Consider the following 144179-nt stretch of genomic DNA (forward strand, 5'->3'; position numbering starts at 1 on the left):
ATCTCCAACCTTAAACCCAACTCATGGTACAACGAATCGTGTAGGCTTGCTCACAAGCTTTAGTGGTAGCCATTAAATCAAGGAACCACTGTACTATCCAACTGTCTAGAGTAGCTTACCCTAAGAAAGGCAAAGAGAGATTGGGACGAGGGGCGCTGGCAGGACCTCCTGCTAGCATGCCATGACCCAGTTTTGGGATTTGATAAAATGGGGAAATGGGCAAAGGTCTATTATCCCAAATAGCAATGTGGAACCACAGCAGTGGGTTGCCTTTTTTGAAGCCCAACTTCAGAAGGGCACAGAAAGTGATGCCCATGCCCCGCACATTATCTTTGAAACCCCCCTGTTATTTAGCACCAAAGAGGTTGAGGCAGTTTTGAAGATTATCCCAAGTGGCAAGGCTCCTGGGCCAGATTGTATCCCAGCAGATTTATTTAAGCAGGACACCGATCTCTGGATCCCATACATTACGAACCTAATTAACTCTTTAGCTGGGGGAGCTCCAATTCCCGCATCATGGTGCGGGGCGGAAATCATTCTGATTTATAAGAAGGGCGATCGCTCCGTGCCGGCTAACTACAGGCCTATAAGCCTTATCGATGCCCTGCAGAAAATTGTAGCAAGAGTTGTATTGGGCAGGATCCAGTGTTGGATGCTTGAAGAGGACATCCTTACCCCACTACAGGCAGGGTTCCAGGCCCATAAGGGGACCCTGGACCAAGTCTTTAGATTTGTCATGCTTTATTGGAAGGAGGTACTGCTGGGAAAAGGTATGATCTTCGCTGCTTTCGTGGATCTAAAATCCGCGTTCGACCTAGTTCTAAGATTTAAACTGTGGGACGTTTTGCTAGGACTGGGGATGCCCAAGGAACTGGTTTCCCTTGTGGTAAGACTTCACAGTTCCAATTATGCCCAGGTCCGCTGGGGGAAACCAGGGGAGGTCACAGAGACATTTGCAGTGGGGAAGGGCGTCCGCCAAGGGTGCGTGCTGGCTCCCACCCTATTTTCACTATTTATAAATGGGGTCATGCAGTACTTCGACAACCTCCCTACGGACGCGCCTATGCTAGCTAGCCAATGGGTGCCCCTGCTCATGTTCGCAGATGACACCCTGATTTTATCCAAAATGAGACAGGGGCTACAGTTGGCTCTGTCTCGCTTTGAGGAGTTCTGCTGCGATCATGAACTGGTGGTCAATGTAGAGAAGACTAAGATTATGGTTCTCCATGGGGCTAGACCTATAACATCAAGAGTTTTCATGAGCGGAAAACTCTTGGAGCAGACTAACGTCTTCACCTACTTGGGGGTTACCTTTGGCGATAAATTGAGCTTGTCTCCTCAATTAAAGTTACTGGCGCTGAAACACTCTCAGCTAGCAGGAGCATTGATAAAGGAACATAGGCAGTCACATACCAAGCCGATAGTTCCTGTTGTCAAAATGTACTCCACTAAAATTATTCCCGCAATTTTGTACGGGGCTGAGATATGGGGAGCATGTAACTTATATGATCTAGCATTAGCCCAGAACAAATTTCTAAGATCAATTGTGGGCCTCCCCAAATCCACTCCGCGTATCCCCCTCCTGTTTGACCTTGGTTGTCATGCAATAGAGGATATTGCACGGTATAGGATGCTGGCCTTCTGGAGAAGGCTCTGGATCACCCCAGAATTACATTTATTTGCAAGGGGCCTGACAGAAGTCAGGGGACTGGACTGTTTGAACAAAATTACATGGTTATCTAGTATTAAATCTTTGCTCATTGACATGGGGATGAGGGATTTATGGGATAGTCCAGAGTCTGCAGAATTTCCATCTAAAGTAATTCATGGAACTGCTTACTAGAACCTCATTAAAATCAGGAGGTACTCCGCTGTGACTAGCTCATCCCTGTCTAGAGAGTTTTGTGAGCTTAAAGATGAACCCTGTATGGAAAGCTATTGGGATCTAATAACGAAGGCTAGAGATCGCAAGCTTTATCACCAGTTCCGAGTGGAGACACTCCCACTTAGGAAGTTCACATGTAAATGGATAACAGGCACGGGAGATAAATGTCCGTTTTGTCCTGATCATATCGAAGACATTGGTCATCTCCTTTACGTTTGTCCTGCCTATCAGCAACCTCGAAATATGTGGCTTAAACCCTTGTGTAGATATTTGGGTACCAGTTCTGCACTGGTCGCCAAAAGGCTATTGAAAACTGGTTGTAACGACATTGCAGTTATAGGGGTCGCCAAATTCCTGAGTTGGTCCTGGGCCCTTCGGGAGAAAAACAGGGGGTCCTTATAGCTAACTATAGTTATTCCTGAGTATGGCATGGTATGAAATAGGAAGTTATCGATTTTTATCTTATGTTGATTGTATATAAATAAAAAGTCTTGTGCGTGTGATATATTTAATCCTGTCTTAATGAATTCTTTTAAAATGTAAATATAGGTATTTATATTTTTATTACAAATGGCAAATTTATATCGACAGTTTTTATACTGTAAATAGGGCCGTGCCCATATGCATTGTGTATTTTATTTTATTCTCAGTCTTTTAAGATGAATAATCGCAATAAATACTTTTTTGAATTGAATTGATTATGTTCTTGTGTTTTTCCAAAAACCAAGATACCATCACTGTAATTCATACAATTCTGTATTGGTCTTATTACGTTCTTTATGATTTCCTGAAAAATTTCTGCTGCAGAACAAATTCAAAAATGTAGTCTTTTATATCTGAATAACCCCAGGTGTGTTGAAAATGTTGTCATGTATCTCGATTGGTTATCAATTACCAATTGGTGATATCCTTTACATAAATCAAGTTTTGAGAATACCATTGCTCCACTTATAGTGCTAATCATATCAATTAAGTGGGGACCTGGGTAATGTTCCCTTTCAATAGCAGTATTAGGAATTCTCATATCCACACATATCCTAATATCATCAGTATTCTGTTTTTGGAACTATGACAATTGGACTTACCCAGGGCTTTGGACATGTTACTTCCTCTATTATATCTTGCTCAAGCAACAATTTAATTTCTCTTTCAACTTTTCGTTGCATGTGAATTGGCACCCTTCTGTGTGTTTGTGCTGTTGGTTTTAGTCCTTCATTTATGTGCAATGTAATTTATTTTCCTTTAAACTTTCCTAGTCCTTCAAATAATTTCGGATATTTTTTTTTAATTGGATGATCAGTTGAAATATTGCAGTTCATTGCCAATAAACCCATTAGTTGTGCAGTCACATTCCTCAACAGACATGGACCTGGTACTTCACCTTGAAGCACATGTATATCCTCTTTGCTTGTTATATTTCCATATTTTAAAATTTCCTCAAATTTTCCCAGGCAAAGGACTGGACATTTTGCACCCCCCTGGAAAACACTAACATTTGATGGTGTCAACTTGGGTTGTTTTTCCATTTTCATATATTCACTTATACACATTATATTACATGCCGCTCCACTGTCTAATACAAAAGGAACTTTTTGTGATCCAACTAATAGGTTCACAGATGTGTTTTTTAAAATATTTTCTCTTTTAATCATATTGATTTTACAATTGTGAAGCGAGAATATTCATCTTCCACCTCTAACAAATAATGCCCAGAATCTAATGGCCCATAAAAATCTGCTGCCACATTTGACCAAACAGCATTTGGAAGATCTGACATATGCAACTCTTCAATTCCTGTTTCCTTTACGGTACATTGACAGACATAACAAGACTGAACAAGTTCTTCCACTTGTTTATCCAGTCTTGGAAACCATGACTTCTCTCTTAGACAATTCTTTGTTGTTGAGACACCACGATGACTTTCATGAGCCAAATCAATCACACGACGTTGAAGACTCTCCAGAATTATTATTTTCGTTCCTCTGAGTAATTTTCCTGAGGCGGTCATAGATAATTCTGAGCTTATGTTTTTAAACGCTAATATATAATTTTTCTTAATATTTCTTTCAAATTGATTTCCCTTAGTTATCAATCTCCACCTATTTTCATATATGATCTTCTTCACCTCCTGAAGAGTACTGTCTTCCTTGGATAATATTTTACACAGCAGAGAGGGGAACCAGATCTGAGATTGCCAAAAGGGGGCTACCAGAACCAAGGAAGTCAACTGCAAACGGACCTGGGAAAGCACTCGGCTGATCATGAGAAAGGGAGGAAAGGCGTAATTGAGATGGAGCGACCAGTCCTGAAGGAAAGCGTCCGTTGCTAGGGCTGTAAGATCTGGCTGCCAACTGAAGAAATGGGGCAGCTGAAAGTGGGGACGGGATGCAAAGAGATCTATGGAAAAAGGACCCCATTTTTGAGAGAGAAAGGAAAACGGATGGAAGCAGCTTCCAATCGCTGGAGTCTTGGAGATACCGAGAATGCCAGCCTGCCACCGAGTTGAGGTCTCCTGGAAGGTACTCCGCTGTCAAGGAAAGTTGGTTTGACAGGCAAAATTCCCAATGACTCTTCGCCAACTCTGCCAGAGGTTTGGATTTAGTACCGCCGAGGTGGTTGATGTAGCGGACCGCAGAAACATTGTCCATGCGAAGTAGTATGGAACAACAAACCCTGTTTTTCGAGAGGCTTTGGATTGCAAAGGAGCGGGCAAGCATCTCTAAACAATTGATGTGCAATTTGGACTCCTAGTGAGACCATGTACCTCCAGTTGATATTGGACCATAACGGGTGCCCCAACCTGACAGGCTGGCATCTGATTCTAACACAAGATCTGGGGCCGAAGCGAAGATAGTGCGCCCGTTCCATGCATCTAAATGGTCTGTCCACCATTGAAGTTCGTCGCGTGATTCTTGGTCCAAAGCAATAAGATCGGCGTAAGCCAGGCCTTGGCGCAGATGTCTGATTTTTAGACGTTGCAGAGCTCGATAGTGCAGAGGACCCGAGAAGATGGCCTGAATTGAAGAAGAGAGAAGGCCGACTATTCTCACTAGTGATCGCAGGGATAAAAGAGAGGTTTGAAGGACAGTTGCAATCTCCGCTTTGATCGTGGAGACCTTCGCCTGAGGAAGGCGAAGAGAGGCTGAGATGGAGTCTACAAGAAAACCCAAGAATTCCATGTTCTGAGACGGAATTAGCATTGATGTTTCAAAGTTGATGAGAAACCCTAGATCCAAAAGAAGAGCCTGGGTGATGTGCAATTCGGAGAGGAGAAGCTGTTTGTCTGCATTCATGCTCAGAATGTCGTCCAGATAGATGATGAGTCTGATTCTGAGGGACCGGAGAAAAGCGACAACCGGTTTCAAGAGTTTTGTGAAGCACCAAGGTGCTGAAGAAAGACCGAAAGGAAGAGAGGTGAATCTGTATATCACTCCCGACCACTGGAATTGTAGAAACTTGGAGTGGGAGGGATGAACGGGTACATTAAGGTAAGCGTCTTGTAAGTCCAGCCGAACCATCCAATGGTTTGGACGAAGTATGTCTCTTAAATGGAGAATAGTCTCCATTTTGAAGTGGCGATACACCACAAATTGATTGAACCATTTCAATTTATTACTGGGCGGAGCTTTTTGTTCTTTTTCTGAACCAGAAAAATGGAGCTTAGAAAACCTGTGGAATCGAAGGGAGAAATCTGAATAGCCTGTTTTTGGAGAAGGGACTGGATCTCATTCGAGATTAGAAGAGACATGTCTGTGGAGAAAACTAGAGGAGGGGGAACGTAGTCTGGAAAGGCGGAGAATAGAGCTCTATAAGATAGCCTTGGACTGTATTTAGAACCCATGGGTCTGTGCTGATAGTTTGCCATTTTGACAGAAACAGTGTTAACCGTCACCCCACGGGAGGAGGAGGAGATAGACCTACTGTTAGTACTGGGGGTCTCTAGTTGGCAGAGGTAGGTACCACTGTCCAAATAGGGACCCTTGCTTCTAGTCAGGGTAAGGAGGAAACCCTCTGAGATAACCCCTGCTCACCCTCTAGGTAGCTTGGCACGAGCAGTCAAGGCTAATCAGAAGGCAGTGTGTAAAGTATTTGTACCAACACTCACAGTAACACAGTGAAAACACCACAAACTGACTCCACGGCCATTTAGAAAAATAAAGGTATTTCATCTAAACTACACAAGACCAAAATGACAAAAATTCAACATACACAGTTCAAGAATATGGTTGCAAAAGGGTTCTTCAGGTTGCCATAAAATAATCCACAGTTGCGTGAAAAGTTCACAGTTGCGACACGTTTAGCCAACAGTACCTTTAGTTGCGAGAAAGTTCCAGAAGCAGAAGCTGGTACGGTGGAAAACAAGCGATGCGTTGCTCCTGAGACCTTGGGGAAGCGATGCGACAACCCCGCTGCGGCAGCGGGCGTGTTGCGACGAATCTGGTCTGTATGGGGAGGGAGGCCACTTGTATGGATTCCGGTGCGTAGGTTCCGTAGGAAGTTTGTTCTCACAAAGGCACTATGCGACGATGTCGTAGGGGCTACGACGATCCCCGGGGCGACGATGCGCGATCCAGAGGCGATCTCTCTCTCACAGCTCCTCGATGCGATGGCTCTGCGACGATGTTCGCAGTGATGTGATACGGTCCGCAAGCAAGCGGTGCGGCGTTCTCCCCCAGCGACTACATGCTCTGCGACGACACTCGAAGCAATGATAGTCTTCCCGCACCGGTCTGGTGCGTCCTGCAAACGAAGGATGCGACGGGTTGCCGCTGCGACGATCTCAGCCTTCGTAGCGGCGGAAATTTCCTTGCACTGTTGGGGATGCGCTCCGCAGCGAGCGATGCAATAACTTTTCTGTAGCAAAGTCTTTAAAGCATGATTTCCAGCTTCCCAACACAGGTACAACTTCCAGAGGCACCACACATGGGCCACACACTCCAGGAAGGACAGAACTCTCTCAGTAGAGCTCAGGGGAAGCTGGGGGTGAAGTCCTTTTGTTCCTGGAACTTCAAAAACAGGGAGCCAGCTCTTCTCAGGCCCTTGGAGATTCCTTCAAGCAAGGGAACACAGCACAAAGCAAAGCCCTTCCCCTCTCCATGGCAGCAAAGCAACAGCAGGTAAATCCAGCATAGCAACAGCTGGACAATCTTCCTTCTTCAGTTTCAGCTTTCTCCTTGGCAGAGGTTCCTTCTTGATTCCAGGATGATCTAATTTTCTGTAGTCAGGGGTCCTATACTTATACCCCTAAAAGTCTTTGTTGCCTTTGTGCAGGAGGGCTCTGTGCCCGGTCTGAACCAGTTCTGGGTGTTCCTTGAGCACTTTTTCCTGGCTTCTCCTTTCCTTTCAGAGTGAGGGGCAGGGTCAGTTCAGTTCAAGAAGTCTTTATTCGATTAATTCATCATAAAAGACATAAATACAAAAAAACACAGTAACATAAATAAAATCAGTATTAAATCATTGGCATCGAATAACTTCTTGCAGAAAAATACAAAAGTTTAAAAAAGATACAGATACTGGTTACCACAGTAATATAAGATAAAACAGTCTCAGCTAAGTTAGATTAGTAAACCTACTTCTAATAATCCAGGCCCAGCCTAAAAACTTGGCTACCCCCACCACAATGATCGGATCCAGATTAGTTTTTAACAATCTCAGGGCCTCGGCTGACGAACGTGTGCCTAGTTGGCTACAGACTGGTTTGAGCCACTTAGATCTGGGGGCAGAATATTGGGGGCACACAAACAAAATGTGAGATAAACTTTCCCCGGACCCTTGACATTTTACACAAAACCCCTGACTAGCTTTTCCCCACTTAGTGGTAAAGTCCCCAATAGGGAGTGTGCCACATCTGAATTGAAAAAAAGTTTTCGGTCTAGGGGTTTAGTAATGATCTCCCAGTAATTCTCTAACCTGGGTAGATCTTTATGCACCAAAAATAAACCTGTAAGACTACTTGGGCTTGTTTTTGAAAAGGTATTGAGCATCACCCAGGCCCAATAACACTTTTTGAGCTCACTTTTAGATGGAAATGTGGCTGTCTCAGGCGACAACCACAACTCAGGGAGGCCCAAAGATAGAAGAGTAGCCTTAAGATCTCTGAACCATCCTATTTTTAGGGCACCCGGAGAGTTTTTTAACTCCAGACAGGCTTCAGCATAGTAGTGTAGGTCAGGGGTTGTCCACAGACGCCGCCAGAATGAAATCGGTCGAAATCGAGCACAATCGACCACCGAGTGGCACCCCAGATCGTATAGTAGGGGGATTAAAGGTGTCGATTGTGGCAGACCAGTTGCCATCCTTAGGAATTTGTTTTGGGCATGTTTCAAGGAGTCCAGGTTGCTACCTCCCCATAACTCTGCACCATATAACACTGCTGACAAAACCTTCCCACCATAGATCTTCATCAGCGGGGACATGGGTTTGGTAAAAGAGCTTTTATGTTCTTTGATCAAAGCTCCACCCAACTGTTGATGTTTCAGGGTCAGGAGCTCGATCTGATGAGACCAGTTAAGTGTGTCGCTAAATGAAACACCCAAATAGGTAAAGTGCTTGGTCTGCTCTAAGGGTGTATTCCCCATAGTTACCCTAGCCTTGACCTGCTTGTGACCCCTCATGACCATGAATTTAGTCTTGGCAATGTTCACCTCCAGCTCATGCAGGGTCATCAGCTGCCCAGCAGGAGGTGGAGCCAGCATTGTGGAAGGCAGGCACAGCCCTGTTCAGGCCCAGGTGCTATCTCCTCCCACCACTCAAGTTGCAAATGCAGTCATTCAGCCTAGGGCTGGCTCAGTCAGACTCCTGGGGAATCCCCAGCCCCTGTCACCCTCAAACCAGACAGTCAATATACAAACAGGCCAAGGCACACACAAAGGGCAGACAAGAGAGCAGCAACTTTCTAAAAGTGCTGTTCTCAAACACAGGATTTAAAAACAACCTTTCCTAAAAGGTGTGTTATTAAATTCTGAATTCAGGATACTAGACTTTTATGTCCTATCTTGTTCCTATGGGAAGATATGCTGGTAGCCACTGTAGCCAGCATCCCCCATAATAGCCTATGGAGCAAGATAGCCTTGCAGCAGTGAAAAACAAAAATGGCTGTAATTCACTACCAGAGCATGTAACCTGCACAAGTACATGCTCTACCTTTCACATACACTGCACCCTGCCCAAGGGGGTGCCTTGGGCCTTCCATAGGGGTGACCAATGTGCACACAAAGGGAAGGGTTAGGCCTGGTCAGTGGGGACAGTGACCAGGAGGACATGGCAGTTCACAGACTGCACATAGGCACTGCGGAGGCAGGCCTGAGACACCGTTTTGGGGCTACTCCTGTGGGTGGCACAATCAGTGCTACAAGCCCACTAGTAGCATTTGTCATCACCAGCCCTGGCACACCCAGTGCACTTTACTAGGGACTTCTTGGTGATACAAATATGCCAATCATGTAAATCCAATCATAATAACAATTTACACAGGGAGCACTTACACTCTGACTCTGATCAGCAGTGGCAGAGTGTCCAAAGCATCTAAACCAGCAAAAACTAAATCCAGCACAGCATCAAAAATACAGGCGGTAGACGCCAAAAAGAAACAATGCCAAAGATGCCAGGTCTAACACCTACCTTTCTGATTGGAGGTGTTGTTACGATAGTTCTTCTGGCCTCTACCCCGGAAGCCTCTACCTCGTTGTGGGTAGAATTGGGGTTTTTAGTCTTGGGAGTTGTTGTAGGAGCCTCTGGAGCCTTGGTTGTTGTAAGGACCGCCGGAAGAGGGACTCCTGCCTCTGCCGGCCCGTCCAAAAATCCGGGGAGCAAAAACCTTTTTAATGGATTGTTGTGCCTTGTCCAATGACGCAGAGGTGGAAATGAACCTGCTGAGATCACGGACTAGATTTTCTCCAAAAAGGAGCCCATTAGCCTTGGAGCCCGGATCCTAAGGAGCGTAATCAGCTAATTTGGGATCTAGCTTGATGAGAAGGCCTTTACGCCGTTCGTGCTTTATAGCGGCGTTGGCGTTCCATAATAAACAAAAGGCACATTGAGTCCACATTGAAACATCTTCAGCTGAGAGGTCGGAATCATCCAGCCGGCCTGACTCTGCCATGTCAAAGATGCGCGCTAGTGGACCCACCACATCAAGTAATTTATCCTGGCACGTAGACCAGGCCTTGTCCACGCCTCTGCGAGGGTCCTTTCCAAACTTTGAAAAGAAGGTGAGTAGAGGTTGATCAATGGAAGGGACTAGAGTAACTTTATCATGTAAAGATGGTTTGGGGCATTCAGATTTCAACCTTGAACTAACAACGGTCTCCAGTGGAAGCCGAAGCCCGGCCGATATGTACTCTCCTACATGGGACACGGGCAACCATTCTGTGGAGTTCGGATGACGAATAGAAGAGGGGTCAAACATAGGGAGCCCTCCTGAATCAAAAACAGGTTTGAAAGTGAAAGAATCTGACTTGGATTTTTTATGAGGAGGGGAGGGGGGTCAGAGATATCAAAAAGAGCAAATAGGTCATCTGCGTCAGCCATATCATCATCTGTGTCCAAGATGGTGGAAATAACCAATTTATTCTTTAGTGACTCTGCATGCTTCACTTTCTGTTTACGTTTGCCCTCTGTACCAACAAACCCCTCCATCAAAGGAGGCCTGGAAGGCGCTTGGTCCTCAATCAAACGTAAGGGAACCTCGCTAGTCAACAAAGACGCAGTTTTGGGAGTACGTACAGAGCAGAGGAAACCACCTTTGTTTTTCTGCTTTCCCCCGCAGACTGGGCCAGAGCCTTGGACATTAGGCTTAACATAGAGTTCTCCATAGTCTTGGACATGCTTCTCATGGACACCTCAACCACATTCTCTACAGAGGTATTAATACATTTATTTAAATCATGTATGAAGGTTTCACCTTCTTCATTGGCCTGCACCAGTTCCGGAGAACTGTCTAATTCCATAGTGAACACACACCAAAGAGAAGAGGTAACCAAGGGTTAACAGAAGGCTCAGAGGGAGGAACAAGTATGTAAAACCACTCCCAGGGGCGCGTCCCGTGAAGAAATGCTCCGGAGTTCAGTCGGAGCTTGTAGAACAAAGAAGAAGGAGGTAAACCACTCCGAGGAGCGAGTCCCAGGAACAAAAGCTCCGGAGTTCAGTCGAAGCTTGTGGGGCACAGAAACGGCAGAGTGTGAAGCGAGGAGGCAATAAACACTTGCGCTACGCTGGACGTCGACGGTGACCGCGGTGAAGGGAACTCGGTGGCGCGAGCGAAACACTTGCGCTACCCTGGACGTTGACGGTGACAGCGGTGAAGGAAACTCGGCGGCGCGAGCGAAGCCCAGCGGGAGGAAACCACTGAAGCGGCTCCCGCGGGGTGGGGGGGATTGAACAGAGCACGACGCGGGGAACAGCGAGTTAGCACGGGGCGCACTAAGCAAATATAAGCGTCCAGAAAGAGCGCGAGGGGCTAATATGCTAAAATACAAAGCACAAATATCAAATAACAATGTAAAATGAATATAAACAGTACAATAAACCATATCAAGAAAATGGGAGCAAAGGATAAGTCACTTATCTGACTGCGAGCAGCAAGAAAAGAGGAAGCTGTGCAGTCAGATGTGACGTTTTATACTGTACTGTGTTGTGATTGGTTTTCTGATATCGTTTTTTCTTGTTCCCATTGGCCAGTCTGTTTACCTGGGCCCCTCGGAACTGTAGTTTTCACTTATCTTGGCTGCTGTTTAATAAAGCAAGATAAGGAAAAGCATAATAGGAGCCTCCGGTCTTGCCATAAAATTGCATTTATATAGCGCTTACTACTCCTGACGACATCCTATGAGATTGTTCTTCTAGTTGGCAGGTAACTATGTGTCTGCTAGTCCTTTATGCTGCATGCATTAACCATATAGGTTCCAGAAAACTATTTCAACAGCAGCAGCAATTATAATATTTATTATTTCACATTTCAAAGGACTGTTATCTAACTCTTCTCTGTTCTTAATAGAGTTGGGCTCGCTGGGCCTTATTTTATAAGGAAGTTGCGCTTACTTTCTTAAAGCTTGTAGCTTCAGCACCATCACATTCGCCAGTACTCGTTTTTTTGTCGGTTTACCTTAAAGCAATCAAGTCACTATGTCGTAACATACAGACATATCGATATGCCGTAAGGCACTTTTTTTGTAACTAGTGGGGCTTTTTTATCTTTATTTTTTAATAGTACGATTAAAGTGAGATGTTAACTATACTCAATGTTTCAAATGATGTAATATTAGCGAGTAGTTGTGTTCACTAAAAATAGGTGCCACTTTATCATTTTCGATTTGTGTCGTTGGACAGTAAGCTACTTACTGTCTTTTAGAAATGGCGACAGCTGTTACAAGTCAAAGGAACACTTACACTTTTCGTCCGTTTTCTCTCTTAATTTATTGTAGCTTGTGCTGTGATTGGATGGCGCTGTCCCTTTGCCGCGCCTCTTCAAGCGTGAATGTGCTGCTATTGCTAACAGGTACTTCCCAGCACGTATTTACTTGGGAATCACATCGTCTTGGGGGTTACTGTTAATGGAAGTGTGGTGGGGTTCATGGAAGAAACATTACTGTTAAGGGTGAGTTATATGAGAGCGGATGATGCTCTCGAAGGAAACATGACTCTTGCAGTAATCTTCAGCAAGCTTCTGTCCAGACAGTAACGCCCCACCTTACTTTCGGTTCCCCAGGTGTTAGGTAGAAGAAAGTAAGAGCAGAGAGGCTTACTTAAAAAGTAGGTGAGTTAAAGAAGAAAGGATCACTGTAACAGTAAAGTCGCTTGGGAGACTTCCTTTAAGAGTAGGTGAGGTACTGAAGAAAGCGCATGAGATTACTGCACGTTTTGTGGCAATACTGCAGTTGGGATATGGCGTTGCGGCCTGGGCTGACTTGGGAACTGGGTTCGAGTCTCTGCGTTGGCTTAAAATCATATGATTCTGGGCAAATCACTTAATCTACCCGTGTCCCAAAAAAGTATGAATATGACCTTGTGTAACGTAACTGGCGTTCGTAGAAAATTAACACTTTTGGATGGAATTCGAGCTATATAAAACTGCAGAACATATACAACTCAAGATGGTACTTGGTAAAGGTTCAGGGTGATGTGAGGTTAATTAATATCATTACATTCCAACTGTATTTTTTAGAGGGAATCTTTTCAATGCAGAAATGGTGTTATTCTCGGAGTCCTAATCCCAGCAAACTCGTACGGTTAACAAGCCTTCCCATCTAAAATGGATTCTATCCTAGACCAGCTGCAATGCATCACCTACATACATATATTACAGATACCAGAGTACACCCGATGGGCCCAAATTCAACAGAAATTTGGACTAACAAAGCAAGACCTAGTTTGTAAATTCCAATTTCTTAAAAATTACTATCAGCTAATCCATGCTAAAATCGGGACTTGAAACAGTACTGCAAGAGGTTTTTAATGGACCAGATAGCAAACGGACCGGACACCAAAACTCTGTGAGTTCTGAATTAGACATGTTAAGATCAAACACACTATCTTATTCAGCCATGTAGCAAACTATGAAAAGCTACTTCCAAAAGGTCCTTGAGTAATTACAATATGGTATAAAATAAAATGTGTCTTTGACCTTTTTTAGATTTATTTCACCTTCGTGAATATTTTATTGGATTTTATTTAGATTGTAACCCTGACAGGGAGGTATTTTAATAAATTGTGTTTATACCTTTCCAGTTCTATTGTTGTGTGCTTACCTGTTATACTTTGATTACGAATAACAATGTCTTGTGGAGATATATAGTTAGACAGTGCTTGATATTCAAATTTTATTTTATACCATATTGTAATTACTCAAGGACCTTTTGGAAGTAGCTTTGCTCTAGCAAAATTTAGTTCCTGTCAGTATTACTGACCCCATTGAGTTCACTACAAACCACAGGTCTTTCCTTCTTTTCGCAGTACTCTACCCCTACCTGTGTCTAATCACCAGGGGAACCTTCCAGATATTTTGTTGCAAACTATGAAAAAACAGGTGCTGCAACATCAAGAGAAGCAGATCTAATCCCTTGCAGCCACATGAACAGTACGTACCCACTTTGCCATCATATGAAACTCGCTTGCAAAATTACTCAAAAGAATTATTGAGTCGGGAATATTGGAGTAACATTATGCTTTCCAGGTTCCTGTCACTCCCAATCAAATATCTTCAATCAAATTGGAGAAAGAGGTCCATCACTCTTCCAAAATGTAGATTTTGTCATTTCAAAAAATTATCCTTCATGCACCTACTTTTTTTTGCTGCCCACAATTTGGGACTGCTCGTTGCACCCTGCTGAAACCCGTGCTCTTACGGAAAGGAACACATACCTGCAAGGAAGCATTATTTCTCTGTTTTAACTCCGCTGGCATTACGGTGATTGCACGATATGGAAAAGTGTTAAAATTACGTTGAATAGATTTAAAACTTGGAACGTACTCAAACAAAATGACCCTGTCACCTATTTTTATCAAGTACCTTATGTGAGGAAATGCAGTGTATTTTATGGTGTGGTGGTGTGACCTCACCGTGTAACACACTTACTAACCCCTTTGGGGCCAGTAGGTTTCGTCTGATAAACTCTCTAGCTTAACTCCGGGTAGCTGTGGCTCCGAGCAAGGCTTATTCAAAGGAATATGTGTAAAGCATTTAAACAGCACCAAAACACTTGAAGAAATAACTGAGAAACTCACAAAATCCAACACCAGTTGATAAAAATAGAATATTTTATGTACTTTTAGACACCACAATGAAAAACATCCACAAAAGGTTCCGGAGATATAGATTTTGCAAGGTACAGTAAATATGCACTTTTTACTCAACGGCGAACGGGTACTGGCAAATTCAACAAATTTGATAGTTGCAAAGTTTTTGAGCAAAAACTTTGGCTAGTTGTATTGGGGTCGGTTAGAGTTACTTGGACAACTAACTCAGGCAGGGAGCCAGTCTCGGAAACTAGCAAGTTCCTCAGCAATCATTACCTCCAGAGAAGAAGCAGTCTCCAGTCAGGTCCAAACACTTCAGTACCTAATTTAAGCCTGTGGTTTCTGATGCTAGACACCGGCACTTAATTATCAACACTGACACTTATGACAGTCTGCCACAGGGTGACGCTGTCTAACTTAGAGAGGAGCACTACAGCAGTTGTTTATAAATTCAATGTACATTAAACATGACTAATATCAGTCAACCAACCATTCTTATATCTTAGGGTGCCTGGATAGCCTGAATTGTCACACTCGTAGGAATATGATGGTTAGTAGTTGTGTTGTTACTGTCACTAGCATCACTGGCAGGGGCAATGGGTGGTTCAAGCTGCAGTGGCTTCCTGACCAGTGCAATGCCACTTATTATTTTTAATAAATTAAGCACTGAAGTAGTTTATCTCCTTGCCATAGACATCTATGTAAGTGATCCTGATGCAAGGGATAGAGAATGCTGAAGATCTTTTTAGGATGCTGTGAATGTGATTTGGTTGACAGGGGTCTTCTTGCAGCTACTCCTCTGTCCACAGGCGTGCTGATGCTGTTGTTTCCACAGGGTCAACTTCCTTCGAAGCCCTCTTGAGGCTGGCAGAAGTCCAGTTACCACAGGACTAATAGTCCCCTGGTATCATGGTCACAGGAAAATCCTTTCTGAAGTGGTAACTTGCCTTCTGGGTGACCAAGCTGCACTCTGATGACTCTCCCAGGTCCAGCAAACTCTGGTGCAACTTTGAGCATCAGGTCCCGGTCTCTCGTGCTGCACGGCAACACTAAAAGGTGGCTTGAAGATTTGGGCTGCCAACTCGCCCCAGCAGGTTTCTTTAGCTGTTTTGTGCCTGAGATGCGAACAGAAGGTCAGCCTACTGACCCTTGGGGTCTCTATCTTTGGCTGAGCTCTGGAGACGTCTCGTTGAGCAAGACATTGCAGGCACAGTCCCTTCTCATTTGCTAGCCACGAGGCACAGCAGGTGCATTCTGTTGGTGCAACCTCTCTTCACCCGAAAACATGCGTGCACTATGTTCATCCTTCTTCAGTTCTCTTTCCAGTTTTGTCCAGATCTGATTTCTGGGTGATAGGGGTGTCCTTTTTATGCACAGAAAATGGCTCAGGGTAGGACGTGTATGGTATCCAATGAGCTACAAGGTTCCCTCCCTCCTGATAACCAATTCCTGTGAAGGTCAATATCTGGTTTCCCAGAGTGCACTATTCACCCCACTCTCAAGATATCAGAACTCATCTCTCGGTCTTTAGAGCTTAGTAGCACATGTTTAACACAACAGTGGAGAGGCAAAGCGTATCAGTACTACTTTGTGGCTTCAGATGCCATACATTTGAGTCAACATAGATGACAGGAGTAATGGTTGTCCAAACGGTGACGTGATTTTCAAGTGCCTTTATTCTGTTCATAAAATCCACAGCCAAAATCCACAGCCTACGCGTTACGCCCAAACACGGGCTTCTTCAGGGCTGTAAATAATGTATATACACATATCATAAATACAGTGTAAAAACACAGTGTTGAAACACATTCATGAACAATAACTGGTGTTAGACCTAGGGTTATTCTAGACAACAAGTGGGTAACGTGTGCAAAGTGCTAAGGCTGCTCCAAGGAATATGCGTGTAAAGCTTGCGTAACCTTTCAGGAACTCAGAGCCCATCCATACCAAAAATGACACTACACCTTCTTTTTAGAAAAATAAGGTTCGTACTTTATAAAAATAGATTTTGTTCTCTTTGCTTTGTTAGTTCTCTCGTTACATCAGTACATCACCTTTTTAAATTAATGCAGATCAAAACACTTATTACCCTTCCCATTAATAAAGTGAACAATCTTTCCTCTTTGCAGTTCAATCAGGTGAAAACATACAATTAATTCTTCTTGACCTTGTTCTTAAATAAGGCAATACAATACCAGAGTAAGAGGTTCTCTCAAGACTGGGATTTCCTGAAGGATAACCACTTGATACTTTACCCCTATGCGTGCAGGGTCAAGCGCTCTTATTATTCTTGGTATACAATACTTCAATAGTTCACACTGTTGCCTCACTGGAAGAGAATGAGTAAAATTACCATCACACTTTAGTTTAATCCTGTTGACACTCCCTCATTCTAGTAGGGCGACTTGGCAGGGCCAGTATACACTTATGCTGTAATAAGGGATACTGCTACTCCTCCTCTTGAACCGAAAGACCCAGCTCCCTAAGACTGGTACTTTTTAAACTGAGCCCCCCCACTCTCACCTCCAGCACCTCCTCTTACAATTCGTTAAACCCCTGTCACTAGTTCCAGTGAAGACAGTACTTAAGTTTCTTGAGGCAGTTTTTAGTTCAGGTGGGAGGAATAATGCTGCTAACGTTTACTCCCCTCAGAGTTCTGAAGACACTCTGGGAAGCGCTGTCTCTTTAAGCGCCGCCTTCGCCCTCCACCCGATAAAGACCCAGCTTACTTTAACTCCGCTGGTGTCTGTCAGTGCTGAAGAGATTCGGCCTCCCCTCAGAGTCTGGCGGTGGTCGAGCAGCGCTCCTCTTCCTTGGCTCAGATGCACCGGCGGTACCTCTTTCCGCTGCGTTCTCAAGGCGCTGCTCCTCCCTCACTGCTGACGCCGGGGGTCACCTCCGGAAGTTCCGCTCTCGCTGGTGTCGATCCGCCGGTCTCCTTGGTGACGCCGCGGGTCGGCACCTCCCGCCGGGGAACACCTCCGGAAGCCTTCTTCCCTGCTCCGCTCCCGCTGGGGCCGGTCTGCCAAGCTCCCCTTCGTCACCGCACGACCGCTCCTCACGCCGGGGGTCACTGGAGACTCTGCTCTTCACTCCGCTTGGTGAGTGTTCAATCACGCACCCAAAGCCGGCTTCGAAGCTGGAGGGCCGGCTCCACAGCCGATGAAGGGGGGGGTTCTGGAGACTTTGAAGGGTCGGCAGTCCTCACTAAATATTCTTTCTCCCACTGCCAACCTTCAGAGAGGGTTTTCTGTGCACAAGTCTTGTGGTGAGAATTAACAATTTTGGACACAAAGGTTAATCAGGCTTCTGCCAGGTCAGGGTTTGGTCATCACCAGAGGGGTAGTGTCAGAACAGGTGATTGCCGGCCCACGAGTCGATCGTCCACTTGTAGAGCACCGTCCTCCTCTCAATGTTGCCTCTCTCCTTCCCTGGTCACAGGTTTCTCTTCACAAAATGGCCGTGCGGGCCACTGGCCTTTTATAGGTGAGGTCCAGCCGGTGGGAAGGTTCTGGTGAATTCTGGAACCTTCCTAATGTAAGTCAATGGGACAGCTCCTTTAGGGTGGCAGTTGTGACAGTTGGTGGCCACCATTTTAGGTCCCATGTATCTGTCTAATTTTTCATGAGGGTAACTAGGCCTCAGGGAGGTAAGGTAAAACATCCTACCCAAGGAACACCTAGCCCCTCAGACATTGCTGACAACAAAAAAATTCCAGGTGGACACAAAAGAAAAAGATGAAAATAGTGGGAGGCTAAAGGGGACAAAATAAATCATTTCAGTGAAGGGACCCTCAGAATCAGACAGGTCTCACACGGGTCCCCCCCAGCTGAAAGTGGGGAGAACTACCCAATCCCTTGGGAGCTCTCATCACTAAGGCGGAAATACCTAGAGAGACCGTCTGCAGTGGCGTGGTCCACTCCAGGCCGATGTTCCACCCGGAAGTCCATTCCCTGTAGGGAGATGGACCACCTCAACAACTTGGGATTCTCCCCCTTCATCTGCATTAGCCAACGAAGGGCCGGTGGTCAGTCTGAACCAGGAAGTGTGAACCAAAAAGATAGGGACGCAGCTTCTTCAGAGCCCAAACCACCGCAAAGGCCTCCCGCTCTATAGTACTCCACCTCTGTTCCCTGAGTAGTCTCCTGGACAGGAAGACCACGGGTTGATCCAGGCCCTCATCATTCAGTTGCGATAACACTGCCCCAATGCCTTGTTCTGATGCATCTGTTTGGACAATGAACTCTTTTGAAAAATCCGGGGCCCTGAGTATTGGAGCAGTACACAATGCTTGTTTGAGAGTCACAAAGGCTCGCTGACAAGCCTCCGTCCAGACCACCCTTCGAGGTTGTTTCTTGGAAGTAAGTTCCGTGAGGGGTGCCACAATAGTTCCATACCCCTTCACGAAACGGCGGTAATATCCTGTGAGGCCCAGGAAGGCTCGGACCTCTGTCTGGGTCTTGGGGGGCTCCCAGGCCATGATGGCCTCTATCTTTGCCTGGATAGGCTGCACCGTCCCTCTGCCCACCAAGTGGCCCAGGTACACTACCGACCCCTGCCCGATCTGACACTTACTGGCCTTGATGGTCAAGCCAGCTTGTTGCAGGGCCTGGAGAACAGCTTGCAAGTGTTGCAGATGATCCTCCCAGCTTCTACTGAAGACAGCTATGTCATCCAGGTAAGCAGCAGAGAAAGCTTCCATACCAGAGAGGACCTGGTTCACCAGCCGCTGAAACGTTGCAGGGGCGTTCTTAAGCCCAAAGGGCATCACGCAGAACTGGTAGTGACCCTGTGGCGTGGAGAAGGCTGACCTTTCCTTTGCTCCTTCAGTAAGCGAGATCTGCCAGTACCCGGAAGTAAGGTCAAAGGTACTTAAGTATTGGGCAGCTCCCAGCCGGTCAATAAGTTCATCCGCCCTGGGGATCGGATGAGCATCAGTCTTTGTTACTTAGTTCAGCCCTCTGTAATCCACAAAAAACCTTAGTTCAGGTGTGGCGCCCGGTGGGGTAGCTTTCGGTACCAGAACCACCGGACTTGACCAAGGACTACTGGAAGGTTCAATTACTCCCAGCTCCAGCATTTTGGCTACTTCACCATGGATGCTGGCCTTCACCTTGTCTGACAGCCGGTAGATCTTAGACTTCACAGGTGGGCTGTCTCCTGTGTCCACATCATGGGTACACAGGTGGGTCCTTCCCGGGACAAGGGAGAACAGGGAGGAAAATTGCTCCAGGATCTGGCGGCAATCTCTTCGCTGTTCAGGAGTCAGGGATGGTGAGAGAATCACTCCCTCCACCGACCCATCCTTTTCTTGAGACGAGAAAAGATCAGGGAGAGGTTCACTTTCCTCTTCCTCTGCTCCATCGATCACCATCATCAAGACGACCTCGGGCCTCTCATGGTGTGGCTTGAGGCGATTGGCATGAAGCACCCGGTGGGGCTGCCTCGGGGTCTTGAGGTCCACCAAGTATGTGGCCTTCCCCTTTTTCTCCAATACCTCAAAGGGGCCTGTCCAACGATCCTGTAGAGCATTTAGCTCTCCAGGTTCCATCACCCACACTTTCTGTCCAGGCTCCAGTTCCACAGGGTGAGCATTGTGGTCATACCACTCCTTCATTACTGCTTGGCTGGCTTCCAAGTTGTCCGAAGCTTGCTTCCACAACTTGGCCATTTGGCTCCGGAAGGCCAGCATGTAACTCACCACGTCCTGGGGAAGCTTCCTGGGAGTCTTTTCCCAGCTGTCCTTTACCAGGCTGAGAGGTCCCCGTACAGGGTGCCCATACAAAAGTTCGAAGGGGCTGAAGCCCACTCCCTTCTGTGGCACTTCCCTGTAGGAAAACAAGAGACAGGGTAGGAGGACGTCCCATTTCCTCCGCAGGCTCTCAGGCAGACTTCTTATCATGCCTTTCAAGGTCTTGTTAAACCTTTCCACGAGACCATTGGTCTGTGGGTGATAAGGAGTGGTAAACCGGTAGGTAACACCACACTCCTTCCACATGGCCCGCATGTAAGCTGACAGGAAGTTGGTCCCCCTGTCGGACAAAACTTCCTTGGGGAAATCCACTCGGGTGAAGATCCCCATCAGGGCCTTTGCCACTGCAGGTGCAGTGATGGTCCTCAGAGGAATGGCCTCTGGGTACCTTGTGGCATGATCCACTAGAACCAGGATAAACCTGTGACCAGCTGAAGTGGGTGGATCTAATGGCCCTACGATGTCGATGCCCACCCTTTCAAAGGGGGTGCTAACGACGGGGAGTGGTTCCAGGGGAGCTTTCAGCTTCACCCCTGTTTTCCCACTGGCTTGGCAAGTCACACACGTCCGACAGTAGGTATCAGACGCCACTCTCATCCGAGGCCAGTAAAAGTGGGGAACAAGCCGGGCAAAGGTCTTGTCCTGCCCTAGATGACCTGCCAAGGGTATCTCATGAGCCAGTTCCAGAAGGAAGGCTATAAAACATTGTGGGACCACCAAGGCTCTGGATGTACCATGTCCGGGGGCCTTTGATTCACTGTAGAGGAGTCCATCCTCCCAGTAAATCTGGTAGTTCCCTACAACGTTCCCTGCTGCCTGGGCTTTGGCCTGTTGCCGCAGCCCTTCAAGAGTAGGACACTCCTCCTGAGCTTTGCAGAATTCCTCCCTGGTCGGACCTCCCTCCACATGCCAATCAGCAGGGATGGGTAGGCCTTCCAGTGGAACAACACTCTCCTCAGTGGACTCCAGATCCACCCCTGCCTTCTGTCCTTCTCTTTTCCGGCAGCTGGCTGGGCCATTGTTCCAGGCTCCAGCATAAGCGAACTCCCTCTCCGGGTAGTCGCGGACCTTGTGCTGACACAGGCCCAGTCGGGTGTACCCAGCATCTCAGAATGAGTCCGGTACTCCACCTCCCTCCAAGCATTGTGCTCCATGTCATTTCCCAACAGGCAATCAACAGGCACGGCAGGGCTTACGGCAACTCGAAGTGAACCTGCAACCCCTCCCCACTCAAAGGGAACCTCAGCCACAGGATAGTGGCCCAATCTACTGTCAGCCATCACAGCGGGATGAAGTACATTTGGAATAACCTGCTCTGGAGACACCAGATGACTTCTTACCATAGTCATACTGGCTCCTGTGTCTCTCAGAGCCTCCCCCTTGTAGTGTCCCACACCACCACATTCAAAACAATGGATAACCCTTGGCTGCTGGCTTTGGCCAGGATTAGGGTTTCGGGTGGGTTTGCCTTAGGGATGAATCCTCTGCCCCTCCCTTGAGAACGATTTTGTGGACCTTTTGAGAACTCCCTTCTGTTCTCTCCCCCCTCTTTCTTCTGGGGGGCGCCCTGTCCAGATTTCTGGGAATCCCCTCCTGTCCCCTTCGAGGACACCCGGGTACTAGCCCAGATGTCCGCCTCCTCAGCAAGCTTCCTGGGGCTGGTCAGCTTGCTATCCACCAGGTGTTGTCGGAGCTCGGGAAAACATTTCTCGAGTAGGTGTTCCTTGAGTATGAGGTTATATAAGCCTTCATAATCCCCTACCTCGCTGCCTTTCACCCACCCCTCCAAAGCTTTCTTTGCGTAATCTAGAAAGTCCACCCAATTCTGCGTGCTTAGCTTGTGACTTCCCCTGAATTTTTGTCGGTACTTTTCTGGGGTCAGCCCAAACTTTTTCAGCAACGCCACCTTCATGGTAGGGTAGTGGGTTTGTTCCTCCCGCTCCAGGGCTAACAGTGAGTCCCTGCCAGCAGGCGGCATGTACTTGTACAGCCCACCCCCCCAATGGGTTTCTGCAATCCCATGGGCTCTTAAGGAGACCTCATAGGCAGCTAGCCACTTGGCAATATCATCGCCTGAGGTGTAACTAGCTATGACATCCTTGGGTAGGTAAGGTCTAGATTCTTTGGGGGTTTCTTTTGGTTCGCTGCCACCATTTTTAGGATTGGAGGATCTTATTGTCAAGGCTTGAAGGTCTAGCTCCTTCAGTGTACGTTCATGGGCCAGCCTCCTATCCTCCCTCTGTATGTCCAATCTAGCTAACTCCAATTTCAGTCTCCTTTCCTCCCTCCTATCCTCCAACTCGGCTTCGGTAAGGCTCCTTGCTGAGACACTACTGCCCTCCCTTGAAGGTATTCTGGGACCTGTCAGTAGATTCCCCCCCTCAGTTTGGTACAGCAGGCCTGTCCCAAGGACGGTGCCTTTCTCACTCCCTTCAGTTTCTTGTTCCTCCTCTGTGTGTGCTTCCACCCATGCCCTTATGCTAGTCTGTAACTCGCTTTTCTTGGCACCTTTCTTAACGAACACCCCCTGTCGCTGGCACCACTCTCTAAGTTGGGCCACAGTGTAGGTTTCCATTTCTTCAAGATCCATTTCCATCTTCGGAAAAATGAATTTAGATGGGCACTCAGGAGATAACTTTTAAGGAGAGCAATCTGTAGACAACCTCCACCCACCACCAGGAGTAAATTTGGAAAAAAACAAAAATTTTAATCTTGGAGACCGCTCGGAGAAAACTCCAGATGTATGTCTATGGGGTACTCTAGGTTGCTGGAAGGTATACACAAGCACAGTATGATCCCACCGCTGCAAGCCAATATGTTAGACCTAGGGTTATTCTAGACAACAAGTGGGTAACGTGTGCAAAGTGCTAAGGCTGCTCCAAGGAATATGCGTGTAAAGCTTGCGTAACCTTTCAGGAACTCAGAGCCCATCCATACCAAAAATGACACTACACCTTCTTTTTAGAAAAATAAGGTTCGTACTTTATAAAAATAGATTTTGTTCTCTTTGCTTTGTTAGTTCTCTCGTTACATCAGTACATCACCTTTTTAAATTAATGCAGATCAAAACACTTATTACCCTTCACATTAATAAAGTGAACAATCTTTCCTCTTTGCAGTTCAATCAGTTGAAAACATACAATTAATTCTTGTTGACCTTGTTCTTAAATAAGGCAATACAATACCAGAGTAAGAGGTTCTCTCAAGACTGGGATTTCCTGAAGGATAACCACTTGATACTTTACCCCTACGCGTGCAGGGTCAAGCGCTCTTATTATTCTTGGTATACAATACTTCAATAGTTCACACTGTTGCCTCACTGGAAGAGAATGAGTAAAATTACCATCACACTTTAGTTTATTCCTGTTGACACTCCCTCATTCTAGTAGGGCGACTTGGCAGGGCCAGTATACACTTATGCTGTAATAAGGGATACTGCTACTCCTCCTTCTCTTGAACCGAAAGACCCAGCTCCCTAAGACTGGTACTTTTTAAACTGAGCCCCCCCACTCTCTCACCTCCAACACCTCCTCTTACAATTCGTTAAACCCCTGCCACTAGTTCCAGTGAAGACAGTACTTAAGTTTCTTGAGGCAGTTTTTAGTTCAGGTGGGAGGAATAATGCTGCTAACGTTTACTCCCCTCAGAGTTCTGAAGACACTCTGGGAAGCGCTGTCTCTTTAAGCGCCGCCTTCGCCCTCCACCCGATAAAGACCCAGCTTACTTTAACTCCGCTGGTGTCTGTCAGTGCTGAAGAGATTCAGCCTCCCCTCAGAGTCTGGCGGTGGTCGAGCAGCGCTCCTCTTCCTTGGCTCAGATGCACCGGCGGTACCTCTTTCCGCTGCGTTCCCAAGGCGCTGCTCCTCCCTCACTGCTGACGCCGGGGGTCACCTCCGGAAGTTCCGCTCTCGCTGGTGTCGATCCGCCGGTCTCCTTGGTGACACCGCGGGTCGGCACCTCCCGCCGGGGAACACCTCCGGAAGCCTCTTCGCTGCTCCGCTCCCGCTGGGGCCGGTCTGCCAAGCTCCCCTTCGTCACCGCACGACCGCTCCTCACGCCGGGGGTCACTGGAGACTCTGCTCTTCACTCCGCTTGGTGAGTGTTCAATCACGCACCCAAAGCCGGCTTCGAAGCTGGAGGGCCGGCTCCACAGCCGATGATGGGGGGGGGTTCTGGAGACTTTGAAGGGTCGGCAGTCCTCACTAAATATTCTTCCTCCCACTGCCAACCTTCAGAGAGGGTTTTCGGTGCACAAGTCTTGTGGTGAGAATTAACAATTTTGGACACAAAGGTTAATCAGGCTTCTGCCAGGTCAGGGTTTGGTCATCACCAGAGGGGTAGTGTCAGAACAGGTGATTGCCGGCCCACGAGTCGATCGTCCACTTGTAGAGCACCGTCCTCCTCTCAATGTTGCCTCTCTCCTTCCCTGGTCACAGGTTTCTCTTCACAAAATGGCCGTGCTGGCCACTGGCCTTTTATAGGTGAGGTCCAGCCGGTGGGAAGGTTCTGGTGAGTTCTGGAACCTTCCTAATGTAAGTCAATGGGACAGCTCCTTTAGGGTGGCAGTTGTGACAGTTGGTGGCCACCATTTTAGGTCCCATGTATCTGTCTAATTTTTCATGAGGGTAACTAGGCCTCAGGGAGGTAAGGTAAAACATCCTACCCAAGGAACACCTAGCCCCTCAGACATTGCTGACAACAAAATAATTCCAGGTGGACACAAAAGAAAAAGATGAAAATAGTGGGAGGCTAAAGGGGACAGAATAAATCATTTCAGTGAAGGGACCCTCAGAATCAGACAGGTCTCACAACTGGTTACAAAACAAAATGCGAAACGTTGCATATTTGTTTATAAAAAAATCTTATTAAAAATGTCAGTGGCAGGCCTCCTGGGAGTCACACATTTGTTTCCCTAGGAAGGGCAGAAAGCTGTCTGGAGGACAGACCCTGTGTACAACTGTAAATGGGCATTTGAAACCTTGGGCAACAAAAGTGGCAACTTAAAAATTGCTCATTGCCTACCAACAACATTAAGTTTGATTTAACCATTACATCGGCTTTAATACACTGATTTTTTTTATATCTTACAGTACCAGTTTTAGTAGTCAGAAGCAGAAATTAAAGTGGCTCTGATATCAGCCTTTAACTCTGTAATTGCCAATGGGACTACTAGCCTTTGTTCTGCAACAATGGGTTATATGCTCTTACTGAATGAAAGGTATTGGTTGGAGTCGCAAAAGATTTGGACCCACTGTACTCTAAATAGAGTTTAGGTGGGGATCCATATGTTGGATCATAATGCCCTCACACACCCTTGCAGGTGTCATGCATCATCACAGTGCCCGGTGGAAAAAAAACACGTTACCTACACACGCCTTATTTTTGGAAGGTGAGCTAACAACACTTACATGTTCGACCCTGCCTGCACAATTCGAAGTATAGAACGACTTGAGGGCCCCCAGATGGATTGTGGATAACGGTGACTCGGAGGCCATGCCCTATGATTGTACCTCATGGTTAGGGCCCTCCAGCCATCATTTTAAACCTAAATAATATAACCTCCAATCCATCTCTATAGAGTCTTTTTAATTCAAACCACCATACAACCTTTACATACACAACAAGATACCCCAATGGACACACTTAGAAAAACAGCACAGCATTATCGCGAAAGCTGTACTAGTAGGTGACTACCTTTACTCAATGACGTAATAGCAGACCTAACCTGACTACAAGGGGAAATCATTTTGCTATGTAAGCGGAGTAGTAACAGGCTACAACGCAATAACATGTTCGATTCAGTTTGTTTGTACATTGGATGTTGTTTTTATCTCCCCAATACCAGTTCACACACAGGAGCAACGCCTTGTGCGTGGATCCACCGGGCACTGTTGAAGCCTGGGGACCATAACTAGTGGGTGAGTCCTATATGCAAATGTATCTTCTGCCAAAACCTTTATAATTCTTGTTCTTCCACAGGGGCAATAGTCACCATAGCTCACTGCAGACAATCACCACAGCGTTTTTAATATGTATCTGTCATGTAATTGACCTGCACACGCCTTGGGCGTCCATACACGTTTCAGATTTAGTATTTTTTGGAGTCACTATGAGACATTAAGGAAATATGTGATCTAGCACTACATCACATCTCCTTTAACTCTTTCTTTCTCCTCCAATAGGTAGATCCAGGCAGGTTAAAGGTAATTTTTGGGTATAAAATGTTACCCGAGTGTGCAATACTTTATGCCTCCAACCAGAATTTGTAGATAGCTTTTTTCTTAGGTCCTGAAGAATCGCAGGGTTACTACACCATTAGCGAGAAACATGTTGACCGATGTATTTTAAACAAGGACACCAACACACAAGGATACTCCTCAGGCGAGTGCCTTGTACACCCTTTTAATTAGGACAGGAGACCCCCAGAATAAAATGTGTCCTTCTAGGTACTCACAGTCCTATTTTACACCACAACACTGCGTCTACACAGTCCAGGCCCCATACCCGCACTTCACCATACGGCAGTTGGATAGAAGATCTCCGCCAATGTGCCTCTTTTTAGGGAGCCCGTTGGGTATTGCACCGCCGACCCAACGAGGAGCAGCCCAGATGATGAAGCATGACACCTGCAAGGGTGTATGAGGGCATTATGATTCAACATATGTATCCCCACCTAAACTCTCTTTAGAGTACAGTGGGTCCAAATCTTTTGTGACTCCAACCAATACCTTTCATTCAGGAACAGCATATAACCCATTGTTGCATAATGTTATTTGAGGTCTCCTTTATGCTGGACCTCTCCGCTCTCTCTTGAGTGGAAAGTAGACCACCTGTCCCTCTCTTTGTCGAATACTACTGGCCTTTGCACATCAAAACAAAAAAATAGCGTTTTTACTGTTGGAACATGTCAAAACACATGTTCCATTACTTAATATACAGCACCTTGCCGTAGGGCGCGTTATGATTATCATTAATATTAATAGAAGGTAGGACTTGGCTTCGCCATTACTTTAAATGTCATGACAACGTTGGGTTAGCAGTTTAAAACTACTCTTCCAGTCGGTGGTGGCAGAATAGGATCCATGTTTTACCATGTCCCACTCAGGGGGGCACAACAAGTGTTGCAGTCCCTGAGGGGACACTCTAACTTACAGGCCCAGGGTACCCCTGGTACCATAAACGAGGGACTTACAAGTAAGTTAGGCTATGCCAATTGGGTACAAGCCAGTTAAACATACACCATTTTAAGGCTCAGGGCACATGCACTGAGTCCTGATTAGCAAGGCTCAGGGCATTTCAGAGTCATTACACCAGTACCAAGTAGTCAAAACGGGGGCAAAAAGTGAGGGCAAACCTGCAAAATGTCTCTTTCCTTATGCAACCTCCCCGTCCCAGCTAATACATCCAGGAGAACTTAACCAGACTTTTGGTAGTTCGCAATGATTATTCAGGGTGGAAGGCTGTCAGAAACTGGTTAACCATTACGGGGCCTATTTAGCCTCACATTCTTCTGCTTGGGTCATTCCCTCTTCGGAGCTTACCTACCTCAACTATGACAGGCCTCATCCTAAATTGGACCTTAGCGAGGACTGTGTCGCTGCCAACTTTTTGTCTACCCTTTCACTTGAGACTGCGAGGTGCCACCTTCACCTAGCCTAACCTTAGCCAGGGCAGTATCTAGGTTACCTACAGAGGTTACCCAAAACAGGAGTAACCCCACCATGACCAACAGGGCAGGCGCCTACTTTGCCTCCTAGCAGAGGGTCTGATCCACATGCCAAGACTTGGGCTGCCACAAAGGCAAGCACCCAACAGAGGCTATTTACAGTTGTCAGTGCCAAGAACCACACTCTGAGCGCTTCCCTGACGGATGGATGTTTTTTTTGAGTGGCAATTGTGGATTCTTGGGGCCTTTCTTTTCGGGGGGGGGGGAGGGCTACCACCTTTGGTGCCAGGTACCCTTCTTCCACTCCTCCTGTTAGTTCAGGGTGGATACACTGAATATGAGCAGATGCCTAATACTCCAGTATTTATTTAGGGCCAGGAGAGACACTGCCAGCGCCAGTCTGGGGACCCTCCCCTACTTGGGTAGGTTGCCCATGACTCCCCGCGGCTTCATCTAAGTATGTTAAACAACTAAGAAAGTCCCGATGTTCAGTCTATGAACAGACCTCTTGTATACACCCCTCGTAACTCAAGAAACCAAAATCGATGACAACCACATTATCAAGAGAATATATAATTTTAAACATAGAAAAAAACAACAAGTTCAAGAAAACAGTATTAAAAAATTGAACAATTTATTACATATAATATAATTAAATGTTTGATAACAGCAATGCAGTGCCATACATTAACAGTTTTAAAAAAAATTATAAAAAGTGCCAATACACATAAAGAACGTTTAAGATTACAAATTTCAAAGTTGTCGACGCAGCGTTTCGGTTTATTACATTAGCACCTTCATCAGGACAAGGTTCTTAGGTAGTTTGTTCAGCCTCTCTTTTAAATTGGAGTTTTTTTGTGTGTTCGTAAGGCTTCAATGGATAAAGGCTCTGTTCTTACACTTATGCCACAGTTTCCTTACTTTCAATTTCGGATGCTCTGTGGAGAGGAAGAGACCGAAGGGGGACCACTGTATTGTTTTAAGAGTATCACTATTCTCCAGTTGTGTCTGTGCGTCAGGTGCGAGTCATTCACAGCCACAAGTCAGCGGATGTCCTTAAAACAGGGATATGGAGCCCTCAAAGCAGCGTGACTGGGTTCCTTTTAATTCTACCAGTGCTGTATTTTGGGTTGCGGTCACTCGTTCAATTTACCTTTTCCTCTTAAATCGGCCTCCCTGCTCCCCTCACGGCTCCGGTTTCCTCGTTTGGATAAAAAAAAATACTCCAGTACTTATTTAGGGCCAGGAGAGACACTGCCAGCGCCAGTCTGGGGACCCTCCCCTACTTGGGTAGGTTGCCCATGACTCCCCGCGGCTTCATCTAAGTATGATCATCCCTTCCTACCTTTACCTCTCCTCTGGGGCCTACAACTCCTAACCTTGGGGAAGGAACCCCCAGAGTCCTGGGCAGCCATTCCTTCTGGTTCCAAATAGATCTCTAATAGGTAATTGCCTAGGAGGCAGTCCAGGGGGAGGTCAGGACTGACTACCACCCTATGTCAGCTAAGAGTAACCCCTACTTCTAGGGCAACCAAGGCTACAGGAGGACAGTGCCTTGCCCTGGGCCTGCCTTTACGTTTTATACATCTACTAGCAGCTATTGGTCCGGAGACACTTACCAGTTCAACACTATGGTGTGGCTGGTACATATGTTCATTAGGGCAGTGGTTGCGATCCCATTTACCTTGACCTGGTGGAATGGCCTACTACCACCTTCCGGGATCACCAGCTTACCATCTGTACCCTTCTCCCAGTTAAAAGCTACTATGACCTCCTCTTCTGAGGTGTCCTCCTCAAAGGCTACATTAGCCATCCCAGTGGTAACCTTTCTCTTGGGGCAGGCTGCATACCCTCTGTGGTGTCTTGGCTGCTGACAGTCAAAACACAACCTCTCGAGTAAGAGTTTCTTCAACCCTTGGTCCCCGCTACTCTGCTTGCTAGAGGTGGGCTGGGTCTTGACCCTCATCATAGAATTCTGGGGTTCTGAGGGAACCTCTTTAGTATGTTTACTACCTCCCTCTTTCCTCTCTGGGATCCTAACCCCCTTCTTGGGATTAGCCCCCCCCCCCCATCGGGTTTTCTTGGGTACTTTTGTCTGAACCCACTCATCTGCTATCTTGCCCAAAAGGTTAGCTTTGCGTCCACTAGGTGTTTGTGTAACTTCTCTGATGGACAATTAGACAATTAGACAAAATGTGCTCCGTAACCAACAAATTGTAGAGCTCTTCATAAGTGTCCACCCTGTTATTTTTTACTCAACCATCCAGTGCCTTTACTGATGCATCTACAACATCCACTAGATCTGTGTTGCCGCCTTGTGTGATGTCCTAAGCTTCTGCCTATACTCCTCAGGCATAAGTCCAAAGAACTCAACAAGTACTGCCTTTATGTGTGGATAGGAATCTGCTACCTCATCCTTAAGTGTAAGCAGTCTATCCTTACCAACTACTGTCACTAACTCCCAGAGTATTGTCCTCCAGTGATTTGTGAACACCTTCTTCATCCTGAAAGCGCTCTCCTATGAGTCCAGCCACTTGTCAGTGTCATCCCCCGGGCAATATCTAGGGACAATCACCTTGAGCAATCTGACCTTTTGGGAATCCTTGTCAGATACCTCAGTCTCCTTGTTGCTGCCACCATCTTATCTGGGCCTCATTCCCAGCCTGGCTCTACTTTTCGCAAGGACCAGCTCCCTTTCTGCCAGGGCTTGGGTCTCTCTTATAGCTCCAGCGCTACCACTTCCTCTTGAAGGGAATCCCTGCTGGTGCTGAGGCTCCTTACACTTCTTGCTCTGGAGGGCACCTATGGACTGGAAGGGGTGGAGGGCACTACCTTGGGGTATCTCCTCCAACTGATGTGGAGTTGTGTGGGCCTCTTCCCAAGCTTTGAGGGCCTTCACCATGTCTTCCTTATTGACCATGTTTGCCACATTGATTCTTCTGTCCCACCACAACTTCCCCAGCTTGCTCCTTTTGAGGGTGGACAAACTGGCCAGGTTAAGCTCTATGTTTCCCTTGCTTGAAGTGATTTCCCAAACTTTTAAACAACCTTTTGATACTTTGTCAAACTTTTGAAACTTGTTGTCAGAGCTTTAAGAAAAACATTAAAAAAGTTCAGCAACTCTTTGAAACGGTGTCTCTGATCCAGCATCCACTAGTCAAAAAGTGTGAGCAACCTTCCAAAAAGCTTGTTTCCTTACACCTTAAATTTTTAACGTTGGAAGATCACTTAGTTTATAAAGTTGTATCAACTAAAGATAGAACGTCAACGGGTCAGTTTTGCGCACATTCTTTTTTAACAATTGTGCATTAATTTATTCTAAGACTATCACAATAGGAACTGCAATAGCTGTACTTCAGATATCTAAAATTTATTGTGCGTGGTGTACTTTGTATTTTTTATAAGGAATTCTAGTAATATAATGTTCATATAAATTAATCATGTATAATAAAATATTAATTCCTAAGACAGCCAGCTAAACCCCTGCTTAGAGCCTTGCATTGGCTCCCTATCCAGGAGCGAATTTCCTTCAAGGCACTATGTATTGCATACAAATCCCTCCAAGGTAATGGCCCTCCAGCCCTCAGGGGATTGATCTGCCCTTACAAAGCCACTCGTGCCCTTCGATCCGATGGAGAAAACCTGGCCGTCACTCCCAGAGTAAGGAAGGCCCGCACGGGAGGTCGTCGCTTTTCTCTGAATGCAGCGAAAAAGTGGAATGCCCTGCCCAGGGTCCTACGAACGGAACCTTCATACATTAAGTTCAGAAAACTACTTAAAACTTTCCTTTTTCCCAAAATTCCCTAAACTTTCTTCCTCATCCGCTCTGTTATTAATCTGTTTTTAGCGCTGGGACGCTCAAGGGCAGCCATGCGCTCTATAAATCCAATTCCATTCTATAAATCCAATTCCATTCCATATGATTGAGTGCCTCGATCTGAGCAGATGAGACCTTTCGCATTAAAAGAGCAATCCAGAGTAAATTGAACCCCTTTGTTATTTAATGTTTTGAGTACATCCTAGGTATTTTGGTTTGTAATGTATTTGTTTTCATATATATCTGTATCCTGCCATTTCATACCAGGGTTGCCTGGTTCATGTTTATGTGTACCCTGTCTTGGTAAGTGCATTTGTTCTAGGCGTAGTTTCAAAAGAACCACAAGATATGGTTGACATTGTCAAGGCTGGATGGTGCTGTGGGTCATTGTAAACCTTTCTTGCCATCTGTCAAAAGACCTTATGTGGTCTCTTCATGTTGTTGGGTAGATCCCTAGACTTCTGTGGCCGAGCTCAGACAGACTTTGACAGCACACTGCTGTAACTCTCAGCACATAAATGTGATTTGCTGAACATGGATACTGTGCGCTTTCAAGACCAGCCAGCTGCTGACCTCCCCGGGTTGCGCTTAATATTTGTTATTGTCATTTGTGTAGCATGCTTCAACCACTAGTCTGGTCTCCAAATGCTTTTTGTTAGCTTGTGTGAATTGTTCGCAGGCTGGAGTCTGCTTATGTGTTTGAGAATCTGGATTATTGAAGAGAGTGATATGTGAAGTGTTTGATGTGAGGGTTGTTCTTAGGAGCGCTCACAGTGATGTACATGAAAGACAAATATTGTATTTACATACATATGAGGTGACAGTACTGTGCTGGTATACATCCATGGTAACGGCGTTCATTTTGCCAAAGCCACTTATATCATAACCCATCAAGTGTGAGGAGAAGGGAAACGGTGGTAAAGAGAAAATGATTAATTAAAGCAAATGTTTCTGTTGTTGGCTCAGGTGGTATTGTGGAAACCATAAAACTGCTGAGTAGATTGTGTAAGTTCCACTTTTCATATCTACCCATTGCAGTGAACATTATCTGTTTAAGATAATTTAGGATGAGACAAGGTGTCAGATCTCCCTTTGACTAGCCTTTACTAGTCCATGAGGGTGGATAGTTGTATGGAGTTAGGCACACTGAAGAAGTAGGTGTTTGCTGAGGAGAGAAAGTGTCAAGAAATGGAAGAGAAATTAGAAAGAAGACAGAGGTCCTGTGTGAGGATGTGTGTAATGATCAAAAGGTCTATATGCATAACAGGAAAATAAAAAACAAGCGTCAATAGTCATACACTGTATAGTTTTGAAAGCCATATGTGCACTATGAATCCTCAAGGAGGTTAGATCAGATAGTGAAAATCATGAATTTACAGATTTCCCCCTTCCTTGGTTTGCATTGTAGTGAGGATTGACAAATGATTGACACACATTGGATGATCTCATTCCCACTAAATACATTTGTGGTGCTTTATATTAGTTGCGCAAAGAATACAGGTTTTTTATGATGTTGAAGAAAAGTACATTTATAGAATACTGATTCTGATAAACCATTTCTGCAAATAATTTTAATGGAACTGTTCAATATGAATGATTATCACAGTTTGATAGCAACCAATTTATAAAATGTCTTTTCTTAATATTTCCTTGTACGTGCTTTTTAGGTCTCGGCTTCAAACGGAGCGCATACGTTGTCTTGAAGAGAGACATGTTGTATATAATATAGGGGCTTGGGCCCGCCCTTCCCTTTCTTATTTGCTGGCTCCGTAGTCACTCTCCTAATTTTTCTCCTCTTTTTTAATGGCATGCATGCATGCTTCATGCTTCATGCCTTTTCTTGTCTTTACCCCTCTCCCGAGAGCAGGGACCAATTACTACCATTCATCCACTCCACCCATTTTAGAATCGTGTTTAGGGACTAAATTTTTGGTTTGTTTTCAACACTTAAAACAAGCGTTTGTGTTTTGAGCCGCACCGTGCTCTGATGCATAACCTTTTGTTTGTTTTCAGCACTTAATACAAGTGCTTGTTTTGTTTTGATCACTTAAAACAATTACTTGTGTTTTGAGCAGCACTGCGCTACGGCGCACATTTTTTGTGTTCACCACAAGTGCTTGTTTTTTTTTTCACCACTTAAACACGAGCACTTGTGTTTTCAGCAGCGTGCTCTGGTGCGCATTTTTACTTTGTTTTCAGCACTTAACACAAGCAGCCTTCTCATTGCGACTGCCATCTGTAGTGTAATAATTTCTACAGAGGATGGTGCGCATGCTTTACTCAAGCAGTATTCTTGTTTTTGTTAGGCATGAGGGAGTCTAGAATCCCAGGATGTTGAGCAGAAACCTCAACTAGAGTCTGATTTGCTAGTTACAAAGTAGGCAGCTCTGGTCGTTATGCCACATCCTCTCCCTCTACTATTGATGAACACAGTTGAGTGGCTTCATCTCGTCTGTTGTGTGATCTGTAGGTGCTGCAGAAACACACAGACGCTATTTAATGATTGCTGCCAAATTCAAATCATGTTGCTGTGATGGTTGTATTACGCCGAGGGATGTCCTTGCATACCCTTAGGCATGCTTCAGCCAATCTCTTTGACTGACGTGTAACTGGAACAGCGCAATAATGTAAACAGCAAAAATAACTATTATCTATTGTTTTATTAATTGGACTCAATTCAGAATACAGAGCGATGGCCCAATTTCCAGCTGTCTCCAATGAACGTTTCCACCCCCCCCACCCCCCCCCTTGCTCTCCGTGTACCTCTCTCGCCCGTATGGTTCAGTACCCCTGCTCCTTCTTTCTCGTCTTGTTGCGTCTCCTTACCCCGATGTTGCTTCAACTCTTCCCCCACTCACACTCATACAAAAAAAAGACGGCTGCTTCACAAACTTGGTTTTTCTCATTCATACAAATTATTCTGTTTGCGTACAGGGATGTGTCTTATCAGTTAGCAGCCGGGGCATTCCATTTGACAAAGTAATAACTTAATTGCAGAACTTAAAATATGGGCCATGGCTGCTGAGGAACTACCTGCGAATGGCCAATTTGTTAATAACTCACCCAGTTGAGGAAGGAGGTACGGGACCTCAATTTTAATGCACAAAACCAAGCTCCCCCAGCTCTCAGTGGTGACATAACGGCCAACACCAGCTACGGAAATATTCTTCTGCCGAGAATCCCTATGTCAATAAAACCATCCCCAGCACTAAACACTAATGCATTAACATTGCAAACTCCTATAGCTCTCGAATTGCAGAGACCTATTTGCTTTGCCAATGCTTGCTAAAAGTGTGGCTGCCAGTGCGTTATAAAATGGCTTCTCTCTGTTGGTTATTCTAAAATATTGTGATAAATATGTTTTCTCTTCATCCTCTTTCTCCTCTTTGTACGTTTCTGTCGCTACATTTCTGTATTGGGGATTTACTCACATTTCCTTTTTACATTGCTTTTTCACTCCCAATTTCCTTTTCCCTCCCTTCTCTTCTACCTCCCACTTCACCCAATCCTTGTCGTTTATTCAGTTAAAATGTGCAGGGCACCCTTTTGTACCCTGATTCCTCTTATTAACTCCTTCGCCTTTTGCCATCTTTTTCTCCTTACCTCTTGTTAGCTGCTTTAATGTTAAAACAGTGTTCCTTAAACAGGACTCCGTTTGTGTTACACATTTTTCTCTTTGAATACGTTTTTCCTAGTAAATAATGTACAGCTATTTCATTTATTGTGTTTTGGTCTATTTGTTTTGCTCAGACTATATTTCCATTAACCCTTTAATTGCTGCCGTCGGCCATTGGCCGACAGCAACACTACCTCCCCAGTGCTGCCGCCGGCCACTGGCCGACGCGGCCCCACCCGCGCACTGAAACGCTCGCACCGCGGCAGAATTACCACCGCGGTTAACGGGTGAATTTATTTCCAATAAATTAATTTTTGAGTATTTGAGCCATCAGGAACAGGTTCCTTTTCATAGTATTTTTTGGGGAATTTCACATTATAGAAGATGATAGCCCATGAGGGGAAAATTGGAATCATACTAGGGCATGGAATCGTAACTGGGCATTCAATATTAACTGAATCATAAATGTGAATGGTAGTGGGAGTAAGTGTAGTTGGAGACCAGAGTCACAATTGTTCTGTTATTTAGTGTCTATCAATTAGTATCCAAGCACTGTTCAAGTAACTTGGATATACATATCACACCAAATCAAGCAGAACAACATTATAGTTAAGTGAGAGATAAGCATAGCAGCAGTGCACAGAAATAATATTGGCCCTTATTTCGAAGGTGGTCGGCTGGGCCCCCAACCGACATCGCTTCTTTCAGCAAAAAATCGGCAGTCCGATCCACCAAATTAGGTTAGGACTGCCGTGCTGTCGGGCAGAAAGTGCCTTTTTTTACTGCGGCTGGTGCAGCTGTCCAGGAAAAGGGCCATAGCACATGCCTTAGTAGAAAAAGTCACTTTATAAACATCCATACACCATGTGTCAGGCACCATGTGGTGCTGGCACACTGTGCATGGATGTGGGGGGGGGGGTACTACATGTGCCACTTTTCAGTGGCCCATGGGGGGGGTCCTTCTTGGGGGTACCCAAAGTCAGTTTCCGTGTGCCTTTTCATGGCAGTGGGACTGCCATGAAAAGGCAGTTGGAAAGGGACATTCTAATCCCTATGGCGCTGTAGGAATAGGAGTCCAACCACCGCCCGACAGGATCTTGGATCCTTTCTGAGGCGGCAGTCTTTCCCCTGACATTATCGCTTGACCGCCTGCATTGTAATGCGGTGGTCGGACTGATGCCCTGTATGTCGGGGTGACCCCCACCGACGGTCTGTCGGTGGAAGGGACAGTTTGGTGTTTTCAGGGAGAACATTCCACAGTTTACTGTTTGATCGACAGCTTTTGACTTAACAGCATTTTTGGCTGTTTGCACTTCCTTTTTAGTATTCACTTTATTGTCTATAGACACTATGTCAGAAAGAACATTTGGAAGCCCAATGAACTGCTGATATTCTGACAGACACTGTTTAATAGAGAGCTACATATTACACCTAGAAATTCTCTGCATAAAGTCCACTGACCCAACCAGTACAGAACACATGATTCTGTGATCCTGTTTACTGAGCATTTAACTTCTAACTTTACTTTCTGTCCATTTCTTAACAGTGAGGAGTTGTGGATACATACTTTGATGCCATTTATTAGAATTGGGACCACAGGGACGGAGTATTCAGGTGTAATAAAACCTTCTGGAGATGGAGGAGAGGACATCTGGATTTGATCTGTTAGAGCCTTTTCGTATAAAACAGGTACATTTGAGTTCTACATGGTAAGAGAATGTCACTTCAAGTTATGCTGAACATATCAGAATCACTGGGCTGTCTGTTCCTTGTACCATTTGCTAACAAAGGATTCAGAATGCAGTTTTTAGATAAGGTTGTGTGAAAGTCGGAGCATATGTTGGAAATGTAGTTTTGGGATTTATCACTAGTTAATTAACAGAAATCAGGTTGTAGGGTAAGATTGTGTAAGATATTGGATTATCATTTGGGGTGAGTGACTACCCACCTCAAGGAACAATCACTACCTTAGTCAACCTGAATTATCAAAGTTACTAAATTATCCTGAGCTCAACCCCCAGTAGCTATGCCACAGAGCAGACAGGCTTAGCTTGCGGTGATGTGTAAATTATTTATACTGGACTAAAACAGTAATACATTTAAAATGCAAAACAATATAAAACCGAAATAGAAAAATATGGTAAGAGCCAATAAACAAAATTACACCAAAATGACAAAAAACCAATAAGGAGAACCAGTGATATGGATTTTCACAGTTTTAAGTAAGAGTAGCACCAAGAAGCACAAATTGCCAATGATAGTCAATGGTGATGGGAGACTACGAACTAGGTACAGTTTGACACTGCCCATGATGGAGCACTGGTCGGCAACCCCAACCAGGTTTGTGTTGGTCAAAGTTTTACCTTCTGACCTTAGTTCTTTAAGTCCAAATCCACCCCAGGAGTACACCTCTAAAGGCCCTGGGCACTTATGGGAAGCTATTAGAGATCATTGGGTGTCAGGCAGAGGCCAACAGCAAGATCCGATCCAAGTCCCGTTGCCATTTTCCAGCTGAGTAGTTGTCACAAAGGCCTCTTGTATCTTGTTGTATAACTGTAGCTTGAACTGGTGGCCAACACTTCTTTGCCCTGGGTACAAGAGGTAGTAAATCAGGTCCTTCAGGGCTCCTCTCAAGTCACAGACAGCAGATCCAGTCCTCTACGCAGGTCCAGAGAGTGTTCTCAAGTGGGTGCCTGGAGATGTCCCATTTATGTCTGGCCCATTTTAGGGGATGGAATGACTCCTGGACATGCCTTAACCAAGGGGGTAAAAGTTCCCGGTAACAACCCTACCCAATTTTAGCATTTTCAAGATGGTGCAAGTATTTAGCCACAGTCAACTTGGGCTCTGAGGGCTGGGGGTGTATGTGGGGAGAGCACTATAGCAATTCATGTGTTCCTGCATATCTAACACAAAAATCCGGTTTGAGGCAGCCACTGTATCTCAATGAAACCCAGAGACAGAAGTCCAGTAGACCTAAAGTAGGGTTTCCCAGCGACCCACTGCTTAAATTGTGCCTGTGCTTTCGGGTGCTTAGCACCGGCACTTATTTATCAGAGCCGGGTCTGCTGCATAACACCACGCATCTGCAACTCTGCCCATCATATGGCAATGTGAATGTGGCGTACACGTAGCCGTAAACTAGATAGTATATAAAATTAAATTACCTCACTGACTCAGTGCATCACCTACTGGTCTAGACCGTCCGTCCAATATGGATGGTCATGATGTGCATTTTGCAGGGGTAGGGCTGTGCGGCAGGCAGCGTGCGCGATTTTTTCAAAATGCCTTATTCTGGCACGTTTGCATGCACCCCGCCATGAATCATCAGTGGTTGAAGTGGTTAGCCCGGCCCGACAACATCATTGTGCAGGCAGCACTAGCTGGCATAGGCTGCCTATCGAATAAAGGCAGGCAGGCTGGTTCCTGGGATGACACAACGCCCTGGCTCCATGTTCGTACGATTGATGCTACAGTAGGGCAGATATGCTCCTGACCAGCTGGTATAAGAGGACATGGCTGGTTTAGGTTTCCTATAAAGATGTCCAACACTGGTGCGGTGACCGAGGGGTGAACCCTGATGAATCTGCCATAAAATTTACTGGGCAGTGAAACATGTCGGTTACAGGTAGTGGTATGCGACAGTAAGCTACCAGCCTTTTTATTTCACCAGTACACGCCAGAGTTAGTAATAAAGTTGTACAATTGGTGTGTCTGCTGATTTTATCTCACTCTTTTTTGTTCGTCACACCAGGGAGCTATTTGTCTAGCTTCTTGTTCAGCACTTTTCTGTACGCACCTTTTGCTTTTGACACTGTCTTCTTCTTGGAAAAGGAATGGCAACCGATGATGAGAAAGGGGCATAGAATTGGTAACATCTGCCAAGTTCCCCGAGGGTTGTTCGCCCGTGAGGTGCCTTCCTCTCCGCCACACATTTTTTTCACTTATTTATTATTTTTTTAGTGTGGGTGGATGGACTGTCTCAGTGGGGCAGACATCGTTGGATTTGTCGAGTTGAACCTTGCCCGGAATCTCCTGTTTTAAGTAACAAACAGTGGTTTGTTGTGGACAGTCAGGCATTGGAGAATACATACCATACCGTAAACAGAGAGGGGGTGTGTCTGGATTTGGACAGTATATCTTCCAGACAACTTTATACTCATGTCTATTAGACGTGTGCTAATCAACGTCCAGGGTACAGGGATCTTGTTGTATTGAATTTGACTGAGTGGAGGGCGATCCCAATGGTACCTTGTTTTCCCTCTTAGCTCCTTTGTGATATTATAAGGCAGGCAGGCAGGCAGGCCAGTACAAGGCCGTCTACCACCATCAGTAACCGTAAGTAACAGACATAATAAGCCATTACCAACGCAGCTTTTTTTGGTGAGTCATGGACTTGTGGGTGATGTGACGTGACTGTCATCGGCGTGGTAACTCCGACTCTCGCTCTGCTCCACATGAAGTCTGGGGTTAAGTTAAAGCGGCCCTGCACCGGCCCCTGCCCTCATTCTTCCTGCCTTCTCCTGTCCAGGCCTAGGCTGGGCAACTTGCACATGGTCAGGTGCCCCGTGCATGGTGCCTGAGGCATGATTGCTCTGGGCAGGTCTTGGACTTATCACTCTGTGGTTCACTTGACAGTTCACTTCATACGCTTGAAGTAATAAGTTGGTGCACTTCGGTACCTCACTGGTTTGAGTGAGCCGAGGCTTCCACCTCCAAGGCAAGTCACATTTCTAATATACATTCAAAGTGCAGCTCATAATTACCAGTTCTGTGGCGTGGGATAGCCGTTCAAAGTGCCACCCGTAGCTACAAGTATAAAGTGCTGTGGGGCGAGGACATTTTTTCAAAGTGCCACCTGTAACTTCTAATGTAAAATTCTAAGTGCTGCAAAATCCCTTCACAGTGTGCCGCTCGTAACTACCAGTACAAAGTTGGGGAGGGTGTGGGGAGACTATCTGCTCAAAGTCCAACGTGCAGCCCATAAATTCCAGGGAAAAGTACATGGGGCAGGGATAGTCATTGAAAGTGTAACGATGTACAGTGAATATAGAGTGTAACAGTGCAGGGGATATGTATTTTGAGTGTGGCCTGAAGTATGCATTCTGTGCGTGACAGGGAAGTGTGTGTCCAAAGTCTTGCTGCAAGAACCCAACCACTTCAAAGTGCAGACATAAAAAATAAGTGAAAGTAAAGCGAAAGATGTAAAAGAAAGGGCGGTCACTTCTAAGTGCATACAGTAAACTATTAATAAATTGCTGAACGCTGCGAGTGGATGTCAACTTGAAGTGCCGCAGGAGCTGTTTAGGAGACTTTAGAGGAAAGAACATTCCTCAAAGTTTAGAAAAAGCAAAGGGATTCATGGTGCACGTGAGCATGTGAATCCTAAGTGCAGCGGGGTGACTGTCTAGTGTAGTGTGCACGGTTGGGATGAGTTTAAGTGCAGCGGAAGTCTTTACATACAAGTGCTATGGTTGTATGGATTTAAAGTCCTGTGATTGTGCATGGGACTACTTTGGATGTGTGCATGAACTTATTGATGCCTTACATGTATGCACCCACCCACCATCCGTTTGCCCATCTCAACACTCTCTGTAGTTGCCAGCCGCCACTCTGGCAGTCTTTTGTTTTACAGTCATTTGCCTTGTGTACGTTGTATGCCGCATTCATAGCATTCAACTTTCTTGCTTTATAAATATATTCAGATATCGTCTTATTCACGATGCAGTGACTGCATATTCAGGTTAGAAGGCAAGACCGGCATTGATGTCTTGGTTCCCTGCAACCATTAATTCTTCAAAGCGATTTCATGTATTCTTCCAAAACATCCGCTTGCTGGACCGCTCACACTGTGTATGTAATACCGAAAATTCTAGCATGTTGCGAATACTATTAATACTTCCCCCAAACTAGCTAACCGCAAATTCCCAGCATTAATGTTTGCGGATGACACCCTGCTCCTCTCAAAATCATCAATGGGGATGCAGTGTGTGTTAGAGGGATTTAGTCAGTTTTGTAAAAAGAGGAATATGGTTGTAAATATTAAAAAAACAAAATACATGGTCTTCAATGATGAGTCAATAAATTGCCCGCACCCAAGAATGGATGATGGACCATTGGAAAGTGTCCCTATTTTTGACTATTTGGGGCTTACATTAAATGATAAAATGGAGTGGGGACCACAAATCAATAAAGCTAACCTAAAGCTAACCCAGACCATTGGGGGGATTTTAAAAGTTCAAAAGAGATGTGCCCCAAAGGCCATAAGCCCACCTGTTGAAATCTATAAGGTTCAGGCAAGAGGTGCAACTATGTATGGGGCCGAATTGTGGGGACATAGCTTTGCCAATGCTCTTACTGTAACAGAAGACAATTTTATAAGACAAACCTTGTGCTTGCCTAAAAGCACCCCCTTAATACCATTAAGGATGGACCTGGATATCCTCCCAATTGCGGAGGAATTAAAGGTTGTAATGTCTACTCTGGGGGCGGGTAGTATCCCGGGATTAGGGATTCATTTCGCGAAATAGGAAGGGAAGATTTAGGGTCCGTGCCGGAGGAGTCATGCCTAGCTATTTAAAAAAAATCTTTGGCTAGTGCATTGAAAGAGCATAAACTGACACGTATTTACAGACAGTTAATCCCTCCAGCCTTACTTATGGGTGTTTGGATATGAAGTATCAATATAAAATGGAGAAGGTGTTGGATTTTATGCAATCATCAATTGCTAAGAAACTGTTTTTGCAATTTAGATATGGGACGCTCCCGCTTTATGCATTAACCAACAAGTGGACGGGCACTGCTTTCCATCTTTGCCCAGGGTGCCTAGTAGAGGAGGAAACTGTAATCCATGTGATGTTCTTCTGCTTGGCATATAAGCAGGCCAGGTTAAAGTCGGCGATTCAACTCTGTAGAAACCTGGGCCTTAGAAACTGTAAAGAATTCTACAGGGTTTTAAAATCTGATACTAACCCGGTTTTTGTTGCTGTAGTTTCAAAATGTTTATTTGCTATGTGGTGTAAACAAAGGTATTTATTGAAATTTCATTGTGAGAAATAGTAATACCTGCTCTCACTCGCGATATATCGTGATCCTGGGGTCTGTAAAATCCTAGTCTGCAAGCGTAGGTATTTGTTGAACAATTGATGTGAAGAATAGCAATACCCGCTTAATTGGCTTTTAGTGTGACCCTGGTTTTTATAAAAATATAGGCTGCGAACTAGAGTTTTTTTTTTTAATCTTAAGTTTAAATTATATTTTTAATGATTACTTTGAATTGTTTACATTCCCATAGTGATGATTTTAATTTAATCTGTCTTCTTCCCAATGTGTGATTACTACTACTATGTATGTTGGTACCATCTTATTAATTAGTGCTTCTTATGACATCGCTCTTCTCCTTTCATATTAATTTTAAGATGTTGTGAATTTATATGCGCTTTTATGGCTGTAATGGCCAAAATAAAGTTTTCAAATGAACGAATGAATGAATTAATTCTTCAGTGTAATATATCCTTTCCCCTGTCATTACTATTTAAACTTGCATTGAGGATAATGCCTGTCCAAACCAAATGCTTCCCCCCGCAGTGTCTGTAATTTCCATTGAGCACTTATTACCATGTTACCTGGAGAGACGAGTGATTTGAGTACTCAAACTTACACGATGTTCATAAAGGTATCTAAAAGGCATAGATTTTGGCTTAAATGGTGATATTTCCGTTAAGAAAAGCAATCATTTTGTTGGAAAGAAAGTGTAATGGCTAGATATATAGATCCGTCCTGAGGGAAAGGGAATAATGTCTTGCAGTTGATTACAATGCGTAATGTAAGCAGGTGTTTGAAGGTGGGGCCCACTGGCACTTATTTTTGGGGATCGGCACTTATTTGTCCTCAATGGTCTTTGATCTAGAGCAAGAGAGAGGAAAAAAACAAAAAGGGAACAGAAAGACTGAAAATCAGTAACAAAAGGAGAAATGGAACATGCAAGACAGAGAAAGTGGCAGGTAGTGTCTGGAGGTACATTAAAGAGGTATGAGGTGAAATTAAATCACTACTATGCAGCCTCAGTTTTTGGACTCCAAAATTTTCGATAATGCTGGCCATGAGCACCGGCACTTATAGTTTTACAAATGAAGCACTGCAGCGACCAGACCGTGGATACACAAGAATCTTTTTGGCATCCAGTTTCCATTCCTTTCAAGTGCGCTCCAAGTGTTATATGTAAAACCATAGACATAAGATTGGTGGAACAAAACAAGTCCTTCAGCAACAAGGCAAGTGTGTCCCTAAGTGTTCTATATAAAAAAAGGAGATCTGTCAAGCAGACTTTGACACTCAAGCAGGATTTGACACTAATGACAAAAAGTATGCTCACAGCCCGACCCTGCATATTTTGGGAGGTTCAAAAGTCATCCTGTTGTCTTAGAGGCATTTCACACCTTTTGTGCGCCTTTGCAAATGCGAATTACTGGCTGGAGGCAGTGGAAGAGTAAATGCAAATTTAACCTCCAGGAACATTAGACAGTGAAAAGGTAAGTTCCAAGAAGTTACTATTTCTTAATATTTATAACAAATCTGACTCCACCATTGAATTGGAATTCGAAAAACTAGTAAAAATTGTTGTTTAATTATTTTTCTAGCTAGTCCTATTCCCAAGATACAGTATTAGGATTTTAATCTGTACTCTGGTTTTCTACATAGACCTGCCACAGTGAAAACAGATTTTGGGTACTAGTCATTGTAAGGACCTGTTAACATTACCTTTCTACATGTCCTATTTTTAAATACCATGCCCCCCAGCCTTGTGGGTAACCAGGCTTACATGGGGATAACTTATTAATATTGTGACCTGTCAAAGGGTTAATTTTGACAGGTTAAAAACGCAGGTTCTACACTACTACAGTCTAGCTAAAAGGGTAGGCCTGAAGCCATGTTTGCACTTCTACTGTAGTTGTTGACACAGTAGGTCCTCCAGTCCTCTAGTTGAATATGTCTTCCAGGCCCTGGGTACCCTTTGCACCATATACTAGGGCCTTATAGGCAAGTTAAATATAACAATTAGGAGAATGCCATATTGACCGTGTTAAAAGGGAGAGTACATGCACTTTACTACTGGTCAGAAGTGGTAAAGTACACAGAGTTCTAACGCTATAAAAAATATATAGTCCAGCAAAATACGAAAAATCTAGGGTGACCAGGCAGAAAAGGTGGATTTCCTACACATTGACTCTGAAGACTAAAGTAAATAAGACCGTAACAGGTGTAACATATCAGAGCACCTAGGGAAGAGGAAAAATACAAGTGAGGTTTGCATCCCCACAAGATTTTTTGTAGCAAAGCTTTAATGACAGAACTGCTAAACTTTTCTGGAGTTAGAACTTTCATTGATGTGCATTCTTTACCAAATCAGTTCTCCAAGGTTGATTTATATTTAGGAAATACATCACAAGATGAAAAATGAAGTGAGAGATTAAAGATGATAAAGTACAGATATCGGCCCGATGTCTACCCCATCGAATACTATCTGAAACTTTGTGAGATGCCCTCACCATGACTGCTTGACCTTTATCTAGAAGCTGAAGTTAATGGAGCATTCCCAAGGGATTGGACGTAGCAACCATAGTTACCTTCTACAAATCTGGACGCCCTCCAGAGTGCTGCCGTACCTACAGACCAACCTCTTTAATTAATCCCAAAATCAAAATCTTTGCCAAGGCACATTCCCGAAGGCTCATTCAGATGCTCCTGGAACTTTTCCATCCCAACCAGTGTGGCATTTCACCGGAATGTGGCATACAAAACTGTATAAGGCAAGTGCACCTGACACTAGCTCGGAGATCGAAGATCCAACACCTGTGTGTTCTCTTCCTTGTTGATTTTGAAAAAAATATTTGATTGGTCCTTTCTGGAGGAGGTTCTGTAGCTCATGGGATCAAGATTTCATTGATACGCAAGACTCCAGTTCTCCTCGCTGGAAGCACAGGTGTGCATCAGTGGGCCATTTTCAGACCCTACCCAATCTGCAGAGGCACCAGGCTGGGCTGTCGCCTATAACCTCCCCTCTTTACCTTGGCGATCGAACCATAGTGAGACTCATTTGGTGCGATGTGCAGGATTGACGCTGGGAAGAGGATGAAGAGGATAGTATCTCATTGCATGCCAACAATGTACTTATCTACATAAAAAAAAACACGACTCGGGTGTAGGAAGGTGGATATCTGACTATGGTTACCCCCAACTTTTTGCCTGGTGTTTTGCTGGTTTTTCGACTTAGTTGACCTGGGACCCTGCTATTCAGGGCCCCAGGCCCACTGCTCTCTCTGTAAAATGGATTCCATGTACCTTAGGTACATATCTAATTGGATACTGAGTCACCTTATCAGTCCCTGTACAGTGTACCTTAGGTACCCAGGGCATAGGTGTACCCAGGGCCTACCAGGGGCTGAAGCATGTATTATGCCACCCCTGGCTGGCTATCCAAATCTGACGCAACTGGCTGCACGACAGCTGGGACAAGGTGGTGTAATCACCCTTTGCTTTAGATATAGTATCTCTATATCTAACCCTAAAATGGACACATATATTCCTATCAGTCACGCCTATGGCAGGCCTTATCAATCCTGAAGGCAGAGTGCTTGGAATTATGTGAGATGGTGCTCTGGCATGAGCTGAGCCCGTTTGCAGCTTGCGGAACCAAGCCCTATTAGCTGTTCCATGATAACGCGTACCATATACTCTTAAGTGCATTATAATTAGGCTGTACGGATTTCGGTTTAAACCGACTCTGCTCGAAAATACACTACCGAATGAAAATCAGCTGACACTGTTTAAACCGAGTGTCACTGATTTTCATTGCTGTTGCACCACTTGGCCACTTGATGGAGCTACAGCATTGCAGACTAAACTGCAATTTAGGGCCGAGAATGAAAGCAACTCAGAACGTGCGTCACCCCCATTAAATTGGGGGAGACATACCTCTCGTTTCACTGGCGTAACACGGGCCCCCGCAGTGCGGGGGGGCCCTGAGCTGCAGGGGGCCCCCTCGAGGGTGCAGCTCGGCAGAGAGCCGAGCAAGTTCTTGTGGATAATCTCTAAAAGTAACAAGGTAGGTTTGTAGATAATGTAAATATTTTTCCAAACAATATGTTATCCAGTATCTCAGGAAAATGCGTGAAAAACACTATTGCGGTTGAAGAGCGGCAGTTTCCTTTTTAGGCAGTCTCGCTACCAAAGAGGGTGTCACTAGCTTGTGGACCTGTATCTCACTGGTAACGAGTGCACTCGCTGGCAGCCCTGTATTTTACTGGGGTCTCGCTCTAAAGTGAAGTTTGCACTGGACTGCAGCCTCGTAGAGTGGGTCTCACTGACAGCTCTAGACTGCACATCTCTCCGACAGTCACAAGGTGCATGGGCTCCCGGGGGCACTTCAGCTGATTGGTTGGCGGCCGGCCACTTCCATGACAAAGCCTTCCCTGAGGCTGCAATTACTGCGTTTAAATGAACACCGCTCGAAAGGGAGCGTGAGCGGGCCCTGTACAGAGCCATTCACACCCCATCCCAGCACCTGCAAAGGTCAACAGTGACCACTGAAGGGCAAAAAGACGTGCCAACGTCAGAAAACTTCCCGAAGGGCACGTTAATAGCCTCTGGCCACGACACCTGCTGTGTGATGGGGCATGTCAGCCTGCCCAGAAAATAATTAAAAGAATAGCTCAGTGGGCTAACGTACTCCATTGCGTGGAGGAGGATAGTGTTTTCTTTTGGGGGGCGGGTTGAGGGGCAGGGGTAGCAAGCGTGGGCATTCTGTGTGGAGAATAAAACCTCTTTGCAAATGCTTTCCAAAACCTTTCTTCCATTGAAGGAATCCAGCGTGACGGGGACGCGTGTTTTGTGCACTAACACTTCATCGCTGTGTGTCAAATTACTTATCACAACTGGGGACACGCAGATACACACCAATCAATTCCTACAAACCAACAAAAGACACGGCCATTCACGCAGCACAAGAAGACATCTTTAAACAACTAGTAGAAACAGACACCCGTGCAGGCCTCATGACCCACACGAATGTACAAAGCCCAACAGCCGCATAACATCAGATGCAGCAGACGCCGCTGTGCAATGTACAGGGCAAAGGGCAGCTTTAGAGAGCCCCCCGGGCAGACCCATGTCCCCCCAGGTTATCTACCTAAAATCTTTTATTATCGGACACATGTATGGCGATTTCTCATTATCACCTCAATGGAGGATGGCTGTAATCCGCTCTGATGTGTGGCAAACAGCACAGCTGCCTACATCTAACCAATAAGATATTAAATATGCGATGGCATTCAGAAAAGTTTTTTTCTTAATTTGGTATCATAACAAGTTTACCTCAAACGGTAACCATTTCTTTATGTTATTTACAAGTGGCCAAAGAACACTGATGCAAAGATATTAGATGTAGGCGGTGCCCAGTTAAGTATGTGTTTTTTAAACACCTGGGTTAACATTTCTGACACAGTAAAGGAAATCTGGGACCTGTGTTCTACCCTGCTGTTCTCGTTTGTGAAGTTTGTGCTTAACGCGGTCTGACAGACAACAGCACCTATTTTTTGTTTATTGTATTTATAGTACTGTTTCCTATTGATATTTTGTAAATTATTTTCAGAATCCCTACCTGCCCATTGTATTCAAACAAGAAAAGAGACAGATCACCTTCTACATGTGAGCAGCCAGGGCCGGCGCTAGGCATGGGCAGCATGATAGCAGCCTTAGGGCCACGCGCCTTTAAGGACTCCAGAGGCCCAGGGGGCTCCCTAAGAGATAAAATGTCTTTTTTTTAATCACTCTCCCCTTCAGTTCTGTCTCTGTGGGACTCTAATGGCTGCATCTGCATGTCGATGACAGTGATTAGAAAGTTAATTCAATTGCTCTTGCCTGGGAAGTGCGCCCTGCCCCTGTATGAATGAAAGGCAGAATATCCTGCTGGGCGCATCACAATGGAAACTCTTCACCTAGGACAAGTGGAAAGGGAGCAGAGAGTGAATAACAGGGGTAAGATAAACAGAATAAAGGGGGGGGAAGTAGATAGGTGTGAGTATGGCAACGAGACAAGAGGTGCATGCAGAGGATCAGTATCAGCATGCAAAAGTGGATAGAGCAGAGTTTAAAGTCTGCTGGGTTACTCAAGTCTTAGACCTGGTATTAAATTAATATGAACATTGAAAAGGGGCCTTAACTTTTCCTGCAAAAACATTAATCTAGTGTCTGCAAAACAAATGAAAGTTAAAAAAAGCAGGTGATGAGACGGGTCGCTCTACATTTTTGCAGTCACCATCAGAGTGAAAACATAAATCTTAACTCTGCAGCAGCACAACTCTCTGCTGCCTTTGATGCAACTTCAACAACACTCGTTATAGTTCTTTCACAGTCTCATCATGTCAGAACTGGAGCATTTTTGATGTGTGTGAAAGACCTACTTATTGGTCAACGCAACAAGGTGAAAGGAAAATAATTTATTGTAGTTGCTCATTTAGCTTAAACAGCTAACAACCATTGACAAAACCCAGTCGAGGGTGTGCAGTTTGGTTTAATTTTAATTATAAAAAAAAAAAGCTTTCTTTAGCCGGCCCGATCCGATTCCGCCTGGTCTCTGCTTAGGGGCCTCACATGTTCCTATTTTGCCCGGGGCCCCACATATCCTAGGACCGGCCCTGTGAGCAGCAGTATGTAATGGAGGCCGGTGTCACCATATGTTACTATGAAAACACCATCATGACTTTTTGTTCCCGGTACATAAAGCCATTACATAGGTAAATTCGACTTACACAGCTAGATTACAAGCACCATTTGTTTGCATGCGGCCGCACCCGATTCATTCACAGGTCTTTAAAAAGACCATTTACTTAATGAGGCTTTGTTGCTCTTGCACCCCTTCGTAGAGCCCCTGCAAAGGGCATTAAAGCACAACCATTGAAGTTGTTTAATGTTTGTATTTTAAAACATTAAGTTCCAGCAGCTGTCTTTCGCATTTGGGTCCAAATGTTATAATGCACTTTGAATCTCACAGTTTTATTGTTTTCTTGCAAGTTTTACTTGGAGCACATCATAGTAAATACTGGAATATGCAGTGCACAACCTTTAGAAGAAAGAGCAATTTAAGTAATGTAATGTAATTTAAGTGATCATTTATATCGCGCAGCAATCGCTCCAAGGAGCATCTAGGCGCCAGATACAGATCCAGAGATGTAGGAAACAGATTGGTGGTAGCTGAAAACTCATCCAACTGTTACACCAGTGCTCTAGCGCAGGTGTCCTGTAACTTAAAGACCCAGGTTTTCAATCCCTTTCTGAAATCTTTTTCCTTGTCTAGTGTACGTAGAAAAGGGGGGGAGAGTATTCCAGGCTTTTGCTCCAAGGACTGGGAGTGATTTGCCGCCTGTAGTACTAAGCCTGAAGGTAGGGACCGACAATAAGTTCGCACTTGACGATCGAAGAGTACGTGTTGGATGGTATCTGGCAAATGCATCAGAACAGTTTACTAATTAATTCTCATAATTTTCGTGCATGGACCTGAATCTGCTTATATGAAAATGTTCATCATATGGATTAAACGAGAAATGACCCCAGTAAACTAGGCTAGAAAATGTGATTGCTGAAATAGCAAACCAGTTATGGCATGGAAAGCTACGTCAGTGGCCAGAGTTGGCCAATTGTGTACTGGCTGTTTTGGCGTTGCCAGTCTCAAGTGCCAATGTCAAGAGGGCCTTTTCACAAGTAAAAGTGTACATGGGAAGGAAAGAGAGCGCGAATGACCAAAGAATCACTGAAGAAATATTGTATGGTCTACTACAATAAATTCGACTTGTAAAAACTTATTTGGAGGTCATATACACTGTTCATACATTGTTTATATATACCATGCATCAATGAAGAAAGCAAGCAATAATAAAAACAAAGTGTTCCATAAACACCGGTAAAACACCGTTTCAGTTGTTTTTTATGGCGCGAAAATGAGTAATCACTGAAAAGCACTGTTTTTTTGAGGTATTGAAATCACTGGAAAACACTGAAAAAACACCACCAGAATTTACCAAAAATAGAAACTGAAAACAGGAAAGCCTAATTATAATCCTCGCGGTTATTTGCTATCTTTGGTAACGCTTTATCAAAACATGTCGAGTAAGGTGTCATACGAATTGGAATACTAACCCCTCGCCAATTCTGGCGACGGGGTTAGCATTCCACCCTTCTAGAGGGACACGACATGTATGTAACTGTGAACCCCGGTTAAAGTTAACTCGAGCCTCAGCATCACAAAATGGATGCTGTCACCACAGACACAAGTCTGACCTCCTGCTGCTGGGAGTCCTTCCAGCGAGGAGAGCTTGGACAAAGGGTTTCCTGTCAGGGGCGGTGCTAGCACCATCCCAGACAGGGTCTTGTGTATCCCAGGTAGGCAGGGCTGAGAGGAAGGTGACTGCAAGTGGCACCCCGGTGCTCACTGTGCATATGCCGGCTCAAACCAGTTCCAGGGGCACACCAGCCCCTGAGCTGGGGAAAGTCCGGACAAGGGAGAGGGGTGTAACCACCCCCCTCCTGGTCCCACCCATGGGCAGGACCTAGTCGCGTGCCAGCCCCTTTTTTTAGAATAAAGGTAGGAGCGGGCCCCCTTCCCAGATTAGATAATTCTGAATCTTGACTACTTTCCACGAAAGGAACTCTTGATACTTCCTGAAGACTCTCCCTTGTGGCTAAGGAGTAGCCACCCTGCACCCGCAGGCACCATCTAAGCATCGCGGTTTGCTGCACGTCCATCCTCCGGATCAAGACTGCCCAGCTCGACGAGACCCGGATTCCCTGGCATCTCTGACCTCTACCTGCATCATCAGCCCAGCTGAGATTCGTGGGTGTGACGAGACCTGAGGGACCGGCCATCTTCTGAAACTGCACGACGCTTAACCAGCACGACCGCCGAGGGATCCTCGAGTGAGTGCTTTGGGGTTTGAGAAGCCCTAACCCTGAGCAGCTCCAGCACCGAAGTCCAGCCTCCCAGCATCCTCGAGATCTGCGTGGGGCCCTTCTGCTCTTTGCTGCTCACCGCGTTGTCCGGTCACTTGCCCGTTGGCTAGTGGCCTTCCTGACGACGTACCACGACGATTACACCGCTGGTCTGGTTGCTCCAGACTGGCCCTTGCTCCCTTCCAGAAGAGGAGCACCCCGGACCCTCCTGGTCCACTCCAGACGCCATCTTGACTCCACCGCGTGGGCTTGCCTTTGCCAAGGTTTGTTGCCCCCATCTTGGGTCCAGCATCGCCGACAGCAGAGACCTGCGTGGGACAGCTCGCACCTCCAGCCTGGTCGCCGACAACGCCTCCTAGCCCGCGTGACTGCGGAGTCCAGCGTCGCCCATTCACCTGGTCGAGGTGACTTCATCCGATGTCATCCTGGTGCCCACACAATCACTGGCTAGTGATTAAGAACTGAGTCCCCTCTGCTTTCAGGTCGTCTCCATCACCGATCCAGGCTTGGATCACTCCGAACATCTTCACTGGTCGCCTGCCAGCAACTTCTTCTTTCAGGCTCCATAGACTACAACGATGATTCCCGTCGTCTTTGGAACCCTATGCAGCCGCAGCCCCTGGGCTAGGTAACCCGAGCATTTCGGTGGTCCAACGTAGGTTCACTATCTAAGTGTCCAGATCCTTTTTTGTTTTAAGTCTACCTAGTCGGATTTGTCCGAAAACAGTGACTTAAGAAATACTAGCCTCCATAGACTTTGTCCCGCATCCCGCGTGAGAGTGCACACTCTGCACCCGATCTCCCTAGGCCTCCTGCTCCTAACCTTAGGGTTCAGTAGTGTAGTCCTAGCGATCCTGAAGCCTCTGGATCCTGTTACTTACCTGCTAGTATTTCGCATTCCACTTTTTGTGTATATGGTTTTTCGTGCCCCTCGGGCATTTGTGTAAATTGTGCCACTTGAAATATTTTCTTAAGAGTTTTGTATTGTGCTTAGCTCCCTGACTCATAAAGAGATCAGGGTAGACGTGTTATAAATAAATATCCTTTATTTTTCATAACAACTTGTGTGGTGTCCTTTCACTCGGTGTTCAAGGGGTATATGTGATGGTAAAACAGCTGGCTTAACACGCCCTCTAGAGTTTAGCCTGAAGACTGCTTTTGTCCACGCTACTAGGATAGCTGGTCTATAAGGTTGACTTACAACCAATCATCAATAAGGGTCGTTTGGTATGATACACAGTGATCACTAGAATAGTGAGCACTATATATCAGGCCAACTTCTCACATCGGGCCCCCATATACTGCGGATCCTGTCTTGTTATGAAGAGGCATCTGATCTCTGCATCAACTGGTCTAAATCTCTTCTAGTTCCCCTTACAGGAGACTCAGATGTCACCGTGTGGCAAACTTTGATCCGCATCCGAAGGCTCAGCGTCAAATACTTAGTCATACACATTTTGGTGATCACCAAGCTGACCTGCTCCCTCAACTTGCCCCCTCTGCTGACCATTATGAAATGTAACTTCCACACTTGGCCACACCTGCCGTTACACTTTCTTGGCAGGATGGCATCTGCTGCTGGTTCCCAACTCTCACTACTCGTATACGAATGTACCTATGGGCTGTACATCCCCCCTTACAGCTCCTAACAAGTGTTGCCAAACAATTTATGATGGTGACATAGGCATGACCAATGCCCGTCTCTATTACTGGGCCTCTCAACTCCTAATAATCGATGACTGACTCAACGAGGGCTCAGGGACCTGACATATAGACTTGAAACTCTCAGCTGGGTCTGGACAATGTCCTGTCTGTCCTATAATGGGCCACTCTCGCCTAACAGCTTCCAGAGCCCCCCAGAGGTGTAGTCCAAGTGTGGCGCGCCGCACTGCGGGTGATGGGCTGGGATAGGAGACCCATACAGCAAACCCCACTTTGGAAGGGTCGCTGGCTCGGCCAAGCTTCACGATTAGAGGGGTTTGCTAAATAGGACAAAATAGGGCTAACATTCCTGGGTGACGTTTAACATGGGCCTTCCACAAAATAATTTCAAGACCTCCAGTCCCAATTCAACCTCTCCATCCAATTCAACAAATGCCTGCAGCTCAGGCATGAGCTCTCATTTTATCAGTGGAAATCGTAGACCAACCAGAGTTTAATTCGCTTGAGGCCAGAATCCTTCAAGGTACACTAGGGAAAGTGGGGATCTCTCAAATATAAAAATCACTTATACTTAACTCTCCAAACACTTTAGACTCCCTTAAACAGAAGTGGGAATCCTGGATAGGACCTCTGGAGGAGGCATACTGGAGGGACACATAAATGGACCCCACACTCTGCCTACTTAAGGCTTGTCTAGCATGATTACCTACACACCCTGTATCTCACATCCATACTGATGTGGAGAGTGGGAAAATCAGACAAGTCAGAATGCCCCATCTGTTTCTTTCCGGGCGCCGACTTCTACCTTGATGCCCAATGATAGTGAAATATTATTAGAAGGCCTTGCTAGATGTCACAGACTGAGGTCCAGTCGAGACCCCTGGATTTCTCTGCAAGAGTAGCACTACTGGGCATCCTGGAAGACCTGGGAGCACCCAGGGAGAGCTCATGTTGTTTGGTATCGCTACACTCTTGGCCAAAAGGGACATGGCCTGCCACTGGAACACTAAGGTGGCCTGCAACATCTCAACGTGGTTTGCTGCAATGGACACGGGTGCTCAGGTTGAACCCAGATACAGAGCCCCGTAAACATTCCAAAATATGGGGATACTGGTGGGGCTACTCCGAGATACTTAATGATTATTTCAGTGGGTGATGGCAACTGTACAGTGACTCGCACTGGGGCAGTTGATCAGTGTATTTGCTGCAATGTGAAGCTGTGGTATTATGGTGTGTTACCTTAAACAATAACATGTGGTTATATAAAAAAGCATGTCAAAGTGCCTGTCCATAAATGCAGATTTGCTACGTTTCCTCTAAATTCATATATTTCCACTTTACTCCAGGGTGAAGCTAGCTAGGCATCACAGACTTCACTCCATGGTGGAGCTAGCTAGGCATCTAGGGCTTCACCCCATGGCAGAGCTTTCTAGGCATCAAGGACTTCACTCCATGGTGGAGCTAGCTAGGCATCTAGGGCTTCACTCCATGGTGGAGCTATCTAGGCATCAAAGATTTCACTCCATGGTGTAGCTAGCTAGGCATCTAACTAAGCATCATGGACTTCACTCCATGGTGGAGCTAGCTGGGCATCAAGGACTTCAATTGTGTCCTAGAACTCTGCATAGCCTGACACACTATGTAGTACAGATCTCTGCATGGTGAAACACACTTAATATGGTCGTCCACATACTCTGTAGAAATCAAATAGGACTAGCTAGGTTTACAGGGGGGAAGGCGACTCAAAGAAGTACGCATGCTGGCAAACCAGTTGGTTTGTTCATGAAGCCCTCACCCACCAACCTAGTTGGTGGCACGCTTCATCATCGGGCCCACCACAGTGACACCGAATGTGTCCCGGGTGTGCTTCGACCCCAGATTACTGCGGAGCTGGTATATTCGCTGAGTGTGCAGTGTAGTGAGTGAGAAAGTGAAGTTAAAAGCTATACAGTGGGTCCCAGTACCCGAGGGTAAATAAATACGTTTTAATAACTGGGCCCCTGTTAGCAATAAAAAGGCAGTTAGACGCGTTGGAGTGCGAGTTAAGACCTCCTGCGTCCTGTGTGGTCTACATGTTTCAGCCAGGCCTTTTTTAATTTAAAACTGGCTTTCCTCAGGACTAAGTGAGTATGTGAATAAGGTGCAAATTAAATAAAAAAACTAAATTATAGTGATTGTGTTATTGGTTTATGTGTCGCACTCTCTAAGGTGCGATTATATATGTAAGAGGGGGATTCCCTCTAGCTTTACTACATATAACATAAACAAGGACAAAGACAAACGTACAGGGAAGAGTCATTTTAGTATGGCATGTTAAAATTCACATTTTGTAGCCGACTTATAAGGTGAGTGATCGACCTATATGCGGCTAGGGTGTGCGTCCACATACTCTGACATACTTTTGTATCTAAAGTTCTACCTGGTTTAATGCACTTGCTTGAAATGTGGTTTATTACATGTTGTACAAAACCAATTTAAACAAGACAAGCAAGCATCAATGTGTATTTATACATTGTAGCACACCACAAATGAATGCCTCACGGGTTTTTTCCCGATGCACCATCTGGTAGAGGGTGTGACTTGGTCTTGTATTCTTCTTCATATGGAGTTGTGAATCGTCTGACGCACTTATTGATATGGGAATGTTCATGGCCAGGGAGGCTTTCTGATACATAGCTCCACATGATCCGCCACTCTTCTAAATACAGAGGACGGTGAAGTCTCACACTTCTTGATATGTAGTCTCACACCCTTGTTTTTGCGAAACACCAGATAATGTGGATCTCTGCATAGTGTGAGGGTCTTCTTCTGTAGTGTAGTTCCTATATTGCCAATAGGATCTGCGCATTGGAATAATATATCCTATAGATTTGACGTAGAACTTCTGTCGACTAGGTCTCTATAGAATATACTAAACTTAATTGTGTGTGTGCCAGCTAACTCGGAGGTCACTAGAAACTTTCTCGAATACACAAGAAGGGATTAGTTTCTGACAACCGCATAAACATGACAACTTTGTTTCCCAAGAATAAGAAATGTATCTCTCAGAGTCGCGGAAACAATAGATAAGTATTTCACTCAGTCAATCGTGCATTCTTCGTTTCTAAAGAGTTGCAGAGAAATAGTGAGACGGGCGTTTTCAATAAAAAGGCTTTATTGAACAGTCTTTTTTCTCATGCAAGAGAGGTGAACTGCTACAATTGTTATGCAGGCTACAAAGTATAATGCGTACAGCGTAAACAGTAATATGAAATAATACTGTAATAGCAATGTATGGTTTCTAAGCCATATAAAAATACATACATAAATAACATAGACTAAAATACTCAACTAGTGCTTCTAAAAATACGCCTACCCCAATGTACCTAATCTAAGTCTAGTACGAGGGAAGAAGTAAGTATTGTGTTGCATAGGTTTAGTTGGTTTTGCCAAGAATCTACCAAAGGTTTTGCTAGGTTCTAATAAGCTCCATACCTTGGTTAGAATGAAGGAGGTCTTGTATCTCTGTCTCGGGACTCGATTTCCCAACACCCCGCAAGGGGAGCTTGGAAACACTGGAGCTGGATTCTCGGCAGGAGTAGGGCAGCCTCTTAATCAGTGCGTCATCTGGAGAGTCAGCTTCCTTCGGCACTTGCTGTAGCGAGCTGCGTCGGACAGGTAGATAGTCGAACTGCTCCAAACCACCGTAGTTTGTCATAGCAATTGAAGGTATATTTATACCTTGAAGGTGTTTAGGAATGCATAGCTTGACGTAAAGTGGGCATATGAACGTCAGGAAAGAACCTCTAGGGAATAGTTGTTCTTTGTAAAGTAGCTGAGTTCTTGGACAAATCAATATTCATGCAAGGGAAAGTCCCTGACTGCTTAAGCTGGTTTTCCAAAAAGTTGTTGTGACGTTGGGTACGGGTGGAAGTAGCCATGCCTGTATTTGGGTAGCATGGGCTATGCCTAAATAAGGGTTTGATTTCTATGACTATATAAGGGTAATGTGAATTGTACCTATATAAGGGCATGAATCTGGAAAATTCCCTCGGAGCTTAAAACGCCACACAACACCCACTCCACTGTTTTATGTACGACATTACTAAGTTCTAAACACATTAAAACATATCTAAACATGATGTGTTTAAAACCCACCCAAAATACATAAAAATGCATTGGTTCTGGTTGTACATGAAAAGCATATGTGTTGTATGCATTTAAAGCAATGTTTCATTCAAAGCATATAGATGACATTTGATAATGCTACCCGAATGAATCACGAAAATACATTATTGAAATGGCTCTTGATTACAGAAGAAAAAGTCGAGACCATTCCATGGCAGATTATATAAACTGTTTGATTGTTGACAAAGTCAAATATTGTCTCTTGGAAGTTTTCAAAGAATTCTAGTTCTCTATGAATAGTTCTAAGGAGATTACTTAGTGCCAAAAAAAAAAAATGAAAAAATACTAATTTGGAAAAGCAAAAGCTTGATCATAGAAAAAATAAAGTTCCAAAGTTAGAAACCTTGTTTTGAAAAAATGAAGGTCGAATTCAGAGTCTCTCAGAACACTGTGTGCCTAATTAAAAGTCAGTGTCATTGATTGGAGAAAACATAAAATCTTCTAAGTCTTTAAAGAAATCGTCTACCATTGTAGTTGAAAGTTGGATTACCTCGTTAAGAAGATTAATTGCACATAGATGTGAAGCATCACCGTCCGCGTTGGTCGCATTAGCAATTTTCGAATTGGAAGGTACCTGTGTGCTGCTTTCCTCTCGTACCTCACCGTCAGCGCTTTGCATCTGTGAGATGTCAATGAATGTCGTCATCAGGATTGGTAGCCGCTGGGGACAGCACAGTGCATGAGCCGTCACTGGTCCAAGCAAAGTATCAACATCCGTTGGCATGACTGATGGAGTGTGAGACAGATGTCTAACACACATTCCTCTCCACACAGCAGGCATCGTAGAACAGGTAAGATGCAATCTTGCCAGATTGGTCTGAATGACATAAACCATGTGGTATTCAGTTCTCTTAAACGAGTTAATCCCAAAATTTGGACTATGCGCTCACAACACTTCATCGCCAGAAGAGTGTTCTCCATGGTGATCTGGGTATCGTTGGTGATTTGGCTTGCCATATCGGAGCAGAAGGAGCAAAAACAATATCCCTGCTGCGAGTCCCAAAATGATAGGCAATCCGCCAAACACAGAGTGCACGAAGTTTGGAAATATTCCTAGGACTGCTTGAAAGGGTGCTAACAGTCCTGAAAAAAATCGTCTTAAATACATGTACCATACCACTCGTATCAGACATGTTTAAGATACGACCTAACGTTTCTGAGAAATCTATAGGGCAGTTTGTAGTTAATAGGGTGTGTATCTCTGAAGAAGTCCTTGCGACTTGCAGGTCATACGTCTCTTTGGCCGAGGTCAATGGTACAGTTTTTTTTTAAAGAATGGCTTTCATTCTGCTTAAAGTATCAATTCCTATAGAAGAGATGTTCAGTGAAGGCCAAAGTTGGTACTCCCGGTCTGTCTTGGTTTTTGGAAACAATACTTGCATGCAGCAAGTGACCCTGGCTGACACAGTTAGAGATAGTCTAAACCTGGCAACATGCCACAGCAGCTGTGATCATTCAACATAATGTAACTTCCATTAGAAAGTTGCCTAAAAATTGGATCAATCACTGCAGCTGGTGAACCTTGCAGGTGGCAGGATAAATTGTTAGAGGAACCAATGCAGGCCCTGTGTAATTTAATACCCTGACATAGGAGACAACCGCTCAGTGCGTTTTCACAATTATTACCACTAAGAAACACTTCTTTCCCCACACTCCAACAATTGTGTGTGTATGGTAATTCCCAGGATGTCTTGATGTATTCTTTACTCAACCTTTCATATAGGCCTGCTGGTACACGTTTTAAGCATTACTGAAAATGGAAAATTGTAACAGGCAGAGTGATTTGTACTGTGTTTTATCCATTCAATGGCTGGTTTTTCAGCTACTGTAAATGGCAATCTTTCCAGTTTTTTAATGCTCAGCACCATATAGTCTGCACACCTCTGTGCCAATTTGATCTATTTGTCAGTGAGATTAAACTCTGACATAGTGTTGATGAAACGCCAACACACATAGCCTGAGCGAAGGTTTTGTAATGTCCAGCCTAATAGCATTATAGAACGTAATTGCGACTGACCATGTTGCAACATGACCAAGTCCTGTTCCATTATGTCTATGGCAGAGAATACTATGCTGTCCAAAGAATATATCCTGGACTACAGAGTCGTTAACACATTGTCAACTACATAGAGAGATTTCTCTAAATTAATATGATCAATTTCTTGTATTCGTTCTGCAGCCTCTGCTTGCGTAATCTCCCATGCTTCATTATACATGGCATAGATACCTGCGTATATAAAACGTTTATGATGCTATTTAGTAGGTCCTTGTAAGAAGTCCCTCAGATCAACACCATCTTTAAGTAAAGATAAGTGTTGTTTTACTTCCTTTAGTGTAGACTTCTGTAGCCATTCAAGGCACAGTTTCCCTACACTGTAAGTTGTTACTATTCCCGGATGCTGTCTCTGAACATATCTTGGATCTGGCCTAGTGAATGTGAACCCTTGTGTCTTATTCAGGAATCTATCTTGACAGTTGTTTGTGTCTGTGGGCCAGATTAACCATTTTTTCCAATCTGGATCTGTTCTGTTATGAAGCAAAATAGTATGTACGTCGACCACCCCCCCTGAAGTGTTACTGCTATCAGGTGTAGGTGTAGATATGGACAGTTTGTTTAATTCCTTGATCTTGGCTAACCCAAGACAAGATGTCTGTTGGACAGTGTCATTCAAAAACATTATTTGCTCTGGGATGATGCAGGCTCTAAATAAAGCTTCTAAGCCCTGCACCTGCCAGTCTTGTGTGCCCCAGACAGTTTTTGTCTCAATATTGTCTTTCCAAAAGTCGAAACCTAACGAAGACAGCTGAGCATAAAAGACCGCAGAATAAATTTGCTTGGTATTAGTCAACATACTTTTCATTCCTGTCCTGTTAACATTTTTAAAGTAAAATGATTCTGGATTTGAAATATTAAAACCTGAAAAGTATGGACATTTGCCATAAAATGTTTTTGAGCTACCCTTTGGTGGCCTAGGACAATGTTCCCATTGGTTATAAGTAAGTACATTTCTTGGATTTGCAGATTTATGCAAGAAAGGATGACCATAGTGATTATAAAAATAAATTTGTTCATAATCTGAACCTTCTAAATATTCATGATTAGTTAATTTTACAGACATATCTAAGTCTGACATCATATTATTAACAGTCTCAAAGCCCCAATCATCAGAAAAGGTACTAGCTGAAACAAAGTCATTCAAGGAAATCTTGAACTGGTGTGGAATCTTCAACAGCTCAGCCGGACCAATAATGTCATATTCAGTTCTGTCCCAAGCTATACCACCAGGTATAGGAACGGCTGTGATGTTCACTGATGAAAAGTTTATTTGTTCGTGATGAGATGATATGTGTGGCCTGAGGATTAATTTGCTGTTCTTACTTGCTGTGTCCTTTTTAACATATCTTCCATTTATCATCATTCCCAAAGTAAATACAAGAGTCAACCAAAGTAGAAGAAAAAGTACACCCAACACAATCCATAGTTCAATCCGTGGTAAAACCAGATATGTCTTTTCCAGTTGCTGAAAAATTTCTGTTGCTTGTTCTTTCAAAGTTCTTTTAGCTGACGTTGTTTCAGGTTCGCTGGGATCCTCGGAAAACGTATCAAAGTTAATGAAATAGCCAGAGGCAGTTCTGTCAATTGTAGGGATTGCTTCAGGATTAGTTAGAATTGCTGGAACCATTTGATCACTTGTTACATTTGTGTAGTCAGAGGCTATTTCATTGTAGACAGGCGTTTCTTGACAAACTGTTATTTGGGTCTCAAGAGGTACAAGTTCCATGGCTTTGTTGCATAGTCCTTCTTTTCGCACTGCAGATTCTTCAAAGGTGATGAGTCTCTCAGTTTGAACCTCTTGGATAGTTGCCAGATTCGGGCATCTGCTACATCTTTAGAGTCCAATTGGTCTACTACTTATGATCGGCCACTTGATGTGGTTTGACCAGGTCAATGGACATGAACCTGTTCTCTTTTTTACCAGCAAGGGGCGGTTCTTGATCCGTGGATGGCTAGGACAGGTACTGGTTGTCTGTAAGAAGGCCCAAACTCCTTCTTGTCCGCGATCTTTTCTCTGACTAGATCCCCAATCTTTGAAATCTATACAGGTCTTGCTGGGGAGGTCGGTTTCTTTTCAGTGGTTGTTGGCTTCAGGAACACGTTACTTTGTTTTTTTCTTATTTCATTTAAGTCCTGCAAAACAGCCAAAACGATCTTTGATATCAAAGGGTTTTTGTTCTACCACTGAAGTGTGACAATTGAGATTTGAGATAATCATTCTTGTTCTAAAAAAGGATTTCATATGGAGTGATTTCCCCTAGAGAACTTCTTGGCAGATTATTAAGACTACGTTGGACACTTATTAGATGTTTGACCCACCCGTCACCCGAGCCTAATACCCTGGCTGGTATAGATTGCTTTATGTCCTGTTTTTTTCTCTCCACTACCGAATTTCCCTCAGGATGGAATGGACTAGAGTACCGCAATGTAACCCCCAATTTGACCATGGCCTCCTTGTAAGCTCGAGAGCTAAACGCAGGACCCTGGTCAGAATGTAGCGTGCCGACTGCGTATGTGCCCATAAAGACTCGCAAATCTTTTATAACAGTTCGAGCGTCAGCCGAGCGCTGAGGCTACATCCAAATAAATCTTGAGCACGAATCCACTGCGACCATGATATATTTATAGTTACCATTCCTCTGTAAGGGACCGCAGTGATCCAGGTAAATGCAAGTTAATGGTTTGTCTGAAATTAACAGCGGCGTCTGCGCAGGACGTTTCACTGTCCACACTTTCATCTTTTGGCAGATTTAACATACCAACACATAGTTTCTGGTCTATTTCCTCGTGTGCGGCCACCAGTATCGCTGTTTTAATAATGAAACTGTGGCAGAAACACCTGCGTGTGCAGAGGCGAGCCCTTCATGTGCTGCTAAGATTAGTCCTAATCTTTGTTCCATGTTTGGAAACACTCTATCCCCCACTCCAGGGATTCGAGCAAATAGAACATTATTTGCATCAGTTATGTATGAGTATTTGAGTGGAAAGCCTTTTGGTAATGTTTTACCACTGTCTTTGCTTGAAGCATTGACAGCTTGCATTATTTCGCTGTCTATTTTTGTTTTTGTAGGAGTGATCGCAGCTTCGGAAGCCGTTTGCACAGCTGCCTTCGCGGCTTCATCAGCCAATTAATTCCCTGCAACGTGAACCCCATCACCTTGATGACTCAGTGTATGTATCACGTGAGCCTTTTGTAGTTCTTGTCGTAACTGAACTACTTGTTAAAGCAATTTATGCTTGATTGTGCCACCTTTTGCATCTTTGAAACCGTTTTCAATCCAGTTCTGCAAGTATTCATTGTACAATTGAACACAATAATATGAATCGCATACTATGAGTGTGGGGAATTTGCGATCAGTATTTTCAAGCGCCATCTTGAATGCTTGTAGTTCAGCTGGTTGAGCTGTACAATCTCCTAGAGATTGAGTTTTAGTGACCATTGGTCGGAATTTGCCATCTCGCCAGCGACCTTTAACGATCGCGCACGCAGCACTAAACGCTTGTTTACCCCCAATAGCGGGCTGTGCTGATCCGTCAGTATAAATTATACATTCATACTGTTCTAGAGGCAGAATTTCAGTAGGCAGAGGACATTCTTGTTCATATTGTAGAAATTCTTGTGTTTTCAAAGAAGGGTCGAAAACGTATTCAAAGTCTGTTGCAGCAAGAGAATTAACCCATTGTATCCAGAGGTGTGGCGCCGCGGCCAGGACGACTGACGCTGGAGTCTGGGGATCACGGTTTGATCCCCAGCGCCGGCGGCAGATTAGCCCAGCACCATGTGACTCTGGGCAATAGCTTGCTTAATCTTCCCGACGGCCCCCAGCGCCTGGAGACCCTTACGGGTGATTGTTCAAGCTTTACAAATGTGGATTATTATCTTGGATATAAAGCTTTAGCCATCGGAATGCTCGCTTTTGTCACTGCCTCTAAGGCAGGTACAGGTTTAATGACCATAATGCGCTTACCCTGTGCGAGGGGTCTCTCTTTTGCTACTGCGGTTTGAACCGCTGTCAGAAAGTTCTCTGTTTAAGTAAGTTTAATTTCTGCTTGTGTGTACAAGTGTGATTTGTAAGCTATAGGTACTTTTTCTCCTTCATTAAAGGTTAAGTACGTGAATCTGCATCTTCCTGGAATGATTCAGATCACTAAGTTGCGTATGTTTACCCGAGTTTGTAAATGTTTTGTTGCTAACAATGTCTGTTTGGACCGAACGCCAAATTTCTGTATTTTTTGTGTCCAATTAACTGTCTTAAAATCAGGTTTTATTAATTCGTAGAGAGGTTTAACCCTTTCTGCGTAGTTTAGAATGTAAGTTCTTCCAACATTTAGGAAACCTAGAAATTACTGTACGTTTTTCAGCGTTTTTGGAGGGTGGAGCAGCGCACATTTCTCAAGAAAGTTGTCTGCCAGGCTTTTGCCTACACTTGATAATTCATATCCTATAAAAAGGACGTTGAGGTGGGCAATTCTTGATTTCTTGAAATTGAATTTATACTCTTCAGAGGCGAAGCCCAATATTATGGTGTTCACCCTGTTCAGGTGCCTGTCCAAGTCATCGTCTGTTAGATAGATGTCATCGACATATGATAATGCTTCATCATCATAGGTTTGTAGTAACTCTGTTACTCTGGCTGAAAATAACCCTGGACTATTCTTGAATCCCTGGGGGAGACAACAGAATTGACGCTGTGTCCCCATAATTGAGAAAGCGGTCAAATACCTACTTTCATGTGCAATGTTTTGACAGAAGAAACCGTTAGAAATATCTAATGTGGTTTTGTATTTCTTATGCACAATGTTATTCATTAGTGCTGCACTGTGTGCATTTTGTACTGCAAAGGTTTTGCAACAAGAGTTTAAATGTCTGTAATCCAAAACTAAACGATATGTATTTGTTCAAGCTTTACAAATGTGGATTATTATCTTGGATATAAAGCTTTAGCATTCGGAATGCTCGCTTTTGTCACTGCCTCTAAGGCAGGTACAGGTTTAAGGACCATAATGCGCTTACCCTGTGCGAGGGATCTCTCTTTTGCTACTGCGGTTTGAACCGCTGTCAGAATTTTCTCTGTTTAAGTAAATTTAATTTCTGCTTGTGTGTACAAGTGTGATTTGTAAGCTATAGGTACTTTTTCTCCTTCATTAAAGGTTAAGTATGTGAATCTGCATCTTCCTGGAATGATTCGGATCACTAAGTTGCGTATGTTTACCCGAGTTTGTAAATGTTTTGTTGCTAACAATGTCTGTTTGGACCGAACGCCAAATTTCTGTATTTTTTGTGTCCAATTAACTGTCTTAAAATCAGGTTTTATTAATTCGTAGAGAGGTTTAACCCTTTCTGCGTAGTTTAGAATGTAAGTTCTTCCAACATTTAGGAAACGTAGAATTTACTGTACGCTTTTCAGCGTTTTTGGAGGTTGGAGCAGCGCACATTTCTCAAGAAATGTCTGCCAGGCTTTTGCCTACACTTGATAATTCGTATCCTATAAAAAGGACGTTGAGGTGGGCAATTCTTGATTTCTTGAAATTGAATTTATACCCTTCAGAGGCGAAGCCCAATACTATGGTGTTCACCCTGTTCAGGTGCCTGTCCAAGTCATCGTCTGTTAGATAGATGTCATCGACATATGATAATGCTTCATCATCATAGGTTTGTAGTAACTCTGTTACTCTGGCTGAAAATAACCCTGGACTATTCTTGAATCCCTGGGGGAGACAACAGAATTGACGCTGTGTCCCCATAATTGAGAAAGCGGTCAAATACCTACTTTCATGTGCAATGTTTTGACAGAAGAAACAGTTAGAAATATCTAATGTGGTTTTGTATTTCCTATGCACAATGTTATTCATTAGTGCTGCACTGTGTGCATTTTGTACTGCAAAGGTTTTGCAACAAGAGTTTAAATGTCTGTAATCCAAAACTAAACGATATGTATTGTGTGGTTTGGAGACAGGAAACAAAGGATTGTTCATGGACGAGGTGCATGTTTCAATCACCCCTTGGTATTCAAGTTGATCTAATATCCCCCTGACTTGTTTTTTAGCTTCTTGCTTAACTGGATACTGCCTTTGTGCAGTCGGTTGATTTTTTAACTGGATTTTATGGTGAGGAGAATCCTCATCCCATCCTACATGATTTTTATATAATGCAGGAGCCTGGGCTACTGCCCATTTCCTGGCATAGGTATATTTTAAATGAATTGGAATGTGGTTGGAGAAGGCAGGCATAATTATGTTTTCAATAAAAATTGTGGTTGAGGAGCGCACACTATTAGTGCAGTAACACTGTGTACCTCTATATGTGTGCTGTGTTGAGAGATATGCCTGTGGAGCATATGTGTGTGAAGACAGAACAAGTGGCCTAGTCCCAGGTGGCAACCAGGGCTTCAACACGCACCACTGTTTAGACTGTACACTTCACAACAAATTGGCAGTAGGGGAAAGTTGCGTAAAATAGTATATAATTAATATATTTCTCTTTATATTTCAAACTAGCATATGCTCTAATGTAAAATTACAACCACTACTAAAGGTTGTAACAACAGATAGACAAAAGTCCACCCTAAAACACAAACACAATTTCAAAACCTGAGCAATGCTAGTAGATATAAGTGTCCATATCAATAACACCCTTTTCCAGAATGTTTAGTTTCCGTGTCCTCTTTATTGTTCCAAATTCATACATTTTCCATAATGTATCTTTTCATAGTTCAGTCCAATCACAGGGTACTAATCATAAGGAATTCTTCAGCATTAAAAAAGCCAACAGATTTTGCCAACACGTGTTTCGTCTGGCTCATATGCCAAATGACTTCGTCAGGGCTGAAAACTGAAAATATATAACCTTAAATTCATATAAATACAGACCATTAAAGATTCACATGGATGGTTTACTAAGAAACTCAACAAAGAGAACTTACAGGGAAAAAGTGCTCAATAAAAATCACATCCCAAAAGGAGAACCAAAGACACTATTAAGAAAATCAATTTCAAAGAAGTGCATTTACAAAGGAAGGAGATAGAAAAAGAACCAACACCTCTTATGTCAAAAGTGCCAATACGCATAAACCAGCCAATATAAAAAAGTGAGTATCAGAAAAAAAAGAAGTTTGCCCCTGATGAGTTATACTAAGTTCTTCAATTAAACTGCGCCTCACATGTAAGGACCAGATCAACTTACCAATGAAATACATTTCAGCAATGGTATCGCAGATAAAGTGAAAATTCCAAAGGGCAACTAACCAAATCAATTCAAACACCTGAAGGAAGAGGAATTTTACAAAAAATTATTCACCAGTCGAAAATCATCATAAATATTCTTAATTGAGGCAACAATATTGCATCTATAATTAAATATTTTTTTACAAGGCTACACTGCAAGCTATTTGCGCCCTTATCGCAACAGTCTCAATGGGAGAGGTATATCAGAGACAGAAAAACTCAACCAAGTTGGTACCAGTCTAAATTTAGACCCGTAGCATATTTAAAACAGGAGGTCAGTGTCACTAAAAAGGAGCCGCAACTTATTTGTAACAGAAACAGGACATGTACGAATATCACATGAGTGTATCTGTATCAAAAATAGTATATGTTGAATATAATGGCATAGGGAAAGTCTGCCTCTTTTAACATGGCCTTAACGTCCACTCAGCAACATGAAAATTACATATTGCCTATATTTGCATTTGAAATAATAATTGTATATATAACTTGTTGTATTTGAGAGGTATAAAGAGGAGCCTCTCACTAGTACATTGCACGTAAATTAATCTTGTCGAAAGTTAGTTGTTTAAGAGAAATACTTTTAGAATATCGAAAATACCTAAATGATGATGAATATCATTAATCGTCATTTGCAAACAAGTAAGATCGGCCAACAATTCAATAAATATCCAGAGCTCGAACCTAGGGCGGAGTGGTAAAGAGACAAAAGAATTATGTAACACAGCGTATATAATCAATAATAAAATGCGGGTGTCATACTAGATGTGTAACCATAAGAGGAGTACCTCAAATTGGAAATGTCGTGTCACGTCTAGTTGAGTGGTTAGCTAGTTCTCGTAGCTCGAAAATGTCATGAGCTCGAACCTAATGTAAAATCACAAAAACAATAGCACAGGTTATGCCGACTCTACTCTATTTTGATCTCCAATATTTTACATTAAGCGGCATAAATATAGGACCGATCGTACCCCACTTAATAACAAGCCTAGCTTAAAATAAATATTAAAACCTCTAAGCTAATTTCAATTTTAGTCCCCCATAATAACCACAGCATCGAGAACTTGCCGCCGAACAGAGTCCCTATTTCGTTATAAGGCACATGTTATTCACGGCGTCTAGCATCGGCGCCATCTTGATGGAGGAATTTATACCTTCACCAGACCATAGTAGTAGAAAGCGGACTCACATCTGGCAAGTTACGCCATCTTGACGTGTATAAATGTCAATGGTAATATGTAAGTTAAGCTCACCCTCAGCAATTTACATATTATAATAAAATTATAAATCGACTTATTTGCCCACAAAGTGTCAGAAATATTGCACAATTTATAAAGCCAAAATATCTACACATCTAATTAAAATTATTACGATCATTAAAAAAGTTTAGAACAAAAGTTTGAATGACTCAATAATGTACTGCGAACAAGTTAATACTAACGTTTCTACGGAAATACGTATTCCCGCAATCCAAAATGAGATGAAATGTTGGTTCTTTTTCTATCTCCTTCCATTGTAAATAAACTTCTTTGAAATTGATTTTCTTAATAGTATCTTTGGTTCTCCTCTTGGGATCTGATTTTTATTGAGCACTTTTTTTCCTGTAAGTTCTCTTTGTTGAGTTTCTTAGTAAACCATCCATGTGAATCTTTAATGGTCTGTATTTATATGAATTTAAGGTTATATATTTTCTGTTTTCAGCCCTGACGAAGTCATTTGGTATATGAGCCAGACGAAACACGTATTGGCAAAATCTGTTGGCTTTTTTAATGCTGAAGAATTTCTTATGATTTGTACCCTGTGATTGGACTGAACTATGAAAAGATACATTATGGAAAATATATGAATTTGGAACAATAAAGAGGACACGGAAACTACACATTTTGGAAAAGGGTGTTATTGATATGGACACTTATATCTACTAGCGTTGCTCAGGTTGTGAAATTGTGTTACTGTTTAGACTGTATGCATTTGACAAATTTTAATGAAATTTATCATCAATTCAATTCTGTTTGATGTGCAATCAATCATCAAATGTTTAGCATCGAAATAAACAATATTATACAAAATTACCAGTTCAAAAGAAAACTTTTATGTGCAATAAATTGCAGAACTCAATGCATTTTGGGACACTTGGTCCCTTCATCAGGGGTATTCTGTGAAAAACAATGAAATAGAAAAGCATTTCAATTGATGCGCGTTGGGATCAGCATTATAGTTTATGTAAATAACACATCCCTGTTATTCATGAGCGTGTCATGCAACCATCACCAAAGTGAAAGAAACGTGTGTGTTGTTATGAAAAACTGCCACTTACTTTTTAGCCACGAGTCAATGCTGGTTCCCGAGGGGGGTAAAGAAGAACAGAGAAGCAGGACATTACAGGTGCTGCTGAATAACGTATTGCAATCTCTGACTGAAATGGCAAGTCACAATCTGCCACATACCTGCAGAGCAGATGTTCATCGGAGAACATTTTCACGATCTGGATTGACACAACTACAAAAAAATACCTCACAAACCAGTTTCCACAGAGACCTAACATTTACCTACTACCCAAAATTCACAAAAGTCTGGTAGACCCACCATTCAGACCGATTGTGTGAGGGTGCGACTCACTATTCGAACGTCCTGGAAGTTACATTGATGCTTTCTTATAACCGTTTGTTCAGAGTTGGAAAACGTACGTAGAAGATACAACTGACTTTCTACAAAGTCTGAACGGATTAGATGTGGATGCCACTGAAGATTGGATTCTTTGCACCATCAACATGGTTGCATTATACACCTCAATACCGCATGCAAGTGGGCTAGAAGCGGTAGAATGGGCGTTGTTAAGACAATAAAACTTGGATGCTCCAAAATGCTTCATCTTACAACTATTAGAGTTCTGTCTGCAGAATAGCTATTTCACATGGAATGGGCAGTTTTATATCCAGTTGAACAGAACTTCCATGGGGTTTCCTGGAGCCCCCGCCTACGCGAATACATACATGGCAAAATTAGAAAACGGTTACATTCTTTCTGACCCTATGTGGCAAAAAGGCCTCTTATTTTGTCGCAGGTACATAGACAACATCTTCCTCATTTGGAACAAATCAGAGCTTGCTTTGACCAACAATATACGCACCCTCAACTTAGTAGATCCGAGTATCCAATTTACACATACTATTCACAAAAGAGCACTTTCCTTCCTCGATGTATGGAAGGAAGTGCAAGCAGGTCAAATCAATACACACGTGTTCAAAAAATCCACTGACAAATAATGCTCTGTTGCACAGTCGTTTCCATCCACCTTCTTTAATAAGGAACCTACCGGTGTCCCAGTTTTTAAGAACCCGATGCATTTCATCCGACAACAGTACGTGTGAAGAAACATGGCAACAACAAAAAACCAATTATATTAGAAGAGGATTTCCTGAAGAGCTACTGAAACAACAATTGGAAAAAGTTAGACTTGTACCTAGAGAACAATTACTGAAAAAGGTTACAAAGAAATCAAGCAACAGAATGGTATTTGTGTCAAAATATTCCACTGTATCACCCGTTATAAGGGCTATTATCAACAAACGATGGGATCTATTGGAATCAGAAATGGAATTCAATAACTTATTCAGTGAGAAACCTCTCTTTGCGCACACAAGAGCGAACAATTTGAAAGAAATACTATCCAAACAAAAGAAACAAGTTCCCGTGACGCACTCTACCACCGTGACAAACGGTACATACAAATGTTGGAATTGCATTCATTGCAATAATGTCATTCCAGGAGAAATGTTGTTACATCCCAGAACTGGGGCAAAAATCAAACTTCATGGTAGGACAGATTGTAACTTGGAAAATGTTGTTTATGCTATTGAATGCCCATGTGGACTACTATACGTGGGAAAAACTGAGAGAAAGATGAAAACCAGACTGACAGAACACAAAAGCTAAATAAAAACAAAAAGCACAACCTCTAATCTCGCGATGCATTGGGAAACAGAACGCCATAACATCGCGCAACTTAAATTTCAAATAATAGAACAAGTGGTGAAAACCCCTGGCGAAGACAATTCCAAAAACCTCCTGCGGCGAGAAGTGTTCTGGATCAAAAAACTTCAGACCATGATGCCACACTGTCTTAATGACAAACTAGAGATGGCAGGTTTTCTCTAGAATAAGTAATACTTATTTTGAGAAACATCAAGGGATCACAACTGGTAGAATGCACGCATTATCACCCTACAAACATCACTTATATTTCCACAAAACATATAAGTTCACAGGAGGGGTAGTATTCCGAGATTCAAGTGTTTTCAACTACTCTTTATTGATGATTATATGTTTTTCTAAAAGCTTTCTGCAGAAACAGGTGTTCGCTAAATGTACACAAACTGTCATTTGTACTCTGTTTACTAATCAATTCACACTATACAAAATCCTTCTTCGTTCTAACACTCCTGCTCCATGTGTATTACCCTCATTTCTTCTATTTTACGGACCTACAGCGTACAAGATCGGGTCTTTGCACCCGTGTTTTATAACCACACTATATGTACTACATCATTGTAGTGAAGATCGAGAACCCTATAGATTCGGGTACGTTTCAGTCCGTTGTTTACATCTATCGATCACAGACTGTATGTCTGTCTTCAGTGTCGACACCTCTTATGATTACGTCATCGCGTTCCGACGGGAGAGAGGTAATGAGGCTTTCATCGAGATGGGGAAATTCAGCTTTTTCACCAGAAGATTGATCACTTCAGTGGGAGCGTCAAGGTCGTTTGTTACGGAAACAGAATAAGAAGTACACCGATGAGCATATCATTTGAACAGGTTTTTTGACCAGCTAGTAACATTTTAAATTGAAGCGTGGGTTGTTCATTACGGTGTTTACTTCGCAGGTCTTAGTTGAATACCGAGGGAGCAGGCAGTGTGCATTTTCGGAATTCTCAGTCTCCACAAATACGGCGTGGCTGTGGTACTTGTGAGGTCAGTTATACTTTAATGCTTGATCACGTTACATCCAACACAATGAGTTTCTAAGTTGACTAGTGATTATATTAATATATAGATTTTTTATATTGCAGTTTCACAGTTCAAGCTGAATATCGAGGGAGAAGGCAGTGGGCATTCTCTGCTTTCTCAGCTTCTTCAAGCGTAGCGCGATAGTAGCATTCGTGAGTTCAGTTGAAGCCTAACGGTTGATTATGTTACATTTTATATCTTGAGTTGATTACGATCATTCTGATATGAAGTTATTTGACATTACAGTCCCGTGGTTAGTATGTACATCTTGGGGATTTCCTAGACAGGATCGAATTCCAGCAATATTGGTGAGGTCAGGTGACTGCTTGGAGTCTGTGAGTTTTCCAATTGATATAGACGGTCCATTAATTAAGGTTCTTTCATCTTTAAGCGTTCCGCATATTTTTGAATCGGCTGAGACTTTTAACCAGATCGTGAAAATTTTCTCTGATGAACATCTGTTCTGCAGGTATGTGGCAGATTGTGACTTGCCATTTCAGCCAGAGATTGCAATATGTTATTCAGCAGCACCTGTAATATCCTGTTTCTCTTCTTTTTTTCCCCCCGGGAAACAGCATTGACTCGTGGCTAAAGAGCAAGTGGCAGTTTTTCATAACAACACACACTTTTCTTTCACTTTGGTGATGGTTGCATGACAAGCTCTTGAATAACAGGGATGTGTTATTTACATGAACTATAATGCTGATCCCAACACGCATCAATTGAAATGTTTTTCTTTTTTTCATTGTTTTTCACAGAATACCCCTGATGGAGGGACCAAGTGTCCCGAAATGCATTGGGTTCTGCAATTTATTGCACATAAAAGTTTTCTTTTGATCTGGTAATTTTGTATAATATTGTTTGTTTTGATGCTAAACATTTAATGATTGATTGTACATCAAACAGAATTGAATTGATGATAAATTTCATTAAAATGTATGTAAAATACAACAGTCTAAACAGTAGTGCGTGTTGAAGCCCTAGTTGCCACCTGGGACTAGGCCACTTTTTCTATAATGATGTTTTCGCCCAGTGGGCACTCCCTGACAAATTCAGGTGGCCAGTCTTGTTCAGCTAAAAGAATGTCATAACCCTGAGAGAGCTTCACCCAAAAGAGTGCTCTTATTTTTCTAGTTATGTCCCCCTCCATCCGGAGTGTTACTTCATATAACTTATGTGGGACACTAACCCTGGTATCTGCAGTTTCAACTTGGATGTACTCATTCAAGTCCACTGTCTCCAAATGATCCTTCAAGTTCTTGCGAGCTATGGTGACTTCTGCTGCGCTGTCCAACATCGTTTGAGCCCATTCCCCTTTCTTGAGTTGTGTCCTCAAGATCCTCTGCATGTCTGATTTTTAGACCTGCTACCTTCTTTTTGGTGAATTGAGTTTTCTTATTTTTTGGAACGTGTTGACCATCTTTCGACTTCATGCGTTCTTCCTTGTGTTCTGACCGTCCTCTTCTTTCGGATTTCAGTGATGAAGTCTGAAAGGTACGAGAGGAACGTGTATCAGTATCTTGATATCTATAAGGTTTTCTCAAATTATCCCTATTCCTGAGGTTATACCTCTTTTCAGAGGGCTCCTTTTGAGGAGACCTACCTCGGGACTGAGAAAGCTTCTCTTTACAAGTTTGTTTACTGTTCTCCCAATTCTTTTTAGGAGGAGTAGGAGTGTTTTTAATAAAGACCTTTTCAGGACTTTCAGTCAGTTGGGGTTTCACTGGTTTACCACCCAAACTGTCTCTACCTAGTTCTTCATAGGATTGTTCAATTATTCTGGCTAGTTCTTGAGGTTGCTCAGTTACATTAAATTCTCTTCGCTTTTGGCGGATCGCCACGGATGCTGCTTCGCCTTTAATATTAGCTAATATTATTGTTGAGACCTGTTTGAAATCTTTCAGTAATTTCGTACCTAAATTTAAAGCAGGCTCTGCCCCGTATTCAATTTGAATCTCTTCAGGACATCTGGTTTACCGACATAGGCGGAACACCATGTGTTTTGGTGTAGATTGCAGCAAAGACTGTACCCCAAATGTCGCAGTCCTCCAGATGTGGTGCGATCCCCATAGGTAAACAGATTGTTAGAATTCTGTGTTTCTCATGAGGGGTAGTATCAGGAAATACTGCCTTGATTTGAGTAATTCTTTGAGCTATCCAAAATGGAATTTGTTCCCGTTTTGCGGGTAATTTACCAACGGTTGAATGTAGAGTCTGTGGTGTAATTGTATTTGTGTTACCCTGGTAAGGGGTGTGTTGCAGAATCCTTATTGCCGTTTGGACAGTAAAAGTCTGCATGAAATATTGAACCAATTGTCTGTAAATTTTGATAAGCTCTTTGAGTTGAACTAATAGTTCCTCATCCGATATTTCTTCAATGGCAGGATGTGGTGTATAGCTGGCTAATACCGGCCATGTTGCTCCTGGTCTACCTAGTGGACCGAGCCTGGTAATGTAATTTATATGTTTTAGGGCGCATTTAAACCAGAGCACATGCTCTTGGTATGTTAATGGAATTTCAATATCCTCGAAAGGAATGTATTCCTCTGGTGGTTCATCTTCTTTGTAGAAGTGAAACACTTTTGTTCCTGGATTTGCTTCAGGGAAGACTATCAATGAATAGAATACCTCTGTCTGATGATATTCATGTGCCTCTATCACAAAAACTACCCTACCACCTCTTGCTGATAGGCCGTTTCGTATAAGTTTTATAGTGATGGCTTTCCTTAGATTTTCTGGAATACTTATAGCATCATCGTCGGTCTCTTGAAAACCTGTAAAGTTTAAAACTTGTACAGCTGCATCTGCTGCCGTTCCACCGGTTGCGGTGTTGTCGCCGTTAATCTACATTGTTTAATTAAAGTTGCAGAGCAAGTTTCACGGAAACAAAGATAAGGTGCACAATATTTTGGAACACTGTATCTTTCAACGTTGAACAACCAAAAACTAATGCATAGGATTTTTGTCCTACTCAGTCATGGCGGATATTATCCCTATACCCACTCCAGACGTCTATTGGAGTATTGTGGAAAAAAGAGGGTCTCTGAGAACAGCACGACTGAGTTACTTTAGTATCTAGCGTTAAATTAGTGCCTTACCAAACGTTGGGTGCCATGTAGTGTAGTTCATGTATTCCCAATAGGCTCTGCGCATTGGAATAATATATCCTATAGATTTGACGTAGGACTTATGTTGACTAGGTCTCTATCAAATATACTAAACTTAATTGTGTGTGTGCCAGCTAACTCAGAGGTTACTAGAAACTTTCCCGAACACACAAGAAGGGATTAGTTTCTGACAACCGCATAAACATGACAACTTTGTTTCCCAAGACTAAGAAATGTATCTCTCAGAGTCGTTGAAACAATAGATAAGTATTTCACTTAGTCAATCGTCCCCCTCCCTGCCCCCGCTGACCCGCAGTTGTACTGATCTTAGCGCTGGGATACTCACGGGTGACTGCGCGCTCTATAAAATTAAGTAATAATAATAATAATCGTGCATACTTCCTTTCTACAGAGTTGCAGAGACATAGTAAGACAGGCGTTTTCAATAAAAAGGCTTTATTGAACAGTCTTCTTTCTCATGCAAGAGAAGGTGAACTGCTACAATCGTTATGCAGACTGCAAAGTATAATGCGGACAGCGTAAACAGTAATATGAAATAATACGGTAACAGCATTGTATGGTTTCTAAGCCATATAAAAATACATACATAAATAACATAGACAAAAATACTCAACTGGTGCTTCTAAAAATACGCCTACCCCAATGTACCTAACCTAAGTCTAGTACGAGGGAAGAAGTAAGTATTGTGTAGCATAGGTTTAGTTGTTTTTGCCAAGAATCTACCTAAGGTTTCTCTAGGTTCTACTCAGCTCCATACCTTGGTTAGAATGAAGGAGGCCTTGTATCTCTGTCTTGGGACTCCATTTCCCAACACCCCGCAAGGGGAGCTTGGAAACACTGGAGCTGGACTCTCGGCAGGAGAAGGGCAGCCTCTTAATCAGTGCGTGAGCTGGAGAGTCGGCTTCCTTCGACACTTGCTGTAGCAAGCTGTGTCGGGCAAGTAGATAGTCGAACTGCTCCAAACCACCGTAGTTTGCCATAGCAAGTGAAGGCATATTTATACCTTGAAGGTGTTTAGGAATGCCATAGCTTGACGTAAAGTTGGGCATATGAACGTCAGGAAAGAACCCCCAGGGAATAGTTGTTATTTGTAAAGTAACTGAGTTCTTGGACAAATCAATATTCAAGCAAGGAGAAGTCCCTGACTTCTTAAGCTGGTTTTCCAAGAAGTCATTGTGATGTTTAGTAGGGGTGGAAGTAGCCATGCCTGTATTTGGGTAGCATGGGCTATGCCTAAATAAGGGGTTGATTTCTATGCCTATATAAGGGCAATGTGAATTGTACCTATATAAGGGCATGAATCGGCAAAATTCACTCAGTACTTAAAACGCCACACAACACATAAGATGGACTGTTACATATTCTGCAGCTCTTTTTAATGCAGAGCTTTATATGGTCTGAGGCATGTCTAAGCAGGGAGCTCGGAGCCTCCTGTCCCTTTGCTTGATATTGTAATCCTGATGAGCTGGCTTTTCTCTTGACACAGTCTAGCACTGTCTTGAGTAGCTCATAAGCTATAGCTAGGCAAGGTTCCTCACATTTCAGTTCCTAGAACACTGCATGGATTTACAAGGTGTGCACATGGCTTGTGTGACTATTGATTAATGTTTTGGTTTGCAGTTCTGCGCAGACTGACAAGTCACCATAATGTGATGCAAACAGTAATTCAAAGCTGCATATGGTACAATTCACCCCATGAGGGGGAGCTTTGCGCGATCTGACACACTGTTTGCAACTCAGGTCTGTGTTACTAATGATATTGAGCACTGTATGTGTGGTCTGCCAATTTATGATCCAGAACTATGAATGGCCTAAATAGGTTATGACTGAGAGCCCTCCATAGAAAACAACCATAGCTTGGCAAAAGATTAGCTCAGTGATCTCCCTTGAAATCATAATAATTGCATGTGCTGTTCTTAAGAGGTCGCTGATAACACAGGAAAGAGTTATTCAAACTTTGTGTTTCTACTCTCTTTCTGAGTTTTAAAAATGTGTTATTCTTGTGTCATTCCGATAGTAGGCTGAGGGATAGATTGTATGTACCACCACAGCAAGAGAAGGTAACTTTTTCCAATTCCATGAAATCCAGTACTAATTAAAGAGACAGAGACTGCTGGAATATGTCCGTTCTTTTTTAGCACAGTGCATTGGTGAATAACTCGCTTGAATAGCCAAATGATTTCATGCCAAATAACTCATAATGCTACTTCTCTTTTATTTCAGGCACCGCCTACCGTGTATTATTTCCCAAATTTCATCACAGAATCGGAGGAAACATTGCTCTTGCAGCAGGTATGTGACAAATTACTAACGTCTCCTTTGTCTTAATATAGGATTGTCGATATCCCTTGACGGCACCAATGGGCATGTATGCCTAGAGGGCATATATGCCTAGAAATAAAGCTACCACGTGTATGCTGCATGAAAGGCTAAGTGTTATTGTGAAGGTGAGGAAGCAAGGACTGAAAGAACCTGAGATTACCATTGAAGTATATTTTATTTCTCGCTTTTCTTCCATCCAAACATATTTGGGACATATTTTTTCAAATATAACATTTGAGCAGATGCATTATAATTGTCTACACCAAATAGCTTGACCAAAGGAAGTATTCCGGGAGTAACGGCTACAGACTCATTGGGAGGGAACTCTATGGCAGCGCTTTCTATGCTTCTTTTAGACCAGCAATGTAGCCTTAACTGTGTTGTAATGTTGTTTAGTTTCTCAGCTAATTCAGCACCTTAATTTTTAAATACATTAAAGTATCAATCTGCTAATTGTTGTCTTGAGGGCCTCTCCAAATATAGCTTGATAATGATGACCTCTCCATACATAAACACATCAGTGCCATCACCAGAGGGCCAACCATCAGTTGCATATCCTTGGAAAACTAAAACCTTTCCTCCCTGCGGCTGACCTCATAACTGTGACTCAGGCACTTGTGCTTCCAAAACTGGACTATGGTAGGCTCATCACAGGATCCAAAAAAAGCGATCACATCACCCCTGACCTACGTGCTCTGAATTGGCTTCCACTTGAGGCCAGGATGCCCCATAAAGCGTTGCACCATAATACCCCTACCTACCTGCCCCAGAAACTGACAATTTTGGGCGAGAACAGATCCTCCTGAAGTACCAGCTCCTTACTGCTCAAACCACAAAAATTCAAGAAGAAGAAAACCTATTACCATTTCTTCTCCAGAATGACCCCTAATATCTAGAATTCTCTCCCCACTGAGATCAGATGTAACCCATCCTCATCTCTCTTCAAGAAAGAAGAATTATTGTACACCTCACTACCTCAGAAAAACTGTGCCACTAGTCCCCTCACCCAGCTTGCTCACTCCTTAGATACCTCAGTACTTTTATGTACACTGTTGATCGTACTCTTCCTTGTTTTACTATCTGAACGGCTGTTTACACTTTTATGTAGGTCGGGCACCGCCGCTATTCTGCTTATATATCCCACTATTCTTGGTGTACTATATATTTAAAATGTTCTCTCTTTGTAACTCATGTTACTGATATTGTCTTTACTTTGTATAGCGCCAAGTTGCCCTGAACATGAGTCCTGAAATGCCTTGTACCTTCACTACCTCTGACGAATCTATTCATCTACTCTCACTAACATGGCAGCTCCCTTTCATATCTACCTCAGGACTTTCGGTGCCTTGAATCCTACTGTTCTTCGGACTCTTTCTTTATGCAGTTGTTGCTTTTTATTTCTGAGTGGCACTTTATGTAACCCCGGTATGTGCTACTATTTTGTTCCATATCCCAATGTATACCCGGTGCATATTTTTTACCATTACTATATATATGTATTTATTAACCCTCATGTTATTATTGGTGTTATGTACTGCATGTTATCATTGTTTGTTATTACTGTGTGTGCATACTCTGTAAAGCGCTTTGACACCTTCTGATCAAGTTCGGACTTATATAACACTCACAAATAAATAAATAAATAAGTAACTTTCTCAAAATTACATAAAGCTTCCATGGGAGTAAGTATTAGAAGTCTAGATTAAACCACTGGAAGGAAAACTTCTTGCCTGGCTTTTTTGACCCGGTTCCTTCTGTCTGTCAGCTGTCTTTCCTGCCTTTTACTGGAGTTTGCTAGCACTCTTGAGACGCCCGGATGATATGTGCGCTCAATAAATCTTTATGACTTATGACTTTAGGTAATTATGAGAAAATCCTAGGAAATCAACACCTGAGTGAAAATAATAATAGAAAGATTCAAGAAGTTATAAATATTTTTAGATAGTAAATATCCAGAATAGGAGAGATGAACCTCAGTTTCCTAGATGTGGTCAAATATCGAGAGTGCAAACCCAGGCCATCTATATAAAGGGGAGGAATGCTGATTCAGAAAAATGTTTGAAGTATCATCTCTCACAAAAGGCTTTTTTCTTGGAGAAGCAATGGCTCATTGGGGAAAAAGAGGTATTTTTCCTGATCTTTGACCAGTGACGACTTACCTTATGTCTTTGAGGCTTTCAGTGCCTGGGAGGACCTACAAGTGAGGAGGAACAAACACTGGTAGCAGTGATAGCACTAGTGGATTCTGCTGTCAGAACGCCTGTCTTGCATCACAAAAAGAGTTTTGCCATCAAACGTGAGATTCATTCTTTTGTCTAGAATATTTTGAACAATTGTTGCTCTGAGACCAGCTTTCCTGCTCAGGGATATAAGGTCCACCATTGATGTAGCGACTGTGCCAGGAAATTCCTTCCCAAATTGTTTGACAAATGCTTATTAAAACACATTAGTTCCTACAGCTAATCTCGTTCCATCACTGTCCTGCTGAGCATGTTTTCGTTTAAATTCACCTGCTTTTCATGGCAGCAAGAGTGGCAGGCAGTTGCAGAAACAACACCGCCCACTCCTCATAGTTATAACACTATATCACTGCGTGTAGCAGCATCAGTAAGAAACCGGGTGCGATGGACTTCCGAGAGATGCTAACCAGCAAGCAGCACCCAATAATCAAGTCTATTGGACTCTTCCTCCATGCCCCCAGGAAACACTCATCTCCATCAGCCTTATGCATTTTTCAATTCCTTTATCTCTATCTCTCTGTGCCACATTTCCTCAAATGTGTGCTCTGCTTTAGATTGCTTACTTTTCCGTTGCCCACTGATCAGTCAGATTAGGCCCTCCTCAGAATTCATTGCAGGCAGCAGCAACCAGCAAATAAACATTTTCCAATCCAATCCAAAAATTCTTTATTTCGGCCATGTAGACCATAAAAGATACAATACATAACACAATACATACATTTAAAATACATTTTTAAGAAAATACATTATATAAAATTCTCTTCTCATCCAGCGAGGAATATGGATTGTGATAACAGCACATTGGTTCAAGGGGCTTTTTTCTTTCTGATTAGCCATACTGCCATTAGAAATTTGGATATAGCGAACACAATGTGACCCAAAGTGCTGGTTTTCATTACTCTGAATGCCTGTGTGTACTTTTCAAACCCCAGGTTTCTACAGAGCGGCGCTATCCAATATTTTCTGGGTCTGTGGTAGGCGGGGCATACAAACATGATGTGGAGGTCATCTTCCTCGTGGGTATTACAGCAAGGACATATTTTGTCACCCCCCTTGGTCCAATTGTAGGTAAATGTTTTAGTTATGTGTTTCAATGAAGTGTTCGGTTGTGCCACAGCGACAACTACGTCAGCTCAACAACTGTACTAATTTCAACTGTGCCTTCCCAAGAGCATGAATAGAGTGTGGTAAGGGGTCCAGCAGTATCAGCAATAGCTCTTGACGGAACTGCAGTTTCCAAGTTGACATTTGAATCAGTGGAAGTAGCAGGAATATTCTCCTTGCTTACATGAAGTTGCTGGGGCTGTGCTTAATCTCATAACATAAACTGAACTGTTCCTGTCATTCTGGGGGATGTGGGGAGAGAATCAGAACATCTATCCATTTATTCTCCAATGTAACGTTTGTCTCTGATCAGCAGAATACAGACTGCATTTATTTGCCCAATACCAGTTGCTTCTTTTTTTAGACACCCAAGTCTTTGAACCCTTCTCCATTACAAAGGATGCAGGTATCATGACCTTTACGCTTACCAGTGGTAGCAGAAATGGCAGTAGAGGGGTTTGTGCACAAGAGTTCTTTATTTAATGTCAAGAATCCAAGAAGTGAAGGTTTGAATGAGATAATTTCCAAATGTGTGAGCAAAGTTTTGGCGAATCAGTTCTTTCTTCTCTGCTATGGAAGAATAGGAATTTCTATTTTAGAAAAATGCCTGAAATCACCATATCGTTTGCCTTGATCTCTTTGTTGTATTTATCTTCTACTAGTTTTTCAATGAACATCTCATGATTTATATCTTTATCAAGTCTGACGCTGAGGAGAACCCAAAGAAGTAAGAGGATTAGGAGTACTGCATCCCAGTTAACCTAGAAAAAGAATCTTACAGTGGGACAGATGTGTCTCTTATAGTAACAAGACCACTGTAAGTTTTGACAAAACACGGATTGACATTTTATTATTGCCTTCTAGAGATCAGGAGGCTTAAGAAGTTATGAATTAGTTGGTTCCTCTATGCCACATTACTCAACCCTGGCTCAACAAAACTTAGCCTGTACCGTTTCGAACCTCAACTTTCACCCAATGCCAAGTCATTTGGATTTTCCCTATATATTGACCTCGCGCTCCCTCGAGCATTGCATGAAAATAGGCAAGACAGCCAGCTGCCAATTCTGTCTGCTAAAGAAATTCAAACGGTTCCTCCCTGAAAGTAACTTCAGAACTGCCATTCTAGCCTTCATAGTCTTGCATCTCTGTGATGACAACACTGTGCTCCATGGACTCCCGGTCACTTGAAGAGTGGGCACAAAATTGACCTTAGAGAAATCTGATGTATCACAACTTTAGAAACATAGCAATAATAATATTCTCCTGCACAACTGCTAATTAGACTTCAGACAATGCTGAATCACTAAGATGGCAAATCTTCCACTGGTATTGAGGCACCAACTAAATTACATTTCCATATAACTCATTGGACTTTGTCATGATTGACCTGGAGAAACCCTTCTCAATTTAAAAAGAGAAGATGGGCCTGGAGCATAAGATCCACGACTGGACCTCATCTTCCCTTTCAGAAAGTTATCAATTTGTCCAAGTTGAATTCTGCAGGTCCTCAAACCCCTTTTTATGATGTTAAGCGGCATGCAGTTGTCTTCCTGTCAATATCTGATGTGTTACGATTTGTTCTCCTCCACAAGACTGACATTTGTATCTTTCACAGCTTATTCCAAAGACCAAATATGTTCCTGAATAAACACAAGTATTCCTGTTGCCATAATGTTTGGTGCTTATGTATTGCCGTGCTATATTGCTTGATTTAGCATTTGTGCTACAAAAGGAATCAGGGCAAGAAGAAGGCAAATCCATCCCAATTAGAGGAAGACCGGTTAATAAGTAGTGGAGGCAGCATTGAGTCCAGTAGAAGCTATGATAGGAACAGTACACCCCAGACAATAAGCAGATTCACAAACTTGTATCCACAAACACTCTGACTGTGGAAGGTCACAGGGTCTATTAGTAAAGAGATCCGTTAAGGCCCAAAAACAGACATACTGCCATGCTGATAAGCATTAGGTAGCGGGCCATAAGACTTGAACAGTTCATCCAAATCACCAGGCAGGGATATTTCTCCTTTAAAGGGTCAGAAGATATGTCCCTCTTACAGAACACATTAGTGGGGAAGATTCTCAGCCCACAAACCACATCACCCACATTTGCTCAGGCTTATGAAGGTGCTAGGAGCCAACTGAGACCGTCTGCCAGGTACGTCAGAATTGCAGGCATGAGTCTGCCTCCAAGAACCGAAAACACAAGAGGCAAAGGAATGACCAAGCATGGGGCTATACCAAAAACGTATAACACTACATAAAAGTGGCATCGTGAAATAATGAAATAATCTTATTTTACCATTTGCAGATGTCTCCTGCATACCTCTTCCTGCTTCCTTTGCGCTCACCCATTTGTTGTGTTTGCCTGTTCACTTTTCCATAAAGGCTACATAATTTAAAGTTTCCAAGAACTCATCTTCTGTATTGTCTTTTTGCTTTTATCCTTGTATCTGGTAATGAAGTTGTGCAAAGTATATTACCAAAATGAATACCTCTCCTGTTTTTTACTTCCCACAGGTGTACAGTGCCCCTAAACCCAAATGGGTTCACCTGTCAGGAAGGAAACTTCAGAACTGGGGTGAGTGTGAGTCAGAACTACAGTAAATTCCTGTTGCTAGTGAATAAAATTAAATTTGAATGAAAGTGAGCTGCTGTGGTTTGAGGACTTCCCCTCCCCCCCCCCCCCCCCCCCCCCCCCTGCCATCCAGTCGCAGGAGAGTTTCCCTCTGTTAGGATACCTGTCAGTCCAGTGAGTTTGGTTCTCCACTGGGGATTCATTTCTGACAAATTCCTCTCTTATCCCCCAGTCAATAAAGTGATAACTAACTGCTTCTTCTAACTCACAGTGCTAATAAAGATTTTTATATTTCTCCAAATGGCCTGACAGTACGGGCTGGACTGTTCCCATGAGTAGCAGGGACAAGACTGATTTTCAAATGGCTGGGTCCAATTTAGGGTGGCATAGTAAGTAAAAGAACGATGGATTCAACCCAGATCTTATGACTAGGGGTGAGTGGTTGAAACGTTTCAGCACTTCGTCCATCATCTTGTGTTTGTTATGCTGTGCTCCCCAAATGTCCGGCCTGCACAAGATGGTGGATTACAGGGCGTCAGTTAATTAAGATAGAAGCTGCCTGCCTATTTGTTGGGCTCCCCTTTCACTCCTCCATTTTTAATCATCTAAAAAATAATCATTGATATTCTACGCCAAACGTTCTGTTTTCAAAAGTCTTGGTTTATGCCATAGGGCTGCATCTGGCCAAGATTCTATTTTTCTTCAACATTACTTTTTTCTTTATATTCTTTCTCGCTCCGTTCATTGCAAACGTGCTGGCTCGGCCTAAGATCCTTAAGGCTCCTCTTCGATGTCTCTTCTTCATCCTATTCCAACTTCGGAACTCCCTTTTGATCTTGGCCCATTCTCAGGATCATTTTTACTTTCCACAAACTGTTGTAAACCTGGTTATTCACTTCTATACTTTAATTTGCTTTCTCCCATGTAGGCCAGTCTTAGCATTACCACACCCCTATTAGTTCTTTTGGGGCTTTATAGGTCCTTCATTAATTCATTCAAGATCATATTAGGAAAACTAAATCAGTTTATGTTCAGATTTCAGACTGCCTTCATAAAACTCTTTATCAAACAAGAGTGCATAAAAATGTCCTTACAGACTAGTCACTAGACCTTTCATTTGGCTTGCATATTTCTTTATGACAGTGCCACAAGACATGTAACCATCTCCTAAGAAAATGTCTTGGGGCTCAGGTATGACTAGCACAGATTCTTTTCCATGTGAACCATTACACTCTAATGCGCCAGGGTGCTCACTCAAAGCACATTACAAAATCAGGCTTTAAAAGCCAGCTGCTGAATTATTTATTATACTTGTTTTTGTTCTTTAGAAATAGGACATAAGAGGGTGTAAAGCCATTACCGCGCATTTATACCTGTACAAATACCTACATTCACACATATACTGATGGTAATGATAGACAGTTTCTCTGTTGGACATTGCAGATGCAGAGAAACAGTATTACAGAAGTATTTTGACACACATCTTGACTTCTGCACAAATGGTGATATATGGGCAGATCAGGTTGCTACACAATAGTCTTTTTCAGAATTTAAAGTCACCATGCCTTGGTATCCCAAATCAAGTCATGTATACATGGAAATACATTATAAGATTGGTAAGAAGAAATATGTATTTACTTGTTAGGGCACTATCCTACATATTTGGATTAAAAGTGATTTATTGTACCCTTTCTGAGTAAGTGGTAATAGTGTCTGCACATTTGTGGCATTTTTTTCAAGTACCTACGTGATCCCATAGGAGAATACAAATGTACACATTATCATTAACATTGTCTCAGTACTTGTTGAAATCCCTCTACTTTCTTGATAGTTTGTAGGCGGAAGCCTACCAGACAGCACAGCTGTCTGATTTGCTAAAGACATCTTGGGGACTCTCAGAAAGTTGACCTAGGAATGCATGCTGCCTGTTAATTACCACGGCTTTGTGGTTTTTAACTCATTTTCTGGCTTTCTATTTGCTAGGTATATCTGCTTTAGGCTCTCCAGGTTCAGCTTGTCCCTCCTGTTGCCTAAACCATGTGTACTGTATTCTTCCATAAACTCTCTTTCTGTATACAGGCCTTTAAATCATGTTCTTATTTGTGCATTTAAAGACAGAGGTCAATTGTCAAGTTGTGTCTTCCAGGGAGCTTGGTGTTTATTTTTCTTTCTCCGACTTCAAAGTGAGAGGGTTTATGTGACATTCATGCTGGTTCTGGAGAAGTGCCTGAGGAAGGCTTTACCATCACATCAAAATTTAAATGTCTGTAAATAACTGTGCTAACCACCAAATTAATACACTTGGTGATAACATTTCCACACATTGTTTGTGTGCTGTATACGTTTTATCAGTAAAACTGTATATTTGTCAAATGTAATGGTCATTTCAATTGAAGATATGTTGTCTGTAATGGCAGTACGATACCATACCATCCATGCTCCACGTTACCCCACCCCACTCTGCACCACTCAACTCAACTGTTATGTTATGTTACTGCAACTTTATAACGCGCTCAGCTACCTGAAAGTGTCCCAGCGCGATAGACCAATGCGGGGGTGAGCGGGAGGGAAAGTAGAAGCTATGCCATCTAATTAAAAAGTAAGGTTTTCAATTGGTTTTTAAATATCCTCAGATCATCATTATTGCTAATCTCAAAGGGTAAACTCCACGCCACTGCACTCTACTCTTCACCACTCCACTCTATGCCTCCTCTGTACTATATGCCAATGCACTCTACCCCACAATACTCTACTATGCACCACTGCACTCTACACCACTTCACTCTATGCTACCCTACTCTGCAACACTGAACTCTACGCCAATGAACTCTACTCTGTGCTCCTCCACCGTAACAGTGCTCTCTATGCCAGTCCCCTCTATGCAACTCTACTCTACACCACTGCACTCTACTCTGAAACAATCTACTCTATGCCATTGCACTCCACATCAGTCTACGCCTCTACACTCTATGCCAATGCACCCTACACCATTTTACTCAAAACCAATGCGCTCTGCGCCAATCTACTCTCCACCACTGTACTCAACACCTCTGTACTCTATGCCACTGCACTCTGTGCCATTGTACTCTCACTGCACTGAGCCACTCTACTCTACGGAATAGTACTCTACGCCAATGCACTCCACGCCCCTCTACTATACATTACTGCACTCTATCACAGTATATTCTTCAACACTGCACTGAGCCACTCTAATTTATGCCACTCTATGCCTCTGAACTCTACACCAATCCACTCTAGGCCACTCTTCTCCACTGCACTGTTTGACTCTCTACTCTATTCCACTGCACTACACCACTTCACTCTACTCTGAAAGAATCTACTGTATGCATCTGCAGTCTATGCCACTCAATTCCACTCTGCCCCACTCCACTCTACGCCACTCCATTCCACTCTACGCCACTGCACTCTATGCCACTGCATTCTGCACCAATTCACTCTACACCACTTTACTAAAAAACAATACACTCTACGCTACTGCACTGTACGCCACTATACTCTATACCACGGGTACTCACAAACATTTTCCCAGGGACCAAAAAGTTTAATCGGCGTTGTGACGGAGGGCCACACTGATGCTAGTAGGGGGTGGTCGTAGAGAGGTAGGTATGGTGTAGATGACGCAACGCATGTACATCCACTGTCTGAATTGAATTGCAACAATGCTGCACATGCTTTTTAATGTCATGTTTATTAATTGTAATAAATACGGCTTGAGAATTGTTATATTCTCTAACGCAAGAATGTTCTTAGTTATCTCTGTGATTCCAGGGGCAAAATTCCCACCTCGCAGTGGGGGTGTGGGTAAACTTGAATAGGTCTCAGTATGGTCTCCCACCTGTTATGTTATGTTAGTGCTATGTCAAGTAGGCAGCTGCCCAGTGCAGGGGCACCGCACATAAAGGGCAGGGGGTGCATGCAGCCCAGGGGCCATACTTTCTGTATCACTGCTCTACACCATTGCACTCTACGTCACTTTACTCTGCACCACTGTACACCAATACCAATGCACTCTACACCACTCTACTCTGCATCACTGCACTCTACGACATTCTACTCTGCGCCACTGAACTCTATGCCACTCTACTCTGCACCACTCTACTGTGCACCACTCCACACCACTGCACTCTATGCCAATGTACTTTATGCCAGTCTAATCTACTGTGCACCTCTGCACTCTGACACTGCACGCAATGCCACTTCACTCTATCCCTCTCTACTTTACTCTGCACAACTCTACACTATGCGAGTGCATGCTACACCACTCCGCTATATACCACTGCATTCTACACCACTCCGCTATATACCACTGCATTCTACACCACTCCAGTCTAGACAACTCAACTCTGCACCACTCTAATCTACGCACTCCACACTGTAACACTGCACTCTACACCAATGCACTCTATGCCACTACTCTATACCACTCCACTCTAGCCTGCCCCCACCAAGGCACTCTACTCTGAAACAATGTAATATATGCCATTGCACTCTATTTCACTGCACTTTATGCCACACTACTCCTCTGTGCCACTCTACTCTGTGCCACTCTACTCTACGCCAGCAATCGACATTGTGCCACTCTACGCAATTGTGTCCTATGCCACTGCACTCTACCCCGCACCACTCCACTTCACTCTGCAATCTTTACTGTACCACTGCACTCTACGCCACTCTACTCTACACCACTCTGTCACAGCATTCTATGCTGCGCCACTCTAGTCCACTGCTCTGTATGCTATGCCACTCTACACTAAACCACTGCAATCTATGCTAGTTCTCTCTACACAGCTTTGCTAAAAAAACAATCCACCCTATGCCACTGTACCTATGTCATCTTCTTTGCATCACTGCAATTTACACCACTATACTCTACAAAATTCTACTCTATGCCACTGCACGCTACATCACTCTACACCATTGCACTCTACCTCACTGCATTCTACGTCACTCTAATCTTCTCTGCACCACTGTACTCTACACCACTGCTCTCTGCATCACTCTGACATTCTACTACACTCTACGCCACTGCGCCACTGTACTTTATGGTAATGCACTCAACACCACTCTCCTATGCATCACTCCTCTCTATACTCCTGCACTCTACCCTGCACCACTTCTCTCTATGCCACTTCACTCTACTCTTCAATACTACTCTCTCCGCCACCCCACTCTGCATTGCTCTACTCTATGCCACACCACTTTAAGCCGCTCTAATCTATTCTGCACCACTGCACTCTATGCCACTGTAGTCCAAACTCTACTCTAAAACAATCTTTTCTGTCACTTCAGTCTACGCCACTCTATTCCACTCTGAACCACTCCACTATGCCACTCTTTATGTACACTGCGGCACTCTATGCCACTCCACTCTACACTGGTGCTTTCTACACCACTTTTGCAAAACCAATGCACTCTATGCCAATCTACTCTGCAACACTGCCCTGTAAGCCACTATACTCTACACCATTGCACTCTACGCCACTCAACACCATTGCACTCTGTCACTTTACTGTGCACCACTCTACGTCACTGCACTCTATGCCAATGCATCTACGACACTCCACTCTGCAGCACTACACTCTCTGCTACTGAACCCTACCCCACCCCACTCTACTCTGCGCCCCTTTACTCTATCCCACTGCACTCTACTCTGCTGCACTCTACGCCTCTCTGCTGCACTCCACGCCAATGCGCCTGTGCCACTCTAACCGACTGTGTACCACTGCACTCTACGCCACTTCACTCTACTCTGCATCAATCTACTCTTTGCAAATGCACTTTACCCCACTCTACTATGCACAAATGCACTTTTTGCCTCTGCACCACTCCACCCCACTCCACTCTGCAACACTGCACTCTATGCCATTACTACATACCACTCCACTCTACCCTGCACCACTCCACTCTACACCACTTCCCTCTACTCTGAAACAATCTACTCTATGCCACTGCATTGTATCTCACTGCACAATACGCCACTCTACTCTGCAACACTCCACTTGATGTCACTGCAATCAACACGGCGCCACTCTATTGTATACCACTTTACTCAGTGCCACTGTGCACTACACTCTGAAACAATCTATTCAACGCCACTGACTCTACGCCACTATACGCTGCGTCACTTCACGCTTCTAAAAAAAAAGCACAAAATTGACCCTGCACCCGAGAAACACAAGTAATCTATCTTTTAACAGCAGTGTTGCATCATATTTCGAAGGCAAAACATAATATAGAACAAATAGCTTCCCAATAAAAAGACCAAACGATGATGTTTTTGATTGTAGAAAACGCAGTCCTTTTTATTCCCAAATTTTTTATTCTTAGAAGAAACAACAAAATTGCTCGCCAAAGCGTTTCATCCCTCTTGGGACTTCTTCAAGGCTCAAGCAGGTTCCTTTAATTTTTGACGGTTATTCTGTAGACGGTTTAGGTACAATATTTTAATCAGCAAAGGGCATGTGGTGTGTCTGAGGTCAATGTTATACCTATATGAGAAGATAGCGTCAACCGGGCATCATGTAACCCATCATTTAGATGTAAAGATTTGAGAGTAGGTGTATCCCTCCGCCTGTATACGGTGTCCAGTTAAAAAAAAATTCAGAGACTTTCACTCTGCAGGCTATGCTATGCCACTGTACTCTAAACCACTGCACTCTATGCCAATGCGCTCTACACCACTTTACTTCAAACCAGTGCACCCTACGCCACTGCACCTACAACAACTACTTTGCATCACTGCGCTTTATGCCAGTATACTCTTCAACATTCTACTCTATGCCACTGCATGCAACGTCACTTTACACAATTGCACTCTAGGTCACTGCAGTCTATGTCACTCTATTCTACTCTGCACCACTGTACTCTCTATCACTGCACTCTGCACCACTCTACGAGAGGGCGCTGCTCCTTTCTGCCGCTCAAGTAGATGTTCTACTCGAGCGACAGCTTCCTCAACGCGAATGAAGGTTTCTCAACGCGAGCGTAAGCAACCACCCACGTTAAAAAATCTCGCTGGGAGGTGGTCTTGAGTAAGATTTTCCTCGCTCTGCAACTTAACGTTGGCAAACGCGAGCAAGGAAAAAATTAGGCTTCGCAGAAATTTTAGATCCTTGCTCAGTAAGTGCAGTGTGGAGTGGAAAAAACTCACCAAGCAGAGCTGAATTTCACGCCCAGACCTGATTTAGAGTTTGGCAGACAAGTGCTCTGATGGCTATTTTGTTCGCCTTTCAAGCGTAGTACAACTTCATGTACTTGTATTAAGGCAAACAGATATCCGTCATGTTTGTGACAGAATACCCACCCGCCTAACTTTGAATCAGGTCCTAAGTAAGTTGAATGGATTCACAGGCGACATTAGCTTTCCAGAATAATATTCGAAGGAAATTCAAGGCTGGCAAAGTGTAATCCTGAATTGTACAGTATTTATTACTTGTGATAACTCTGTAATCACATTCTAACGACTACAGACGCCTTCTTTTCAGACCGATTTCTATCCAAGCACCTCCTACGGTACTTGAATACAAATTTATGAAATGCTGGGACTCTGTGAAATAATCAGGGGTAATGGTAAATCGGCCCTAGAAGGGTAAAGATTCGCAAGAAAGTCTTGAAGAGCGACCAAGCACATTTCTCTATCAAGTCTGGGGTATTTGAGGAGCAAATTGCGCTCAGGTCTCAAGATGGGAAGAAGAATAGTGGTTATTTTGGGTTTTAGTTGTAAAGATGAATTCTTGGTTTCAAGGAAAAATAAAGGGAACCACACTGGGCTGAAAGAGTAACGAAATGTACTAAATTATCAACATAAATAAACTATAAGTAAAGAAAAACCCCACATTTAAGATATTAATAAAACGTTTAATAATTTGTGCAAAGAAAGATGCTACGTCAAAGTGTAAGGTGACATCACTGTGCTCAGAGGTATCAAATATTTGATAGCAGTAACAGAAGGTTTAATGTTCAAATTAAAATACAATGGCTCTCAGAAGTTGTATATCAAGAGACCAAGGAAAATGGAAGGAGGCGAAAGGTGGAGTGATAACCCAAACTCAAAATGTTGATGTTCTGACCTTAAGAATTATTTAAAAGGGTCATCATCTGAACGGAGTCAATGACAATTAGAAGTAGAAACCCTATAAGGTAATTAAAAATAATGAGGCGTGTAGTACTTTGAATGTAGTCACCAGATGTAGAGTGTCTAATAGATATTATTTGGCAGTTATCTTCCTGTGCTCTTGAGATGGACTGAAGTTTTGAACAAGGGTAAGAGATGTTGTGTCCCTGACAGCTGTGGATTTTGTAGAATAAGTGGTCAGGAACAGCTCTTACAACTTCTCTGGTATTGCTCTTGCCTCATTTACCATTAAAGAGAAAGAGGCTAAACAAAAGTTTATTGGGAAGATGGTCCATTAAACATACTAAAACAATGGAGCAACCATACAATGTAAAAACATCTATGTTATGTGGTATTTTTAAAGTGTGCGGCTACTCCCAAGAGTGTCCTGGCGCTAAGAGAAAAACCACGTAACAGCTAACAGAAGAACACCCAAAGCAGCAACTGGCTAGGACCTAAAGTTGAAAAAGCCATGCTTTTAATTTCGTCCTTAAGGTAAAGAGGTCCTGTACATGTCTTAGAGAGAGAGGGAGGCTATTCCACAGACGAGAGGCCACTGCTTAAAAGGATCTTCCCCATGCCCGGAAAAGCAGGACCTTGGGAGTAGAGGTCAAAAGCTGAGCAGAGGACCTCAGGGTACGTTGAGGAGTTTAGTGTTGAAATCTTTCCCTAAGGTAAGGGTCTCCTATCTGATGAAAGGCTTTAAAGACCAAAACTAACGCTTTAAAATGGATTCTTTTCCGAACCGGGAGCCAATGCAAGGAAAACAGAAGATGGGTTGTGCGTGTTATAAGTCCTGCCAGAAAGATGGCCCTGGCCGCCACATTCTGGACTACCTGCAATCGGCCTAGTAAGTAGTCCGGGAGACACAGGTACAGGGAGTTTACATAGTCCAGTCTCGAGACAACAAAAGCCTGGACTACTGTTTTCCTGTGAGAAACTGGGAGCAGGGGGAGAAAGTTCCACAGCATTTACGAAACCCCAAAACAGGTCCCGGCCACCAATTGGATCTGAAACTTCATAGAGAGGGCAACATCCAATCTGACCCCAAGATTTTTCACGGTGGTAACTGAAGATGTGGGGGGAGACATATCCTGCAGCCACCATTTGTACCATGCTTCACAAGGACGTGAGCCGAAGACTATAATCTCTGACTTTTCAGAGTTGCACTTCAGTTGGTTTTATCTAAGCCAAGTTAAAACCTCTGAGAGGCATGTGTTGATCACATTGCCCTTGTACTCAGCCCTCTTCTTGCAAGTGAACAACAATTGCGTGTCGTCCGCATACAATACTATTTTGCCCTCGTATTTCTCGGCGAGAAGTGCAAGAGGGGCCATATACAAATTGAACAGTGTTGGGCTTAAAATTGAGCCCTGTGGGACCCCGACATTCTTGGGAGGGATTTCAGCAGCGAAAGGAGGGGACCAGATAATTTGTAAACGGTTGTTTCAGATTGAAGTGAACCATCCCAATACCGTGCCTCCGCTACCGCCCTCCACAAGTCTTTGCAATAGTCTTTTGTGGGGTACGGTATCGAAGGCCGCGGAAAGGTCCAAAAACATCAAAACCGCATTGCCTCCCCTATCCATAGTAGCTTTTATAGTTTCCGTGACTTTTAATAAGGCCGTTTCCGTGCTGAAATTAGCTCTGAAGCCCGACTGACTCGGGTGCAAAAGATGGTTGGCCTCCACGTAGTCCGTAGTGACTGTGTTGACATATTTCTCCAAAACCATGGAGAAGAAAGGCAGCAGGGATATAGCCTGTAGTTACCGGTTTACCTCTGGGTCAGCTGTGGGTTTCTTTAAAAGAGGGAGAATGTTTGCATGTTTCCAGGTTTGCGCCATGTGCCCCTCACGCAGTGCGGTGTTCAAAATCAAATTCACAGTAGGGTTTATCACTTCTGCAATCTAGCAGCCCAAATCCTCCATAGCAGCATATCCTATTCAAACCAATTCTTGAAATTTAGTTTGAAAACGAATATATAATGTGCAATTCCAACTGCCGCATCCAAATAACACATTTCAAACAACAACTTCAATGCTTTCAACCTTTGGAATGTTTGATAATTTACCTTTATTTCTACCGCATCTGCAACCTAAATGCGATGCTCCATAATTTTCTTTCACTCCTTCTTTATCTACTTCTGATAGGTGGTTTACCACACCCCAGAGGGATGCTGGCTGAAAGCCTGCCCGATTGGCTACAGAAGTACGCAGAGAAAATCTCATCCTTTGGCTTGTTTGATGGAAAAGTGGCGAACCATGTGCTGGTGAATGAGTATCGCCCTGGCGAGGGGATTATGGTAACTTCAGGGATTTCTGTGCCTTATATTCATTCTTTCATGGGGTTGCTACTCTAGCAGGGAAAAGCGAACCAAGAAGTAAAATGTAACAATGTTAGAGATAGGTCTGTTTCTTTGAAAAGTGGAGCTGTGACAGCGGGTCTGATAGTATATTACACAAAGAAACTAGAATACCCCTGCACACTCTAGAAAATATATACAGTCAATTGGTGTAGACTCTAGAGAGCAAGGACAAAGCCTATCAGTTGAACAATAATAATTTATATCTTTTCAAGTCTTTCGTTGATAGGTGGTGTCTTTAATGTTCATAACAAGAAAACCAGCCGACACGTGTTTCGTCGCGTGTTGGACAATCTTCCCGCGACTCCTCGGGGCTGGGAAGGATACAAAAGCAGGTGATGGGGTACATGGTGTGGTACACTTGTTTTACATTAAAAACTGTATTGTCCTTGGATTAAACCTGTGCAGAAGGGAAACCACAGCACGCGTGAAAAAACTCGTGAAAAAACAGGGTGTACGGCGTAGTCAGGAGTGGTGAGTAGAGTGGTGTATGTGGTGGATGACAGAACGTAAGGTAACCCTAGTCGACGAGGTAGGTGGTGGTAAGGGTGAGGGGTACGTTCAATGGATGATGTGAAGGAAGTGTGGGAGAAGAGACTAAGGCAGGGGAAGGTTAAATTAAGTACAAGACAGCATCTAGAGTGTCTGGATTGGGTAAACATGCATGGGTCCACACAATACGGACTGTTCAGCCTGAGCATACCTATTGACGCTGTGGGCAAGGACAAATGTTTTGCATGCGAGTGACTACACACAAATTCACTTATGAGCATGTTCACGAACACTAATGTTGAGACCTTCACGGTGGAATCATTCTTACGGCCTTGCGCATCTTTGTAATAGGATATTTTTTCATCCTAAACGCTTGGGCAAGATTGTTGCCGTGCTTTCATGAATGGATGGACTATTTTCCATCTGTAAATACTCGGACGATCTCTGTTGAGTTTAATCTAAGGATCACCCGCATACCGGAAGTCACCATACTTCCTCCGGCGCTACGCGTTCTAGTTGCTCACACTCGGGCCCGATGTGACACGACTTTTTAAAGACTTCCGGCACAAGCACTCTGTGACCACTACTGGGTACACTGAGCGATTGAACGCTACGGACACACACGTCAGGAAGAAATAGTAAGTTCAAGTTTTTCTGTCTTCGAATTGCACTCGGTGCCTGTTGTCCTGAACGCGCACCCTGGTATAATATCTGATCAATTCTTCGACTTTATATTTTTCCGTTGAGGGAATGTCAAGAAGTATTCCGTTTACTTTTGCTCGCTATGCTTCAAACGTGCACATCCGCACCTTCAGTTCTCGAGTAAGTGCGGTTTTTCTCTTGTATTCAGTGTGCGTTTCACTCAAAACCCTTTCGCCACTTAGAATAGCTGCCTGCCCGTAGTACCCTCCAGGTACAACTTTGAGATAGACATTGTTTCTCCCCGTACAGGCTCCAATTCATTGCGTTTTCTAAGGAACTTTCCATTATCGCTCTGTGTGGCCGAACTTTTTACACGTTCTTTACAAGTAAGGTTTCAGATGACCACTTTTTCCTTTTCATGTTAGCATATCACGTACAACCCCCGGGTTATAGGCTCTCACACCCACTTGTATAGATGTTCAAAACCCGATTAGTTTTAACCTGAGGTTGAGAAGAGCTCTTTAGAGGATCTGTTTTTAGTTTTATCCATATACAAAGAGTAACTTTGGCTATGACAATAGTCTGACACTATAATTGTGGCAGAGTCGGCGCCATCTTATTCTATTTCCATCCAGTCATGAAACCCCCCTCTCCGCCTTACTTTGGCTTGGTACGATATACAGCATGTACTGTTTCCCACCTGCAATTGTCTCTTCTGTTATTTCAACCTGTCGACCCACATACGGGCACTACCTCCCATTTGTTTCCTCCCTTTTATTCGTTCTCCTTTTCCATCAGCTTGGGTTTACAACAACTTCCTGACACATCCGAGAGTGTCCTACAGTTTTACTCGCTCATCATTTCGACACCATAGCCCCACTGGCAAAGTGAGCAGTATGTTGTGTTGGTCAGGGACCTAGTTGAGTTTTTCAACCAGCGCCACATCATCCTCATATTGCAATTTTTGTTGATTTATAGATTTACATACAACTACTCCATCTCCACCTACAAGTCCAGGGCCCAGTCGGGTCGGTATTATCACCGACAGAGCGGTGAGCATTGTATTCTCTTCCCCTTCACTATACTTCTTCAATTTGGGTTGTTTAATTGTGCCAGCCCTGGCAATGTTCAGGTTGGTAATCGCGGGATGTACACTCCTTTTGTTGTTCCTCTAGACTTCCACTACTTGCCCACAGCTTCAATAGGTATGCTCAGGCTGAACACTCCGTATTGTGTGGACCCATGCATGTTTACCCAATCCAGACACTCTATATGCTGTCTTGTACTTAATTTAAATTTCCCCTGCCTTAGTTTCTTCTCCCACACTTCCTTCACATCATCCATTGAACGTACCCCTCACGCCTACCACCACCTACCTCGTCGACTAGGGTTACCTTACGTTCTGTCATCCTCCACACACACCACACTACTCACCTCTCCTGACTACGCCGTACACCCTGTTTTTTCACGAGTTTTTTCACGCGTGCTGTGGTTTCCCTTCTGCACAGGTTTAATCCAAGGACAATACAGTTTTTAATTTAAAACAAGTGTACCACACCATGTACCCCATCACCTGCTTTTGTATCCTCCCCAGCCCTGAGGAGTCGCGGGAAGATTGTCCCACACGCGATGAAACGCGTGTCGGCTGTTTTTCTTGTTATGAACATTAAAGACACCACCTACCAACGAAAGACTTGAAAAGATATCAATTATTATTGTTCAACTGATAGGCTTTGTCCTTGCTCTCTAGAGTCTACACCAATTGACTGTATATATTTTCTAGTGTGCAGGGGTATTCTAGTTTCTTTGTACGCGGTGCCGACCTAGGTTGACACTACTTGGAGGGGTATAGGGCTTTCCCCTCAGCCCCTTTGTTTTGCACCTCGCATCCAATAGTGAGTTAACTGATTCTATTGCGCTAATTCCTAGCAGTGCGCCCCTTTCGAAAAAACCTTTTCTAAGCCAATGTACGATAGTATATTACACAATGCCAAATTTTCGCTTCATCAAATTTTTTTGCATTTTTTTTAGGGCTGACTCACAGGTTTAAAAAAGCTACTGCTTATTTTAGGGCTTTAGGTTTTATAGGATGTAGGTATTCCTGAGGTTGTTCAAGAATCATAAATGTATGCAAGGGCCTAAACTTAGCAAAGATGGCATCATATCTTCATCTGCGGTTGTTCGGTGGTGACACTTTGTCCCATGGTCTAGTTTCTCTCACAATGTTTTAGGCAAAGCTAGCTAGGTCACTGCATATCCTCTTTGTCTTAGAATCCCACTTAATGATATTCTGCAGCTGATTCAATAGAATAGGGACATGGACCAAGCCTACTTGAAAGGAATAAGTATGCAATATTGCATGTAATACGGTTCTTTAGAGCCTTAATTTATGTTTACCATTGAAGTCCACTGCATTAATGTTAAGGGAAACACCACACAAGTCAGACAAGTCTTCCTGACCCTGATAGCTTCCCCCATTAACTATATACACATCAGCAATCATAAAACTCAAGATGGTCACCCTCTTTGAAATTCACACTCACTACTATTCCAAAAAGTGCTGGAATTAGTATTAGACCAGTAAATCTTCCTAGGTGAATTAACAACAAGACAACGGACAGTGTCAGAGTTTTAGTAAGGTCGAGAGTTTTGTATAAAATAAACAGTTTCAAAATTTTCACCTACTCTTCTTTTTTTTTTTTTTTTTTAGCAAAATGTTGTCAATCTAAATTTAAAATAGATAACAATTTAAAACAAAATCTGTGCCACTTACAACCCCATTCCTCCTGATTTGTTCTCTTCCCCATTTGCTTGGTCACTCCTCGCAAACCACTTCCACAACCTTGTCCCATGAGATACCTCTCTATCCTCCCTCTATTGCCTGCCCTTATCCACCCCTCTCACCATACCTTGCCTCCCAATTCTACTTCTCTCTCACATCTTTTTTTAACAAGTGAGCTGCTAAATGTGTCCCTTTTGGGTAACTAGTTTATATTGACCTTTAATGTTCATAATTTTTCTTCCTTTTCACTGTCAGGACATTTCCATTCTCCAACGTTGTTGTACTTGTAAAGCGCACATTCATCCTGCTTTGGTTTTTTCAAGCTATATAAAATGTGAAGATAAATAAATTCCAAGTGGCGATTTAATAATGGCTACAATAACACCCAGGCACAGATTGCTGTTTTTGAATGGTACCAGGTTTGTTTTTGCACGTGTTTACCATTCCTGTAGTAAATAATGGAGAATAGTGATGAAAACATTTTGCATTGATTTAAAATGCAATATTACCAATACCGCACACTCTTGCCCACTCAGTTTCCTCGAGGTAGAACCTGGCGGAAGTGGTACCCAATGTATTTCAGAAGTATACTCCCGCATTGGAAGAGCGCTTCTAAATTTAAAGGGTGCAGCATTCCTGATTGTCACTGTCTGTCCACCAGAGAAGGCCTCTTCAGACCGTACTCTGTTCGGTGTTGGCTCATTAACAAGGAGGTCATGTACACTTACAGAAGAGCAGATACTAAAGAACCAGGAGTGGGACTGCTGTGAAGCCGCCGCTCGCCCTTCAGACTGGGCCTGTGTTGGGAAGTCTGCGGATCTGTGTTGCTGTTGGACCTGTGCAGAGACAGAAAACCGTACCTGCCTGCACGAGGACTGTTCCCATGAGGCACAGGGTCAAGGCTGATTTGCATATGGCCATGTCTGAACTGGGGTGGTGTGGTGGGCAAAAAAACGATGGATTTAGGGCCAGATCTCTGTACTGGGGTGAATGTAGGACATTGTTCTGCATTCTGTCCATCAACTGTTGTTTTTGCATTTGTCACCCCAAGTGGGACGGGTATGCTCAGACATGAGTCCCGTGCTCTCCACGCCACTGGAGTCAAGCTATCCTGGCTGAAGACGGCTGATAGCCAGAAACCGGTCCTAGGATGCTTGATTCCGGTCCAGGGAAGACATGGCTTGGCAGTTCGAGCTGGACTGTTCCCATGAGGCACAGGGTCAAGGCTGATTTGCATATGGCCATGTCTGAACTGGGGTGGTGCGGTGAGAAAAAAAACGGTGGATTTAGGCCCAGATCTCTTTACTGGGTGAATGTATGACATTGTTCTGCATTCTGTCCATCAACTGTTGTTTTCGCATGTGGAGGCAGAGTGCTCTGGCCAGAAGGAATTGAACCATTCCATCAAAGGTCGCCAAGGTCCAGTTTACTAAAAGAACCTCAGTGAAGAACATCTCCATTTCGATCGAAGTAGATTGCCTTAAAGCCACAAAGCCAGCCAACTTCACAGAGCCTTCAACAAATCTGGGTCAAGGTACTGCTCCATCGTGTTCACGTTACAGAAGGGTGAGCCTACATCATCCCCAACCATCCCTGTCCACGAGAGGTGCATTTACCGACCTCTTCTGTCGTTTCTGGAGGACTTAAAACCTGTCCTAGCATCTTTGTCCATCATCTGCATCACGTTACTGTGATTAGGGAAATGTTGGACTCATTTGTCTAGGTTAAGTTCTTCTGGAGATCATGTGGTTTTAAGCAATGGTAATGATCCCTTTGCCACTGGATTTTTCATTGTGGGTTTCCCTGTCAACAGAAATTATTGATCGCGACTGGTGGATCCTGAAATGCAAACCCACTTTCATGGACGGGCCTAGATCTGTGCATATGCTAAATCAGTATAATGGAAGGGCCAAAAAAAACGTCAGGCGTTCAGGGCAGAATTACAAGCAGCAGATACCATGCAGATGACATTTCCAACCGAACACCTGTAGTAAAGCAATTTCTTTTGGGAAAGTAAAGGACTGTCTGGACATTTAAGTCCTGTTGTGTCCTTTAAAATGCCTCTGTACTCCTGAGTTTCTAACCCCACTCCTTCTCCTCTAAGCTTTGACTGCTCAACCCCTTTACCCTGAGAAAATCAAATCATGAAAAGTAGTAGAATGTGGTCATTCCGTTTGAGTACAACAGTATTGTGGCCCCAGGATTCCACTGATAAATGACAATAACTCTGTTGCTGCCCCATAACCTTTTTATTCCAAAAAAGAGCATCACAAATGGGAGTTTTACCTACCGTATTATAATAAGAGACCTATGAATGCCTTCACCTTCCAAGCTGCACATAAGAGACTGCCCTTCCATCAGGCATTGTAAGGTGAGATGGTTCACGAGGGCTTAAATACAATGTTTGAGCATCCTCAGTAATGTGATTTGAACAGTGATTCAGTTTCGTGCACAGTGTTCCGTCGCCAAATTGCCATCTACCCTTCATTCTTAGTGCTTGAAGGAAGCCGCTCTGAGACCTTTCCAATGAACCATGCTGCTAAAGTCAAGGTGGGGGGCAGCACCAAAATTGAACCAGTCCAAAAAGAAAACAAACATTCGCAATGCTTGGGTCTCACATTTACAAGAGTTTGAGCTATTGGCATTGTAAATGACAATGCCTTTTATTTATGTGTTGGTTTTAAAACAGATAAAAAAAGGCATTGTCATTTACAATGCCAATAGTTTAAACTCTCGCAAATGCGAGACCTATTACATTGCAAATGCTTTCGACGCACGTCCTATAGGGTAAGGCTATTTGAGAAAATAGTGCTTGGAGGCTGTAATTAAAGTCTACCGGGTAACAACACACTTAACAGGGTTTGTCTCCATGGGAGTTTACAAAATGAGACAAGGCTTTACTAAGGAGGGACTACTAAGCCTATTGACCAATGAACAGCCACAGTTTACAGTGGACAATGACAATACGCCGCCAGGCACGAAGATTAATACTATAGAGCAGGAACGGTGAAATAATATGCTGTTTCGCCTGCCCAGTCTCAAGATGGAGATGGCGAGGATCACTAGAACCTAAGGGTTGATCCTCTCCATCGTGAGACCGGGCAGGCGAAACTGCATATTATTTCACCGTTCCTGTGCTATAGTATTAATCTTCGTGCCCGACGGCGTATTATCCCTCCCCCATGAATCACTGAATCCCGACCCCCAGCAGAGAGAAGACGTCCACATTCGTCCTCCAATTCTTCTGGAACGAGCAGATTAACGCACTGCCAGGAGGCATTGTGTGTACATTCAGGCAATTATTCGCTTAGTCCTGATGATGATCCCATTATTCTCTGTGCAAGGGATCGAAACGTCGTCGACCAACTCAATAGTTCCATGCTTAACCAATGTGTGATAGTAGTGTGGTTACTATTTATGGATACCTTTTTCACTTTCTGATCTAACCAAGCTTCCATTTTCTTGTTTTGCCTGGAATTTTCATGTTTAATGTTTTCCTGTTTCTTGTTTTTTGTACTGGATGCAGGATTGCGTCCCGCTCTATTGTTTTTTCAGTTGTGTTTAATTTATTCTATCCAAACGTATTAAAACTCTGTGTCCGACTGGACACTGTATAAATATAGCGCCTATCTTGGTCTATATTTCATTTGTTGCCTTAAAAATTGCTTTTCTAAGGACCATTGTGACATGATATAATTGACACCCGGGGTCCTTAGTTACTCATCGGGTTCCCTTGTTTGCTGAAAACAGTGAACGTTGTGAAGACATTTATTTTTTAACTCAAGCTGCCAGTATATTTTCTAATTTGATTAATTCTGTTTCAGCCCCATGAGGATGGCCCTCTCTACTTTCCAACAGTGACTACCATCAGCCTGGGGTCCCACACTATGCTGGACTTTTACCGCCCCGTCTGCAAGGAGCAGGAAGGGGACAGTGAGCAGGTATTGTCGCTAGCTCGGAGTTGCTACAATGACATTTATATACTCCCTATCAAGGCACTTCGTGGAAGGTCTCTAAAAAGTACTACCCTAGGTTAAATGTATTGCAGTCTATTTTCCTCCATACTGAGTCGCGGTCAAGGGGTTAGTGATCAGCCATAAGCCAGCAAAACTAAAAGCAGTCAACTATCTGTGCCCTATAGAATATACTGAACACTGTGAATTTTACCAGTATAAGTTTGTTTAGTCTGACTAACATCACTTGCATTGTGCTATGTTGACTTCTTGTGCAGGTTACCAAGCCCCAGAAGGAGGAGGAACGTCATTTCCTGTCTCTGCTTGTGGAGCCGCAAAGCTTGCTTGTTCTGAGGGACGACATGTATGTGAAATATCTCCATGGGATCAAGAACGTTTCTTCCGATGTCATCACAGAGCAAGTAGCTAATATTGCCAGTTGCAGCGCCAAACCAGGAGAGATGCTAAACAGAGGAACCCGGGTGTCCCTTACTATCCGCCACGTGCCGAAGGTGTTAAAGACAACCATCATCTTGGGAAGAAGAAAATGAGATGAGAAGCATGCCTTTTCACTTTAGAATCTGAAGCTCTTGATTTTATTTAATAAATCTCTCCAGGGTTTTCAAAACTTGTGAGTACTGCACACTGCAATCCTAACTGGTTAAAGGTCCTGTCAAATCCAAACACAGAGAACAGATAAGCCTATCTGGCGCCTCTTGATCTGGGCACTGTCAGTGAGGCCTGCAGTGGACTGAGACTATATCTCCATACCGCCTTCTTGACCAGACAGCCAGCTTTCTTTACGTAGATGGACATGGTAGTATAGTATATGACTTTGATCTGAAAATGGACTGCAACTTGATTCACAGCCGGGAAGATTAACCCACTGTGCCATTGAAAAGTGACTGGGACTCTGACCTTGGTTGGACTTGGTGAGGAGAAAGAAGCCATCAACTGGGATGTCGGCATCAGGCTACCCAGGGTACATTGGGCATGCACTAACCCGATTCATTTAGGTCCTGTAAGAGATTAGATTATTCCACTGCATTTAAGTTGAATCTAGGAGGTCTTTAGATACACATTGGCTGTGACAAGCTGAATCTTCTTGGAGTGGATCCTAGATCAACCGACTGTGCTCCAGTTTAAAAAACCCACCATACTTGCCATTGTACATGTCACCAGAGGTTTTGAGGCGCCCACGGCACAGCACACTGCATCTCACCACTCAGAAGGAAACCATGGAGCATTACAGTGTCGGGGAGTGGGTGAGGGCCTTACAAACTGCCACTGTGGTGAGTAGTAGGCCTATGGGACTTCCCATTCGAACTCAATCGAATCTCTTTTCAGTGTCACAAAACTGTTGGAGAAAACCAGAAGTTATTACTTGAAAAAACTTCCAGTTTGGAGAGTTCTGGTTTTTCACAGTATGTTGAAATTTAAATATGCTGAATAAAGACAGAATATGACCGGCATTAGATACATGTTAAAACGATAGCAATAATGTAATTGAGAGGAGGAACAAATACCCTGATAGCTCTCTCAGGTTTTATTGTAAATAATATTGCAGAGAGAGCGGACGGAATACTGTATTAGGAGCAGAACTTTACAGTGGAGAGGAAAGATTTCTGGGTTGCGGCTTCCAGGGAGGTTCTAGCAAAGCCATGGGGACTGAGAGCAGAAACTATGCAGGGGTAATCTGGGCAGGGGTGGTCTGGCATTGGGAATTGGATTCTGTGGCACTTATGGAGTTTTGGGTTTTGAGTACGACTGGCTTCCTGTATGTGTTCTTTCTGCTACCTTCTTGATGCCCCTGTATGAATCCCTGCAGAATGCCTGTACCTCACACTGCACCACAGAACTGAGATCTAACAAGCAGCCTAGTTATGGCTTATTTAGGTATCAAAGAGCTGTATCATATTGCCGCTCTCTTGTCTTTGAGGCTGACCCTGAATGTCTCCTTCTGAGTCAACTGACATCTGCCAGCCCCCTGTAAGTGTTGCACAGTGTTTTTGTTTGCTCCCCAGCAGATCTCCACGCTCTACAAGAGGGGAATAGGTCCACCAAATTGTGCTCCACTGCTAATGGAAGGAACTTCTTACCAGGCTGTGGGAGAGAACAATATTGATTTCTTATGTATAATTCATGAGCGCCAGCATCTTTACCTGTTCACCCCGTGGAGAACCTGTTTCGCCCTCCCACAACTTGTGCAGTACGGTTGTACATGGGTGTTTTTGTAATAAATAAAGAAGAAATCCAATGGTATTTTGATAAGTCCAGGATTTAATCAGCTGCAGCACAGTACTTCCAACCTTCAAGTTAACAATCCCAGTATAACATTTCAGATCATAACAATTCCAAATGGAATGACATGGACAGTGTGCATGTGCAACATAGAACAAAGATTCTATTAAAAGGGAAATATGTACAGGGATAGATTAAAAGGGAAATACCTAGTAAGTCAGAATATAACACATTTTCCCCTTAAAGGAAAAGGAAGAAGAAATTTACTTTTAAACGCTGTAAATGAAAACATCCAGAATGTGTATATAAAAAAAACAACTATGATACACATTTTGAAACTCTCCTAACATTCCATCTTTTCCCGTCTTGTGTAACTACACTATTATGATAAACTCGCATAACTTTCATTGGCTTACCGAATTTGTTTTCTCCTTTAGCAATATAACCTGGTTTGCGAATCCTAACAACATCACCAACCATGAATACTGGTTGCTTAACATTCATCCTAGAATCATAATTGCATTTGTATTTGTCTTGTTTGAGTTCCACTTTTTCAGCCACATCCTTAATATTCACATCAGTCACTGGATGACTACAACTTTTCTTAAACCACCAAGGACATAACCCCGAAGCAGGATCTCTACCTTTTAGTAAACGGAAAGGAGAGACTTCAGTAGTGGCATGAGGTGTAATACGGTATAACCATAACTTTTCTCTCAATTTATCTTTCCACAACCCTCCAGATTTGCGAGCCCAAAGTATGTCTTGCTTGAGAACTCGATTATATCTCTCCACTAGTCCATTACCTTGTGGTTCATACAGAGCAGTGGTACAATGCTTAATGCCATACGTACTCAAAAATTCTGACATCAGTGAGGACTTGAACTGTACCCCATTATCTGATACAATACATTCCGGAGAACCTTCTCTGGAAAAGATCTCTTTTAAAAATAGAATAACACTCTCAGTATTTGGATGAGGTACTAGTTTGACCTCAGGCCACTTGGAGTGATAGTCCACAGCAACAATGGCAAATCTACATTCTTGTGGTAAAAAATTGAACGGGCCAGCGATATCAATCCCTAACTTTTGCCACGGATGATCTGGCCACTTCACAGGAACTAAAGGTGCCGGATCACACCTACACGATTTATCACTCTCAATGCACTCAGGACACTCTCTGACAAACTTATCCACTAATCTATCAACCCCTGGCCACCAGAAATTAGACCTAATTAATCTTTTCATAGAAGACATTCCCATGTGACATTCATGACTCATTTGTAAAATAACCCCTCTTACAGCCAACGGTGGAATACATTTCCCAGCTCTGAACAAGAGATCTCCCTCAATGGCCAATTCATCAGCAATGTTGTAGAATGGTATAATCTCAGCAGGAATACGTTCTTTGGAAGGCCAACCCAACTTCACATAGTCTCTGACCTTACACAGCAAATCATCCTCATTCATACCTCTCATCCACATGTCCTCTGATATAACATTGTATTTTTCTGAAAACATTTCAGAAATACTGGTTACCACCTCCGTATCTTCTTCAACCCCAGTACCTGGACATGGCAATCTAGACAAACAGTCTGCAGTCACATTTAGCTTCCCAGGTACATATTCAATGTCAAAATTATATTCCTGCAAACGTGACATCAATCTAGCAATGCGAGCTGTAGCATTTAACCCTCCACCAGGTGAAAGAATGCCCACCAATGGTTTGTGATCAGTGCGTATTAGAAACCTTGCACCCCAAATGTAATTCCGGAAATGCTCAACGCCCCATACACATCCTAACAATTCCTTTTCTATGACAGCATACCGTCTTTCAGTTTGATTCAAAGATCTAGATGCAAACGCAACATTCCAATCTTCCTTGCCTGAACGTTGTGAAAGCACACAACCTAAACCATAAAGGCTTGCATCTACCGTCAAAATGCAAAGTTTATTCAAGCAAAACGGTCTTAAAGTAGGGGCTGACACCATATCAAGTTTGACACTTTCGAAAGCATCTTGCTGTTTAGATCCCCACAAAAACTCTACATCCTTCCTTGTCAACTCCCTTAACGGCTCCATCTTGGTCGCAAAATTTGCAATAAACTTACTGTAATATTCACACAGTCCTAGAAACGATAACAACTTGTCCTTACAATCTGGTGCGGGAGCCTTTAAAATAGCATCCACCAAAGATCTTTTTGGAGCAACACCATTACCAGAGATTGTGTGTCCCAAATATTCTATGGTTTTCTGAAATAACTTACACTTCTTACTCTTAATAGTAAGTCCAAACTTGTCTAACATCTTACACACATTCCTCAAATGCTCCATGTGTGTCATCACTTTTGGAGAAAATCAAGATATCATCTTGGAAACACTTCACGTACTCACTCATGTCCTTAAATATATGATACATAGATCTCTGAAAAACAGAGGCTGCCGACGCCAAACCGAACGGCATCCGTTTAAACTGGAACAAACCCTGTGGTGTGATAAAAGCTGTGAGATGGCGTGATTCCTCTGCTAACACAACCTGATGATACGCCGATCTCAAGTCCAACGTGGAAAATATAACACCTCCTCCCAGCATACTCACGACTTCGTTGATATTGGGCAGGGGATGACAATCTACCACTATGTTAGCATTGAGTGCTCTCAAATCTATGCACAACCTCAAAGATTTGTCAGGTTTGCGTGCCAAAACCACTGGCGAAACCCATTCGGATGACTCTATCTCTTCTATGACATCATTTTTCAACATGTCATTTAGTGCGTCACTTAATTCTTCTCTAACATTAAGTGGTACTGGTCTAAGTTTTTGTACAACCGGCATAGCTCGTTGTTTAAGCTTAATGACATGAGTGAAACCACTTAATTTACCTAATTTGTCTGAAAACACACTAGGAAACTCGTCCGACAGTGTCTTCCAAACATTACTCTCTTCTACTGATCTGATGCCATCTTCTGACATATCACAATCATGTGACACCATGACAGGATCTTTGTTGCGTGGATTCAATGTAATGTGAAGTCTGAATTGATCCCGCCACCTCAAAACATTCACTCCCTTTACAACCACATACAGTTTGATATATGCAGATTGGTCTTTAAAATAAATCATGGAAGCAATATATCCTATAAAATCAATACTAGAACCATTAAAACCTTTTGCCATGACATCGGGAGGACACAATTCACTCTTAGAAATTATATTCTTGTACATTTCATCAAAATACCTCTCAGTTATGATGGTCCAAGGAGACCCAGAATCAGCCATCAACTCTAACTCTACTCCTTTAAACCTAACAACACATTTGGGGGACTCCAAATAATCCTCCTCAAGCAAACTTAAACTTATAATAGACACAATCATCCCACTTACTCTATTAGGTTCATCAAACACAGCATGTTCATATCTAACTAAACTTGAATCGTAATCTGTCTCATCTCTCACACAAGAAACTTCTTTTTTCTTGAAATGATTGCCTTTATCCCCACTTCTCTTTTTGTCCTCCCTACATGAGTTAGAAAAATGACCCACCTTTCCACATTTGTTGCACTCTTTGCCTAAAGCAGGACAAAATTTGAAAGTAGCAACATGATTGTAACTCCCACATCTAAAACACACGATGCGGTTACGTGGTCCAAACTTATGACTTTGGGGACCTCTTGCAACATTGTTCATCGCACATACTTCTTCAGTTAACTTATCACTCTTACTACTCTTATTGCTTGTTTCCTCTATCGTTTTCATCCATTTGTTAGACTGTTCAAAAGCTTTAGCAGTAGAGATACACTCCAACAAGGTTGGGTTGCCTACAATCCACAACTGTTCTTGTGTTTTCTTGCACTTAACATTCACAATTATGTTATCTCTAAGCATCTCATCTGTCATATCACCAAAATTACATGGCATAACTAGAGCTCTCAAACCTGTTAAAAAATCATCAAAAGATTCATTTTCCTTTTGTGTTCTGGTATAGAACTTGTACCGATTTAAAGCAAGACTAGTGGTGGGTTTAAAACGTGTTTCCACACGAAGCATAGCTTCATCAAAAACCCCATTATCACCAGGAATGGATGGTAAGTTTCTGAAAATAGCTTGCCCTTCGGAGCCCAGACAATGTAGAAAGATATTTTTCTTCCTTTCATTTCCCATCCTTTCCCCATCAATAGCTTTTAAATAAGTCATAAACTCCTCCTTCCATCTGTTCCATGGAATGGGAGGGTCACCTTTGCTTTGCAAAAATTTTGAAGGAGGATCGAACTGCATATTAACCAGTGAATGCAAATATCACAGCAATGAACTAAAATAAATGAAATGTAAATAGCATAAATAAATGAAACACAATAAAAACGAAAATACCATACACCAACTGCTACAAATAAATGAAATACAAGTTAATGAGTACACCAGCTGTGTACATCAGCGAAATTCCAGTGAAATCAGCGCAGGATTCCAAAATTCCAACGTGTAGTAAATCTTCCCGATTAAAACTTTCCAATCATTCAGTCTAAAAGTACCTTCAATTCCAGATTAGTTGTTTAAATGTTGTTACACGCGAAACAAACAGCTTCAGGGAGATGCGCTGTGCACAAACAGCTTCTCACACGCGTTACCAAAAGCCTCAGGGAGACGCGCTGTGCTTCGCGGCAGCGTCCGTGAACTTCGAAAGGTAAACAAATATGGCCGCTGCGTACGCGTTGCGCATTTCGTCATGCTTTGCGTTTGCCTTCGTCTATCTCCATGGATACAACACGCTCGGCGGCGCACGGAAGAAGCAACAGAAAACTTTGCTCGCGTGCCGTTTTTTGAAGGTAAATACGATGTATTTGTCCAAAAAATTGCAGGATTTCACAGGAAAAGCTTACACTGATCGTAGTTTTCACACAGTGTAAATGCTCAAAGCGGTAGTAGCGATGGCAATTCAGATTCACTTTGGATTCAGAGAAAATCACGTAGTTCCAAGAAAACGGAGGTAAAATGGGATCCTTCCCTGTAAACTTACAGGTCACACTCCATAAACAATAGCTTCTGGAGGAAAATCCAAGTACTTCTGGAGAATAGATCCACAATCCAATAGTTTCTGAAAACAGCTACAACACTATAAAACACTCCAAAAATTTTCCAATTTCCAATTTTGTACCACGCCTGTGCTGCTGATGTAGAAGTAGTAGGTACTGGTCACCCTCGTCGCCAATTTTGTAATAAATAAAGAAGAAATCCAATGGTATTTTGATAAGTCCAGGATTTAATCAGCTGCAGCACAGTACTTCCAACCTTCAAGTTAACAATCCCAGTATAACATTTCAGATCATAACAATTCCAAATGGAATGACATGGACAGTGTGCATGTGCAACATAGAACAAAGATTCTATTAAAAGGGAAATATGTACAGGGATAGATTAAAAGGGAAATACCTAGTAAGTCAGAATATAACACAATGTCTTGAGAGTTCTCATGCTGTGTGAATGGGGACCTCTTGGGGGACACAGTGACTGCCACACAAGAAGGAAGGCCCCCTTACATCTGCCTTTATTTCTGTAGACATGGAACCGTCCTTTTAGCTGCTCTTGTACAACCCTTTTGCCCTACTTGAATTATTGGTTTAACACAATAGCAATAACATCCACATCCTAGTGGTACTCTAGGTTTCAATGTCTGTTAAACTTCTGAGCCTCCACTTTCAAATCTTAAGCTATTTTCTCATTTACAGGAAATCACTAGAGCTTCTGAAGCCACAGTTCTAGAGTCAGTGCCACTGCATTAGCCCACAGTCCCAAACTTTTTGTTAGGCGGCTCTTAATAGGTGGGAAATGATTTTCCCTCTAAACGAGCGTAGTAGGTCAATTTTGGCTAATGGGTCCCTAAAATGATTGGCACAGACTTTCTGCTTGTCTTTGTACCCTCAATTCGGGATAAATTATTTAGCAAATTTCTTGGAAGTCCTTGAGTTTAGGAGATGTTCATAGATTGTACATGATTGTACCCAGTTCTCCACATAATCTCCAGCAGAATGTAGGGCGTACCTCATGTATAGTATGTTGTGATAGAGTATCATGCCCACGTTTAAGATTTTACAAAGCATTTCTCTCCCTTTTGCATGCTGTGCGAAGTTATTCTCCCATATGTAAATGGCATCCCAATGTTTTTGTCTAGTATGCGATTAAGGTCCTTCTCTCAATGCATTTGACAGGCAAAGCTTAACTGAGGGGGCTGAGCATCTAATATAGCATAGATTCTAGAAACTAAGTCCCGTGTTATTGTGAAGGTTTGCAGAAATCTTTCAAAAGTTGTGAGCGGCTGTGTGGTTCCCTCTTTTATGCCGAGTTGCGTGACACAGTGCCTGAGTTGCAAGTAACTGGAACCTTTCTTCCTCAGGGATTTGACATGTAGTTTTGATGTTGTCAATAGAACAGTTTTCCACATTCTGGTAGGAGTCACAGAGGCGGAAGCATCCCTGTGTTATCAATGTTTGGAAGAGGGTCCTATCGTGTCAGGGGGAAAAGTCAGAGTTGTTCAAGACAGGGGTCTTGGAGAGCAGTATGTAGTTTGGCCTTAGTATCGGAATAAACGATCCCAGGTCTCTAGTGTTACTCTGTTAATAGGAGACCTGTATAGATTCTGACATCTTTGCTTCTTGGGGACACGCAGGGCATCCCCCAGTGGGCGGGCTGTTAACTTTTGGTCTATGAAGCCCCAAAGCTACTCAATCATGTAACATACCTGTGTGACTTCATAATAGAGGTGTAGATTGGGCAAACCCAATATCTGCTGTCTGGAGTAAACAGGATAGGGTGGGTATTTTGGGGGAACTTTCAGTAGAGGCAGCAGGAATCAGTCTTTGCCTCACAACTTACTTTGTAGTAAGGTTCCCACTGTTGCTTCGTTTGCCATCTGTTTAGTGTTTCCTGAATATTTGGTGTGTTTCTTTTTCCTGCCTTGTGTTTTCTTTGTGAGACTTTCTGCCATTTGTTCAGTTTGTAGAGGTTTCCTAGCAGTTTCATCTTTGCCATCACTCAGCTGATTCCTGTGCCGCCGAACCTCCAGAGGGTCACCTGATGCTGTCCAAAATTTGTATCTCACCCATTCTCTGGATCTCTAGAGCATTTGGGTTAGCATACAAACATACTAATTTGACTGGTATCACGACTTACTTGTATATATTGATAAATCCCTTAAAGCTACCATAACTCTACTGCGAGTCTTTAGAGCGGATAATTTTCAACTGGTAAACTCTATACTGAGTCTAGTAGAGGTGCATAAGCAGGGTTTTGATTTGTGTCTCAAACACCCTACTCTCACCTGCATCTGGAGGAGTCACGATGGTGAGCTGTCACTCTGAAAAATAACAGAGGGAGAGGCATGTTCAAATTTTATCGGAATCTTTCTCGAGTACACCAGTTCTGCCAGTCCCTGACAAAACCACAGTGAGATTGAGCTGTTGCTAGTCTGGGTCTTATTCTATCAGTCATGGAATCTGAAATAAAGACTATGTTGGTATCGCTAAAATGAGACTCCTCTTCCTTTGAGGCCAGTTATCAACCAATTGACTCACGATCCTGAGTTACCCGAATTCAAACAAACTTATTGCAACCCTATACTTAACAGTAAAGGCAAAAATATTGATGACAAAAGCAATGCAGAAAAGAATATCTAAAACACAACAATATAGTAAACAAAATAAAGAAAAAACAATTATTGCTTGCACATTAAAACTTAAGGAACTATAACAACTATCAAGAAAAGAAAAAAATCGAACACCGGAAAATAAAAAATCAATATATTTCTAACTATTATAAAACAATATTATATTGCACATATAAAAATAGGTCAAAATACAATATTATACATTTAACTTATAACAAAAACACTTAACGTTTACTATGAATGGTGCAAACTAGTCTCCAACCAACCAAGCAAAATAAACTTAAAAACCCCTAACAAGTAGAAACTTTTTCCAATTAAAGAAAATGTGGAAACAGACCACAAAAATGCATTAAAAACATTCCTGGAAAAGAATTACAGCAAGACAATGTTACTCAGCTGTATTGGAAACCTATAGAAAAAGATTTCAACCGACAACTAAATATTACAAAAAAAGTAAGTTTGACAATAAATGAAAACTAACAAAAGTAATTAATCACTAAAACTATATTAAGATAGAAAATAATTAAAACTATGCTTCATGTTTATATCTCCAAGTTACATATGTATACAATACAAAAAAGAAAAAACATTAAGATGAACTGAAAATAAAGATACAGACACCGAATTACTCGAAATACAGAAAAGACCTCATCAAAAGTAAGTGTTGTAACCAAAGCACGAAACGAAGAGTTAAAACAGGTCTGATTTACTATTCTCACTCCTAACTTACCCATGTTGGGAAACATGTTAGACTGTGTGGAGGAAGATTCTAAGGGGTTCATATTTACTATTAAAACTCCAAACTTGACCACATTGTGGAAATTGTAGGAGTTTGAGTGTTGGTTTGATTTAATATTGTCACTCCAAACTTGGGGGAAAGTGTTGGACATGGGGATGGTCAGATTTACTATTCCAACACCAAATGTAACCACCTCGGCATAAGTGTTGGGCCTTGTACGGTTCAAATGTACTATTCCAACTCGAAATTAAACCACATAATGGAAAGTGGTGATGTTTGGGGTGGGGCTGGAGGTCATATTTACAATTGTCACTCCACACACACTGGACAAGGAACCATCCGAATTTGCAGAGCGCATCAGGCTATTCACGCTCCTAGCATATACTAATCAGGAGACTCTCTGTGATTTTAATACCATCTCCCTTTTTTTGTATCTTGGTTTTATATTTTATTTCTTGACCCCTGTTTTTAGATCTTGTCATTTGCGCATAACTGCACTGTTGCAGCTCACCGCTGCTTTAGCGGGTCCTTCCCTGGTGCACTCGATCTTTCGACGCCATTTTGGGGGTAGAAAGGGTCGTCTTTCGGGCGCCATTTTAGGGAGCGTTCTAGTGCTCCGGTGGCCACGATAGAACCCTATTTAAGACGATTATCACAGGTGGGACAGCCTGGACAAGGAACCATCCGAATTTGCAGAGCGCATCAGGCTATTCGCGCTCCTAGCATATACTAATCAGGAGACTCTCTGTGATTTTAATACCATCTCCCTTTTTTTGTATCTTGGTTTTATATTTTATTTCTTGACCCCTGTTTTTAGATCTTGTCATTTGCGCATACCTGCACTGTAATTGTGTAGCTCACCGCTGCTTTAGCGGGTCCTTCCCTGGTGCACTCGATCTTTGAACGCCATTTTGGGGGTAGAAAGGGTCGTCTTTCGGGCGCCATTTTGGGGAGCGTTCTAGTGCTCCGGTGACCACGATAGAACCCTATTTAAGACGATTATCACAGGTGGGACAGCCTGGACAAGGAACCATCCGAATTTGCAGAGCGCATCAGGCTATTCGCGCTCCTAGCATATACTAATCAGGAGACTCTCTGTGATTTTAATACCATCTCCCTTTTTTTGTATCTTGGTTTTATATTTTATTTCTTGACCCCTGTTTTTAGATCTTGTCATTTGCGCATACCTGCACTGTAATTGTGTAGCTCACTGCTGCTTTAGCGGGTCCTTCCCTGGTGCACTCGATCTTTCGACGCCATTTTGGGTGTAGAAAGGGTCATCTTTCGGGCGCCATTTTGGGGAGCGTTCTAGTTTTCCGGTGGCCACGATAGAACCCTATTTAAACCAATCATGCTAGCGCGCAGCGGGCGAGCTGTAATCGCGCCGGAGTCGAGCCAGAGTCCTGCCCGTCTGCGCCCGTAGGCGCTAAGGAAGCGCTATGTGCTAGGGATGCTGTAACTCATGAGCTTGTAGGAGGTATGTATTCTAGGAAGGAGTTACTTATGATTCGTCATTTATCCCCACTTTGTGGGCATGCCTCTTTAGATCCTCTTTGCGGCCCTTTCCAGTGTACATGTGGCAATCTGGCGCTTCTGCCTTCTGCCCCTATCGCTGCCTTGACGAAGTCTCTTCCTGATGTACTTCCATCTACTGATTCTCTGGCCCTTCGAGATCTAAAAATCTGGCATCTTAATGTTAGATCTCTGGTCAAACACCACTCGGTCATTTATGATCTCTTATCTGAAGAGACCCCGGATATTTTTCTCATGACTGAAACATGGTTGCATGATGAAGCTACGACAATACAGAACCTTGCACTACCTCCTGATTATACCATCTATACTAATAATCGTGACTCAAGGGGAGGGGGTATTGCCTTGGTAGTTAAATCATGCTATCCCTGCACCTGGAAGATTTTGGATATAGACGGATGTGAAAGTTCACATTTTAGTATTACGATCAGCCATCATTTTACTTTCTCGGGACTTCTGATCTATAGACCTCCAGGCAATGACACTACCATTAGAAAGGCACTTCCAGACATCGTGAGCTCTCTTGCGACGGGCGCTGCAAATTTCAGCGTCATTGGTGATCTTAATATGCATTTTGACCTTCCCCATATACCAGCCATTAATAGTACTCTTGCAGATTTGGAGGCACTGGAGCTTAATCAGGTGGTTACCCACCCAACGCATGTGGGTGGACATACTCTGGATCCTATGTTTACCAACTTGGCTGCGGCTAAGGTCTTGCCGCCGAGACCGGTTGTTTGGTCTGATCATTTTCTGGTGGATTTCCATCTTATGATTAAAGTTCTTCATTTTAAACCCTTAGACAGAGTTGTTTTTAAACGTCCTTGGAAGAAATTGAAGCTAGATGACTTCCATCGATTGCTTAATAGTCACCCCCTTGGCCCATTCAATGAGGTTGAGTCAGGTTATGATCTTTTCTGTGATTGGATCTCTCAAGCATTGGATTCTCTGATTCCTGCGGCATGGAGTAAGTGCGACCCTGTGGAATCCAGCCCTATGACAGTTCGCTTTTGCTTTTAAAAAAAGCTTGTAAACAAGCAGAAAGATACTGGCGTAAGACCTATGAGGCTGATAAAAAAACATATTATTCGACTAAACTCAAAAGCTATCATAGAGCCGTATGTAGGACCAGGGCAGCTTATTACTCCCAAGAGTTTAGAAATAGCTCCAATCCTTGTCTGCCATGTCGTGTTGTGCATCCATTGCTGCCAGGCGGAACCTGTTGCTGAAGGGGTGAAACACTGATGCGGCTCCATGGCTTTGCGTTTGCCATTTACTGGTCCTCTGCTTTTTGGGAAAGTCCTTGAGGAGAAATTACACCAGGTGTTCAAAGAATGGAAACATTGCTTGTCCTTCCGGCATCAGCCACGTCATAAGGAGTTGTTCTATGCCAATGCTAAATCTTTCAGTCAGCCTTCTCGTCTGCAAAAGAATACATTCAGGATCCAGAATAGTGCTGGGAAGGGGTTCCAACGGCAGTTTCAGAAATAAAACCCTCCGGATGCAGGTCCTGGACATCAGCGTTCCTGACTATGCCGACTCACCCTATCGATCCATCGGGAAAACTGCCAGAGGATGGTGGGAGGTTGCACCGTTTTCTGGCGTCTCTCGACGTCTGACCAGTGGGTCCTGGATGTCCTGGAACGGGGTTACCAGATCGAGTTCATATCCCTTCCCCCCTGCGTCGGGCAGGGTGCGGATCCTGGTGCCCAATGATGTGTCTCGTCGTCAAGACCTGTTGGACGGAGTTCAGTCTCTGTTTATGAAGAAGGCGATTGTGCCTGTTCCCAGGTCGTAATGGGATCAGGGGACTTCTTCTGTCTTCTTTCTCATTCCACAGATTACGGGGGGCTTTTGGATTGAGATAAATCTCTGGCCTCTGAACCAGTTCTCCTGAAAATTTCTTACAAGATGGAGACCCTGCAGCGGGTGATTTTGTTGATTCAGGCTGGATGGGTGATATCTACCATGTATCTTCAGGCTGCATACCTTCATGTGCTAGTATCGCAGGATTGTCAGCTGTTTTTGAGGTTTTACTTGAAAGGTCAGCATTGGCTGCTCTGTGTCCTACCATTTGGCCTGCAGTCATCTCCCTGGGTCTTCACCAAAGTGGTGCATCCTCTTGTGGCCCATCTTCACCTCCTGGGTGTATCTGTGTTTCCTTACCTGGATGATTGGCTTCTGCAGGCCCCTTCTGCTTTGGTGATGTCTCAGCATCTGTCTTTGACCATTCATATGCTAGAAAGCCATGGTTTTCTCTTGAACTTTCCAAAAAGCCATCTTCTTTCTGCCACCCGGGGGTCCTTTGTAGGAGCAACATAGATTCTGTTCCGGGCAAGGTGTTCCTGCCTCCTTCCAGGATTCTTCATCTGCAGTCGCTGTTGGGAATGCTGTTGTCTCTGTTTACAGCACCCCTGCTTCAGTGAGTGGAGGTACAGGGTCACATGGCTGCAACAGTTTTCATGGTTCCGTGGGCTAGTTTACATCTTTGACTGTTGCTGTGGCATCTTCACCGCTTGGTGCCTCTCCCTGTTCAGGACTTCTCTGTGCCTGTTCCAGTGTGTCCGGAGATAGTGGCGGATCTACAGTGGTGGATGGATTCTGCGAATCTCCCCAGGGGCAGGTGGCTGACCAAAGTAGGTGTTAACTATGGATGCAAGTGCGTGAGTTTTGGGATGCTACTATGGAACAGCATACTGTGCAGGCTTATTGACAAGGCTCGGAGTCCCGCCGGTCCTCCAACTGAAAGTCTGCTGCTGAGCGGGCCCTCCGGTTCTTTCAGTATCATCTACTAGGTTGCAATGTTCTGGTGCGGCCTGACAACGCCGTGACTGCGGCTTACATCAATCATCAGGGCAGTACTCGCAGTCCTTCCTTGAATCTGGTGGCCTGTGTGATTGCGAGTTGGGCGGAGCTTCATCTTCTGGCCATTTCTGCTCAGAACATCTGGGGCTTGGACAATGCTGTGGAGGATGCACTGAGTCGCAGGTTTCCGTCCTCTCTGACTTTGTGCCTCTCTCCCAGGGTATTCTGATTAATCTGCCGGAAGTTCAGGACTCCAATGTTTGATTTGTTCGCTTCCAGGACCAATGCTCTGCTTCCCCTCTTTTGTTCCCAGACTCCAGAGCTGGGTGCTTGGGGGGGTGGAGGCTTTGTCTGTCCGGTGGCCCACTTGGTTACTGTATGTCTTCCCTCCTTTTCCTCTCATCCCTGCATTTCTGCTGAAGGTTCAGAGGGTGGGGGCACAGGTGGTGGCTGTGTTGCCTCACTGGCCCAGGAGATCTTGGTTCCTAATGATGCAGAGTCTGGTGGTGGGACCTCCCTGGATCTTGCCTCGCTGCCTGTCTCCCCTGAGGTCTGCCACTCCTTTTCTCCTGGTTCCTCTCACATTGGCGGGATCTTGAGGTTGACCGGCTGTCTCTAGGGGGCTGGGGTTTACCTGACCACATAATTACTGTGATGCAGGCCTCCCGTAGGCGGTCCACTTTATCTTCTCATTCTAAGCATTGGGCTTCTTTTAACTCCTGCTGTTCTGTGCTTGGTCTGTTTTCTACCTCTTGCCCTGTTTGATATTCTGCAGTTCTTTTTGGATGGGTTCCAAAAACATTATGCTTTTTCTACCCTGAAGGGCCAGTGGGCTGCTATTCGGGATTTTCAGGATCCGGGTCCCTGCCCTCATCAGATGGGTTGTTGTTGTCTTGTTTTTTTCCAGAGTTTCTCTCGCTCCTTTCCTGCTGTTCGTTCTTCTATGCCTCCGTGGGATCTTTCTCTGGTCCTGCGTGCTCTGCAGTCCTCTCCTTTTGAGCTTTTGGAGTCGGTTGATCTCAAATTCCTGTCTTTTAAGGTGGCTTTTCTGGTGGCCATTACCTCGGCTCGGAGGTTGGGTGAACTCACTGGTTTGTGTTGTTCTCCTCCCTCCTTGAGGTTTATGGATGATGCTGTGGTCCTCTGTTTAGATCCTGGTTTTCTGCCTAAAATGCATTCTAAGTTTCATACTTTGCAGGAGTTGATCTTGCCTTCTTTCTACCCTTCTCCTTCCTCTCCTGCTGAGCAACTGGTGCACACTCATGATGTTAAACATGCTTTGACTGTATATGTGTCCCGGTTGGCGGCTTTTCACTCTTCCGACTCTGTTTTGGGCAGGCTGGTCGTAGGAAGGCTGCTTTTGGGCTTACACTGGGTTGTTGGATCAAGTCTGTTATTTCTTTGGCTTATCAGGGCTCTGGTTTGCCTTGTCCTTCTGGGGTACAGGCCCGGGCTGTGAGGGGTGTCTCGGCTTCCTGGGCTGCCTTTCATGGTGTGTCTCTAGATGAGATCAGTCGTGCTGGGACTTGGGCTTCTGACTTTACTTTTGTGAAGCATTACCATTTGAATTGTGCCTTGACTGACAGTGTGAATTTTGGTTGTGGTGTTTTGCAAGCTGTGGGGCCTGTTGCTCCCACTTGATTCTGTTTTGCTATTAAACATTTCTCTTTGGTGCATTTTACACCTGTGTGCGGTCTGTTTTGTTTCTGCTGGTGTGCCAAAGGCCTTCATGTGTTTGATTGCTTTGGTATGCCTCATTAGTTATGACTGGGTCGAGAACAAGGGATGTAGAGGTAATGCTCTGATTACTTACCGATAGTCCTCATTACTCTTAGTCCTACTCGTCCTCTACCCAGTCATACTTCCCAATCACCCTCCATGATTCGGGCCGTTTGTGTGTGGTATGTCAGGAAGTGCTTTCTGCTGGCTATGTAGTTATGTTTCAACAAGACAAGGGAACCCTTAAGGTATAGCATAGGGACCTTGGGCATTTAACTATTATAAAGAACAGTGGTCCCTATAATGAAAGTACTACAAGTAATGATCATACACTAGATAGGATGTATGTCTTCTGTCCATCCGGACAGGAATTTATTTTCTAGATCAGAAGAATAATTTTAAGTTTGTTAAAAATGTCAAGCGGGCACAGCCGTGACCTTCAACATACACAGGACAACAACAAAAAAATGGAAAAAGCACAAAATGTGTCTGTGCACTAGTGTTTCAGTTAGACAGACGTTGTATGTTAAACCGCACCATTGCAATTCTCAATGTTACATATACAGTTTGCATATGGGGTTATGTGTCGACGTTTCGATGCCTTCCTTAGAATGTGGACATCATCATCAGGACATTGGATGACATTATTGTTGTCTAAATACAATTATTGGCATGGTTTCCACGGCGGGAGAAACCTGAGAACTTGAAAAGTAATACGCGGTCGTGTTCGCAGAGCACCAGATCGACAGACTCGTGGCAGTCTTCTTTCATTCCCGAAATATCCATTGTGATTCTCGGCGTATCTACGTATGCGTAAACGCTGTCACTAAATTCATGCCGGTAATTTAACCGAAGTGCGTGGATGCAGAATTATCTGCGAACACGACCGCGTATTACTTTTCAAGTTCTCAGGTTTCTCCCGCCGTGGAAACCATGCCAATAATTGTATTTAGACAACAATAATGTCATCCAATGTCCTGATGATGATGTCCACATTCTAAGGAAGGCATCGAAACGTCGACACATAACCCCATATGCAAACTGTATATGTAACATTGAGAATTGCAATGGTGCGGTTTAACATACAACGTCTGTCTAACTGAAACACTAGTGCACAGACACATTTTGTGCTTTTTCCATTTTTTTGTTGTTGTCCTGTGTATGTTGAAGGTCACGGCTGTGCCCGCTTGACATTTTTACCAAACTTAAAATTATTCTTCTGATCTAGAAAATAAATTCCTGTCCGGATGGACAGAAGACATACATCCTATCTAGTGTATGATCATTACTTGTAGTACTTTCATTATAGGGACCACTGTTCTTTATAATGGCTATGTAGTTATAACAAAGAAACAACTAATGAGCATCATGCCAAAGGAAATAAAAGAGCAAGCATGTAACAGTATCCCCAGTCCAGGATCAACTGTAGAAGAAACCTCATTATGATGTTCAGGTTGTTCTGAACATTTCTCCTACAGTTGATCCTGGACTGGGGATACTGTTACATGCTTGCTCTTTTATTTCCTTTGCCATGACGCTACTTAGTTGTTTCTTTGATTTCTCTCGAGGGGAGTAGGAGCGTTGAGTCCGTTCCCTTCCTCTCTTGTTGTTACGAGTGTATGTGGTTATAACCCCTGGCAGGAGGGTGGGTGGAGCCTAAAAGCATACCTCATTAGTTAGACTGGGTCAAGGACGAGTAGAACTAAGAGTAATGAGGATTACCGGTAAGTAATCAAAGCATTACAGAAAACCATTTGAATTATCCCAAAAATAAACTACTTGATATAAATAAGGTAAATTGGGAGCACTACCAAAAAGTTTAACAATATTTAATATAGTATGAAAATTTATAAATATAAATAATTAAAAACATATTTTTATTTAAAAAGTTAGCACTACTTTAAATTCCATTAAATTTAAACAGCCCAATGAAATAAAATAAATTATTAAAACACATTTATTTAAAAGCAAAAAATATATTGAGATGAATGGAATCCATTTAATTTAATTTGAAAAATAATTTAAAAAATTAAATTTTAAGAAACAATTTCTAGAAACTTTTATTCAGAAAAACATACATAAAACTGTTCACAAATATAACAATACTTAAATAAAAATGTAAAAAAATTCCATATAAAATTTTTTTTTTTACATACTTCTTTTTAGAAATAAATATAAAATTCCATAAAACAATGATTGATTGTTCTTTCTATTTTAAACATTATAAACCTTTAGAATCAAAACTTTTAATTTACCTGCCACCCTATATCCTATAACCCCAACATCCTGCTCCAAAAGTAACTATATAAAACAAATTTAAAAACACATCAATACTTGAATGCAAAAAAAATCTAAAATACACTAAACCCATATAATTTGCAGTGATCTAACACAAAGCAATATTTTTAACAACAATATTAAAAATATTTTTAAAAACATCAATCTTATCTGTGATATTCTAACCCACGAGTTTTGTGATATCACAATATTTTAAAAATTATGTATGTGTCTCACAATATTCTTTCTTTGATATATTGTTGAAACACCAGTAGTAAGAGTGGGACCATGCTTTTTGGTGTGATGTGCTGTGGCCTACGCATTGGTTCTGGCATCCTTCTTGGTGTTCTCGAATGGGAAACCTGGGTTTTCTTCATGATAAAACTCTCTCTCATTGGCCCACAGATGAAGGTGGTGACCTCCTGTTTTTATCTCTGCTCTTAATGAAAAGGACCCTCCCCTTCCTACTACAGTTATTGTATGCCCCTGTGGTAGAATCCAGTACTCTATCCATACTATAATATGCCAATGACTTGGTCCTTAGGCTGACAGGTGACATCATTAAGAAATCCACTGATCACAGAACAGGTATGCCAGGCTTCTGCTTGATTTGCAGAAGTTGCATGTATCCGAATCAAACCCTGTCGAGTGGCTTCTATTCTCAGAATGTATTCAGTTTGAAGGTCTATGGGTTGCCAGTCTGGCCTCTTTCGGCACAGAGCCTATGTACTTTCAGACCAGGCTCTGCCATTATGTCCCCTTATATGCCTGGACACCTCCTCAGAGTATTTTGTTGCTTTACGCAGACCCATATTGGCAGCAGAGACTTTACTATCACATTAGCTTTGAATCATCTGAAATTTCTTGGTCTAGCCTAAGCTTATCTATAGAGCCTTTGTATGAATTACTTTCTTATCAATAGTGTTCTTCCTCTTGTCTCATATACTTCTTTTTTCTTTTTTTTTTTGCAGTTGTACCCCCATGATGCTTCGTGGTAAAAATATGTCCATAAATATTTCACTCATTCATTTTCTGGTTAATGTGTAATTGTAGGTGTGTTTCTGTGTAGTTTGAAATAGAGATGCGTAGCTGGTCGTCCAGGGAGGCAACGATATTAGGAACTCAGTAAACTTTATCACATATGTGGATAAAAGGGAAAAGTACAGGTTTTACCATTAGTGCTATTGGTTCTGTGTATAGGTCACCCAGATGTAAATGCAGCAGTGTATGGTGAGTGGTGTATGGTTCCTTCATTTACCACGGCATTGGGCCTTTGTTGGTGTGGAAGAGGGAGCAAATCACCCTCATCCAGCCACTCCTGTACATTGACAACATGTTGGTATCCCCAGTATGATGTCCTGTGGAGTAACTCATTCTGTTGCATCAGGGTCTGGAGCCCCAGTTCTTTTAAAAATTACTCAAGTATGAGGCGTAAAGTTACCTTTACAAGGGAGCTGAAAGGAACATTACCATTTTCATTGGCTTCCAAGCCATAAGCCTTTAGGCAACATATTTTAATCTCTTTCATGGAAGATGGAAACTATGTATTTGTGGGGATGCCTGTTTTTTATTTAAACCAACTGGTGAGCTTCAACATAGTATACTAATGGGGCCAAAAGTTCAACATATACCTTGTATCAACCCTTTACTCCCCCAGTCTTTTCTAAACAGCAAGTACAAATGCTCAGAAGACAGCCCTCTTTCTCCTTTTCCTCGAATAGAATGCTGGCAGAATATCCTGATTTCATTTGCATTGACCGAATAGGCTTACCATATATGCAAATAGATAGGCCCAGAGAACCATTATGTAGATAGATGATTATCAGCCTTAATAGCAATGGGAACATTATTGTGCAGTATGATGTTCTATTCCTACAAGTAACATTGGTTCTAAGGCTTCTTTGCTCAGCTCACCATGCCTTAGAGCACAGCATGGAAGGTAACTCAGACCTTAATTTTAAGTTAATGTCTCTTCAGTCTATTCCAAAATTCGAAAACATGGTCAATTTGTCAAAGCTTGATAGGAGTCAGCTCCAGAACCTAAAAATGGAGCAACCTTCTGTGCTTTCTTTCTTAAGTGGCCGAACAAGCAATCTGCTCTGAGTCAGTAAGCAAAGAGTTCAACTAACCAGTTCGGCTATAGAAATTCTGGCGCTTTCCAACAGATAGTGCGGTGTACAATACACAGTACCTTGAATCTGGGTTGTGAGGCCACAGAAAGCCAGTGCAAGCTTTCAAGCACTTGTAACACTCTACCATTCTTACAATCTCCACACAAGTAAGCCATCTTCCACATTTTTAATTATCTATAGAGTTCTCTGGATAAATACTTCGGGAACCCTTAATACAGGGTAGTTTTATGGCAAATGCTCAAACCCACTCAGGTCATCCAGTTGTTCTGATCCTTTCTTTAATAGAGAGGTTAATAGATTCAGTTTGTGTCAATTTGATTATCTGCCTCCATAATCAACTGTGGGCCCCAAAGGACTCTGCACTTTTCCCATTTCTGTTAAATATTTACCTTATTCTTGTGATGATTATCATCTACACCTGCAACTTAAGATTTTAATTTTGTGTGGGAGTGAGCCCCGTTCTCCGGCTCTTCTTTTATGCCTCAATGTTATCAAATAGTGAATGAGCCACACTTAATGTAATCTAAATTGGAACAAACCCGAAGTCATTGTATTTGTTATCAATGTCAGACTCTAGAACATTAACACAGTCTATTAGGGGAAGCCAGACTCCAATGAGAAAATTCCACCTAGGAAGAAAGAAAAGGATCTAAGTGCTTTCTTAGATGCTTATTTTCTAAGAAGGCCCAGGTGAAGCATACTATAAAGAACGTCATATTCCAGGTGTTTGTAAACAAATTGTCAATTTTATTCTTCCTGTAGAGCTATCTTAATCGTGACAGTGGTTACTTCTCGGATGGATCACAGTAATGCACCTTTTCTAGGTCTGGCCAAAAATGCATTCTCTGTTTGTCTGAGAATTTCTTTTGAGTATGTTTTATTTATTTTATGTATTTATGATGTTTGTACTTGTATGGCCCTGGTGGCCTAAATAAAATGATTTGAACTGAACTGAACTGAACTGAGCATTCTCTGTGTGCCAGAAAGCCCAGAATTCAAGACTTTGACCGGCCTTTAGTTTTACACAGAATGATTGTGTCCTCTTCCAGGAAATCAGCTTACTGGTCCCTGCTTGTGTCTGTGTTGGGCCTCACAAGACAGTCTCGAGCATGGAAATCTAGACATAATTGTCCTGCTCCAAATAGTCGGAGGAGTAGTTATGTTAATTAATATGGGCTTTGGGACTACGACCCTCCCCCCTTCTCACCTCATACTTTTTTCAGTTCCATACTGTACTGTCCTTACTGTCATGGCCATCACTCTGAGCGAAGATCAGACAGGCAGAGCCTTTTTGATAGGCACCATGCACTGGTGCATGTGCCACGCCACAGGTTTTCCAGGGCCTACCTGCTTCCATCCCTGGTTTCTGCGGCCTGTCAGGCTGCAGGGCCACGCCCTTCTGTGACACAGAGCCCTTGCTAATTGAACGCAGCTTGGGCGCTTTGAGCTTCATCCCTGCCCTGTGCTGCCCGAGGCTGATCCCAACCAGTGTGGGTGCTGCTTTCCCACATCGCCAGAGGGTGCTGTAGGATCAGCAAGAATTATTGCAATCCCCTCAACCTTTGATGAACTAAAGAAAGGAGTGGGGCTCACACAGAGCTGTCGAGTGACTTGGACCGCTTGTTCTCCTGTCTCATGAGACAAAACAACCTCAGGTTTGTAGCTATCAGTGGTGCAGTGTCACCGGGGCTTGTGGGAGGAGAGGGTCAGCCTGCCGCAGATATACGAGTGGTCTTCTCAAATATTTATTTCTGTGAGTTAATGCCTGGGGCTTGGCTTCGTATTTACAGTTTACTTTTTCGTGGGGGTTGATAGGCAGATCCAAGGCAAGCAAGGATGGGGTAGTCAAACTTAAGAGGTTATGAACAAAGTGCGCAATCTTGGCCAGTGCTTGAAATAGGACAATAGGAGTGCAGTTACTCTGTACCAGAGTACCTGCTTGTTCCTGAGAAGTGCCGTACTCTCCAATTAAAAGTATTATCTCAAAGTCAAGTTGGCGACCGCGAGCAAGCAAAATGACATCCCGGCGAGACTTTTTCCTCGTTCGCGATCAGCAACATCAAGTTGCTGATCGCAAGCATGGAAAATAAACCTCCCGGTGAGATTCTCAACGCGGGGAGGTCAGGTTTCTCATTGCGAGTGGTCGCGTATGCTCGCGACCGCTCGTGATGAGAAACTACCAGTCCGCGTTGATAAAGCTGCTGCTCGAGTAAAGATCTACTCGAGCGGCAGTAAAAAAAAGCTAGCACTGTGCAAGATGCCGTTTCAATGATTGCACAGTGCAGTGCGTACAAGCATCCGGCACTGTGCAATCATCGCGAACAGGGTACTACGCAGTTCGCGTAGTGCTACGCGTAGTGCAAAGTGCACTTCGCGTAGCTACGCAAAGCGCTACTTCGCGAACTACGCCCAGGGTTACTTTACATGCGGCTCGTCTAAAGAAAGGGGTGTACCCGCAATTAACATGAAAGCACTGTATGGTGCACTTTTACAAAAGAAAGCATTTGCAATGCAATAGGTCTCGCCTTTGCGAAACTTTATGCTATTGTCATTTATAATGCCAATAGCTCAAACTCTCATAAATGTGAGACCTATTGCATTGCAAATGCTTGTTTTGTTTGTTTTCTGAAGTGTCTAGAATCAGCTCTCTGGTCTTCATAGAGTGTCACCTTTCCCCTCTCCCATTTAGTCTCCCTGGATTCCATTGTCAATCAGTCTATGTTCTTTCTTTTTCTCTCTCCTCTCTCTCTCTGTCCCCTCTGCGACCCTGGAAATTGTGTATTTAACTTCTTTCCACTCCCTCACACACTTATGTCTCTTCCGGAGTCTTAACATCGTTCCCTTTTTCTGTTTCTTTCTCCCTCTCTATTTCCTCCCTCAGTCCCTTTCTCCCCACTTACTGCTTAATTCTCTGCTTCACCTGCTATCTCTCTTTAGGCTAGTGGTTCTCTTGGCTTCCCCTGTTAATCTGAACATCACTTTCTTCTGTCTGTACCTCAGTTCTACTCCGAATCTCGGTTTCCTCCTTTCTCTCCCAGTTTGCAATTTTACGTTATTATGGCCTCTCTACCACCCTGTCCCATCACCCTCTACCAGGCTTGGCTCTAGTAGTGACAGCCATATATTTTTTTGTTGCAGTTTTCTATAGAGCGAACTCGACCCAAAGGTATGAAGGTACTGGAGCACTTTACGTGAGCACCAGTCACCTTACACAAGGAACCATTTATTCTTTGGTAGGCAGGGGGAGATTAAGCGATTTGCCCAGAATCACAGGATGTTGAGCCAACGCCAAGACCCAAGCCTGGTTCTCCAGTTCCAAAGTCGGAAGTTCTGGCCGTTATGTCCTCTGTTCCTCAAGTAATGTGTCTGGGTCACTATGTAGAACGTCATTGGCAAGGGGAGCATACAGGTTCGATGCATGCACCACAGCTGTCTGGGGAGACACTCGGGCAGGGCTGGGCTGTGGCGTAACCAGAAAGAGGATTGTTATGTTCAGCTGGCTAGCATTCCTCCAGAATCTGGCCCAGGCCACTGCGCCACACCTCCTCCCAGGTCTGGGGTAGTCAACTGATAGATACTTTATTCTGGTACGCAGCGGTCATGAGATGGGCGGGCAATGTTCGATTGTATTTTCTGGTAGATATTGTTGTCACTTCTTCTCAGCCCTCCTTTCGTAGTCAACAACATACTGGACACTGGGCTATGCAGTCTCATCCTCATATTACTGTCAAAAGGAGAAAAAACCAATGCTAGGTCTGTCTCCAGCAATAAAACACTGTACATTAATATATTTCTTGAAATGTTTGCTATTGCGTCACTTACACTTTTATTGCCATGAGCGACTCGCTGTGGAAACAGAAATGAATATTCAAGATGGCGACTTTGGTTTTAGCCATGGTAAGTTTGTTTACAGAGCGAGCGCTTTCTGTTGACCAGCTGGCTCATAATGTCGTTTGTTTATTCAGTTAAGTGGCCTTGGGAGACTCAGTCTGAGCACTGAGTCTGACTCCTGTCACGTGCATGGCAACTCTCCTGTATTAAAACAAAACTCACAATTTACCCGCCAACTGATAATATTCATGTTAATTTTTGACCGTAGAACACTGCACAACTTGCCATTTGTGTAACATCGTCGGGCGCTTTGGCAGCCGACGGATGTAGCATTTTCATGTGGGTTTGTTCGCAGCCTGAGTCTGGGTCAGATTGTGGAGATGTGTTAGTAACGCGCTCCCTCCTGACATGCCCCACAGTCTAATGTAAATTAAAGAGTATATAAACCACCTGATTTTTCTACCGCAACTATTCTCTCCATCTCCATTGTTCACAGATGTCAGAATTATAAAGGCTGAGTCATCCCTACCACCCTTCTAATATATTGTGCCCTGTAGACTAAAAAACATTTTTGAAATGAGTGCATTGATCCACTGAGATTCCTTAATTATCTATAAACACACCCCATGGTACCTCAACTAGAAACGCCTCTGAAAACGATTGCTTTTTTGTCTATTTATCACAGAAATTGTTTTAGAAAATGCACTATATTACCCCATTAAAAAAAAGAAAATCTTAGAGTGGAAACCTTGGGAACACTTTTTCATTTTGGACAGTTGCGCTTGCGCCCTGAGCTCAATTGTTCGGACAAATACATGGTCTTGTCTTGCGCTTCGCAAAAAGAACAATTGATGGACAGAATGCTGAACAATGTCATACATTCACCCCAGTACAAAGATCTGGGCCTAAATCCATCGTTTTTTTGCTCACCATGCCATTCCAGTTTGGACCCAGCCATATCCAAATCAGTCTTGACCCTGCACCCAATAGGAACAGTCCAGCCCAAACTGCCAGGCCAAGTCCTCCCTGGACTGGAAACAAGCATCCTAGGACCAGTTTCGGGCTTTCAGTCCTCATCAGCCAGGATAGCTTGACTCCAGTGGCATGGAGAGCACGGGACCCAGGTCTGGGCATACCCGTCCCACTCAGGGTGACAAATGCAAAAAGAACAATTGATGGACAGAATGCGGAACAATGTCATACATTCACCCCAGTACAGAGATCTGGACCTAAATCCATTGTTATTTTTGCTCACCATGCCATTCCAGTTTGAACCCAGCCATATGCAAACCAATCTTGACCCTGCGCCCAATGGGAACAGTCCAGCCCGAACTGCCAGGCCAGGTCCTCCCTGGACTGGAAACAAGCATCCTAGGACCGGTTTCGGGCTTTCAGCCCTCGTCAGCCAGGATAGCTTGACTCCAGTGCCATGGAGAGCACAGGACCCACGTCTGGGAATACCCGTCCTACTCAGGGTGACAAATGCAAAAAGAACAATTGATGGACAGAATGCAGAACAATGTAATACATTCACCCCAGTACAGAAATCTGGGCCTAAATCAATCGTTTTTTTTGCTCACCATGCCATTCCAGTTAGACCCAGCCATATGCAAATCAGTCTTGACACTGCGCCTCCACCACTGGACGAACTTAAGGGCTCTGTAGCAGACGACCCTCAGTCGGACCCTTATGCCTGTGGAGAGTCTGCTGGTGTAAGCCAGGTGCTTTCTCTGACTCTAAATAGTGAGGGGAAACCACAAGTCTGGTGGGGTGGGAACATTTCTAATTTAGAACAGTGCTCCCGCTCTGTCAAAGAAATTAAACTAAATTAGGGCCTTAGGTCTTTAGTTAAAGCCCCAGCTGCTAGTTGTTGTGAAATCCCAACAACTCCATGAAAGCCCAGATTTAGACAGCCATATTTATATCAATTAATTTGGCAGTGGAAAGTAGCAAGGAAGACCAGTTATGGGAAACTTAGCAGATTTTCAGGGTGAGATTGTAGATTTCTCTGTCTGACTTGACTTGCCTATCACGTAGAATAGTGTAAAATATACTGATAATGTCACTGAAATAAATGATTCCACAGAGCCAAGGATCTTCTGGGGCAAAGAAGTTTAATCCGTAACACAGTCCTTCATGTACAATTCCGACTGAGTCAATGAATCTCAAGGTTCTCCACATGTTTTTCCCCTCCCTGCATTCCGTGGCACACTCCTGCTCTCTCAAATAACACAGCAACAATAATTGTGTCGTACTGTTTAAAAGGAAGCCACATTTGATAATACAGTTTGCAAACATGCATTATATAACAACAGGAGCGCAGCACGGGACCACATTTATGCTCTGCTTCTTCCCCCACAATAACTCAAATGGGCTCACAGAAGTCACAGAATTAGGGGAAGATCTATAAGCCAGTAATATGTATTCAATGCCTTCCTCCAGTTCAACCCTCCCCCTTACCGACAATCGAATCTCTTCTTTTGCTACTGTGTTGAACCTCTCCGCTTTACTATTTGATTTGGGATGAAAAAAAATGCTCATCTTTCCAAGTAACTCTGAGTATAATTGCTGACAAAGTGAGGGCCACTATCAATCATCACCTCTTTGGGAATACCTTCCTTGCAAAAAAAACGTTGTCAAAAAACTCTAGGACACTTTCTGATGTAACCTCCTTTACCATCTTCATTTTCTGCCATTTAGAAAAGTAGTCTACCATAACAATGCCAAATACTTCCTGCCTCAGTAACAGCTCAAATGGAGCAATTATATCCAGCCCTAGTTTCCTCCATGATCCTGCTGGCAACTGAACCGGGTGGGAGTCTTCATTTATCGCTTGAGGCACAATCACCACATATCCTTCCTTGATGGTCTACAAAGCTATCTCTGCCTGGTCACCAGCACCATCTTACTATCCATGTCAATCCATGCCCTCTCGTCGTCACTGTAAGATATGCTGATAATGTCGCTGCAGTAAATGATTCCACAGAGCCAAGGAACTTCATGTACAATTCGGATCATGTCAATGAATCTCATCGATCCTTCCCCACACTCTTTTATCTCCTCCCTGCATTCCATGCCACGCTCCCACTCCCTCAAACAACAACACAGCAACGATAAGTGAGTCGTACCCTTTTACAAGGAAGCATCATTTGATACTACAGTTTGCAAACGTGCATTATATGATAACACAAGCTCAGCATATTCCAACACTACGCTCACGCGCTACCCACAGAACTTGCATTATTGGTAAGAGGCGCAACCGTGACATATAATCAAGCTCACGCTCGTGCATTTACATAAATGTGCAGCAACTAGACACATGGTAGCGTCATGGTCTCATACATGCAAATAATGAAGCAGATAGGTGGGCCGGCTGCCTCACCTGCGACATATTGGGGTCAATTAAACAATGCGCATATCCGCGACATGCTGTGGGTCAGTAGTATAAACCTTGTTAATGTGGACGAATGCTAAAAATCTGTGGTTAGACACTGAAATCGAATTGTGACTGAGCAGAATGTTTAAGTGCATCAAAATATTAAAGACGAAATCAGTAGGAATACTACATTTTGTGCTGTGAAAAGGGTTGGTGTTTGTGGATTTCCTGCGACTAATAAAACAGAAATCAAGGAAAGCCTTTTGGTGCCCATGGGTTCATAATGAGTTAGAAAGATTGTTGTAGCGACAGTACGAGTAGGGGAAGAGGTCAAGGACAGCTGGAGACAGAGAATAGCCTTAGGTTCCGCAGCACAATAGCTGACAGACTAAATGTGCTGACAAGGTATACTGGTCATTTCTTCAGGGAAACTTCCCATGGAGCTCCTAAGCCTGTAATAGGCATGATAACGTGAGGCAGGTCGTACTTGCGATGTCCAGCAGATGGAGCAGTTGCGTAGTAAACAGACAATTGAGTAATGTTCCCTTTGAGAAATCGTATCCGGTACCAAGCAACTAATGAAACCACTTTATATTCACGGATTTCTTGTTTTTAGGTCTCGCCTGAGCCAATGCCCTTGCGCATTGCTCCAGCGAGATTATAGTAAGAGGAAAAGAACAGTCTACCAAAACGGCGGATTAGACACAGTTCATGTGATCTAGGCGCGTGCAGAAACCAGCCACGTCACACTCCACCATTTGCCTGTGCCTCGCATCAGACTTCAAAGGCTGCCACTCCCCCCCAATCAGACTTCAAAGGCTGCCGCTCCCCCGCCCCCGGATCAGACTTCAAAGGAATGCGCTCCCGCTCCCCTGCCCCCTCGCCACAGCAATGCAGAGAGCTTGTCTCTGCCTGCCCTCCCGTGTGCTTGCATCTTCCTTCCTTGGTCCTTGGTATTTTCCGTGTTCTCCCATTCAGTGCCTTCTCGACCCTGTACTTGATTGCTGTCCAAGCCCCAGCCCTCGCTGCCTCTATCATTATACACTCTCCCTGTGTGTTCCTGTTTCCCCTTGCTTTTTCCCGGCTCCATCATTCTGTGCTTTGAAACTGAACGCGCTTTGTAGCACTCAACCCTGCGTGTTCTTAGCTTCAGTCTCTGTGCTGCTGCACCACATCACTCAGGGACACCACCACATCACTTAGGGGCACCACCACATCACTCAGGGACACCACCACATCACTCAGGGACACCACCACATCACTCAGGGCACCACCACATCACTCAGGCGCACCACCACATCACTCAGGGACACCACCACATCACTCATGGACACCACCACATCACTCAGGGACACCACCACATCACTCAGGGACACCACCACATCACTAAGGGACACCACCACATCACTCCGGGACACCACCACATCACTCAGGGCACCACCACATCACTCAGGGGCACCACTCACAGGCACCACTACATGACTCAGGGTTACCACCACATCACTCCGGGACACCACCACATCACTCAGAAACACCACCACATCACTCAGGGGCACCACCACATCACTCAGGGGCACCACCACATCACTCAGGGACACCACCACATCACTCACAGGCACCACTACATCACTCACAGGCACCACCACATCACTCATGTGGAGAAGTGTGGCTCAATAGTTAGAGAAGTGTGGCTCAATAGTTAGAGCAGGCAGACCTCGATGCAGAGCTCTGGCCAGGGACCAGGGTTCGATTCCCGCCTCGGCGGGTCTCAAGCTCATTAATTCCCCTGACCGGATATTCTCGCCTCAGTGCCTATTCTGATCATGGGTCCCACACTGCGACTCTGGGCAATAGCTTGCTTAGTCTCCACAACGGCCCCCACAACGCGAGGGATACCTGGTCTGCACCATGGGGGTGCCGGTCTGCACCATGGGGGTGCCTAGGAGTGGACACTTCACAGGGAAAGCCAGGAAGGGTTCACTTGCGGTATTCGTACAAGCGCCGGGAAACCCACTGCGGGTAGCTGTGCGCTATACAAGTACAAAAACATTTACTCACAGGCACCACCACATCACTCAGGGACACCACCACATCACTCAGGGCACCACCACATCACTCAGGGGCACCACCACATCACTCAGGGGCACCACCACATCACTCAAGGACACCACCACATCACTCAAGGACACCACCACATCACTCAGGGACACCACCACATCACTCAGGGGCACCACCACATCACTCAGGGGCACCACCACATCACTCAGGGGCACCACTCACGGGCACCACTACATGACTCGGGGTTACCACCACATCACTCATGGACACCACCACATCACTCAGAAACACCACCACATCACTCGGGGGCACCACCACATCACCACATCACTCAGGGACACCACCACATCACTCAGGGACACCACCACATCACTCACGGACACCACCACATCACTCAGGGGCACCACCACATCACTCACAGACACCACCACATCACTCAGGAACATCACCACATCACTCAGGAACATCACCACATCACTCAGGGACACCACCACATCACTCAGGGGCACCACCACATCACTTAGGGACACCGCCACATCACTCAGGGACACCGCCACATCACTCAGGGACATCACCACATCACTCATGGACACCACCACATCACTCAGAAACACCACCACATCACTCAGGGGCACCACCACATCACTCAGGGGCACCACCACATCACTCAGGGGCACCACCACATCACTCAGGGACACCACCACATCACTCAGGGACACCACCACATCACTCAGGGACACCACCACATCACTCACAGATACCACCACATCACTCACAGACACCACCACATCACTCACAGACACCACCACATCACTCAAGGACACCACCACATCACTCAAGGACACCACCACCTCACTCGGGGACACCACCACATCACTCGGGAACACCACCACATCACTCAGAAACACCACCACATCACTCAAGGACACCACCACCTCACTCAGGGACACCACCACATCACTCAGGGGCACCACCACATCACTCGGGCACCACTCACAGGCACCACCACATGACTCAGGGTTACCACCACATCACTCAGCGACACCACCACATCACTCAGAAACATCACCACATCACTCAGGGGCACCACCACATCACCACATCACTCAGGGACACCACCACATCACTCAGGGACACCACCACATCACTCACGGACACCACCACATCACTCAGGGGCACCACCACATCACTCAGGGGCACCACCACATCACTCAGGGGCACCACCACATCACTTAGGGACACCGCCACATCACTCAGGGACACCGCCACATCACTCAGGGACACCACCACATCACTCAGGGACACCACCACATCACTCGAGGACACCACCACATCACTCGGGGACACCACCACATCACTCTGGGACACCACCACATCACTCGGGGGCACCACCACATCACTCGGGGACACCACCACATCACTCGGGGACACCACCACATCACTCGGGGACACCACCACATCACTCAGGGACACCACCACATCACTCAGGGGCACCACTCAGGGGCACCACCACATCACTCAGGGACACCGCCACATCACTCAGGGACACCACCACATCACTCAGGAACACCACCACATCACTCAGGGGCACCACCACATCACTCAGGGGCACCACCACATCACTCAGGAACACCACCATCACTCAGGGACACCACCACATCACTCAGGGGGGGCACACCACATCACTCTGGGACACCACCACATCACTCTGGGACACCACCACATCCCTCTAATACAGCACCACATCACTCAGCCCAACCACATTATCACTCAGCACCACAACAGCACTGTCCTTGCTTGCTACCAATAAGCATTGCCATAGCCAATAGGACTCTCATTTGGAAAGTGTAAGCTATTGGCTTTGTGAATAACAATGCTATTCATTTATATATTTTCAAAGCCAACACATATTTAAAAAAATTGTCATTTACAATACCAATAGCTCACACTTTCCTAATGCGAGACCTATTGCATTGCAAATGCTTGTTTAGGTCGAGCATTCAAGACCTCTTGTATATACTTTAGTATATACTTAAATCTTGCATATACTTTAGTATTTAGGTCGAGCATTCGAGACCTCTTGTATATACTTTAGTATATACTTATATCTTGTATATACTTTAGTATATACTTGAATGTGTATGTGCTTTGTGGGCTCAGGAGATCAGCCCTAGGACTTGTCTACTTCCACAGGGACTTTTTTTTCTGTTCAACTGCCTCTAGTTACCGAATTGCTTTCTGCTGAAATGAAATGAAATGAAATGAAAATGTGTTTTATAAAGCGCAGATAGCTGCCCGGAGGCGTCCAAGCGCTAAGGCCAACAGTGTATAGACAGCTGAGCGAGTGACAGAAACAAGAAAAAAACAATCTATTTACTGAACAAAAAAGTTTTCAGGTGCTTCCTGAAGGAGGTAAGATCTGAGTTGGACCTGAGAGATAGAGGTAAACCGTTCCAAAGCCTAGCCGCATTCAGGGAAAAGGAGCGACCTCCTGCTCTAGACCGTTTGACCTTTGGCACAACAGCATAAAAAGCATTGGTAGACCGTAGCTGTCTGCTAGGGAGATAGGGGGTGATTAAGGGGCGACTAATTGCTGGGCCAGTTTCCCAGAATGCCTGATGGGCAACACAGAGAGATTTAAAACTAATTCTATCCCTTACAGGGAGCCAGTGCAGTTTTGTTAGTCCAGGTTTAACAGAGATCCTGCAGGGGATTTGAAGCAGGGTCCGGGCCGCACAATTTTGGATTACCTGTAGCTTTCTCAGTGTGAAATCTGGGGCTCCAAGATAGAGTGAATTTCCAAAATCGAATCTGGAGAGAATCAATCCTTGAACAACAATTTGTTTGGCCTCAAATGGTAGCAAGGGAAGGACCTTCCTCAGCATTCTAATGAGGCCAAAACAGGTGGCAGATAGCACGACAGCTTGATGGTCAAACGTCAAGGACTTGTCCAACCAGACACCCAAGCTCTTAATAGCATCCTTAGGGACTGGAGGAGGGCCCAGGCAAACCGGCCAGATCTGGTCGACCGCAGATGGAGCCGAATGACCCAACAGCATGACCTCTGTCTTGTCCCCATTAAGTTTGAGACAAGACAGGGTCATCCAGCTGCTGAATTCACTCAGGCAGCCCACCAGATCCACTGTGCCCGCAGGGTCTTCAGCCCGCGTCAAAGAGACCGCATAGGTCACGATCTTAATACCATATGGACGGACGATCCCAGCCAGCGGCCTCATGTATACGTTAAACAACGTCGGGCTGAGTGAAGAACCCTGCGGAACTCCACAGTTCAAGGGCCTGCTGGTAGAGATAGTGGTTCCCTCAAAGACCTGAAAATGTCTTTGGGACTTTCTTTTTTTTTTTAAATTCTGGCAACTGCCTCCATTTACCTTTCTTGTTAGAAAACGACCAGCAGAGTACAATAAAATACCAGAATCACTTTAACATTCTCTAGATTCCAGTCCAGAATAATTGTCTTCCATGAGCACCTGTAGACAATATTTTTTTCAAATCTTGTTTTTTCAGTGATATGACCACAAAGGCCCTGATTTTATATTAAAAAGAGAACTTTGGACTATACCATTTCTTGCTGAAAGGCAACATTTCTCTTCATGTGTTCTCATACCTGGCGTGTCACACAGTTTGGTGCTTATTTTCTCTTCATGTTAAAGAACAGCAGATGTTTCAGCACCCAGGCTAATTTTCTTGCATAGCTAAATACATATAATGTCCCAAAAGCGAGACCGATTGCATTGCAAATGCTTGTTTTTACGGGGGTTTAAACGTTCTAGCTTCCAACTACTTAAATATATTAAAACTCTTTATAATTCTTAAAATATTTTAATTAAAAAGCAGTGAAAGCTAAACGTGGGTCTTACATTGTTTAAACTGTTTACCTGGTTATAAATGAACGCCTAACTATGCAGAAACATTGATTGTAGAGTTCATCTGTTTAAGTTAGAGGGCCCTGGCTGTTCTCATCCGCTATCACTGCTTCTACTTTTATATATATATATATATATATATATGAGTAAAGGAGCCAAAGCCGACTCAGATTAAAAGTAGGGGTGGGTGGAATTAGCGTAGTTGCCCATGCAAAATTCCGTGAAACGACAAGGGATCTCCGCGAGCACGCGGAATTTCGTGTGCTCGCTGAGATTTCTTGTTGCGCCCGTTGTAATCTATGCAGTGTCTTAGGGGCAGACAAGCATCGTGCCCGATTGAATCCTGGCCTGCATATTTATCCAAGAAGATGCCACAGTTTTGTGCAATTCCTTTACTTAGCTGGAGTACTTTCTACTGACTAATCAGTAAGTGCTATCTCGTTGGGTAAATGTATAGCGCTTTTCTTACACGACCGCTGCCTAAAGGGCCAATGACCATGTGTGTCTGTAACTTTGCCACCGCGCTAAAAGGCGCCGGGGTCCTTTGAGTGAGCTGTCCATCACAGTGGGTAAAGGGCGGGAAGAAGTTACATACCGCTAGTGTGTGGGGGGCAGAGCTTCTATGCGAGTTCACATGCCTCTTGTTTAAAAGGTCAGAGACCGATCAGAGCCGCAGATGAGGAGAAAGAACCTCTTGGTCACAGGAACTACACAGGGATTGTGCTGGAGAAAGTCATGGATGCAAAGACCTCCATCAAGCATCACAGCTAATTTACGACTGTAGATATGGGAGAAAGCACACCTGCCCAGCCTCAACCGAGTTCACAAGGTTTTTTTGGGCTGATTAATGCGATACAGAATTTGAGCTTCTACCTGGGCTCCTGCTTTATTTATATCTGTGAGTGCTTCCTGGTGAGGTTTAATTAATACCTCATGTCCCCGAATTCCGTTCCGCCGCGGATCGCAGAAGTTACGGCAGAACGTGGAAATGCCGAAATTTTGCAAGTTCCGCAAACGTAACGGAATTTGTCACCCACCCTTAATTAAAAGGTGACCTGTGCGTTTGAAAAATGCCCGCCTTAAAACTAGTCTCCTAGAGATGGAGGAACGGATCGCATAGCTGCCAATGTTTCAGATTGCTATGTGTGACATTTTAATAATTTCAGTGCAATTATGAGTGACATTTCAACGACTATGAGTGACACTTTCACATGATCAAGCAGTCAAGACGAAGGAAACATATAAATATCCGAAATTACACCCATTTGAACAATGAGAAACTCTTAAGAGGATCTTAAAACTGCTGCAAAGCGCCAGAAATTGAAGTGCACTAAGGTGTGAATGTGCGAGGTGCTCTGGTTCTCAGCACCTCGCATCACTGCCCACCAGGACCTCCAGCCCTCCCTGGGTTCTGGGGCACTCCCTCCGCCCTATCATGACTCTCTCCAGAGCTGCCAAGTTTTCATTTCGCTTATGTGTGGCATTTCCATGATTTCAGTGTACTTGGGTGTGACATTCTACAGCCAAATCTTTGACACTTTGAGTGACCCTTGTCTACCACTGTGTGCATTCCAATCAATGACTTGCATAGTGAAAGTGCTTTCTCAGTCGCAGAAGGGGACGTTATAGTACTATAAATAGGCAAGTCACTATGCCCTACTGTGCCAACCAGGATTTCATTATATTTCTCTCTCCTTAAACGCAGACACACATCTGGAGAAAGACTGAATTAGCCAACTGAGGTTTCATAATGTAAGAGAGTATTTCCAAGTGATTACTTGAACTTGCATTTATGTTTCATTTAAGGTGCGTGCTTTAGATACCTAAAGGTGAAAGACCAACGAAAATACACACAGAATAATGTTGTCCTTTTTAACCACGTCTTTGCCCACACTCTAATACTGCCCACATTGCTACTGGATTCACCTGTGCCAACTAGGAATGAATGGCTAAGATGGAAAGTTGAGGCTGAGTCAGAGAACGTCTTGGAACTGGGATAGCACAGGATTGGGGTGGGGGGATTTGGGGGGTTGCACCGGGATGCATAGTTTCTGTGTGCTGCTCCTTGAGGGTCATGCTACACTGCAAGTTGTTTTCTAGTGCTGCTGCCAGGCTCCAGTGTAGTCACTGTGACAGTGCAGTGGCATCTGCTTGGAAGATGGTTTTGGACAGCTGAAGGCAGACTGTCTCACCACTGGCAATGATTGAATGAGTGTGAAGCCACTGGCAATGGATTGGACTACAAAGAACCCACATGTGACCGTAGGCAGGAGGGCAGATGAGGCCTAACATCCTGCCTGCAGTCTGCCCTCCACACATGCAGATTGTGGTGCTGGGGCAGGGTTGGATTGGGATTGAAAATCCGCCCCTTCCACGCAAAAAAAAAGTAGCCCACATTTGAGTATTGCCTTTCCGCAAAACACTGCTTTGGCGAAATTATATTAAAAAAGTGTGGGGGGGGGGGGGATGTAAAATAAAAATGCACGGATTAGTTTACACTGGTAAAACACACCTGAAAATTCTGCTCAGGCCCCCCGCCCCCGCTCAGTATTCATACATTAAAGCACGGGCCCAGCGAGAGAGAGAATGACACCTCAGGTCATTGATAAAAGGGGGTAATGGACGCCCATCTTCCCCTGGAAAGGCTACTCAGGCACCCACTGGGTGCTGGCAGTATCCGAACAACACAGACACCACCCAAATCAGCCCTCCAGGCTGCTCAAAAAAACAGCCCACAGCTGGAATTCGATACCGGCCCCTTGGGTATTGCCTGAGTGCCCGCCTTACCAATTCGACCCTGTGCTGAGGGTGCTAAGGCGGCCTTTGGCTACAAGACTGACGTGCGGCAAGGGGGGCTTGGGGGGGTCGCCGACCACAGGGAGGTCCCCCCCCTCCAGGCAGTTTGGGAAGGTCGGGGGGGGGACGGGGTTCTCTCAGGCCACTGTGCGCATTTTTTATCAAATTGGGCTGCTTTCTAGTAGCGCCTAATTTGCCCTATATAGTTCTCTCGACTCCTCCCCCGGCCACCATTTTAGATTTTGGTGACCTGGTGTCCGGGGTTTATAGTGTTTTTTGGATCCTTAGAATTAATATTTCTTAGTTGAAGTATTCATTACTTGTGTTGTTGTTATGGCAGCTGAGGACTACCGTGTTCTTGAGGCCATTCGGCTTCTCAGCGAAGCGGGCCGCATTGACTTGGTCATAGGAGACGTGGCAGGGCCTTCCCGGCCGACTCGTCAGGCCTCCGCCGGTGTCGCAGCTGTGGTCGCTGCTTGCATGACACCCAAACGGCCTAAATTGGATGCGGTGAATGAAAGGGGCCGTCCGCGCTTTTGCAAGGCTGCCCCGGGGTTACAATCGCGTCCGGCTGCGGTGCGGGAGGTGGGTGCTGTGTCCCTGCCGCAGCCTGAGGACATGAGAGGGTCTGACAGGCAGGCGGAGGCGTTTCCTGCACCGCCTGAGCTTTCCCTGGCTCCAGCGCTTAAACCACGAGCTGTGTCCGCCCCTGCGCAGCACGGGCGGGCGGGGTGGTTTCTTTGATCCCTGTTGGTGGGGCAGAGCAGGGGGAAGAGAGTTTCTACGACCGGGAGGTTCGCGTTATCGCGCCAGCTATGGTTTTTAGTGGCGAGTTGGGAGGGAGAGGGCAGTGGCTGGTTACCTCCCTTCCCTCGGTAAGAGCTGCAAGGCAGGTGTGTGGGAAGGAGGTTCAAGGGGCTTGGCATATGTTTCTGGTTCAGCCCCCTCCTGTTTTTGTTTCTCCCATTGCCGGGGGCGAGCAGGCAGATAGTGGTTCTTTGGTGCAAGCAGGGGTTTCAGTTGAGGCCCCCCCCCTTTAGCCCCCTCCTTTTTTCCCCTCGGGATTCTCCAAGTGGGGAAGTAGTAATGGTGCATAGTGGTTCAGTGGGGGGAGGGGAGTGGGCACAGGTGGGTGGGTGGAACATGTCCCCTCGTCCAGAGTTGGTGTCTGATTCTGTTATTATGCCCCCTCCTTCTCATAATGTGGTTGGTGGTGGTCACGTTTTTGGGGGCTCGGGGAGTCACAGGCAGGTGCAGTTAGGAATTGCTGAGAATAGGGGTCAGGGTGGAGAGTCTAGGTCTTGGGAGGGTTTGGATATTTTCCCAGCTTGGTCGGAGGGGTTGAGGGAGGCTGGGGTTGGGGCCTCTGGGTCAGTTATGAAGGGTCAGCAGTCAGTTCTGGGTGTGAGCGTCTCTCCTAGTCGGTCTTTGAGGGCTCCGAGTAAGTCTGTTGGGACTTGGGAGTCTGTGGAGCTAGGTAATAAGGCGCAGGGCGAGCAGGTTTTGGGCCCTGCGACTTCCACAGTTCAGGCAATGCTGGATTGGAGCAGTGACGATGAGGTGGGTGATTCCCCTCCCCCGGCGGCGGCTGCACGCGGGGCGGGAGTACCGCAGTTTGGACAATTTGAGCCAGTTCAGAGTGTAGACCTTGGTAGGGGTTTCTCTAGTGGTGTAAGGGATTCTGGAGTAGGTACTTTTCAGGGTCCCGGCACATCAGTCCGAATTTTCTCTCCACAGGTTAGGGAGTTTCAAGGAGCAGCAGACTCGGTAGGGCGAAGTGCGGCCCAGTGGCGCCGAGGAGAAGGGAGGGTGGAGCCTGGCGTGGCACATCCCGTACCGGCGGGGGATCCCGGCGCGGTCAGTAAACGCAGGTCCGGCGCGACCTCACTGGCCCCAACTTCTATACCTTCACGTCGGACGGAGGGGACGGCAGGAAATGCTTCAAATGTTAGTCAACGTATTGGGGAGTACCGGCGGGTACAGTCGGCTCCTCCTGCTGGTGTATTGAAAGGGTCCAGTCAGGCCCGTGTTGGTTATGAAAGGCCCGGTAAGGCCCGTGGTATTGTGTCAATTGCTGGCCCTTCACAGATGGAGGAGCCATTAGTTTTGGACTACGATGAAGATAGCCCTGAGGAAGGGGAACTGTGTGAAGTGGAGGTTAGGGGGGGCTCTCTCATGCTTCTCGTAGTTTTTTGCAGGCACCGCCAGTGATACCGTCCAAGGGGGCTACAACGTCTGGACCTGGAAGAGAGCGCGGCCCCTCGGTGAGGGTTCCTCGACTGGTGGATAACGTTGAACATGTGTCATGGCGATCGGTGCCTGGTCAGGCCCCCTTGTTCGAGCCAGGTGAGAGTTCTGAACAACGGGCCAAACCAAAAATGGTGTCTGTGGGGACGGGAGGTGAAGAGGCTGGGGGGGGCGAGTGCAGGAAAATTATACAAAGGTCGTTATGTTAAGGATCAAGGGGTGGGTACATGGGAGGACGAGGGAGGTTTAGGCACTAAAATGGAGAGTGGTGTGAACACTGACGAGGTTGTCATCAGCAAGAATACGTTGCATAGCAAGGAATTAAAGATCAGAAAACTGCCTTACATGGGAGTGACAAAACCTCTGGGTGCACACTTGATGCTGGCCACTAAAGAAAGGATTTGGAAGGGCGAATATGTTGAAATTCTGAAACTATTACATAGGGAGGTTCGCGCCAAAGAAGGCTCTAAGGAAGAAGAATATGAGCTGGCTAAGCGCCCGAAAGTGCCTTTAACTATTGAGAATTGGACTGCAGCGTTTCTTATTTATGCTAGCGTTTATTGCGAAAAATTTCCTGAGCGCTGCGTTGCTATTTTTAAATACATGGATGTGATACGGAAAGCTCAAATTACTGGCAGTGGTTTTGCTTGGGCACAATATGATGAGGAGTTTCGGGCTCGCATGGCCTGGGATTCGGAGGCAAAGTGGGGGGAGTTAGATACTAATTTATGGCAGCACACTATGGGTGCGTCAGCTGGAGGTAAGACAATCTTTACGGCTAGTGGTTTGCCCTTAGTTTATCGGCCCTTTCAGGGGAAGCCCACCCGGGGTGGGGTGGGGTGGGGAGTACTAACGCAGCACAGGCAGGAGTCGGGACATGCTGGGATTTCAATAAGGGCATGTGCACCAGGGAGTATTGTCGATTCAGGCATGAATGTTCCCAGTGTGGTAGGAAGCATCCTTTGTTCAAGTGTTGGGGCCCAGGGAACTCAGGTAGCCAGCAGTGGTCGCGGCCCGTGCTCCAAACACTTCACAGCAGCCCCAGTCCTCTAGAGGGGGAAAGGGTCTTCAGGGGTCTGGGCCCAATGGCTCATACTCAGGTTAGATTAGATCGGTTGGCAGAGGCCTTGCAGGGATATGAGGATGTGAGAGTTACAAAGCTGTTATTGGAGGGTTTTGGTGAAGGGTTTCGACTTGGTTACAACGGGCCGCGTCAGCGGCGTTGGTCAAAAAATCTGAAGTCAGCGGATGAACACAAAGATGTAGTGCAGGAAAAAATGGACAAAGAGGTACGAGAAGGCAGGATGGCGGGCCCCTTTGATAATTGGCCTTTGGAGGACTTGATTGTGTCTCCGATTGGGGTAGTTCCCGAAAAAGAGGCAGGTCAGTATAGGTTGATATCATGGCCGGAGGGGTCTTCAGTCAATGATTTTATTGATGAGGAGGCAGCCTCTGTGTCATATTCCTCGGTTGATGTGGCAATGTCGCTGGTCGTGACTGCGGGTGCAACTGTAGAAATGGCAAAATGCGATATTAAATCTGCATTTCGACAGCTTCCAGTCCATCCAGATGATTGGAGTCTTCTGGGGATCCATTTCAATGGTAAATGGTATGTGGACAAAGCATTGCCGATGGGTTGTTCTATGTCCTGTTCCCTTTTTGAATCCTTCAGTACTTTCTTGCAATGGTTTTTCACTCAGCGCAGTGGCCATGAGCTAGTGACGCACTACTTGGATGATTTCTTTTTTGTAGGTTCCCCTGGTTCTTCAGAGTGTCAAACAGGTCTGGACACATCAGGAGCTCATGGAGGTCCTTGGTGTACCATTGGCGCCGGAAAAGACAATGGGTCCTTGCGCGACCATGTCTTTTTTGGGTATTGAAATTGATTCAATGACTATGCAGGCTCGCTTGGCCGTTGAAAAGAAGGTGAAAATGTTGGAGCTTTTGGCGACCATACTGGAGAGGCAACAAGTCACAGTGAAGGAAGTGCAGGTTTTGCTGGGCCATCTGAATTTTGTATGTCGGGTGGTCAGGGCGGGGAGAACTTTTTGTAGACGCTTGGGTCGTGCTTTGTCTGGCCAACACCTACCCCATCACCATGTCCGGCTGTCAGCAGGAGTTAAGGAAGATCTTCGGATGTGGTCTGTCTTTTTGCAATCCTTTAATGGAGTTCCTTTGGCCCGGGAGGAAGACTGGGTGCGGGATGTTCAAATTTTTTCAGATGCGGCAGGCAGTGAAGGTTTTGGGTTGTATTGGCACGGCAAATGGTGTGCAGAACAGTGGCCTGAGGACTGGAAGAGCGGGGGAAGGTCCATTGCCTTTTTGGAACTTTTCCCGGTGTTGGTAGCCTTGACGCTGTTGGGACCGGATTTGGCCCATAAGAAGGTCCTTTTTCGAATTGACAATATGGCTGTGGTGAATATAATTAACAAACAGTCAGCCAGAGATGAGCAGATTCTGAAATTGCTTCGTGTCTTTGTATTGGGTTGCCTGAAATTTGACATCAGCTTTAGGGCTTTGCACATCCCGGGAGTGAACAATGAGATTGCGGATGCTTTGTCTCGTTCACAGTGGGAGAGATTCCGTGGGCTTGCCAAGGACGCGGACAGGACCCCGACCCCCATACCGGAACATCTGTGGTATGTAGGCAACGTAGGGTCATACAACTGGTGGTAGGTTCTTTAGCGGTTTCTACTCGAGCGGCTTATACACTGGCTTGGTCTGAATTTCTAGAGTCAGGTTCATGTAGAAGGGAGTTTGGTTGGCAGAGATCGGAAGATGTGGTACAGTTTATTCTTGATCTAATGGATAAAGGTCTGTCTAGAGTGACAATTGCTGGAAAGTTGGTGGGCATTGCCTTTATGGGCAAGCTAATTTGGGGTTACACTCCTTCTGCAGGGGAAGTGGGGAAGAGGATGTTGGAAGGTTGGGCTCGGGAGCAGGGGTCAGAATGTCCTTTTCGATCTCTGTTGTCATGGCAGACTTTAGCTAGGGTGGTTGAGGCATTGCCTTTGGTGTGTAGGGACTCTTTTGAAGCGTGCCTGTTTTCTACACTCATGGTGTTGATGTTTTTTGGGGCTTTTCGTGTTTCGGAGTTGTTGGGTTCCAAGTTTATTCAGGGTCTGAAATGGAAAGAGGTTCATTTGTCTGATAGGGGTGTTCATATTTGGTAGCACAGGTCGAAAACAGATCAGAAATGTAAAGGGAAAGGCATATGGTTGTTGGCGTCCCCCTCCCCGGGGACTTGCCCGCTACAGTGGGCTCGGCGTTAGTGGGTTTTGTCTGGTGGGGAGGTTGAAGCTGGTGTTTTTCAACACCTTGATGGGTCTCGGGTGACTGAATATCAACTTCGTATGGTCCTTCGGAAAGCTTTGCGGAGTTTAAGTCTGGATGAGTCTTGGTATGGTACTCATTCATTTAGAATTGGGGCTGCAACTGAGGCCTATCAAAGGGGTTGGTCCAGGCGGGATATCATGCGCTTAGGGCGTTGGTCATCTAATTGCTTTCAGCGTTATGTGAGGCCTGTGGAGGGGGAGGCGCTTGCGTCATTTGCTTTGTCAT

The 144179-nt window shown here is 44.1% G+C and overlaps 1 protein-coding gene across 3 annotated transcripts; it reads left to right on the top strand.

The window, feature by feature from the left end:
* The first annotated feature begins 12332 nt into the window (after nucleotides 1-12332).
* Nucleotides 12333-103548, top strand: ALKBH6 (alkB homolog 6, nucleotide demethylase). 3 transcript variants are annotated; one of them, XM_086938687.1, is made up of 7 exons: nucleotides 12333-12380; nucleotides 37015-37157; nucleotides 76941-77009; nucleotides 82903-82963; nucleotides 93245-93396; nucleotides 101197-101313; nucleotides 101604-103548. In XM_086938687.1, exons 2-7 carry the CDS (start codon nucleotides 37104-37106, stop codon nucleotides 101874-101876), a joined length of 726 nt encoding a protein of 241 aa, XP_086794813.1. In that variant the 5' UTR covers nucleotides 12333-12380; nucleotides 37015-37103; the 3' UTR covers nucleotides 101877-103548. The 3 variants fall into 3 exon arrangements, with proteins under 3 accessions (XP_086794813.1, XP_086794815.1, XP_086794814.1); XM_086938689.1 differs by lacking the exon at nucleotides 12333-12380 and adding an exon at nucleotides 12426-12479; XM_086938688.1 differs by lacking the exon at nucleotides 12333-12380 and adding an exon at nucleotides 26209-26287.
* Nucleotides 103549-144179: the final 40631 nt, after the last annotated feature.

Source organism: Lissotriton vulgaris, chromosome 9 (genome assembly GCF_964263255.1).
Source record: "Lissotriton vulgaris chromosome 9, aLisVul1.2, whole genome shotgun sequence".
Classification (NCBI taxonomy): domain Eukaryota; kingdom Metazoa; phylum Chordata; class Amphibia; order Caudata; family Salamandridae; genus Lissotriton; species Lissotriton vulgaris.

Coding starts and splice junctions, on each gene's coding strand:
- ALKBH6 (XM_086938687.1), top strand. CDS start 37,104: ATGGAGGAGAGGACATCTGGATTTGATCTGTTAGAGCCTTTTCGTATA. Junction 37,158..76,940: donor AGCCTTTTCGTATAAAACAG/GTACATTTGAGT, acceptor CTTTTATTTCAG/GCACCGCCTACCGTGTATTA. Junction 77,010..82,902: donor AAACATTGCTCTTGCAGCAG/GTATGTGACAAA, acceptor TACTTCCCACAG/GTGTACAGTGCCCCTAAACC.